The sequence below is a fragment of the Eulemur rufifrons genome, chromosome 27 (assembly GCF_041146395.1).
Source record: "Eulemur rufifrons isolate Redbay chromosome 27, OSU_ERuf_1, whole genome shotgun sequence".
In the NCBI taxonomy this organism is placed as follows: Eukaryota; Metazoa; Chordata; class Mammalia; order Primates; family Lemuridae; genus Eulemur; species Eulemur rufifrons.
Genome location: NC_091009.1, coordinates 28,880,592 through 28,983,786, shown reverse-complemented (window position 1 = coordinate 28,983,786; position 103,195 = coordinate 28,880,592). Strand labels below are relative to the sequence as shown.

The window sequence follows — 103,195 nt, the reverse complement described above, 5'->3', positions numbered from 1 at the left end:
CACTGGTGTAAGCTGGCAGAGAGCAAGCAGGCTGGGTAGAGCCTTCCCTTGAGCACTGGGCTCCACAAAGGCCAGGGGACCATCTGTCAGGGGACCTGAAGCGGGGATTCCTGGGCCATCTTTGGTCGCTTCTGGTTCTGAGATTCTGGAATTCTGGGGCTGTGATTCCTTAAAGGCAGAGCTGGGAACGTGAAAATTCTAGAGCCCGGCCAGTGCCTGTAGTGCTAAGGGCTCAGAAGCCTAATTGTTCCTTAGCTGGGTCCTGCCATTCCCTCTGTTGTGTAGCAATAGGGGAAAGAAGTTGCTTGAGTCCCTGCTCCCTAGAGGCCTTTGTCTTGGTTCATAATATTGGCAATTTACAAAATCAAGCTGCTTTTATTTTCTCTCAGCCAGTGAGTCCCTGACACAAACTGCAGAACTAAACAACCAATTTTCCAGGCCAGCTGTTCAGCTACGCTCTGAGTTTAAGTTTAAATGCGCTCTCCTTTAAAAGCCATCAGGATCTGTCTCCTCCCCCTGCTCCCTTTCCTTCCTGTTAACGCAGCTGAGAGCAGGTATGACAGGACAGCAGCACTTAGCACGCTGGTGCCCATAGAGCCTCCACTGCACTCGGCCCACCTTTCCCTCTGGGGCCATGATGGGATGTCCCACCCGTTTAGAATGAAACCCAAAACTCCAGGGCATGTGCTATCCCTGTGGTTTCTGGGAGAGGCTGAGCGGCACTGTGCCTTTATAAGCAGTGCCCTTGATCACTTCTGACGTTGAGCACAGGATTGTCAAATGTGGAGGAGGCGGGGCGGCTTCACCAGCCAAACTCCTGATGTGGGGGAGTTGAAAACCCGGGCTGCAAATGTCAATATCTGACATGCGAGGAGATCTCCGCTTCAATTTACCAGATACTAGTCAGTGGTTGGCTTCTGAAGTAAGTCTATGACCCCTCTTGTTGCTGACTTTGCTTACATCCCTACACCCTGGGTGCTGGAGTGGGCTCTCGGGAAGGTCCCAAGCCCTGTTGCCTGTGTTTCTTGGCCTGTATGCCAGCTTCGGCCAGGTTTTATTGAGCCTCAGAAACTTCTCCATTATGGACAGGGAGGACAGTGGAGGTAAAGGCTGTTGACAAGTTGTCTTACACCATTTGGGCTGCTATTAAAAAATACCTTAGACTGGGGAACTCATAAACAACAGAAATTTATTGCTCACAATTCTAGAGGCTGGGAAGTCCAAGATCAGGGTGCTGGCAGATTCAGTGTCTGGTGAGGGTCCGTTCCTCACGGACCTCATGGGTGGTGCTTTCTGTGAGTCCTCACGTGGTGGAAGGGGCAAACAGGCTCCCTCAGGCCTCTTATAAGGGCACGAATCCCATTCGTGAGGGCTCTGCCCTCATGACCTAATCACCTCCTAAAGGTCCCACCTCTTAATCCTATCACATTGGGGATTAAGTTCCAACGTATGAATTTGGGAGGGACACCATATTCAGACCATAGCACAAGCCATGTAGCAGAACACACAGAGTGCATTCAGAGGCCAGCACCAGAGAAGGTGATTTTTCCAGCTTCACTTCATCTCAGCCACCCTCTGGCATTCCCAGGAGTCAGACCATAGTCATAATTTTCTTTTCCACTTTCTATTCAGCCTCAGTATCTGGATGCCCAACCTGTCCAAGTCAGCTTCCCATCCTCCACTCGGACAAGGAGCACTCTGGTGGGCTAGGGGACCTCCTTTAACCAATTAAGAACACAAAATTTTGGAATTGTGAACAAGATTACTTATTTCCAGACTTTTGACTGTCACAGAGGAATAAAATTTAAAACAACACAACAATAAAAACTATATATATTTCACATGGGGATTTACATAGGGTTGCCAGCCTTTATTTCATCAAACAGGTACATTTTAAAAAGAACAATTATTACTACCATACATTATCACTCTCCTTCAATAGCCTGCCCTGCTTGTATTCAGCTGCGAGGGACGGCTGGGATCCCTTACCTTCACCCCTCCCCAGTGCTGGAAGTGCTGGCCTTACCACATTAAGGAGAATGGTTTCAGTGTTATACCAGGATCTTAAAATATATGCTCATTAAATTCTTTCCTCAGTTAGTTCTGTGAGGCGGACATGTTTATCTCCATTACTGATGAGGAACTAGCACAGGTTAAATGACTCACCCAAAGTTATCTAGCTAGGATGTTATGCCAGCATTTAAATCTAGCGTCTGAATTCAAAGCTCATACTCTATCTGTGATTTGAGGCATAATAGAGCCCTTCTAGTCAAGACTCTTTTTCCTTCCTGGAAGCACTGCTGAAATCCCCTGCCAAGGGTTACACCTGAGCGGAAACATTGCTCCCCGTTAAAATGGAAATGACCTGGAAGACAAAACACACTTGCCCTGAAAATAATGTCAGAAATGAATTGGCCTGAACGTGGAAACAGGTTTTGATTGCAAAGGTCAGGTAGAGCACAGCTCAGAGAGGGCCAGTGGAGGTGAGAAGGGAGCTCCATCCAGCAGGGACCTCTCTGCTCAGGGGGATGGAGGGGTGGGGCTAGGTTGCCAAGAGAGGGGAGACGCTTGCAGGAGCAGGGTAGTAAGTCAGTAGAAGAGCAGTGAGAATTTGTGCCCTCTCTCCTTCGTGGACCCTGACAATGGGCAAGATACAGGGCATAGGCAGAGGAGTTTGTAGTTCTCAGGAACTGAGGTAGGCCACACCCAGTAAATGGCCTCCTGAAGGTTAACTAGCCAAAGCCACATCCTCCTCCATAGTTGGGCCAGGTGGGGCTGGGCAGAATCAAGGACAATGAGCCAGGCCTGGGCAGCATCTCTGCCGAGCGGGGAAAACAGGACGCTGGGCACTTGGAAGCCAGGTAAGTGGGTGTCTTCATGATGGATGGGAGTTCCTGGACAACAGTGACCTTTCCTTACGCCTTGTCCAGCTGGACAGACACAGTGGCTCCAAGGCCCCTTGTCATCCATCGATTGCTTTGTGATTAATGCGCAAGTCACTTTTTCCCACCTCCTGTCCCTGCTCCATTCTCCCCCGGCTCCCTGGGCAGACACTTCTGCACTTAGGTAATTTACTCAGAAATGATTGTCCCTAGAATCTCTCAGTATGCCTTGTGTACAGATAGCGACCGGGTTCTGTATGTGATTTCCCTGCGGAATTCTAACCAAGGACAGACTGACTAGTCACAGCGCCATGGAGAGACTTAAATATCTGCACTGAGTAAAGCCAGGCTCAGCTGAGGGCAGACTCTGTCCTGAAGGAATTGCTCCTTCTTCCTGCACACTTTTGGGCCCAGCTGCAGAACAGTGAGTTTGCACATGGTGGTCATTCACTGGCACTGCCTGGGGAGTCCCGACAGTTCCACCTAGTAGGGGCAGCCTAACCTTGGTTTACCTGGGCACCAGAGGGAGAGGGAGAGGCCACAGTCAACACCAGGGCAGGTAGACCCTGTGCCTACCAAATACAGGGAACCAATGGTCCAGAATGGACATTCTCACTTCTTTTTAACAAATATTTTTTTCACTTTGGCCTGGGGCCCAAAGCAAAGATTGCATATAAACTAGGTTTGATGCTGATTTGGCTACATGGATTTTACAATTTATCAGAGCAGGAAAGACAGAATCATATGCTATTAACATTCATTCATTCAGCAAATATTTACTGAGGACCAGACAGGAGAGGATTGTTGATGTTAATTCACTGGGAAGAGCATTGCATTAATAATACTTTATGCTGTTCATTTTTTCACGCTGTAGCAGAATTTATTGCATTATCCCCTACCCCATACCCTAGTTGCTTTCCTACCTTCCACTACAGGGCAGGTGAAAATGTTTTTGCTCCATTTGAGGAAGGTTTATAAAGTAAGGTTTAGGGGGGAGGGAGAATGCTCTATTTGCAAATTAAGGCCAGGGTTAAAAGTTCTGGAGACACAGAGCAAAGTCATGATAGTTAGAGGAATGTGAATTCCTCCAGTAGACCAAATGGGAGCTTCAGAAAGAAATTAATCTTCTAGTGCAAAATATATTTGACTTAAGGCTTTTCAGGATGAAGCCAGCTGCTGTGAGGGTGGGAAGCCCACATGCACAGGGCGAGAAGTCCCTCCTGCAAGGAGCACTGAGCAGAGCCCAGCCCTGCCCCCTGCAGAGCCAGCAGGCATCCCTTTCCCTGGGACTACACAGAGGACCAGGTTGTCCAAAGATGTCCCATATGCGGACTCCCACCTTGCCCAGTTCTCCCCCCTTTCCCTTCACCCTCCTCCCATACTTAATCCGACCCCCAGTAAGTGCTGGTCCACTCCTCCCCACTGTCAGATGTGGCCCTGGGAGGACAATACACAAGGGACCCCCCAGGAAGCAGCACCGTGGCCCACCTGGGCTTGCCGCTGCTTTGGAAAGGAGCCCTTGCCCTCTGGTCCAGCGGGATATGGTCAGAGCAGTAATTACGGGCTGTGCTTACACAGTATGCTCTTCTAATCAGATATCTATGGACATTAACTGGTTAACAGCAACCCTGCGAGTTAGGTACCATTATTACCCAGTTTGACAGATGAGGTACAGAGAAGTTAAATGACTTGTAGGGGGTCACACAGCTAGCAAGGGGTAGCACAGGGATTCGAATCTAGACAATTTGCTTCCAAAGTCCACGCATTTAACAGTGATCTATTCTGCACTCCCATGTGAGCATTCTCTTATGTTAGACTCTTGAATGCAAGTGACAGAAACCCAACCCAAGGACATTGCAGGCAAGGGAGCTGCAGTTGCAAAGGTTTGAAGGCCCAAAACAGAAGGATCGTGGTCAGTGAGGGTTGTGAGTTCCTGGGAACGGGGATGGAGGGAAGTCACAGGAGGCTCTTTATTTGAGTCAGGTGCGTGGAGGCAGCAGGCTCCCTGCAATGTTGTGAGCTGAGGACACCAGTTGTCACTGAGGCTGGAAGTAAGGAGAGAACCGAAGGGGACCAAGCATAGCCTGGAGCCTAGTGCTGTCCTTGGCCTGTGTTCCTCATACCCTACTGCTCCCAACTTTCCTCTCTTTCCTCATCTATTTTTCTGTGGCTTTTCCAAATCTTTTTCCTGCTGCCAGCCCCCCTGGGGAGTGAGGACTCCATGGAGGCAGCATTGATCTGTGTCAGCTGCTCCCAGAGGGGCAGTCTACGGTGCAGATGAAGGAATATCACAGCTTGACACCTGTCCCTTATAAGTCCCTTTCTCTTAATTAAAGATTCCGTAAAAGGGGCCGGGCGCAGTGGCTCACGCCTGTAATCCTAGCACTCTGGGAGGCCGAGGCGGGTGGATCGCTCAAGGTCAGGAGTTCGAGACCAGCCTGAGCGAGACCCCGTCTCTACTAAAAATAGAAAGACATTATATGGTCAACTAAAAAATCTATATAGAAAAAATTAGCCGGGCATGGTGGCACATGCCTGTAGTCCCAGCTACTCGGGAGGCTGAGGCAGTAGGATCGCTTAAGCCGAGGAGTCTGAGGTTGCTGTGAGCTAAGCTGACGCCACGGCACTCACTCTAGCCTGGGCAACAAAGTGAGACTCTGTCTCAACAAAAAAAAAAAAAAAAAAAAAAAAAAAAAGATTCCGTAAAAGGGCAGTGCTCTGGCAGGCACTGGGGGCCGGCAGGGACCACGGGAGTGCATCCAACGCCTTCTTTAGGGTTTGCTCTTTGATTCATCGCTTTCCCCCTTTGCCACCCCCCACTTCCACCTCTGCCAGTTTTGACATGTGAGTTCTCCCTGAATCCACACTGGAGCTGGGCATCGGAGCGGGGAGGGCACAGCCACTGGTGACTTGGCCTAGCTCCTGTTGGGACGGAGAGGTTTCCTCCTCAGGCTCCTATGTGTGAACTTGAGCAAGCCCTCAGCCCTCCTGGGTTTCTGCAGCAGACACTGGGTGACTTGTGACTGCTCCTCCCAGCCTCCTGCGCAGGGAGAGGCTACGGGACAAATGGAACTGAGAGGTGACCGAGAAAGCAGAGGCCTCAGCCGTCTTCTCCCTGAGATGCCCAGGTCAGGGCACCCCCTCCCCTCCTCCCACCAGCAAAGGGTCCAGGTGCAAGGAGTTTCTAGCCATTTACTTTGGAACCTGTTAGGCTTCTGTGGTTGCAGGGTGGGGTGCAGCCAGGGGAGAGGGGACTGGGGATGACACAGTGGCGGAGCAGTGGGTGGGTGGCGGTGAAGGCTGTGGGCCCACAAACTTGCTAATATGTGCAAGGCTGCTGTGACTCAGCCTCTCCTTCCCTCCCCACAGCCAGCAGCGGTGTGACAACTGGGGTGGACAGACAGGTCCGTTCGGGAGCAGGAGGCAGTGGGGAGGGGACAGTGCAGGGAGGAGGACGACAGGCGGGATATTGTGGGGCCTGAGTCCTGTGAAAGGCAAGTCAGTGGGATGCAGAGCCTGGCTAGAGAGCCTAATGCCAGGGAGCCCCTGAGAGTCGGGGCAGGAGGAACCTTCGAGACTGCACAGGTGAGAAAGGGGCTTGGAGAGCGAAAAGGACACGCTCAAGGTCCCAGAGCTTGTGAATTGCAGAGCTGAGAGCCAGGTCTGCTGGGGGTTTTAGACACTCTTGACCATCTCCCAGAAGTCTCTCCTTTGGACCTAACCAATACCTGAATTAGGTAGGATGGTTTTAGGTGTGACTTTGGATCGTTGGGGGCCTTCAGCCTCTCGGCACCCGCCTGTTAAACGGTAACTATGCAGTAGAGGAAAGAGCAGACCTGGTCTGGGATATGCCACTAGCTTGCTGTGTGACCTTGGCCAAATCACTTCCCTTCTCTGGGCCTGGTTTCCTCATCTGGGGTAACTATACCTGCCTTCTTGTGCCTCATGGAGTCACAGGCTAAAATGGGACCATTCTCTCTTTTTAGGCATCTGTGATGTAATTACAGACTAATTGTTGACCCAGCTAGATGGGAGAGATTCTTAAATGTACGTATGACATTTAGGAGGTCTGCGTTTTACTAACTGGCATTATTTTTCTGGGAGCCCAGGCAGGTTCTGAAGACCAGAGGGGGACAGGGTCTAACGCACCCATAGGCCTAGGGGGCCCACTGCTGGCTGCAAAGCACTACAGTTTATGGGTCCTAGAGGTAAAGCTATTTTACATTTATTGATGGCTTTTTGTTAGTGTTCCAGGTTCTCCATATCTATTATTTAAGTGTCACCATCTCCCCAGTCACTATTGTCATCCTTATCTCATACATGAGGAATCTGGGGCTTAGACAAGTGAACGTGTCAAGTCGCAGCTGGTAAGTGGCAGAGCCAGGACTCAAAGTCCTGAGGCCTTGGGCAGAGGGAGGCGCACCAGGCTCCCCACGGTTCCCAGGGGGCAGGGATGGCAGCCTTTGGGAGGCTGAGGGGGCCGCTGGCCCCCAGGAGCGGCTGGGAACAGGGCAGGGTGTGATCTCTGGCTTGAGTTCTCAACACTGAAGGAAGAGAACGGAGTGCAGGGGCGGGGGCTGGGGGAGGGCTGGAGCCCACCACCGGGCTTGACCAGGCAGAGTCAAGCCCGCTCCTCCTCGGGAGCCTTCCTGAAGCCCCTGGGGAGCTGTCCCTGCCGGCCCTTCCACGCATGCAGCCCCAGCCTTCTTTAGAGCACATATGTATGTTAACATATTTATGCCATTGTCATCTGTAGGTAATAAAGTTATGCTAGGACTTCTCATTCCCCTGTAAAGTCCTTGAGGGCAGGGACTCTTGCGCATTGCCCAAGGCGCCTGGTAGAGGCCTTGCAAATATTAGTAGGTGATCAATGCATATTTGTGGAATGAACTATTAATAATGATCATTCAAAAAAAAGGGTAAAAAGTGATTTCATATACATTCTCTTATTTACTCATTCATTCAAATGCACATACATTTACATTTCACATTTTGCACCTACTGTGCCTGGACTTCACTAGGTTCTGGGTGTGCAAAGACAAATTAGACCCCCTGTCTGTGCCCAGGGAGCTCATGGTGGGTTTGGGGAGGGAGAGGAACAGACTGAAAAAGACAAAACAAAAACTGAAAACACAGATAATTGCAGTGTGTGCAGCCCGGGGTCAGCATGGGTGCCGGTGAGGCCCAGAGGAGACCCCAGCCCAGTCTAGGGGGCCGGGGAGGGCGTCCAGGAGACAGGAGGCAGGGCTGGGTTTGTGGGCCAGGCAGGAGCCACCCAGCCAGATGAAGCGGGTTGGAGGGTGAGGGGCTAGGCGCTGGGGGCAGGGGAGCACCGGGGAGCCGTGGGGGAGCCGTGTGGGAGACTGCAGTTCGTAGCTCTGTACGGCAGCTGCCTGGGGAGGGGAGGGGCGTTTTGAGAAATGAGACAGGAAGAGGGAGGAATGGAAATAACACATTTTATTCGAACATGGAGTGCTTTGTGTTTCTCAAAACACTTTCACATCTGTTATCTCAAATTAGCCTAAAAACAACAGGGGCAGCAGCAGCAATGACATTAAGCACTTACTCTGTGCCACGCTTTTTCTAAGGGAGTTTGCTGTGTGTCACCGTGTTGGACTGTCACCGCTGCCCTGTGAACTAGGCACTTTTCTCACCTCCTCTGTCTAGGAGCAGACACGAGGCACTGAGAGAGGGGAGCCGGGGAGGGGAGGGGTGCACTGCCATTCCCACTTCACAAATGAGGACGTGGAAGCACAGGGTTAAGTGACACGTGTCTGATTCTGTGACGTGCAGTAGACCTGGGCCTCGAACTCAGGCCTCTGGACTCCTAGCATGGTACTGCCTCCTGGAAGTTTCTGAACCAGAAAATGTCTGCACCAAAGCAAACAACCAGATTGTGAGTGGCAGTCAGCTCACGCTGCCCTGGTATTTCTGCACGATGAGCTTCTGTCTCTGTCACTGAAGGGGCCGGGGTGTCTCCACCAATAGCAGTGACCTGGGCTTTGAGTGGAGCATTGACTTGGTCAGCCGGCTGTTGGAAGTGCAGAAACTTGTCCCTCCCAGTTCCAAGCTACCCAGGTTGCTCAGGCATAGACAGCCAGTTTTTTTTTTTTTTTTTTTTTTTTTTTTTTTTTTGAGACAGAGTCTCACTCTGTTGCCCAGTCTAGAGTGAGTGCCGTGGCGTCAGCCTAGCTCACAGCAACCTCAAACTCCTGAGCTCAAGCGATCCTCCTGCCTCAGCCTCCCGAGTAGTTGGGACTACAGGCATGCACCACCATGCCCGGCTAATTTTTTCTATATATATTTTTAGCTGTCTATATAATTTCTTTCTATTTTTAGTAGAGGTGGGGTCTCGCTCTTGCTCAGGCTGGTCTCGAACTCCTGAGCTCGAACGATCCGCCCACCTCGGCCTCCCAGAGTGCTAGGATTACAGGCGTGAGCCACCGCGCCCGGCCGACAGCCAGTTTTATTACTTAATTTAGTTTTGCAAAGTTAACCCAGGGATCCCGAGTTCCCAGTTGTCTCCAGTTTTTCTTCTGGGGCTTCCCCTTCCCTCCACACCCAGCCTGTCCTGGGCTTTCTGGTCACCAAGGAAGCAGGGGCCTTTCTGTTGTTCCTTCTGGGAGGAGGCAACCTCAGCCCTTCACGACCCACGAGGTCCCTGATTTCCTTCTGTTCCCCAAGTGCCCTGAGCTTTGGTCTGCCGCAGAAAAACATCCCCCTCTGTACTTGCCCCACACTTTCTGGAACCTCCTCTAATCAACTTGCCTCTGGGCATGGGATGTTCTCCTTTATGGCCGCAGCTGTGTCAAAGTGCTCTCCTTTCTAATCCCCCACTTCTTAAATGGTTTGCATTTTGCTCTTTCTCCTCTCCCATGGGCAGCTCAGAGCACAGCTATGCCAGTGCCTGTCCCTCTGCCCCAGCCCTGGCCCCACCACCTTCCCTAACACTGCAAACCCAACCCCTGGCCCTCCTGCCAGATGCCCAGTCTGTGGTCTGCTTTGCCCCAGGCATGCCCTTTTCTGTCTGGCTCTCTCAACCTTAAAATCTTCCCTGGTGACCCCCGCTTTGCCCCCATTATGGTTCTGAAAGGACCCAGGCCGCTGAGGCAGGGAGCAGAGTAGACAGGTAATTTGTTCTGGGGGTGGATGAATCTGATGTGAATCCTGGTCGCTACTCACCAGCCATGTGACCTTAACCCCAAGACTTAACGAAATTTCTGGGGCGTGTTATGCAGAGATCATGGGATCAGCATTGTAAGGCATCTAGTGCTTACACAATAAGCTCTCAACAAATGGCAGCTATTTAACTATTAATAATAAAGCCTTATTTGCCCCTGTTTACAATGTCTGGTACACGGTAGGCCCTTAATGTATATATTTATTTTTTGATGAATGAATAACTTTAGGCTATCTATAATTCTGATATCAGGATTCCTCTGTAGTATGAAATTTTGCTAATTATAAAAGTAATACATGTTCATTGCAAAAAAATTGGAAATTTTTTTTTAGAGACAATGTTTCATTCTGTTGCCCAGGCTGGAATGCAATGTCCCGATCATAGCTCACTGTAACCTTGACCTCCCGGGCTCAAGCAATGCTCCCACCTCAGCCTCCTAAGTAGCTAGGACTACAGGTGCGTGCCACCATGCCCAGCTAAGTTTTAAAAAATTTTTATAGACATTGGGTCTTGCTATGTTGCCCAGGCTGGTTTCAATCTCCTGACCTCAAGCAATATTCCCACCTTGGCCTCCCAAAGTGCTTGGATTACAGATGTGAACCACTGTGCCTGGCTGGAAATATTTTTTTAAAAAATAGGAAAATAAAAACTAGCTATGATCCTAGTCCCTAGAGATACCCACAGTTAATATTTTGAAATATTTCCCTACAGCCTTTTTTTCTGTGCTTATACACATTTCAAAAACTTTATATTTAGGTTTTTCAGTTAACATGAGTATTTCCCTGTTATTAAATAATCTCATAAACATAATTTTGAGTGCTACATATATTATTCTGTGCTATGAATGTATCATAATTTATATAACCAATATGCAGTAGTTGGATATTTATGTTGTTGCAAGTTTTCACCATTATAAATAAAACTGCAGTGAACATCCTTCTGTATAAATCTTTGTATATATCTCTGAATTAAGATTTTCTACGAAGAATAAATTTTACAAAGTAAATTACTGATCTAAGAGTGAACATGTTAAGGCCCCTAATACATATATTTAAATGATTCTTTAGAGAGGTTACACTGACTGATAATCCTCCCACTATCAAGGTATGAGAATTCTCACCACCAGAATATTGTCATTGAAAGTGAAAGTATCTTTGCTAAATGGAGATTGAGACATAGAACCTATTTTTACATGACGATGCTCCTGTCTTAGACATGCATTGTGCATTGAGTTACACTAGGGTTCCTTGGCCTCGGCACTCTTGACGTTTGGGACTGGATCGTTCCTTGGTGTGAGGGGCTTAGGCTGACTTGTGCGTGGTACGATGTTTAGCAGCGTCCCTGGCTACTAGATGCCAGTAGACCCTCCTGCCCTCAGTTATGATAACCAAAAATATCTCCAGACGTTGCCAAATGTCCCCAGGGGAACGAAACCACCCCTGGTCAAGAACAACTGAGTTACACTGTGTTAACTATTGGTTACAAGTAACAGCAACCAACTCTAAGCAAAAATAGGGACTTTATTAGAAGAATCATAGGGCATCATGGAACCCAAGGGCATGCATGCAACTGGGCCTCTGCTTTTCAGGTCTGACTCATTCTTTTCTCTTGCTGAAAACTGGCTTTCTCTGTATTCTTGACTACATGAAGGAAAATGGCCACGACTAACATTTCTGGAACTCACATCGTTTTTGTTTATGAGAAAATTAGCGTATGCTGGAATCTCTTGGTTCCAAATCCAGATTCTCAGGGAAGGACTCTGATTGGCCCAGCTTAGGTGGGTTATGTGCAGCTGGTCCGATCAGTGTGGTGGGCAGAGGAGGAGAAGGTCACATGGCTCTTGGGAGTCTTGCTGTTACCATGTGGATGTGCAATTTCTAGAAAAGGGGCTGCTGGGCCGCTCATCCTCTAGGAGTCCCTTAGGCACCCACACATCTGAAGGAGGCTTGTTGAGTGCACACATGCGCAACTGTACAGATGTCCAAACTGGACACTTTGCCTATGAGCGCAGGGACTGTTTCAATTGATGTCACCCTCCCAGTTCAGCCTAGACGTCTAGGTTTGGTGGTGACAACTGCTGTGCCACCCAGGCTTTAGTTTAGGGGTCTTTTGGGGTGGAGGGGCCAATTCCTCTATGACCAACTGACACAGCCTCCTCAAGCAGGTCCAGTGCGGAGAGCCAGCTTTAAAGTGTGGTGTTTGCAAGTCCACAAAGGTGTTTATGGGGGAAGACACTGCCGGTCCTCTTTCACAGTGCCGGCCCGGGAGTGTGCAGCCACTGAGGCAGAGGAGCCCTGTGCCGTCCCCGCACCACTCCGAGTGCCGGAAATTCAGCCTCCAGCATTGGAGGGAGCAGGTCGGTGCATGGTCAGCATTGCCCCTGAGACCCAGGCCCTGGGGACAGAGACTGCTCCCCCCACGGGTGCCGTGAGTGGTTGGGAAATGAGCAGAAGGGCAGAGCGGTGCCCCAAACTCATATTCAAGGCAAGAGCCATCCTCTTCTGAAAGTCTTTCCAGCTCACAGATACCATTCGTGTCCTCACCATGCTGTGTGGCCGTGGAGGAGTCATTTCTCTCAGAGCCTCAGTTTCTCCATCAGAAGTGGGAATGCGGCAGACAAGGTGTCTGAGATGCAGTTTCCCAAGATCACAAAGCTGCTAGTGGAAGAGCTGGGGTTAAAACCCAGAGGATCTGGCGACAGAGTTAGCATTCCTCATAGTAATGGGCTGCTTCTCAAGCATGATACATCTTTGTTGAATGAGTGGCTGTATGAGAGAGCAAGGCGGAGACAGAGGCAAGTAGGAAATGGTATGAGAACACAGCTGGTTAAAGATCAGAGTGAATGAAATCCCCATTTGCCTCTGAAGGGCTCCTTAGTGCTTGCTGACTGACTGACTGACGGACACTGGAACAGGGACATGTATCCTGTCTCAGCCCCTCCTTCTTTCTGGGGGTAGGTGGTAGGAGGCAGACAACTGGTGGGACAATGCGAGTCCTTCATGAGGGGCGCGTTGGAAGGATGCCACAGGGCACATCAGTACCGAGCCACCCTGGGGTAGAGACGGCCCGGGCTGTAGATAATGGCCGCTGAGATGTCTAGGACATCAGTTAAAAAGATTCAGCCTGTCGTCTCCAGCAGCTCTGGCTCAGCTGCAGCCCTTTGTAGGAGAAGACACTGGAGCGTCCAGAGGGCCCCGAGGTCATTGCCCCATCCCTGCATCTGGTCCAGTCCCTGGCCACATCGGGGGTCTCTGTTGTTGCAGACACTTGGAGAATTCTCACAGCCACCCTCTGTCAGGAAATTTTGCTATCTAGTTGTAATATATAAAAGTAATTTTCCCAGACAGTGAAGATGTAATTGAGGAGCCTTGGGGAATGTTCTTCTCCCTGGGGAACAGCTGGATATCATAACCTCAATCGACACGGCTGGTTCTCCGGGCCAGTGTTCGCTCAGTGAGCCAAGGCATTTCAGCGGTCCCTGCTCTTCAAAGGAGGGGACAGGCACTTTTCACACAGGAAACCGGGACATAGTGGGACCCCAGAATGGGAACATGGGCTCTGACGGAGACAAGAAGCACAGAGAAGGCGCTGACTCGCAGAGAAGCTGACGTGAAGCCGGAAGACCCCAGGAAAGATGGCGTCCACCTTAGAGGCTGCCAGGCTCCTAGGAAGCCTCCCGTGATGGGAGCCCAGGGCCTTGAGGAAGAGGTTGGGGCTCCCTCAACAGTCTAGATTCCTGCTCCCTGGAGTCAGGAAGGTAAAGCCAGGCAAGTACAGGACAGCCAGCCAGGCAGGCGAGGATCTCGAGGCCAGACAGGAACGAGCCTTCCTGACCCAGGAGGCTGCGGCCCAGCAGGAGGTGAGCAGAGGCCGCACTGGCCGGGTAGGCCCAGGTGCTCACACCTTGAGAAGAGTTAAGGGGTCAGGCCCAGCAAGGTCAGAGGCTTCCCAGACCCAGAATGTTGGGGGCCTGGGCCCTGAGCTTGTGTGGTTAACACCCACCCCCCAGAGGGTTGAGGCAAGCAAAAGAAATGGGGGACTTGGGTGGCCTGGGCAGTGCTGACCAACCTAAGCTTTTCTACAGTGCAGTCACGACTGAACCTGAACTTGCTGATGTATCACTTCATTGAGTTTGGATATTTCTGAGGGATTGCCCTTATCTTCCTACAAAAGTCCCCTTTTAAAACCTTGTTTTAGTATGTTAAGGGAAAGAAGCCATTGGCACGTTAAGTCCGTTTATATGAAGTTCAGGAACTGGCAAAACGAATCTCTGGAGATAGAAATTAGAAGAGTGCTGGCCTCTGGTGGGAACTTTCCAGGGCCATGGGACTGTTCCATATCTTGCTTTAGATGTCAGTTACATGGATGTACACATTTTTGAAACTTATTGAACTGTACACTTAAAATCTGTGTGTTTTACTGAATATAAATTGTATCTCAGAGAAATAAAATGACTTTGTCTCACTGTCTTTGGGGGAAGAGATTTTCCCACTCTTCCTCACTGTACAGAGGTAGATGACGGAGGCCCCCACGTAGCAGCTGAGTGTGGAAGAAAGCATATTGGACTTGGAGTCAGTCTCTGGTTCTGATTCTATTCTGCCATTACTATTGTGACCTTGGACAAACTGATCTCCAAACTTCCTAATCTTTAAAATGGGCTGTGGGATTGTTGTGAGAACTAAATGAGTTCATACAGCAAAGTGCCTGGCATATAGCTAGCACTCAAGCATCTCCTCCTACAGGAAGCCTTCCCTGACTTCTCCAGACCTCATCAGGTGCTTTCTTCATTTCTACGCACCAGCCTCGGCACATGTGTGATTCAAAGCTGTGTGTCAACAACAGTGCAAATCTCTGACAGTCTCAGACCTTTGTGGGCGTTTACTGAATAATCAAACTGCAAATACGGAATCTGCAAATGCCAAGAGTCTACTACATTGTAATATTTTTATCTTTCTTCTCCCCACCCCCTCATAGGCTCTCAGATCTTAGTCCCTGCCGCCTCCTAGGCTTTCCGATCTCAAGGGCAAAGCTTGGTCTCCCCAGCTTTGTATCTCCCAGCTATAAGAAGTGCTCAATAACTGTTTGATTGGGGAGTAACTAATAAGTAAATTAGTGCATGCATGAATAATTGAATAAATGCATAGATGAATGAATGTGTGAATAAATGGATGAGTCAATGAGTGCATGAGTGGGAGAAGCAGCTGAATGATGAAGCGAGAAATGAGCAGAGAATGAAAGCAGTGACGGTGAAGGGATGAATGAGGCAATGCTGCTTCCCTGTCTTCCGAAGGGCTGTGTGATGGTGACAACCCAATGCTGCTTCCCTGTCTTCCGAAGGGCTGTGTGATGGTGACAACCCAATGCTGCTTCCCTGTGTTCCAAAGGGCTGTGTGATGGTGACAGCCCAAGCGGTCCCATTCCGGAGCCCCGGGAGCAGTCAGAGCTGGGGCAGCCTGATGGACAGCTCTAAGGGACAGCCCAGCCACTGGAGCCCTCCAAATTACTCATTCTGGAGACTTCTCCCTTCCTTCCAGCCACCGTGCGCCACCCCTCCACAGAGCTACAGGTGCTGAGGGCCTGTGAGGCAGGGCAGGCCTCCGGGGGCCAGGTAGCTAAGTCCACGGCTGTCCTCTCTTCTTCAGTACCCCCGCCACAGGCTGTGAGGACCCCCCGCCTCCCTCGACACCATGTCCCTGAGCAGATGTCTCTCCTGTCTTGTCAGCAACAGAGTGGCTGTCAGGAGTTTGCATTATTTATCTGCTCAGTAACATTTACTGGGATTTAGTGTTTAATAACTGTCACTCCAATATATCTTCTCTTAATCCCTTCAGATCTGCTGCTGTAGCAATTTTAAATATTTATCAACACTGCTCATGTGTTCACAGGTTGGGTTGCAATTTTCTTGTAATTAAAGATTTACAAGACGGTGCTCAAGACTTACGAAGGATTGGTAGAGACCAAAGGGAGAGGCGAGGAGAGATCTGGTGTTGGAATCTGTTGCTTGGAATCCAAAGCTGCAGTTTGATCTCCTGGGAGAGGTGGAAGCTCATTCACTGGTTCCCGCAGCCCTCTCCTTTTCCTCTCTTTCACGCAGCTCTGTGCTCAGAGTAAGTGGGCCTCATGGTAAGACACAGGCCACGGCGGCATACACCTGTAATCCCAGCTACTTGGGAGGCTGACATGGGAGGATCTCTTGAGCCCAGGAGTTCCAGGTCAGCCTGGGCAACACAGTAAGACTCCATCTTAAAATTTAAAACATAGGAAAAAAAGAAAAAGATCCAGGCTGTGGCATGGTTCTGCCTTCTTCCGGAGTCCATGCTATATGCCAGGCTTGGGCAAGGTGCTAGGGACAGTTGGGAGCAAGACAGAAAAGGTCCCTGCTGACATGGAGCTTATGACCTAGTGGCAGAGGCAGACAACAAACGTGTAATCAGTCATTTAAAAAAATCATTTTAGATTTTGAAAAGTGCTACCAAGGGAATGAACAGATAATGACGGAAGAGGACACTAGTATCAGAGTTCTTTATTGCAAGCAATAGAAACTGGCTCTGGAAAACTTAAGCAAAAAGAAATTTCTGGAAGGACAAGGGAGTTCATAGGATCAAAGGAAAGAAGAAAAGAGAAAAAGAACAAAAGAAGGCACCGGAACCAGGGTTATTTTGGGTGTCTTTATGGAAGGCACTAACAGTCTCTTCATGGGGTAGCCACGGGGACAGATGTCTCCTGACAATGTTCTGTGCTTGCCACGCTCTGCTCAGGAGTCACAGTTTAGGGACAGGGGGCCCTCACTCTTTGGCCAGGAGAGACCAGGATGGAGACCAGGGAACCCTGATTGACAGTTTCGCCAGGGCCATTTCCTTAGGAGAGGGGTGATTATCCCAAGCAAGATCTGCTGATGGTGCCAGAAGAGGGGTTATAGGCAATGCGCATGCGGAAACATCAGGTGCACGTTGTCCAAGACCCTTCTGAGGAGACCTGAGCTGAATCCAAAATAGCGAGAGGAGCCAGACACAGGGAGGCGGGAACACCACGTGCAAAAGCCCTGTGGTGGGAAAGAGCTCAGTGGGTTGTCAGGGGTTGGGCGGCTGCGTACTGACTGCCTTCCCCCATGGATTGGGCTGGAGAAAGAGGCCCGTCTCTAGTCCTCAGGGTCTCCCTGGGCCATGGTGGGGGGTCAGAATTTTGTTTATTCCAAATGGAATGGAATAGACTAGAAGGCCCAGCTCCAGAGGGCATCCTGCTGGCCACTGTGACAGGGAACCAGTGAAGGTGGAATTCTAGTCAAGTCAAGTCGTGTTTCTGGAGGCCTGAGGTGGACCAGGTGTTAGGTTCTGCAGACCAAGGATGGATGAGACCCGTGTGTATATGGTCCTCAGAGCCCTTGCAATCTTGTGGGGGAGATATAAACAGATCATCACGATGGGGCAGTGATAGAAGTTGAAGAGTTGATTTGAAACCTTTTCTAAAGCAGGTGTTTAGTGCTATGAATTTCCCCCTACGTACTACTTTAGTGGCACCCACAGATTTTGCTATGTTCTGTTTTTATTTTCATTCAATTCAGGATATTTCCTAATTTTCCTTTTCTTTGGCCCATGGATTGTTTAGAAGTGTGCTATTTAGTTCCCAAATATTTAGAGATTTGCTATTAATAGTTACCCTACTGTTACTGATTTCTAATTTATGTCCATTGTGGTCAGAGAACATACTTAGTATAACTTAAAGCCTTCGAATTTTATTAGCTTTTATTTTATGACTCTGAAGATAATCTCTCTTGATAAAAGTTTCATGTATACTTGAAAAGAATGCACACTCACGTTGTAGGTGTGTTGATTAGGTCGAGTTGGTTGATAATATTGTTCAAATCTGTGGTGTCCTTGCTAGTTTTCTGGCTACTTGTTCTATCAATTATTGACAGAAGGGTATTAAAATCTTGGGCTATAATTGAGGATTTGTCCATTTCTCCTTGCAATTCTATCAGTCTTTGCTTCATGTGTTTTGAAGCTCTGTCATGAGGTCCATCACGTTGAGGATAGTTATACCATAAAGAACTCTCGCCCCAAATGGTAATTGAGAAAGGTGAGAAACTGTGGTTTGGGGCCAGTTATGCCACTGCCCAGTACTGAGGCAAGAGCTTTCACGCGCTCTGTCCACCGTGGACCCCGGGGCGCTCCAGGCTGGAAGGGGCTGGTCCCAGCCGTGTGAGGGCGGAGGTTGTTTCCTTTCATCCTTTCAGACACTCTTTCCCGGCCTCACACAGGTTCCTCACAGGATGTGCCGAGCGTCGCTCAGCGTTAGCTCTCCCGAGGGTCCCTCCGTGCAGTGCCCTCCTTCCCAGCATTCCTTCCCGGGGATTCCGGTGGCCTGTCCCCCAGCATTGTCTCCTCCACTTAGGGCATCTGTCGGGCTCCGCTGGGACAGTGGCTGGCAGCTCCCTTAAGCCAGCAAGCCAGGGCCCTCATGGAATGACCTTATTTGCTTCCCGTCTCTCGGGGACCGCTGTCCCTCACTGTCTGCTGTACCACGTCTTATGAATGGTCGTTTCCTACACTGTGTCTGTTTTTCAGTTGTTCTAGGTGGTTGAGTGAATCCTGGCCCAGGTACGCCATCTTGGTGAAAGCCGGTCTCCTTGGATCTGGTGGACTGGCTTTGAGATCCTGGGTGGAACCTGTGTTAAATTTAAGGGGAGAGTCCCAGGGGAGAGGCTTTGGGAGCAATGACACGGTCTCTTTGTCAGGTCACTATTCTCCTTTTGAGAAGTAGTTTTGGCTTTTTGCTGGCCCTGATGGCCTAAACCTGTGACCCCTGGATGCCACATGAGCACGCAACGCAAGCTACCCGTCATGACCGACCAAGCTGTGCATTTGAGCATCCCCAGCCTCACCCCATAGTCGAGTACAAGTGACAACGAATGGGACTGGGCTGAGCAGACCCCGATAGCTTGTGTAAATCGTACGAGCGAGTCACTCGGGCTCTGAGTGTGCCCGCCTCCCGCCACACTGCTGCCTGTCCCCACCTGCACCCGGGCCGCAGGGAGCTGGCTGGGGAGGAACAACCTTTGCAGCGCTCTTGGTGACGTGCTGGCCCCCACTCGCAGTGAACGGCACTCAGGAGTGCCCCCGAAGTAGACAACAGAAGTCCTCAGGTGGTCAGTACTTTGAGCAGCACGACTTGTTGGCCGCTTTGCCTGGCGGGAGAGAGAGCCCGAGGTGGGGCTCTCACTAATCCGTGGGCTTTGCTAATGGTCGGGGCAGGTGGTCAAACACTTGGGAGGGGTGAGAGTCAAGGATCGGTGACAAGGAGGTTTAGGAACAAAGATATTAACATGTGGATGGGCCTCTTGGAATGGGCAGAGAATATGAGAATATTTGTGTTTCATTTACCAAGCTCAGTTGCTAATCAGGTAGACAAGATGGTCCACTTTGAGGATGCTTATTAGGCTTTTTCTCTGGCGAGCCAGGGTTTGCTCAGTGGGCTGAGGAGCAGAGTGGCCCCCGTGGCTCAGCTGAGGACTTGTCATATGCTTCACCACGTGGACTCACCAAGACTAACGTGGTTGCTGCCACTGGTGAATGCCCAACATTCCACAGCAGAGACCCAGCCTGAGCTCCTGATTTGGTGCCATCCCCGGGAGGGACCAGCCAGCTGCTTATGCCAGCTTGGCTATTTCAGGTCCCATCCATGGAAAGGTTATGATTTATCCTCCTGAAACACACACTCCTCGTGGAATGAAGATCTTGCCAACCAGTCCCTTTTGTAGTGATGGGGTCTACAGACGTTTTTTTGTTTGCTTGTTTGTCCTTTTGCCCAAAGACGCCTGGTGAACTAGGCTGTGGCAGGCAGGCCTTGCTGCCAAGGATGCACCATCAAAAAGGTCCAGAGACAGCCGGGAAGTGGCACGAGAGCAAGAGCCAGCCACAGGGAAGGATGAGTAGCCGAGTCTTGACACGTTTATGCTTTGCGCAGGGCTCAGTGTCTGTCATGCCGACGAGGGCATGGCGGCGTGGCAGTGTGTGCGTGCGTGTTGCATGCCAACAGCTCATCTTTCTGATCAGCTGGGGAGGCCTTGAAGGCAGGAATAATTACAGAGGTCTTGGGAGGAAGGGAGGAGAGTGAGGCAGTCTCTGACCCCTTGTATCTTCGGGGTCTAGCATAGGCTGCACAGAGAAGTCTCATTTGTCAAATGAGAAAAAAGAAAAAGGAAATGAATGAACGAGTGAATGGATGGTGTAACCATTGAGCCGGAAGCGATCTCAGAGATGACCTAGTCCCATCCCCAGCCCTTAGGGGAGTCTCTTCTTTGGCATCCCCAACTGGTAGCCCCCCAGCTCCTGCTTATTATTTGTAATAACAGTTCCAGCTAAGATTTATCAAGTGCCTGTTATTGTGAGGTGCTCTGCTTTATATGCACTAATCTCAGATAAGCCTCAGAACCCCAGGAGCTATCATTATGCGTCCGATGAAGAAACTGAGTTTTAAGTAACTTCCTCAAAGTCACACAATTAGTAAATGACAGTGGCAGAAATTGAAGCCAGGCGTACCTGCCTCTGCAGCTTAAGCTCTTACGCACTGTGCTGCACGGCCTGACTGTATATTGTGACAGAGCTCTCACCACCTCACAAGGTACCCTGTGCTATTTTTAGCCAGCTTAGGCTGTTAGAAAATTTTCTTACGTCAAGTTGAAACGAAACTCCCTGTAACTCACATGCAGTATCCAAGTGTCCTCGGTGAAACTTCTGAGAGCTATTCTCCTCCTACTGCCACACGACTGTCCTGCAGCTGTCTGAAGATGGCTGTCACAGGCCGCAAGGGTGGAAGGGTCCCATCCAGACCTCCCATGCTGGGGCCCTTGCTGGAAGAGCTATCAGTGTCCTTAGTATATGGCTCTTGGGCTGAGCAAGGTGGGGTCAGACCAGCGCAGAGAGTTTCACTGCCTCCTGTCTAGACACTGTGCTGCTGTTAGTGCCATTTCACCGTGCTGTTTCGGCAACAGAAATTTTCCACTGCTCTGGCCTGCTTGGCTGAGTGACCGTGGAACTTCGCTCAGAGCAGGAAATAGTATGAGACGCAAGAACAGCAAGCTCCCCTGCGTCTGGCCTGAGTCATGTGTGACTCTGGTCTGCAGGTCTAAGGACTGCGGCAGCGAGGGAGGTGGGAGAGGTGGCACACGGGCTGGGGGCTGCTTTGTGGGGTGATGCTTGGCAATCGTCCCTTCTTGAGTGGAGCTGCAGTGTGTGTGTGTGTGTGTGTGTGTGTGCGCGCGCGCGCAATAGAGCAGGGAAATGTTCTAGAATTAGGAGCAACAGCTGTTGAGCGCCCTTCTCAGCCTCGGCTCTCTGGGTCCCTCCGTTCTCACGTTGGGTGGGACTGAATTTCATCTCACTGGAAAACCCACCTTCCAGACTGAGCTGAGCTCTGTGCCTGAGACGGCCCCCCCACCCCCCACCGCTCCCCCAGCCCCCCGGTGCAGAGAGACAAACGAGAGGCTGCACCTACGCGGAAACCCAGGAGGTGCCAAGGCCTCGGTGCGGTGCGGGCAGGTCCTGCGCAGCCTCTGCGTGCTGGGCTTGCTGCTCTCCAGTAACGCACTCCTCGCGCGTACGATGACTCCACGCTGACTGCCTGGGACCTCCTCTGAGCAAGATTTAACATGGCTCCCGACGGACAGAGAGAATGAGGGCGAGAAAAGGTCCTGGATGCTCTGTCTGACCTTCTCAAGTCCTGAAATGGGGAAGGGGGCGGCAGCCAAAGTGATTGTAGGGGAAGAGTGTGGTCACTGGCCGGTCACTGGCCCACCAACGCCTGAAGCTGGCCACCAGGGCGGGGTGTCCTGCTGTCCCTCACCCGCCATCTCACGCTGCCCTTCTGCCCTGGCTGCTGTCAGGTCCCTTTTCTGAGGGACCCAGAGTGGCCATTGAGAGAGGGAGTCTGAGAAAGAAAGGAAAGAAAAGAAAAGAAGAAAGAAAGAAAGAAAAGGAAGGAAGGAAGGAAGGCAAGAAAGGAAGGAAAAGAGAGAAAGAAAGCAAAGAAAGACAAAGTCTGAGAGTCGGCATCCTCAGAGACCTTCCCAGGTGTGCCCTGCTGGGCCTGTCTGCCTGGACACAGGGGAAGACTGTCCTGTGTGCTCTCTCATCCCAGGTACTTGTGTTCCCCAAGTGTCACCGCTCTGCAGCCTGGTGTTTTGCCTCTAACTGGAGAAATGCTTGCTGCTTTGTCAACAGCAAAACAACTTTACGTGTGGGAGCAGAAAGAGGCCTAGATTCCAGTCCCAGCTGTGTGACCTTGGGTAAATCACCGAACTTCTCTGAGCCTCGTGTTTCTCATCTGCCAACTGGGGAGACAAATGCTGCTCTGCCCACGTCACAGGATTGTGGTGTGGCCACTGGCCTGGTCACCTGCCCATCAATACCTGAGGTTGGCCACCAGGGCAGGGAGGGACCCCCAGAGGCGTCTGGGACCAGAGCAGGCAGCTTGGGCTTCCATCCTGACATTGCCCCTGGCTAGCTGGGTAACAAAGGGCCACACTGCACCCCCTGCCACGAGAGAGGATGGTGCTAGAGGGCAGAAAGGGCTTGGGCTCTGGAATCAGGCAGACTCTGGTTTAAATCCTGAACCTGTATTGGGTACGTCACATAAACATTCTGGACCTCAATTTCTTTGTCTGCATAATTAGGTTAAAACTCTCCACTTCAGCACAGAGGATTTTTAGGGCAGTGAGACTACTCTGTATGGTACTTTAATGATCATGTCATTGTACATTTGTCCAAACCCATAGACTGTACAACACCAAGAGTTTATATATGAACCCAGATATAAGCTATGCACTTTGAGTAACAACAATGTGTCGATGTAGGTCATCGATTATGACACATGGACCTCCGATGGCGGATGGGGGCAGGGCTGTATGGGAACTTTCTGTGCCATCTGCTCAATTTTGCTGTGAGCCTGAAACTGCTCTAAAAAATGAAAGCCATTAAAAATAAACAATAACAAAACAACATAAAGCAAAATGATGGCATTATGAACTTAATGCTGAGCAATAATTCTCATTATTAAAAACTTAAATTTGTTTACTGCTTTAGATTAAATAAACAGCTCCTCACCTCCTGGGATTGTTGGGAGGGTTGAGGATAATGTGAACAAAACACCTGTCTTGTGATAAGAAACGGGACAAGTAACAGCAGCAGGTAATAAGTATCAGTAGGTCTAGCTGCACGGAGACCTGCCTGCCCCTCCCGCCCTCGGGGGTGGCCGGGGAGTGAAAAGGCAGTCGGTGCGGAAGTTCTCTCGGCTTCTGCGTGCTGCTTTACTTAGAACAATACGACAATGGTGCTTACATAAAATTCCCTAATCCTTAGTGTTCCCAGAATGTACAAGCTCTGGTGCCCTGGGGCGAGTGCTGGCACTTCGAGATGTATCCTTTCCTGCCCCCCCCTCCCCTGAATCATTGCTCCTCCCTTCTGCACGTTCCCAGTTCAGGGACTTGCTGTTCATCAGCCGCAGGAAAAGATTCAGGATGCTACAGGGGAGATTTTTGTCTTGCTAAGTCTCTACGCTCCACGGGGAATGGCCAATTAGAGCCCAGCCTGGACAGATACATCACTGTCACACCTGGCTCCTGGGGCCTCTGGGCCAGGCTGGCTCCCAGGGAGACGTCCATAGATCACAGCCATCTCCCGGCAAGAGGAGGAGGACGCGGATGGGTGGTGGGAGGTGGTGAGGTGGGGCGGGGAGAACGTCATCGTTGGTCAGGGCTGGGAAGTCAGGGCGGGGCTTGAGGAAACCGCAAACTCTTCATTACTCAGGGTCTGGGACACGAAAGCCAGATCAATTTAAATATACCGACAATCCAGAGCTTTGGAATGGCTTTCCAAGGAAGCCCAAAGGTTTGGTGTTTCAGGTTCCATTCATGTGGTTCCACTTTTTTTTTTTTTTTTTTGCCTACCTTTGTTTTCCATAATTTGGGGAAGACACTAAAAGCCAGAAGATGAGAAAGAAGTCCAAAGGTCTGGCCAGTTTTTAACTTGACATGGTTGCATGTTAGAGCACTTTGTGGTCATGTAGGGGAGGGGGGACGGTGGCAGTCTGATAGCCACCCGCTCCTCCCAGGTCTCAGCAGCGGTCCTTCATGTATTCACTCATGCATTCATTCACTCCTCAAAAAGCTTTTAATAAAATCTACACTGAGCCAGGAGGTGTTCGAGGTGCTAGGGAAAAAAACGGACACGACTCTGCTCTCCTTACGGAACCGAGCATTTTAGGAATTAAGCGAAGTCAACAGGGAACACACCCAGCATGAGTCCTGTGATCAGCCCGGTGGCAGAACTGAGAAAAGGTCCTGACCCAGAATCGGAGGAGGTCATGGAAGGCTTCCTGGTGGAAGTGACATCTAGGCTGAGACCCAAAGGATGAGTAGAACTAGCCAGATGAAGAGGAGGGGAAGGAGGGTGGTGTCGAGGGAGAACGTTCCAAGCTGAGAGAACATCGTGTATGAAGGGACAGCTCAACCCCAATTCAGACTCCTCTCATCCGAGCCACCTCAGGGGCAGGCACTGGTTCCCCAGGGACCCCTTTCCCTGGAGAGTCAGTTGGAGGGGACGGGGGGAGAAGCCGCTGGGCACTTAGCTGGTACCACCATGGCCGGGACCACAGCTGCCGGTCCCCCTATCTGCACCTCCACACACATACAGCACCTCCCCTCCCCTCTCTGCGTATACTCTCAACTCACTTTCCCCTTGGTATTACTCTTATCCCCTTTCTTCTCTGTAAAAATAGTGGGGAGGCTGAGAGGCAGGAAATATGATGTTGCCTTGGGTCTCACACCCACCTGGGGAGACTCTACCTTCCTATTCCTCCTACCCGCTCTGTCTCTGGGGTCCAGCTGGAGGCAGGGGCTGGGATGACAGGCGGGAAGCCTCTTCTGTGCATACAGGGGGCGTCAGTGTGGAGGGGAAGGCTGCTGGTTGCTACTGATTTCCCTTGTGCTCAAATGTGACTTTGCCCTTCCCCATCCCTCCTCTGGCTAAAACAGCCAGACCCGTGGCAGGGCCTGCTGGCAGGACACCCGGATGGGCTGGGCCGAGGGCACCAAGGGGTGTGCGTGGTTTCCCAGGTGTGCCCTCCTCCTGCACCTCAGGGGGCCCCTCTTGCCCTTGGCCTTCCTTTGCCACGTGGCCTGGTCCATTGCATGCCTATGTTCCTGAGAACTTGACCTTAAATATCACAATTTCATTCCTCAATGTATTCGGCATGTGAGACATAGCTTTTGGGGCCCCTGTTGACTAGGCTGTGGCAGGTTCCATGGAGGAGACAGGCGGGAAGACGGTGGTGGCGGTGGGCACATGTCCTCCTTCAAAAACAAGCCCAGGCCAGGCGCGGTGGCTCACGCCTGTAATCCTAGCACTCTGGGAGGCCGAGGCGGGTGGATCGCTTGAGGTCAGGAGTTCGAGACCAGCCTGAGCAAGAGTGAGACCCCGTCTCTACTAAAAATAGAAAGAAATTATATGGACAACTAAAAATATATATATACAAAAAATTAGCCGGGCATGGTGGCACATGCCTGTAGTCCCAGCCACTTGGGAGGCTGAGACAGGAGGATCGCTTGAGCCCAGAAGTTTGAGGTTGCTGTGAGCTAGGCTGACGCCACGGCACTCACTTTAGCCCGGGCAACAGAGTGAGACTCTGTCTCAAAAAAAAAAAAAACAAGCCCAGTTCCTCCTGCTTGGCAGAGCTCACCCACTGTAATCTCCACCGGGCCTCCTCTTCTGGGCTCTTAATCTGCGTCCCCCCTAATCTAACTCTCGATCATCACTGCCTTGTACTCTTGACGTAATCTGGAACTTCTTTCCTTGGGTAGGACTGGACTCCTTAACCACGTGGTAGATCTCTGGAGGCAAACACTTGTCACTTCTCGTTGGACTTTCGCAGCAGGATCTTACGGAGGGTCTTTGTTTTGCAGAAATATTGTCGTGCTTCATCCATTCCCCATAGACCTCTTAAGTTTTGATGCCCACATCATCTATGTTTGAGGTAACCATTGTGTCATGATCTGTGTTGATTTTCTCGTCTTCAGTTTAATTGGTCCCCCCCAGATGGCTTTGTGGTGACATAAACGCTTCTCTAACACTGATTTCATCAGCCTCATTAAATCCTGCGTTTGGCACTTTGGAATGGGCCTGTCTGGTATTTGTTTGTGTGGTGGTAGCCACCCACCATCGGCAGAGACCGACAAAGGCCTTTGACGCGATGGGTTGGGTCAGGCAGAGGCTGGGGTTAAACCGGAAGGACGTATGAGTGACAGGTGAAGGTCAAGTGTGGTCAGTTCATTAGAGACTATTTTTGTATCATGACTTTCGTTTCCCAGCACAATCTGTGAGAGCCAGAGAGTGAACATTCGCAGGAAGGACCTGCCCTTCTGACGCTTGGATGGTAACTGTGAGAGCACCTCGATTTTCACGTTGTCTTTTCTCCTTACCGTGAAAGGACCCTCTGCATAGCTGCGGTCTGGTCACGTGGGAGGGGAAGCCTGGGACAGAGTCGGGAGCTAATGAGTGGGAGTTACAGGGCCGTGGGTTTCTGTCGTCTAAGGATGAACTTTTTCTTATAACGAGTAGCGTTAAGCTGGATGGGCTGCCTTGGGCGGTAATGAGCTTTCTGTCACTGAAAGCATTAATGCTGGCACAAGATGACAGGGAGGCTGTAGGGACAGCTTCTGTGGGGGGTGGGGGTGGGGCTGGAGAAACCCTCCAAATCTGAGAGTCGGTGATTCTACGTCTCTTGTCCTATGTTACAAACTCCTGGGGACAGGGCTGGATTTTGCTCATCCCTGGAGGCCCCTGTCCCCTCGGGGATATGGCGATGACAGCCTGGCTGATGATGAATGAGTGAAGGCGGATCTGGCTCAGTGGATGAGCCACCGGGTGAAAGACCAGCTCTCTTCATCCACGTGGTCCTCGGGACCCACTCTGGAAGCCAGAGCCAAGGCTAAGCTTCCCCTCAGACCTTCCCTCGGGAGCCAGAGCAGGCGATGGGACCTGGGGAAGGAGGAGGAGGGGGGAGGCCCTGAGAAGAGGGGCTGCTGGGTAGCTCATAAAGGGCATTTTACATTTATTGAGCTCTTAGTGCAGGGACTCTCAACCTTGGCTGCACATTTAAGTCACCTGGGAGCTTTACAAAAAAGTGGTAACGTGCGTCTCTCCCCCAGGAGACTCTGATTTAATCGGTCTGCCGCGCTGAACATCGGGGAAGTTAAGGCTCCCCCGGAGATTCTAATGCACAGCCAAGGCTGAGAACCTCTGCCTCACTACGTGCCGGTGCTTTACATATTTTCTCATTTAATCCCCACAAGCTCACGGGTTAGACCACTGGCTCTCAGGGTGTGGTCCCTGAACCAGCAGTAACTGGAGAATTTGTGTTAGAAGCGCAGATGTTCAGGCCTCACTCCAAACTTAGGGAATGGGAAACTCTGAGGTTGAGGCCCAGCAGTGTGTTTTGACCAGCCCCCAGGCGGTTCTCATGCACGCCCAGGTTTGAGAACCACTGACTAAGGTACTAGTGGCCACCGCTCACAGATGAGGTGGAGGGGTTTACTTATCAGCCCAGGAATAGTACGTGCAGTCAACGCTGAGATGCACCATACTGCTTGTGGGGGGGTCTCAGGGGTCTCTTGCCGGCCCTTGGTTGACTCTTTCTCCTCTTTGCTTGGCAGGAAAATTTAGCTCCATCTGGAGCCCAGTCACTCTTGCTCTGGGGAAGCAAAGGGCAGAACACCCCAGGATTCGTTCTAAAACCGTTTTATTAGGTGCTTAAAATAGCTTCTGGCAGATGGCGTGTAGAATTGGGGACCGGAGCAGAGCTGCACAGCCCATTCAAAGTTGCGTGTGTGCCAGCACATGCACGCACACGTGTGCACACAGCTCTTTGCAGTAGGCTCGTATGATATTTGGGTGAATCTAATCTACCCAAGATTAGAGAAGGGAAGGGCTTCTGACTAGGTTTCCCATGGCACTTGGCTGAATCCTCTGCCCTCCCTGGGCACACGGGGGTCAGACAAGCGTTGTTGACTGGCTGAGGGAGCTCTACTGTGGCTCTCAGGGGTCGGGGACCCATGGAGATGATGTGGGGGAGTGCGGCAGAATTCCAGGAAGCTTGTAGGTTGTAGTGGGCTGAGAGTTTGAAGCTTGGATTGAAGGTTAAGAGCACACTTAGGAGCCCTTGCTTTGCAAATAAAAACACTGAGAACTCACTTCATTTTCCTTATTTTAAAGGAAATGTCTCTCTATGTAAAGCTGAATCCCATTTAGGTATAGAAATCATGGATGTTCATCAATCTAATCCTCCCTGACAGACCTTCAAATTGTCGGGGGTGGCTGTTTCCCTTGGCAACTCCCAAAGGTTAGTCTTGAATCCAGCAGCTGTGAGTGTGATTCTTAGAGCCACTAAGCAGTAGTTCTTGACCTTTCTGGGTTTTGGACCCATTTCAGAATCTTATTAAATCTAAAGGTGTCCTTTCTCCAGAAAATTTCACACACATGCACACAGAAAATTTTGACAGCGATTCACAGAGGTCCATGGACGCTCCATCTTTGAACCACTGGCTCTGGCGCAGGCCTTGGGGGAAATGGCCACTGTCTCCCAGTGATTCCCAGTACAGCCCTGCTCTGAGTCGGGACGCCTAGGTTTTGTTCCCTCCATCACTCCCTGTGAAATGAGTGGAGACAGTGGTATCGAGGCCATTAGGAGACAGGCGCCTAAACCAGATGACTCCGGGGCTGGTTTCAGCCACGAGAGTTGGGATGTTCCCAAGTGAGAGCCTTTGCGCTCAACAGCAAGGCTCATGCCCCTCAGCACAGCTCCCCGGCCTCACTCAGCGCCACCCCTGGGCATCCTGGGACCACTCTGCTCTTGCCGGCCACACCCAGCTCCTATAATCCTCATCACTGTAAGTGACACCGTCTCCTCTTTGTCCTCCGTTGTTAGCACCTGACCGTTTCTGTCCAGCGTTACACCCCTGAGAGGAGTGCACGCCATCTACTTCCTTGTTCCTTATGTGGAAGGTAGTGTGGTTAAGAGAATGGAGCACAGGAATTCAAAATGAGAAGACCTGGGTTCGAATTCCAACGCTACCCTTGTTGGTTGCGTGAACTTAGGTAAGTTATGTAAATTTTCCAAGCCTCAGGCTCCTTCCCTGTAAAATGGGGATATTACCTGTTCAGCCTGACTCACTGAGACAGTCCCAAGAGCAAATGAGAAGGTGGCCATCAGCAGTGAGCTTGGTAACGTGCCACGGCCCACCACATGTCACTCTCATGGTTGAGGTGCAGCCTGCGCCGTTCTTCCTTCCACACGGGCTGGCGGCCTGGCCCCTTTGATTTCTAAGGGTGGCAACTGGGAGATGAGGAACAGCTCTGCAGTGCTCCCTCGACCTACTGGTGTTCTCTTGTTGCAGAGGAAGCTGCCGTTTTCAAACAAAGACTCTTTTAGAGCTCGAAGACATCTAGTAGCAAGACACACCTGGTCTCTTTTTGTGAGCGGCGGTGCTGAAGGTGGGGCCGGGAAACCGGCCACTGGGAATTTCTACAACAGGCAGAGGGGCACTCTGGGTTCTTGGCTTGGGGCTGTGGAAAAAGGAACCCAGAGGAGCACAAGGATTTGGAGTCTGCAGTGGAGATGGGGGGCGGGTGACTGGTGCATGACTAACAGGGCCATGGAAGGCCAACTAGGCAGAACCAGCCTTGGGTGTGGGTACAAGGAGACGGCTCAGGAGGGTGCTGTGGTGTGAGAGTGGTCCAGACAAGGGGACCACAGGGCCACGTGGTCCAACTGATGCTATACAATCGGCACGGAAGCCAGGGGAAGCAGTGGCAGGGACTTCTGTCATCTAGGTACTTGCTTGGTGTGCAGCTCGGTTCAGCGTCGAGCCTCTGATGAACCCCCGACTTGCCCAACCGACATCGGAGCTCAGGAGCAAAGGAAGCCCAGTGGACTTAATTCTGACCCACAAGGGACTGCCTGGTGAGGGGAGTAATCAGAGCCTCCAGAGGAAGCCACTGTGGAATTTTAGAGTTGATGGGGTCCAGGCAATAAAAGGTTGAGGGTACGTAGCCAGACCTGCAAGAGAGTGTTTCAGAACTTCAGAGACAGGAATCACCAGCTGTGGTTCTCAAGAGAATGTAGTTCAAGAGGTTTCAAAATTGAAGTGCTGACAATAAAGTCGCAAATTATCCTGAATTTAAAAAAAAAAGAAAGAGGGCAGCCTCTCAAAATAAAAGTGGCCGCACAGGGAGCTCTGATGCACACAGATCTTAGAAGCTCCCGTGCTCTCGGAAAACTTCGGACACACTTTGAAATTATATAAATTTGAATACAGTAGAGTGGTTGAGCCCGTGGAATCAGACAGCACTTGAATTCTGATTCTGCCACCTACTAGCTGTGTGACCTTGGATAAATCATTTAACCTTTCTGAGCCCTAACATCTGAATGCGTAAAATGGGGATAACAGCCCTCACTTGATAAGGTAGCTGTGCATGAGACAAAACGGTGCCCGTGAAATCCCTGCACAGTGGCCAGCATGCAGTCAGTGCTCAATCCATGCTAGCCATTATCTCCAGTCTACAAAAAACAGGAGATGTTCTTAAACAAATGACAAGTGCAAAAGAATAGCGCAAATGGGTAAGAATCACACGGGGTAGGTTAAAGGACGGGTTGAGCTGACACTTGTGAAACCTCTGAGGAGCACGCAAGGGTGGTTCTGGTAAAATCACAAGGAAAGAACACGACATCACTCCTGGACAGGCAGTGTTAGTGGCTGACGGAAGAGCAGGACAGTGGCTTGCTCGTGTCACTGCCGTCTCCCCGGAGTGATGTGCGTTCGCAACAAGCACGATGAAGATGGGATTGAAGACCCATGAAGATCATTCCCCCCCACGCCGAATGAGCGTCAGTCTCGCTGCGGGATGCCTGTGGAGCTTACAGACGTGCTGGTGGAGCCTTGGTCTTCACAACCCACTTTGAAGAACCGGGGGGAAATGGAGGGGAGTCTCCAAGAGAGTTAATGTGGCTCCAAATTTCAAAAATAGGAGCCAGGATAGATTTAGAAAACACAGAAGTGCATTTAGCGTCCATCCCTAGCAAAGCTCCAGAGATTATTTAACTGAGGTTATGACTGCAATAGCCTCCGAACCGGCCGCTCCCTCCTGCCCTTGTGTACCCCCAAGCCCCTGCTCTGTCTCAGTCCAGCAACGAGGGATCCCCTTTAGTCAAATCATGCCATGTCTGCGCAGAACTCTCTGGTGGGCCCCCTTCTTACTGGAAGGAAAGGCCGAAGTCCTCACAGTGGCCTGCAAGGCCCAACCCGATCCTGGCTGCCTCTCTGGCCTCAGGTCTGGGTTACTCCTCCTCCTCCCTCTCGTGCTCCGGGCCCGCTAGCCTCCTTGCTCTTGGCCTTCACCCTTGCTGTGCTCTCTGCCTGATCACTCTTCCCCCAGATAACTGCTTGGCTCACTCCCCCAAGCTTTGCTCCCACGTCACCTTCTCAACAAGAACTTTCCTGAACATTCTATTTAAGTCCCCACTCCTTATCCTCTTCCCTGAATTTTTTTTCCTCCATAGTACATAGTACTCATTACCATTGAACAGATTATATATTTTTACTTATTTCTCCTGTTCATCAATTTTCTCCCCTTCCTAAAATGCAAGGTCCATAGGCTCAGGGATTTTTGTCTGTATCCCTCGCTCCTACATCAGAGGACCAGTGTCAGCTGGTGGGAAGGCTGGTGAGCCAGGGAACCGACCCCTGCCCACGTCTGCTCCACAACCCATCCCAGCCACGGTGAAGGCTTAGAAGGCAGGATGGAATTTGCCTGTGGCAGGCACTAGGGAGGGAAAATGAATACACTTAACAGGTGGACTAAGTTTTGAAATCATCTCAACAGATAGAAATGATAGGCCCTGGCCGGGCGCGGTGGCTCACGCCTGTAATCCTAGCACTCTGGGAGGCTAAGGAGGGAGGATAGTTTGAGCTCAGGAGTTCGAGACCAGCCTGAGCAAGAGCAAGACCCCATCTTTACTGAAAATTGAAAAATTATCTGGGTGCTGTGGCGAGCATCTATAGTCCCAGCTACTTGGGAGGCTGAGGCAGGAGGATCGCTTGAGCCCAGAAGCTATGATGACACCACTGTACTCTATTCGGAGCAACAGAGTGAGACTCTGTCTCACAAAAAAAAAAAAAAAAAAAAGAAAAGAAAAAAAGAAAGAAAGAAAAAGAAATGATAGGCCCTAAGTTACAGTTTAAAATTTAAACAGAAATAAGTATTATTTTCTACTTAGGATTAAAAGAAAAAAGCAATCTGAATGCAGAGAAGAGACCAGGCTTAACAGCTGTTTTGTGTGTTCTAAACCAGCATGTGTAGTTGCCCACACGCTTGGGCTGGTGTGAAAGCTGAGACTTCAGATGCCACCTTAGGCTGTGTTAATAGCTACATGGAGCTGTGACGAGGGGAGGCGACGGTCTCACTGTCCTTCCCCTGGCTGGAAACTCCCCTGAGCCACGTGTCGGCTCTGTGCCTGGGAGAGGCTGCGTATGCTCCATTGCTCGGCTTCCAGCTATTCCCGGACACAGCAACCTACAAAGTGCCTTTTCTCCCCCTCCCCAACTGGCTCTGTCCCTGCAGTGTCACCTGTCTTTGCAGGAGAAAAGACATCATGAGCCACCTTCCTTTCCCTACCCCATCTAACTTCTCCAGTGTAGCTAAAGGGTTCAGGACCTGGGAATTCAGTTGAAAGACAGATTAAATCCCCATCACTGACCTTTGCCCCCAGAAGAAGGGATTCACGTTCAAGGGCTCAAGCAGCTGTGAGCCTCACAGCAGCTGAGATGCAGCAGCGCATCAGGAACCAGGGAGCCTGGGAGCCAGAGCTGCGTCCTCAGGGCTGCGTGATTTCTCCCCTTCCCCAGGGGCTCGCAGCTTCCAGTGGTTCTCTCGGTTTCCTGTATGTAACCGAGGAGTCAGAGGGAAATGGAGGCAGCAAAGAGATCCGAGGCAGCAAATGGTCCCACAGAGCTGGGAACTCTCTTTCCAACTGTGGCACATTTACAAGTCTTTTGGCTGCTACTGACTGAGCACGGGGCTCTCTGGGAAGTTCTGGGGTGGCAGTGGAGGTGGCGATGGGAGAGCGTCACAGGGCTCTGGGTGCTTACGTAAGGGACAGCACCTTGCTTCTCCGTGTCATGGGGGCCAGCCGAGAACGGCAGCCACTGCAGACCTTCTGAGCGGAAAGGCCAGGTGACTCCAGTTTTCCACGATCAGCACAGGCCCTGTCCCGCCTCTCCCCACCGCAGAGCTTCCGGATCACGGGGGTCGGAGGACAGGCTAAACCACAGCGGGCCAAATGCGGGCCATTGGCAAGGCCGCCTAGAGCATGGCTGTGGCGACCCCAAAGCTCATCGGGCAAGAACCCTGTGGGATGTTGGGGTGTCTAGCTGGGCGCCGCAGGAAAAGAGGAGCACGTGTGTGGGTGTAGGAAGCATCTCTGCCTTCCCCTCCCCAAGCTCACGGCCCTGGGGAAAAGCACTTGTGCGAGCAGCTGCTGATCTCAGGGCAGTGGGTCACTGAAATGGGGGCTGAGCAACCCACCAGGAGAGTGGGGAGCAGCAGAGGGACCATCCCCCAGTCCCATCCCAACTCTCCTCTGGAGCCGTACCCTACATTGCCGTCTGTAAGAAAGCTGAGGCCTGGGGCAGGAGTGAGACGTCCTAGCCACAGGCCTCCGCCCAGTGGTTCTCAGTGTTGTCAGAGTCACCTGGAAACTTGTTAGAGACGCCAGTTCTCGGCCCGCCCAGCTCTAGCAGATCAGAAGCTCGGGGATGAGCCCAGCCATCTGTGCTTAACGAGCCCTCCGGGTGATTCCGCCTGAAGTGTGCGAGTCCTGCCCCAGGGGAAGGCGGCTTCTCCGCTAGCCCTTTGCTGAGGGTGTTCCGAGAGCCCTGCTCCCTGTGCGCTTCCTGAGAGAGCGGCGCTGCCCTCTGGCTTTGGGCGAGTGTTCTCTTTCTAGGTCTGGGGGGCCTGGGCTGTCACCGGTCTGGCTTCCACCTGTGTATATACATTGGCAGCCTTGATGGCGTCTTCGGCTCTGCCTCCAACAAGTCTGCCAAACGTGTTCTGTAACACGGGGGACCCTCGGGCTCGTGTGCTGCTTTCTGTCGGTCTCAGGAAACCCGTGCTTTTCTCCAGCCCATCTCAGGAACACAGCGCTGTCGCCTGGCAGCCTCTGGCTCCGGTGCCACCCCCTAGTTGGCCCACAGCCGCCCCCTGCCCTCAGCTCTGACGGCTCCCCAGCAGATGTTCCTCTCCACATCACACGCCGCAAGAGCAAGCCGGCTCATTGCAAATTATACTAAAATGGAACAGGAAGATAAACGCAGCAATTTCCTTATCCCACAGCCCTCCCCTCCCCAAAGCCTCTATCGCCCCTGCCCCATCGAGCCAAAGTTCTTGCTGTCTTGGTGATTTGCAATTCTCTGCATGACTCTGCCTCTTGGGTTTGTTTAATTAGAAATAGGCCGGGAAGTGCTTCCTATGCTCTGGCATGTTAATTGCTTATCAGAGAAGGAGAAGGGGCGACAAGGCTTGCTGATGGAAATTTCCGTTCTCCCTCCATCTCTGCCTGCGTCTCCATTGTTCTTGCCCACCACTGCCCTGGCCTCCTGCTCTGCCTCCCTCCCGCTTGCCCTGGCCACCGTCAGCCTCCCTCTCTCCCCGGCTCTCCTCTCTGGGGACCGAGAGCAGGGCCAGAGGCTAGAATCCAAGCCAAAAAGGAAAAACTGTCCCCTCTTTCGCCCAGGTCCCCGTTCCCCCTCTTACAGTACCCCAGCCACCCCACCCCCTCCAGGCTTTGAAGAGAAGCCAGAGCAGAGAGCTCGTCAGTGAGATGCAGGATTCGGAGGATTATTTTCCTTTCATTTCCTTTCCCCCGTAGTATTATTATTATTATTTATTTTTATTTTTTACAAAACAGGAGAAAAGAGTGAATTGGGTTGGGGGAGGTGACACATTTCTCCACAAAGGTACAAAATCGCCTATAGAAAGTCCACTTCAGAGTGCCGAGCCGGGCTGCCGAGATGAGGCGTTCCTGGGCATCCCTCTCCCCAAACGTCCGTCAGCTGTGGCTGGGGGTCACTCCCCCGTGGAGGGCGGTCCCCGAGATGGAAGGGAGAGGCCTCCTTCCGCCCTTGCCCAGGAGAGGAAAGAGCAGGCAACTGGGACTGTACAAAGAAAGAGAAGAAGCGAGGCTGCATCCTGCGCCAGGGCCTGGGGACACCGTGGGGGACAGGGGGGGACAGCCAAGCCAGGCCCAGGAGCCTCTGGGCAGGTCGATAATGGGAGGGTGGGAGGCTCTCACCAGAGTCCTTCCTGTTCCTTGTCGACATTCCTCAGAACGGCAGCAGAGCAGCCCAGAAGGTAAGGGCAACTTCATGGAGGCCACAGGAGCGCCCCTGGGGGCCACAAAGCCCCGTCTGTCTTGGTCCAGCTGCCAGGCCTCCAGCGCGTGGTCCATGTCACTTTCCTGGCAGGGTGTCTGGCCCAGATTGCTTCCCTTTGGGTAAAAAGTAGTCCTAGTTACTTCTCTACTGCTGAGAACTGGCTGAGCTTCAGGAGCTGTGAGACAGTGGTGGTGACGGTGCCTCCCCTTCCGAGGATCTGGACAGCTTCTTCCCTGGATTCCAGGGCAGGACAAGGGGCGCAGATACCACCCGGACAGAGGGGGCGCTCCAGCCCCAGAAAGCCCAGGCTGGAAGGAGAGGGCGCCCCCCCACCCCCTGCCTGGGCTGGCCCGTGCCAAGGTGGGCCACTAGCCCAGCTGCCAGCAGGAGGACAGCGAGAGCCAGGATGGCGATGAGCCCAGGCCGGTCCCCTAGGGCTCTGTGGCAAGGAGTGGCCTCTTTAGTCCTGGCCCATACACAAGCCAACTGGGTATGGGCATCAGCAAAGGCCACTTGCAGGCAGGCCCAGTACTCCGTGGCCTGAAGGAGGCGGGTGATGTTGTAGCTGTGCGTGCCGCGGGGCAGGCGGGCCAGGGCCGTGGCCCCGTGGCCCCGGAGGGAGGAGGCGCTGGACCAGGTGAGGTTGGTGGACACCGTGTTGGGTGGGGGCACCCAAGATAGCAGGATGTGATAGGGGTGGGTCTCCTGTACCCGGAGCTCCAGACCCCGTCCCTCGTCCCTGCCTGGCTGGAGGAGGGCACGGCCAACAACCACACTGACCGTCTTAGTGTCTGCCCCCACCAGGTTCTGGGCCACACAGGTGTACAGTCCTGCTTCTTCCGCTGTCACCCTCCGCAGCTCCAGGGTCCCCTCAGGGTACACCCGGTACCTCCTGCCCGCATGGGCAGGCGTCAGTCGAAGCCCGGCTGGACTGACCCAGTAGATCTCGGGTTCCGGTTCGGCCAGCGCCCGGCAGTGCAGCACCGTGCTCTCTCCGCTGGCCACCTGGAGGCTGGGGGGGAAGCTGCGGGGGGAGATGAGGGGCAGGCAGTGGTCCGTCATCTCCCGGAAGGGCACCTCGCGGACCGGGCGGCGCTGGAGGTCAGGCGGCTCTGCGCACAGGGTGGACTGTGGCTCGATGAAGCGGACACGGGTGCCCGTGGCATTGGCCCAGCGGATGACACAATCACAGCGGATGGGGTTGCCGTGGAGACCCACCTCCTGCAGGTTGGGCAGGGACTCCACCGTCTGCTGGTGCAAGGCACTGAGAGCGTTGTTGTTGAGCATGAGGGTCTCCATCTGGGGCAGGTGGTGGAAGGCGCGGGGGTGGATGAAGGACAGCCGCGGGTTGTTGGTGATGTCCAGCTTGGTCAGCTCGGGGAGGTTAACCAGGGCGAACTTGTCGATGGAGACCAGCTCCTCCATGTTGTTCAGCCCCAGCTCCTTGAGGTGCAGCATGTTGGCAAAGTCCCCCGGCCCTACCCGCTGGAGTGGGTTCTTGTTCAGGTCTAGGAACTTGAGCCCGGGCACCTGCTCCAGTGCCCGCCTGGGCACCCGGGCCAGCTGGTTGTCGTAGAAGGAGAGGCTCTCCAGGCTTTGCAGCCCCTCCAGGGCGTAGTCGGAGATCTCCCGCAGGTGCATGCCTGCGAGCACCAGGCTGCGCAGGTTGGCCAGGGGCCGGAAGTTCATGTCCAGGATGGCGTCCACCTTGTTGCCGCCAATCATGAGGATCTCCAGGCTGGGCAGCATCTCGAACCAGCGGCTGTCAATGGCCCTCAGCAGGTTGGAGTTGAGGTGCAGCCGCAGCAGGTTGCTGAGGCCCGCGAAGGCCCTGGGGGCGATGCGGTAGAGCTGGTTGTGGTTGAGATAGAGCTCCTGCAGGCCGGCCAGCCCCGCAAAGCTGTGGTCCTCCAGCCGGGTCAGCTGGTTCTCCTCCAGGTGCAGGCTCAGCAGCTGGGGCAGGGCATGGAAATCACAGTCGCGGGCATCCGAAAAGCTGTTCTGGGACAGGTCCAGCTCTGTGAGGTTGGCCAGGTAGCCGAGCTCACTCTGGTCCACACGGACGATGCTGTTGCTCTGCAGCAGCAGGGTCTGCGTGCCTGCGGGGAGCGCCGGGGGCACCGCCGTCAGGAACAGGTCGTTGCAGTCCACGGTGGTGGCCTCACGGTAGGATGAGCGGGGCGTGTACCAGGGCCGGATCTGGCAGGCACACTGAGGGGGGCAGGGCACGTGCCAGGGTACCACAGGCACAGCGGCGGTGGCACCAGCCACCCACACTAGCAAGAGAGGGGCCGCCAGGAGCCTCATGGTGGAGCGGCAGGGCAGGGGACCATCCACAGGAAGAGTCCGGAGTCCCGCTCTGCGTGCTTTGCAGGCCGAGCGTCAGCAGCCCTGCCAGGGCCTGGGGAGCCGCCCTCGCAGGACAGTCATTCTACACGGAGACGGTGCAGCATCACTTCCGGCCCTCTCCGGTGCAGCTCCTCATCCTCACCCAGCGGGGCGGGGCCTGCTCACGCATGGCCACGCCTGTCAGGGGCAGCCCTGGAAGTAGAGGAGGCAGAGGTAAGGAGGCGGCCGGAAGCAGGATCTACTCCCTCCTCCCGGGCATTTTGACTCAGGGAGCCAAGGGAGCTGCAGAAGGCATGGCCAGGGCCGGAGCCAGCGCTCTTGGGTTGTGTCCTGCAGTCCTTAGGGCTTTAGTGTCCTTTCCTATGACCTGCTTGTGGAGTGAGTGACCCGGAGTCTTCATGGAAGGAAAGTGTGTGTGCACATGTACACGTGCATGTGTGTGCCTGGGACAGAAGGAGAGGGGATGGGCTGGAATTATTGTCACCTTCAGAGTCCTGAGCCCAGAGGGATGTGGAATAGGTTCTCTAACCTTTCTCATCTCTTTCCTCCCTCCCTCGTTGACTCACTTGGGTAAATGGAAGATAAAATGATAGTTTTCAGAAATTCCCCTGGCGGTGTAGGCAGGAGGTGGGTAGGGGGTGCTGGAAACAAGTGCAGCTTCTAAAATCTGGGGTGGGCTCCCCAGGACTCCTAGAGGTTGACAGACAGTGGACCTGACCCCATATCCAGGCAGGCTGGGGGAGGTGGGGTGGTCCTGTGCCTAGGCTCTCCTGGGTGGGGGTACTGCTTTGGTTTTTGTCCACTTCCCCACCCTGGAGGCAGGGGCTCTCCCCTTCCCAACAGCATGGTGGAGCTGCCCAGGAGGAGGTAGTGGGGTTAAAAAGCCTGGGTCTGAGCTCCTCAGCCCTGCAGGTAAGACCTTCTATGACCTGGCCTGGCCCCTTCACCTGGCTTCTCTTGCTGCCACCCCACTTATCCGCTGTGCACAAACGTCTCGGGTTGAAGTTACCCTGACATGCCACCCCTTCCCATGGCTCCTCCTCAATGTCCCTCAGACACCTTCTACTTGTTCTTCAAGACTCAGGTTCAGTCACCTTCTGCAGAAGGCTTCTCCAAAACCTCTCCACCCCTGGCAGGCCAAGGGGCTGGCTTTGTGCTCTTACAGTGCTCATGCTTCCTTCTGTCATGGTCCTGACCACATCACGTGGAAAGTTCTCTCCAGCTAGAGACCTGTCTTGCTCACTGTTGTGCCCGTAGCACGGGATGGTGCCCAGTGGGTGTTTATTGCATAAATAAATCTCTGTGGCTCCAGGGCCCCTTCCAATCTAGAATCCAAGCCACTGCCATTTCCTCCGTCCTGGGTGTGGGTAACCAATCCAGCTTCTCTCTCGGGTCCCAGGGCCAGGCTGCACTGACCTGGAGGCAAGTCCAGCCTTGGCCTAGAACCAGAGATGGAAACAAAAGGTGACCAGACTCTGCATTCCCTCCTTGAGTCTGGTCGGACTTCGGAGTGGAGGGCTGATTCCAGGTAGATTTTTTTGCTGCTGGTGTCAGGGGAGCGTGCAAACACTTACTGAGCACCTACCATTGTCCAGGACTCTTCAAAGACTCTGGATGTCTTATTTCATTTAACGTTCATAACAGGTCTATGAGATAAGCATTAATACCCCCAATTTGCAGATGAAGAAACTGAGGTCCAGCAGAGCTTAAAGAACTTGGCTGAAGTCACATAGCTGCAAGATACAAGAATCAACCCAAGTCCAGAGGTTGTGCTGTCTATACCTCACAGCTCTGCCCCTACGTCTGGCCCGGGCCTGCCCCTTGGGCCCCTGGTAGGTCTGGGGTGCATGGGATGCAGCAGCAGCAGGCTGGGTGCCCATTCTTATGCCGGGGGGTGATGACTCCTTACCAGGCAGCTGCAGAAAGCTCAGGCTGTGTTTCCTACAACCCTCCAGAGGGGCTCTGCCCGCCTCATCCCACTTCCAGGACCCTGGGGCCGGGGAGGGGAGCAGTTGCAGGCAGGGTACCCTTCCCTGAGCAGGAGAGCCTGCCTGTTTACATTTGACTACTTCCCACTTTCCCCTGCAGCTATTTCTGAAGGTGGGAAAAACAACTGTGACTTAAAAGGCACAGAGGTTTTGCGTAGGGGTGTCAGTGTGTGCACTGACTACCTACAACTCAGGGTAAACAAACACACGTGCACACATGCATGGACGCCTGCACGTGTGTGCAAGGGGAGGCCCGGGGAACCCAGCCCCCTGAGCCAGTGAGCGGGGGTCAGACAGAGGGGAGGGAATTTTGTGGTGTTCTACGGGGTGGAGAGGAAGCGGGAACAATCTGAGTGCCAGGAGGTCCCTGTCATGGAACTGGATCTAAGGCCGGTGGTCCTGCCACACCTACATGCCAGAGATCCTGCCCGCCTAGACCTGGTGTGACAGAAGAGACCCACCAACAAATAGATCAGGACCCCACAACTTGCCCTGCCGCTCACCACCAGAGCACCCTGGGCAAAGTGACTTGACTTCTCTGAGCACCTGCTTCCTTCTGTATAAAATGAGACTGTCATTAGAATTAAACAAGTTGAGTGTGTTGCATACAGAAAGAGCTAGATAAATGTTAGCTCCCTTCCGGCTCTTGCCATCTTTCAGGGTTGGGAGGCCCTCCAGCTATAGGACTTCTTAGGGGACAGTAGAAGTGGGATCCTAGGGCTCAACAACCTCCCTTCAATTTACCCCGTGGGCCCAGCACTGCCCCAAGGTAGGGTGGGGAACTGTGGGCAGAAATAGATAACACGGTCACACCTGTAGCAGTGCCACTCTGGTTGGGTAGGCAGGGCCAAAAGTGCTAACCAATTAGGGGAGCCCAGGACAGTTCGCAAGTGGAGGAAGAGAGAGGTGAGGGCTGCAGGAGGCGGAGAGGGGTCTTCAGCTAGGCCCAGCAACTCGCAGACCTTTAGACCCTACCTGAGCCCCCTGCTTCCCTCTCCTCCACCAACACCTTTGTTCTAAGCACTGAGTCAGTGCTCAACTGCACTGAGGGGATCAGGGGGCCGTTTAAAACTTGATTGAAAACCTCCAGGGACCCCTTCCCCTCTACCCCAGGCAGTTCCCTCCTTGTTGCCTCCCCTGGCAGGGCTGGGTGGATGAGGCAGAGCCGGAGGCTCCTGGACTGGGAGCCCAGGGCGGGGCCTTAGGATCCAGAGAGAGGCAGTAGCTTGATGACTCATGTTTGCGTAGCACCTCTGACCCCAAGGCTTGGCAAGAGCCCAGACAAATCCTCCCCCTCACTGCTGAGCACACAGCCCCTTCCAGGATGGAGCTCAGAGCTGCCCACTCACCTGCCAGCACCATTTAAGGCTGCCTTGCACATGGCCCACTCGCGCAGGCTGATTAGCAATTTCTACCGGGGAGCTGCAGAGAAAGCTAATTGTCTTTCATCTACAAGCTCCAGGGGTGATCGGGAGTTCAGACTACCACATGTACATTTTCCCCAACTGGATTTCAAGCTCCTTGCATCAGGGACCTTGACTTGCATGCTTTGTGTGTCCCCAGAGCCCCAAGTGTAGGATTGAGCATGTAGAGGGTACCTGCAGGGGGATGTAAACAGTGGACGGTGTAGAGCACATGCACGTTACATTTAATCCCATCAGCCCTCTGTGTAGGCAAAGAAGGGATTGTTTAGTCTCATTTTGCCAGGGAGGAAACTGAGGGTCAGAAAAGTTAAGTGACTTGTCAGAGGTTGCACAGCTTCTCCGTGGTGGGGCCAGGATTCAAACCCAGCGAACCAATGCCGATCAATGCCTGCTTTACAGGAGCAGAGGGCAGGGCTGGCACAGAGTGGTGGCCCCGGTTGCAAATCCCTTCAGCGATGAACCTGAAGAACCAGAGATGAACCTCAGCTCCTCCCCACTGCCTGCCGTCTGCTGGGCCCCTCAGCCCCTGTTTCTTGACTCCTGCCTAGAGCGACTCATTTGGGGGACAGTGTGGGGAAGGACACTGTTCCTCTGTGAGTGTGGCTGGGCCTGGAACCACAGGGACAAACAGAGCCAGCTGCTGCACACAGACCTCAGCCTGTCTTCTGACTAGGGGCTGGGGACTGCCCCCTTTTTTGTGCAGTGACTCCTGGCCAGCCGTAGGCTTCGGGGATGGGAGACAGAAAGCCCTGGAGGATTGGTTGCCCACTCCAAGGGCGAGTTTTTCTCTTGGAAGGGCTGGCTCTGCAAGCCCCGTCTGACCTCCCTCTCCAGGCTGCTCCTCTGGATTCAGCAGAAAGTGTGGCGTTGATCCCCGACACCCCCTGGAAATCTAAGGCCTCTGGCAAAGCTCTCAAGGAAGGGGCTTGGAGATGCTGTCCTCAGGAGCTGGAGCTGTTCTCTCCCTTCTCTCCTTCTCCGGCCCTGCCCTCAGCACAGCCCCTGGAATAGGTGGGTGCAGAGTCTCCCCCTTCCCTTACCCTCCCCTCTCTCCCTGGTGCCTCCCACCCCGCCCCCAGGAGCCTAGGGTCTGGAGGGAGGATGGCAGGCGGTGATCGATTGCCTGGCCTTGGCCGCGTCAGTGCCAGGTCCCCCCGAGCTGCGGAGACAGATGGGCAGCACAATGGAGTGTGGCGTTGATAAACTCCGGCCTCCTCCCCGGCAGATCAGCGCTGGGTGGGAGGGACGCAGAGCAGGAGGAAGGCCAGCCTCCATCTGTACACCTGGCCTCCAGCTCCTCCCGGGAGGTGAGCGCGGCCCCTCGCCCCCTGCGTTCATTTAATCACACACAACCAGCACCTCGGGACTGGGGGAGGCCACAGCGTTTTTCTAGCCTTCCGGAGCCTGCATCCGTCAGTGGCTTACGGGGGCGGGGATCGCGGACGCTGGAGCACAAGGAACCTGGGCTTTGCCATCTCTGGCTCTGCCACTCACCGTGTGACCCTGGGCAACCTTCTGAACATCCGGGGCCCTCACCGAGGGAATGGGGACAAGGTCACGCGCTGCTGGGAGGAGTACTGTGCCCTCCACCCCCCAGCATGGGGCCTCTCGCTGCGTCTTAACACGCTCTTCTCATCTCTCACCTTTTGTGATACACTTTTACAAAACATTGTTGGGGTGTGACTTACGTTCAGGAGAGTAACACAGGGCACTGATCCCAACCCGGTGAATCTCTCCCTGGGTAGAGACCAGTACAACCACCACCCAGATCCAGCTGCAAATATGCCCAGCGCTCCAGAAGGTTCCCACGTGCCCTCCCCAGTCGTATCCAGCCTCAGTCCTGACTTCTCACCATCCGTCAGTTTCATCTTTGCAGCCCAGAATCCCCCTCTTTTTCCATCACAACTTGGGATGCGTCTTTGGAATTAGGTTGCTCTGGCAGGAGGGAACTTTCAATTCACTTAATTCGCCCTCCTGCTTCCAAGCGGGCTGTAGCTTCCCAGGCTCTCACGCCTACCCAGCGATCTCCAGGGAGAGAGACAGATTCCTCATTCTTGTTCCAGAGTTCCCATATCTAAAAGCTGCCCCACGCCTCAGCGCCCGGCGCTGGCCAGCACCCTCACGGCAGGGCCGGGAGTGCTGTGCTGCCGTGAGCTGGGAGGATGGCGGGTGACCTGCCGCCCGGTCACCCAGGTCTCCTCATCAGAGTTTGGGGTGCTAGGCAGGAAGACGAAGCAGGAAGGAGAGGACAGACCCGCGCTCCTAACCGCCCCTGGACCTCTCTACTTGCGGTCTCAGAGGCTCCTCATGTTCAAACCCTGCATCTCCTCCCACCAACCCTGCCTGTGCTTCAGAATTTCCACCTTCCTGATCTGCCCTCTCCCACCTCACACACACGCCCAAACCCTCACGCCACCTGCTCTTCCCAACTCCGCTCCTGACCCTTGCAGCAGCCGATCTGGGGCTCTCCCGCTCACCCCAGGCTGACCCCCTCATGCCCCGCTCCCGCTAAACCAGACTTGCTATTTCCCCGGCCCTCGAGCCTCTCACTGCACCCGCAATGTCCTTCCCCAGCCTCAACTGTCAATCTCCTCTTCGGCTACAAAAACCCATCCCAGATGCCACCTCCTCTGTGACGCCTTCCGTCAGAGAAGGGTGGTCACGCCCACAGCTGTCCCTGACACTCTCTGAACAGACCGTGGCAGCACCTCCCCAGCGTTACGCTGCGAGCCTGTCGTCCCAGGCTGTGAGCTCCGCCATGGAGGGGGTTGTGACGGATTTCTGTACCCGGAGCCTGGGACGGTGCACTCTCCTTGCAGGGGTGAGGGGTGCTCTGCGTGAACCGTGAATCACAGCCCATTAGTGAGTCACGAAAACCATTTAATGTGGGTCACAATCTGCATTTTAAAAAAGTGCAATAGAACAGAAATGTCAAAACGCATTGTATGTAGCTGATGAAGCATCGTTTGGGAAAGTTTTTTCCCTGTTTTACACACGTACAGGCGCGCGTGTACAAGGACACGACGCAGGCCACTTTTTGCCTTGGGCTGTAGCTTTAAAAGCTTGAAAAACACTATGCTGCTGAGAATCTCCTGGTAAGGCGAGTCCCTTCAATTCTAGCTGATGCTACTGGGCTGAGGGCAGCGAGCGAGGTCGCAGAGGGAGGATGTGGCATTCCTGAGGGCCTGCTGGCACCAGGACTTCTATGTGCCAGCCACGTCACGTGCTTCATCCGACCCTCCCCGAGACCCTGCGAGGGAGGTCCTTTTGAGGTGAGAAAACTAAGCCTAGCGAAGCGCCACAGCGAGCCGGGGCCCCAACCCACCTGCGTCTCATTCATCAGCCCTTGCTATTGCCACGATGCTGGGGCCGGAAGCTCACCTGACCTCCATGGGGGGCATGGTGGGGAGGGACTGGGGGAGGGGAGAGTGGGCAACCTGGGGGGCATCTCCTGGGTGCCGGGTGCCCACCCTTGCCCTCCCCTCCCTGGAATGAGAGGGGTCAGGGTTCCATAAAGACCCCTTGCTGGGTCTGGGGGGGAGGGCACTTCTCTGCAGGCAGAAATCTCTGCATTCCCAGGTGTCCTGGCCGGCCCAGGCGGAGGGCAGCAGAGCTCTGATGCCTGGAAGGGAGCCTGCCTCGTTATTTCTTCATTAGGAGGGGAGGGTGCCAGTACGTAGCACGCGCAGTCATTTCGGCCTGCGTTCACTGCACCAAGAAAGGCTGCAGGGGAGCCGAGCCAGCCTGCCGGGCACGGACAGCAGTGCCAGGCTGGGACCCACGGCCGCCCGCTGCCCGGGCTTCTGCCAACCCTCAGGGAAGCCTTCGCTGCACCCCTGCACCCCTCTTCCGGGCCCCTATGGTGCCCCAGCGTCCCTTGGTCACAGACTGGCTGGCTGTCTCCCCCGCCGGACTGTGTGCTCCTCAGGGGCAGGAGCCGTGCTCCAAGTTGCCAGTTCTTCCAACAGTCTGGCGCACAGTGGGAGCTCAGGGTATCTGGACAAGGAAGGACAGAGGAGGGGAGGGGAGGACAGAAAGGCGAGGAGGGAGGTGGGGGCAGTCTCAGAGCTCAGAAGCGCAGGTGCGTCACCCGTCTGGCAGGTGGGCAATGTCTGGGCTCAGACCCTCCTGCCTCCTTCCTGGCCAACGGGAAGGAGGCAAATATCACCCCCACTCCCCTTCCCTGGTTCTGGCCACTTCATGGCCACTTTAGCCCGTCCCAGGTCACTGGCCCCCGGGTGAAGGCACTTTTCTCTGATTTACGTTTTTGCCTCTGGATCTGCCGTGATCCTATGATGGTCTTGACCCTGCTGGAGCTCTCTCACCCACCCCCTGCCCCCCGGAAATGCTTCGGACTCCGCCAGCCTCTCTGCGCCCAGGCTGTGGTTACAGTGAAGGCTTTGGCGTCAGCGCTGCCCCGAGTCCTGCTGCTGCGTGGTCGTCAGCACCCCACACCGAGTCCTCGTCCGTGAGATGGGGCGAGCCCCGCCTGGTGGGGGAACCTGGGCAAGATGTCTGTAAAGTGCCCAGTGCTCAGTTTCTTTCCCTTTTTATCCACTTCGATTTGTTGGAGGTACATTTCTCTGGCTGGGCCACGCCCGGGCTTCTGGACCACCTTATCTGGGCACACGGTCTGTGAGGCGGAACCTCTCCCTCGCAGGCTGACACTCTCCCAATAGGAGCTGCCCTCTCCTTTGTCAACTAGAAGCACTTCCTGGGGTCTGCGGCAGGGCTGCTAGCTCTCCCCTTGAGGACAGCTCTAGGACTCAGTGCATTTATAGATCGCCCACGTCCGATACAGCTCTCGCCCGATACACTCAGCGCCAGCTCCCCCTGGCTTGGGTGAGCACCCGCTCCGTCTCCCCCTGTGTTCTCTGGAAGGCCGAGAGGGCTCCTTCCAGAGTGTTCCAAATGTCCCAGCTTGATGGCATCCCCCAGACATTCCACGTTGGCCACAGTCACAAGCCAGGTGGGCAGCAAGCCCAGCCGTGGACCCACGGGCTTCCCCAGCTGCCCTTCCTAGGGAAGGAGGGGTGGGTGCTGAGCAGACCCAACCAGTCTTTATAGGGCTCCCAACAGCAGCCACCCCCCAGGACACCCCGTTGGCCACAGTGGATCTCTGGGAGCTAGAGCCGAGGGCGGAGGGAAGCAGAGGGAAGACCTCAGAGAGGGGCAATGGTCCTCCCTGTCCCACGTCCTTGCACACACAGGGTCCTGGCCCAGAAGTCCCTTTCCTCACCTGCTTACCTAGGCAGTTCTTTCCATCTCTGAGGAATCAGTGCTTGCTGCACCTCCAAGAGGACTTTTCTGACCACGCTCGCTGCAGCTAGAGTTGACCGACCCCTGGCTCCTTCCTCCACCCTCAGCAACCCACACCCAGCGATGCTGTCTCCTTCCCCTCAGATCATGCCCTGCGCGGCTCCAGCGCCCCAGGCGCAGTCAGGGGAGCACTGACGGGGACTCCAGCACTGCTGGGAGGTGACAGGGTTCCCTCCCACAGCGTCACACTGCAGAGGGCAGGACCCTCAGGGCGGGGTGGGGGGAGGCTGGGCAGAGGGGCTGGGGCCCTGGCCCCAAGGAGAAAGGGGGCAGGGAGCATGGGGAGCAGACCAGCCAAACGCAGAGAAAGGCCAAGCCCCTTCCAGCGGAAAAGGAAAATGAAATCAGAATGAAAATTGATGAGGCGGAGAGAAAAGGAGACTCATTTCATCAGCAGGTTTGCCAGATGCAGCTCAGAGATAAATCACGCTGCGGAAGGAGCCGTGGTCTCAGCGCGGGCTGGCTGCCTTGTCCCTCTGTCAGCTGTCTCAGGCAGGCCGGAGATAAATGGCTGCAGCTGTGGCCCTGGTGGTGGGTTTTTCCGCCTAACTGCAGGAGAATGGCCTGTCCGTCCTCGCCACCTCCTCCAGCCCTGCCCTGGCCGTCCCCTCCCCGGCCCCGCAGCCTCTGCGCAACCTTCCAGCCCTCACCCAGCTTCTCCAAAGCCAGAAGAGGAAGCAGCGACGGTCAGGGTGTGGAGAGCTGTGGCCGTGGTCACAGCACAGGGCAGGGCTGGGCTCTCGTCCCAGCCTGGGGCCAGACTTTGGATTATGTCCTCTTCCTTCTCTAGGCCTTTGGGTTCCTCGTCTGTAAAATGAGGGAGGCTGGAGCAGCGGTTCTCAAACTGTCATTCCTGGACCAGCAGGGTCAGCGTCACCTGGACACTTGCTAGAAATACCGGTCCTTGGGCCATCCAAGACCTCCGGAATCAGAAACCCTGAGGGTGGGCCCTAGCCACCTGTGTCTGGACAAGCCCTCCAGGTGGTTCTGCTGCGCACTCCAGTTTGAGAATCACTGGGCTAGACCGTCTGTAGCATCCCTGCCAGCTGAGATCAGAATTCTGCCAACCAAGAACAGTGGCACCTAGAATGCTCAATTAAAAAAAATGTATATATATGTGATGAGCTATTTATACCCCCACAGATTAGACTCCTCTGTCCTGCTACAAGGAAACTCTTTTTTTTTTTTTTTTTTGTTGAGACAGAGTCTCACTATGTTGCCCAGGCTAGAGTGAGTGCCATGGCGTCAGCTTAGCTCACAGCAACCTCAGACTCCTCGGCTTAAGCGATCCTACTGCCTCAGCCTCCCAAGTAGCTGGGACTACAGGCATGCGCCACTTTGCCCGGCTAATTTTTTCTATATAGATTTTTAGTTGTCCATATAATGTCTTTCTATTTTTAGTAGAGACGGGGTCTCGCTCAGGCTGGTCTCGAACTCCTGACCTTGAGCAATCCACCCGCCTCGGCCTCCCAGAGTGCTAGGATTACAGGCGTGAGCCACCGCGCCCGGCCTACAAGGAAACTCTTATCCAATGAGCATTAATAGAGCCCTGACTGTATGCCAGGCACGGTACGTATGTGAGGGGCTGGGGCTACAAAGTTACGGGGAGTGGAGGGATTCACAGGTTAAAAAACAAAAGCAAACCAGTGCACTGGGCATGGTAACAGTTGTCACAGAGCAGGGGCAACAGGGCACAGTCCGGGAGAAAGAGCACGATTCTGTCGTGGGTAGAAGTTGGGCAAACATTCGGAGGACATTTACTAAACATTATTGAATTGTACACTAAAAATCGGTGAATTTGATGGTATGCAAATTGTACTTCAACAAAGCTGTTAAAGCAAAGTCACGGGGCGGGGGGCGGGGGGCGGGGGGCGGAGTGTTGCCAGAATCTGCCGGCCAGTAGATGCGCAGACGGTGGGAGACATTGTACACATACAGGGGACACCAGGAGCAAAGGTCCTGGGATTAAAACACATGAAATGAACTCCAGGCAGCAAGTGGCTCCCCTTGGGTCCCCAGAGCATGGGTGATGTGATGACGATGCTGGAGCCGCAGGCGGAGCCAGAGTGGTCTGGACACAACCTCTGCAGGCAAGGGCAGCCAACGGGGGCGAGGAAGGCAGTCACGACTACTGCCATCCGTAATAATAATCTATCAGGACCGGATGCAGCTTGTAGTTAAAATTCCTCTGCAGCCATGATCCTGTGTTGCTGTGGTCTGGATGTGTCCCCCAAATCCATGTGTTGGAAACTGGTTCCCCAATACAACAGTGCTGGGAGTTGGGGCCTTTGGGGAGATGTTTCAGTCATAAGGGGCTGGATGGACGCCATTATAAAAGGGCTTGACGGAGGGAGTTCGGTCCTTTTTTGCCCTTGCACCGTCTGCCACGTGAGGACACAGCATTCCTCATCTCTGGAGGACACAGCTTCAAGGCACCGTCCTGGAAGCAGAGAGCAGCGCTCACCAGATGCTGGCACCTTGATCTTGGACTTCCCAGCCTCCAGAACCGAGAGAAATGAATTCCTGTTCGCTGTAAATGACCCAGTCTGTGGTATTCTATTATAGCAGCAGGAATAGACTAAGACATGTGTGATTCTCACAGCAGCTCTGTGAAGTCAGGGGCACCATTACCCCCATTTTAGTGGGAAGGATATTAAGTGACTTGCCCAAGATCACACAGCAAACGAGTAACGGGGCCACTGCTAGGAGACACAGTATGCTCACGGTCCAGTCCTCATTTTCCCAGTGGGAGGGCGGTGAGAGTAACGGTGGCCACTGGCTGTGCCTGACCCCGTAGTGACTACACCGGCTGCTCACACCAGCACCGTGATGTGGGAAACACCAGCCTCACTTCGCAGATGGGGGAGGTTGGGTAACTGGCTCAAGAACATTCAGCTGGTAAACCCACGAATCCAGCTTGGTTTTGGCTGGCCCTAAAGCCCATGCCCTAAACACCCCGACCCCACACCACCTTCCTTCCTCCCCCCAACCCAGCGCCCAGCGCTCCCGCTCCTTCCTCAAGCCCAGAATGGAGTGGAGAGATTTCCAGTTGACTTCTTCTTATGCAAGCTCCACTGGGCCTGGGCCAACCCAAGAGAAAGAAACTGGCCTCTGGAGTAGGCTCAGTCGTCTTTCTTCAACAGAAATCCCTTCCCAATCTGGCAGAGGCTCCCTCTCCTGCACCCGTCCAGGCCCAGTGCACCCGCCGGGGGACCAGCGGCTCCCAGGGCCCTGAGCCTGGTGGAAGGAAATGTTTGCATCTATGATCAATAACAGCCCATCATTCAGTGACTGCGGCAAGTACAAAAGAGTGTAGGTTAAATCAATATTTAGCAGCTTTGAAATTAAACTAATTAAGAGCAAGCCTTAATGATTTTTACTGTCTGGAAATAAAAAAGATAAAATGCCCACCTATATTTTACGATTTTACTTTCGTAGCTTGTAATGCTTTGGGAAGAGCAGAAAATGAACAGTGCTCCCAGCGAAGAGGGGAGCACCTGGTCCTTGGTAACAGAGGGCGTGGGGGAGACAGCAGAGAGGGGGAGCACAGTACGCAAACAGCATGTGGTAAGAGGCCACGGGCCTGGGAGTCAGGGACCGTTACGGTTTGAATTGTGTCCCCCCAAAACACGTACTGAAGCCCTAACCCCTGGTACCTGTAAATGTGACCTTATTTGAAAATAGGGTCTTTACAGATGTAGTCAAGCGAAGATGAGGCCATTATGGAGGGCCCTAATCCAACACGACCGGTAACTTCATAAGAAAAGGAAACTGACACGTGAAGACGGAGACACATGGGGAGGATGCCGCGTGCCGCAGAGACGGGGACAGAAGAGCTGCAGCCCTGAGCCACGGAACACGCCGACGGACGGCCGACCACAGCAAGCTAGGGAGAGGCCAGGAAGAATCCTCCCCTGCAGCTTTCCGAGGGACGATGGCTCTGATGACACTTTGATTTTGAACTTCCAGCCTCCAGAACTGTGAGACAATAAATTCCTGTTGTTTTAAGCCACCCAATTTGGGTGGGACTTTGTCAATGGCAGCCCTAGGAAAGCAACATAAGGATCCTGGGTCCTGGTCCCCACTCTGGCACTTCCAAATTGTGCAAGCTCAAGCAAGATGCTTAACCTCCGTGAACCTCAGTTTTCTCCTCTGAAAAATGGGGATAAGACTACTGCCATCTATTTTCTGTACGGAGATGTACAGATCAAATGAAGACATGAGTGTGAAACATACACAATGAGCTGTAAGTGCTATCCGAATATGACCCAGACTCGTTGCTTGGAGCACAGAATGTGGGAGGGGACGCAGGAGCCATGGGTCAGATGGGCAGGAAGTTTCCTGCCTGCGCACGGGACCCTTCTAAAGGTCCAGTCGGATCACAGGTGCGAGTTCACTTTGCATCCCTGGAGATACTATGTATGTGAAAGGCGTTTCTATTGTTCTCAACAGGGGTCCTATTTGCTGACAACCCTACACTTCCCATCTGTAAAATGAAAGAGTTGAACAACACTTTAAAGGTACTTTTTAGCCCTATTCTCTGGGCTTAATTATATATTGATACAAATATATATATATATATATTTTCTTTATTTTTGTTTTGTTTTGTTTTTGTTTTTTTTTGAGACAGAGTCTCACTCTGTTGCCCGGGCTAGTGTGCCGTGGCGTCAGCCTAGCTCACAGCAACCTCAGACTCCTGGGCTTAAGCGATCCTCCTGCTTCAGCCTCCCGAGTAGCTGGGGACTACAGGTGTGCACGACCACGCCCAGCTAATTTTTCTATTTTTTGTAGAGATGGGGTCTTGCTCCTGCTCAGGCTGGTCTCAAATTCCTGGCCTCAAGTGATCCTCCTGCCTAGGCCTCCCAAAGTGCTAGGATTACAGGCTAGCTGCCACTGCTCCCAGCCACTCTGTGTTTTTCAACTTTGGCTGCACCATAGAATCGTATGGGACTCTCTTAAAATATATACTGATGCCTACATCCCGCTCCAGAGCCATTACATTAGTCTCTGAGGGGGAGGATCCAGGTGTGGTATATAAAAAATAACTTTCCAAGATTTCTTTGTAAATTTTATGTCAAAAGAAAAAACCTGTAAACAGAAAGCGAACCCCGTAGTTGTTGGTACTGCAGTGTTTAGGGAGAAGTGTCCTAATGTCTGCACTTTACTTTGAAATGCACCAAAATAGGATAGATTGACGGACAGATGCAGGGAGAGGTGACAAAGCAGGTCTAGTAAAAGGTTCATGGAAGAATCTAGGTGGTGGGTATACGCTTGCTCACTGTAAAATTCCTTCAATTTTGCTGCATGTTGGAAATTTTTCATAAATATTGGGGGAAAATTCCCCAACTGGTTTGATGGGAAGCCAGGACTGGGAACCACTGCCTCGGAAGGGAAAAATCCAAAGCAAATGAGTTTCTCTTTTCTCTGCCGTCCACATGTGAAAGAACATACTCCTTCCTCATCAAGCCAATCAGACCCCGGTCCGGGGCTTCCCAGCCCCTCTCAGGTCGGGCACACAGACAAGCGTGTGGTCCGCTGCACCCGGGTAGATGGAGGTGGCTGCTTGTGCAGGGAGGGAGTGGCTGGGGAGAGCCCCGCTGCCCCAGGCCCCACAGGGCTGCGCTGAGCGCCGGGGCCCCCCGGGACAGTGTCTGCAGCCCACCTCAGCCACACCCGCTGGCCAGCTCTGGCCTGAGTCTCCCAGTTCTAAAGCCGTGGCTCAGCCTCAGCATCCTTAGCAAGGATGAAATCTCTTCCTAGGAAAACCAGAGCTGTATGTGCGACTGCGTGTGTGTGTTGGGGGGTGGGGGGGGGTAGGGGCAGTCGGTTAGGGAGTGGCAGGGGGACGCTGGAGAAGGAGCCCGACCCCCAGGCCTCATCTGTATGCTCCTACACACCGCAGCGTGTCCTGTCGGGGAGTGCCATGGCAACACCGTGCTCTTTAAACACAGGAGTTTGTGCTGCCATTGCAAAGCGGCATTAGGCAATTTAATTAAGGAGCTGGCAGCAGACAAACTTTGTGAGTTAAAGGCATTTTATTAAATCCCATTGTATTATGCAGTTCTGTTCCCCCAGGAGCTGCGGAGCTCGGGGAGGACTGAGGAGAGCGTGCTGGGGTTTTCTTTGCTTTGCTTTCTCTGGTCTCCCTCCTGCTTCACGAAAACCTTCACTGAGTGCAGGCCCCCCCCCCACTGTGATTGCCCACCCCCACCCCGCAGCACCCCCAGCATCAGGCCTTGGCGGGAGGCCTGCAGGCATAGCCCGGGGAACATAACCACCGCGGTTGGGCTCATGCATTATTGTTCACAGAGAGCTGTCATGTGCGATTTCGGGGCTAGGCCTCCAACCGCAGCACGTTGCTGTGCGGGACGAAGCTCAGGGCTTTCCTGCGTTATTTCACTGAGGCCCCCACACCCTTGGAGTTGGAACCACCGGCACTCCCACTTTACAGATAGGGACGCTGAGGCTTAAAGAGGTTAAATAACTTGCCCCAGGTCTTGTAAGTAGCACACAGCAGAGACGCAAGCCTGGATTTGCCAAGAGGCCACGTGTAGATTTTGAGGACCCCATAATGCCAGATCTGTGCCAAGTGAAGCAGGGCTTCGGGGCTTCTGACAAAGTCCAGAGAGAAGGAGCATCTGCCTGTTTAGTGGGAACCCCCACCAGGCTCCTGCTCCCAGGCCGGGCGAGGGTCTTCTGGGCTCTGTGAGCCTGACGGGTGCCCCTCCCCGAGACGGCCGTGCCCTGGCAGGGCAGCCCCAGCTCTTGCCCGTGGGGGTCGTTCCCGTGTGAGCAAGTGGAGGGGAGTCTGGCGCAGGCCCCGGGTAGCTCTGGAGACGCCCGCCTGCCGCCAGGGTTCCAGCAGGCTCCAGGCCATAGGGGCCTTCTCAGCCTCCCGGGGCGTCTGGGGAGCCCAGAGCTGTGTGTCCCGGTGCCGGGGCTCACTGAGCAAGGGCCGAAATGCCCTGTACTCTACACAGTGTCACCGAGCCCCACCCCGTGCACAGCACCACAGAGGTAAGACCAGGTGCCTGTCCAGACCCCTACGGACGGACATCCTCTTGGGCTCAGTTTTCTCAGTTCTAAAATGAGGGTGACGACACAACGCCTTGTGTAGCTACAATGAATGCAACAAAACCAGCTGACTTCATTAAGGGATTACTCTCGGTCAGGTCCTTGCCATTCATTACTGAGTTTACTTTGGTCACAGCTGTGTTATATTATTATCCCCATTGTGCAGATGAGGACACTGAGGTTGAAAGAAGCTAAGCCTCTGGCCCACGGTCACACAACTAGCAAGGGGTAAGAATCAGTGCTCCTAACAAATCATATATATAATTTAAATATACACACACATATGTATATATATGTGCATAAGTATATATGCATTGTGTATATATTATATAATTATATATTAGCAATAGCTTTGGAATATAATTCATATACCATAAATTCACAATCACATTGTATTTGAAAAGTAAATTTAACAGCTGGATTTGCCATGGTCTTGGTCCATTTGGGCTGCTCTAACAAAACATCCTGAACTGAGCACCTTACAAACCACAGACATCTCTTTCTCACGGTTCTGGAGGCTGGGACGTCCACGATCAAGGAGCTGCGGACTCAGTGTCTGGTGAGGTCCCCCTTCCTGGTTCATGGGCAGAGGGCTGTCTTCTTGCTGTGTCCTCACATGGCAGAAGCGGGGAGGGAGCTCTCTGGGGTCCTTTTATAAGGTCACCGATCCCGTTCGCCTGGGCTCTACTCTTACGACCTGATCACCCCCAAAGGCCCCGCTTCCGAATACCACCACACTGGGCATTAGGTTTCAACACAGGAATTTTGGGGGACACAGACATTCATACCATAGCAGCTGCCAAACTTAAGGATGCGTTGTTATGATGGGATAGGAAGAAACACGTTTCCAGAACGTGAGACTTCTTCCCTTGGAAGGGCGTTTGGGGGCTGCAGCGGATGGAGCCATGGAACAGGCCACGCAGCTCTGCTCTCCCTCCCCCATCCCTGCACTTCATCCCCAGGAGACCCTGAGCTTCCCCGGGCTCGGGGGTCTCGACCACCTATCCCCACTCCCTTGCCCCACCTGGCAGAGACCAAGCCACAGCTGCGGGCACCAGGTGACACCTTGAGAAGAAGTCCCCATGCGGGTGGTTATGGGGGTGAGGCGGGCCAGGAGGACAGAGCTGGCTGCGGGGGGCGGAGCCAAAAGGCTAACTTGAGACCACCCAGTCCCACACCACGCCCAGGCAAGTCTCCCGGGAAAACAGCAGCATGTGAGGGTCTGGCATTAAGAGATCTAATCTGGGTCTAGATCCAGGGGTTTTACTACCACCTCTACCACTTGGCAATGTTAAAAACAAAAAACCCTGACCAATAGAGCCGGGACGACTATAAAGAGAGTGTTCTCACGCTTGGATGTCTGATAACAAAAATTGTCACAAAAGACTGCAAAACCACAACCTTGCACAAACGCCATCACAACTTCATACAAAAATATTTCTGCAAGGACATCTGTCCGGCGACTGCTTGTCCAACCTCAGACAAGTGTCACCCTTGTTATTGATCTTTGTAGCCAAGGATAATTATTTCAAAGACAGTTATGTAATCCTCCTTATTTTTCCCTCTAAAAACCTTTGTCTTCCTTTACTGTCCTGAGTACACACATAGTTCTATGGCATGCAGATGCCTGACACAATGCTCTAGTCCCAAATAGACGCCTTTTCCTTTTAAAAAGTCTCCATTTGTTATTTAGGTTGACACCAGCTGTGGAACAATCTCCCTGAGCCCCAGTTTCTCTCATCTGTAAAATGAGGGTGAGAGTATCTGCTTTGAACTTTAATAGGTACTATTTATTGAATGCTTACTCTGTGTCTGGCCTTTCACAAAGCTTTTTAAAAAATTTTTTAATCCACACAATAGCCCTACAAGAACAGTAGTATTATATTTATTTACTGAAGGGGAAATGGAGGCTCAGAGAAGTTAAGCAACTTACTCAAGGTTGCACAGCTAGTACATGTCGGAGCCACAGTTCAAGTCCAGCACTGTGCGATGCCAGAGCCCTCACTTTTCGCCACCACACCGAGTGCCTGGCTGTGAGGGAGCCTAGGGAAGGATGCGTGTGAAAATGTTTGTAAGCAGAATGTTCCAGAACTAAAGCAGGGGTCTTCCCTCCACCCTTTCACGTGGCTCTGCTATGACTCAGCCAGTTTTCTTGCAGTGAGACAGGAACAAGGGCCAAACCCCTCTGTAATGCTGCAGGGCCTGGAGCCACGTGGGCTGCACGTATATGTGAGCACGCGTGTGCGTCTGCCCACACAAGTGCACGTGTGTGTTGGGGAGGTGGCAGGCAGAGGCCGCAGCGGCTGACCAGGTGGACCAGCTTGGAGGGGGTGACTTCGGAGGCTGCATTTGCCGGAGCTCGCTCTCCCGGGCATGAGGCCCGGATGGTGCCAGCTCATTTTCACAGCCATTTTCCCAGGCAATTAACAGGGGGAACATTCTCCCCTATAATAATGATAAAAAAAATAATAATTAACATGGCTGTAACTTATATTTCTCTCGTGCCTCTCTCCCCAGACCTCAAAATTCTGGGTAAACGGCAAATCTGCTGGCTTTACAGCTGCGCCTCTGGGACTGGGGAGCCTTCGGCGTTGCCAGATTTTCTGTCTCCTCCAGCGGGGAGGCAGGTGCAGGCGCCCACGGGACTGACCCGTGCCAGGAGCTGCCCTGTGAGTACCACTGGCAGAGCTGAGAAATGACCCCGGGCTGCCTGCCTCCCCCGCTCCGCGATCCCATCGGCCCTCGCATTCTGGGTTTACCTGTGCCCAGGCGAAGAGGGGCACAGGGAGGGAGGGAGGTGCCAGCTCTCTTTTCCCGACTTCTAAACAGCCCCCGCGCACCCTCTGTGCTGGCTCTGTCTCAGGGAGGACTGCCCCTGCCGCCAGCGGGGACCAGGTCCGGCAGGGCTAGTCTCTACAGGGGACAGCTGATGGCTTTCTCTGGTCCCAGCCAGGAGTCATTACCCACCAAATGTCTAGTTTAAACAAGTGATTAGGCAGCTCTATTAAGAGCACACGTGCTTCCTGCCAGCGCAGAACAGGAACTTCTAGAGTAGCTGAAGGGGAGGCGCGGGAGGAGCTCAAGGCCTCGTAGCAATGGGTTCTTCTCCTACAAAGCACTTGCCAGTAAACCCTGCGTAAGGCGGAGCACCCGAGGGTTCCATGAGCCAGCATCCCGAGGGGCTCAGAGCCCGGCGGAGTTTCAGACACGGAGCCAACTCCCGATGGTCTGGGCAGCCCACTGCCACGGTGCTGGGCATGAGGGACCCTGAGTGATTTAAATAGACAGATAATTCAAAGCTCTCACTGTGGCCAGCGGCTCCGACCTCCCCCACACAGGGTGTCACCAACACACTCTTTTAAAACAATCGCTGATCCGAGTACCATTTCCTTTGGTTTATGCAGGAGCTTCAGAACAGGGAAGGGTTTAGCAGGGGAGATACCGCCAGAAACTAGGTTTATTATAAACGCATCCCCAGGCGTCTCCAGGGAGAAAGCTGCCTTAATCTGAAGGCCTCCGCTGGACTGCAGAGTCCAGGAACTACCCGAAGTCACGTGCAGACATGTTGGTGTGTGTGCACACGTGTGTTTTTCTGGCAAGAAGGTTCGTAGCTTTTATCAGCTTCTCAGCAGGATCTGGATCCCCCACATGTTAAACATTGCTCTAGTCTTTGCTTGGTTCTGAAGATGATGGGTTGGCCTCTTTTCATAAGGATGACTCCATCTTTTGGAGCTCCGGGGTGAATTCTGAGGCCTGGACTCCTCCTGCTTGAAGAGGGGGTGAGGATGAGTTTGGGGGTGCAGAAGCAGCATCATGACAGGGCGTCTGTGCCAGGCAGAGCCGGGGCTGCCTCCAATCCAGAGGCGGTGATAGAGTGCCTTCCTCAGTGCCTCATTTTTCCCATTATGACAGCTCGCTATCTACCGTTCCCTGTCACCCTGGTGACAGGCTTCTAATGATGAAGGCAGCATCAATGTCATATAAATTCCTGCAGAACACCAGGGGCTAGAGGGAGATCAGGTTCAGGAAGATGGGAACCAAATGCTCCGCACCGCATGGTGGAAAGAACAAAGCCTTTGGAACATAAAAAACCTGAGTTCGAATCCTGACTTGGACTCTTCCTAGCTGTGTGACCTTGAACAAATTAGTGAACCTCTCTGAGTGTCAGCTTCTACATTATGAAATGAGAACAATAGCTCGCAGGGTTATCTGGAGGGTCAACTGGATAATGCTGGCGAGAATGTGGCGTAGTGCCTGGCATACAGCAGGCACTCAGTAAATGTTTCCCTTTCCTAGTAGGCAGGGGTGGGACGTCCACACTCTACCCACCTGCTGCACCACTGCAGGATCAGAGAAAAGGGGGCCCCAGGGGAAGGGCTGCCTGGTAAGATGGGAATGGCCGTCAGAGCCACTTCCCCTACATGGTCCCTTCAGTCCTCATGGGACCCTTCCCCGGTCCCTTCTCCTCCATGAGCTGTGCCCACAGTGCTCCTGCTGACAGCTCAGGTTCCATCTGCATCGTGAGGCCTCCCCCCCTTCTCTCTCCTTGTGACAAGAGAGGCCACTCGCTCTCCTTCCCCAAAGGGCTTGGCTGCCTCTAGCGTCCCCCCAGTCCTGTTCCTGCTCACCTCTCCAGCCCCCTCCCCCCCTTTCCCCTGCAAGGTGCAGGAGCTGGCTGCTCTCTTGAGCTTTCAGGGCTTTGAACTTGTTGTTCTGGAATGTCCTTTCATTCTCTGCTTGGGGAGCTCTTAATTATCTTCCACATGCCAGCTCAATTGTCATCTCCTTTGTGACACCTTCCCTCCCTGCTCTTGCTCCCGCAGCACCTGCCCTAGCTTGGCAGGAGCCATGGCGTGCCCCACTGCCTAGATGGAGCTTCCCAAGGGCAGGGGCTGCGCCTCCTTCATCCCGGGCTCCCCCTCGCCTGGCAACAGGGTCTGTACACGGTCAGTGCTCAACAAATGTGGCTTGGGCTTAAAGACGAAATGATGTGGTTCCCCACGGCTGGCAGAGGTGTCCCCTTTACAGAGGATTCCTGTAAGCCTGGCCGTCCCTCCTTATGGGTGGCTGGCTTGGGTCCTGCTGGAACGGGCCTAGCCACGGGTGTAGACCAGGCACGTGTGTAGCGGGGCGATGGCTACAGGGCTGGTGTGCCCACCGCATCTGGATTCTGCACTTGTCTACTCCAAGCCTCAGGGCCAGAGCAGAGGGCTTCTGCCAATCATTCCGGGGACCTTTGTCACCTTGCACCTGCGCAGAGAGGGGAGAAGACGAACACAGGGCAGGGAGGAGGAAGGGGAGTCACAGTCGTGAGCACTGACAGTGTTAGGTCTAACTCTTGCGAGAGTGGTGTCCTGAAATCATTTTACAGATGGGGAAACTAGAAGACTTGCTTGCCCAGAGCCGCATGAGGAGTTGCACGGAGCTTAAGTGGGAGCCAGGCTGGCCCTGGAGCGAGAGTTCTTTGTAAGACGCTGCCTTCTGCAGAAATCGCAACACGGCACCCGGGGTAGACAGGGGGAAAGGCTCTCCCTGAGAAACTGTGTGTGTGTGTGTGTGTGTGTGTGTGTTTGTATGGGTATGTATGTGTGTGCATGTGTATGTGTATATATGTATGTGTATTGTGTATTTGTGTGTTTGCATGTCTATATGTGTATGTATGTGTATGTGTATGCGTGTGTATCTGTGTATGTGTGTGTGTGTGTGTGTGTGCGCGTGTACGTGTGCTATTTCTCCTTAAAGACGAGCTGGAGAATGGGTTGAATCAGTAGCCACGGTGGCGCTGGACAGCCCTTCCTGCCACACGTGTGGACGTGGGTCGCAGGATTGCACGCTGGGGTTCAGGTTAACAGGGCGCTTTTTCACCTGTGCGATCACAGGCGTAACTGTCGTGGCCACCCTCCGAGGCAGGTCCCGCCGTCCCCACGTACTGATGAGGACACTTCGCGATGGCCCTGCCAGCACCGTGATCTTTTTCTCTCAGTAGCAACCGGGGACCTTTAGAGACCTGCCGTCCCACCGCTCGGTCACTTGCCTGGCCAGAGCCTCGGCCCCAGAAGAGGGGGAGGAGGACCCGAGGAAGGAGTGGGTGAGGAAGACCGACGCGGTGAGCAGAGGGGCTGCCGACGCGGGTGAGGTGAGGGACGGGGCCGGCACCAGGCTGCGTGGACTGAACCCGCTCATCTCAGGGCCTTGACTGCTTGCATGTTGGATCAGAAACACGTGACCCAAAACCATGAGATTTGTTTCTATGCTTTTTGGGGTGGGTTTTGTGTCTATGCGTGTTGTTTTTTCTTTTAGTTTTTAGTGAATGTTCCTTTCACAAAAACTACTCCTAGTGGAGTTGAAATTGAGGGGAAATCGGGACGGTGGGCACCTGGGTGAGTACACGGACGCAGACTGGGGGGCTGGGGAGGGCGAGCAGCCGTGTCCGGGGAGAGAGGCTGGGAAGGAGTCTGGGGCTCCGCCGTGCGGGGGACCCCAGGGCCAGGACTCAGGCGGGGTTCGTGGTTCACAGCCAGGTCCTGCCTCAACCCAGCGGCTTTGGTGTGCTTCCCGCAGGGCTGGCGGGGCCGCCACGAGGACGAAGACGGCTGACTCTGGCTGGAGTAGGAGGGGAGGGTCCCAGGAACTTGACCTGCAGTGATGTGACTGGAAGATTCTAACTCCAGGAAAGGAAGCAAGGAGGCAAAAAAAAAAAAAAAAAAAAAAAGGCTATAAAGTTAAGGGCAAAAGGCCTTGAAGAGACTGGTCTGGCAGGGTTAATAGTTTCTTTCCTTCAGAGAGATTTCACGCCACGTTGGATAAATAAAATACTACACAATTGCAAAAGATGCCTTCCACAGTATATTAGATACCACCGCGCTGTTACCCTCCTCTGCCAGCCACCGTCAGAGTGACTGATGACTTATCAAACGCCACTCTGACATTTCCAAATGAGATGTTTTGATAGAGGTGCCATTCAACGGGGCCAAAAAAACCAGATAGAACCTGAATGTAAATGAGGAACATTTGTCACCTTTATCTCACCTATTTAAAGGTTTCTTGTCTGACAACAAGGCAGGGAGAGAGGCAGAGGAGGGGAAGGTGGGCAGGTGAGAGGGAGGAAAGAGGAGCGCCAACCTCTAGAGTGCCCACAGGAGAAGGGCTGGTCCCCGAGAGCAGCAGGAAGTCACAGGGAAGCAGAGCTCGGCTGGATGGTGCTGAGATTTATGCTGAGTCACCCCATGAATCAGCAGGGAGGAGCAGTAGGAGCACAAAGACCTGGGCCTTCCAATATGGTGTTCCCCGCCGCCCCCCGCCGTGTGGCCGCTGGGCATTTGAAAAGTGGCCAGTCTAAGCAGAGATGTGCTGTACATGTAAATGCGCATCAACTTTTGAAGACTTAATATGAAAAAACATAAAATAATCTCATTAATTGGTTACTAATTATGTTTTGAAAGATTTTTGATGTTGGGTCAATTAATGTTATTAATTTCACCTGTTTCTTTTTGTTTTTTTAAATGTGGCTTGTATTATATTTCTTTTTTGTTTTAAAGACAGTATGCCACTGGCATTGTCTTCTGTTTCTACTGAACAGTGCTAGCATGGACTGTGGATTAGAAAGACGTAGGTTCAAGTCCCACCTCCACCACTTAGGGACTCTTGGCAGGTGAGCCCAGCTAAAGCCACCAAAGGTAAGCTGAGCTGAGCTACAGGGAGACAGCGCAGGGCTGATGGGGCTGGGGGTTGGCGGGTGTGTGGGCACAGGGGGTGGGGAAAATGCAGAGAGAATGGTGGACAGGAAGGCCTCGCCTCCCTGCGGGTGTCAGAGAGGGGCCGCGGCCTCTCACAGGGCTGCCCTCAGTGCTGGCGGATGTCAGTGCTGCATCCCCTCGTGTCAGAGTTGGAGGAAGCCTGAAAGATGATCTAATCCAGGGGTCCCAGCAAAACAGGCCCAGAGCAGGGAAATCCCTTCTTCTCCTGCAAGTTCCATGAGCCTTCCATGCCCACGGCACCTCCTGATAGCACGGCCACTGAACTGACGAATGGTACCCAAGATGTGACCTCTGTGTACCAACAAGGTCCTCTTGTGCAGCACTGAGGGTTTTATTCGAGAGGGTCTTGCATGGACCTGTGACCACCCGGTTGGTCTTCTCTCACCATGGCTCCCCGCCTCATTTCCGGTCAGGCTGGTTCATTCGCTGCAGCTGTGTGCTGAGACCCTCCACTGGCACTCGGAGAGCAGCCACCCGGAGCAGGGATGGGTTCTGCCAGTCTCCGAGAGTCCGGTGGAAGGACCAGAGCCAAGGCCCTGGCTTCAGGAAGGAGGAAACCAGGGGGAGGGATTCGTGGAAGGCCACACAGCACATCAATGTCAAAGCCAGGACAAGGACTCTGGATTTCTGATTCCAAACTTAACCCCTCATTTACGTCGCTGGGTCAGCTTCGGGTCACTCTGCAGCACGGCGCAGAAGCCGGGAGCTGCGGCTGAGGCCCTTCCTGCCGCTGCTCAGCACCTCGGGGTCGGCTCTCGCTGAAGAGCGACCTGGTTAGGGTTGGGGGCTCGGGGCTGAACAGCTCCACGTTTGGAAACCACGAGCCTGGGAGGTCCTTGAGGGACGGACCTAGTTATCTCTGCACCCAGCACCTGGCGTGGTTCTCGGCACACAGCTTCAGTGGATGAATGAATGGCTCAAACCAACCAACTGGAAATGAGGCTAAGTGAGCGTGGGGCAGGCAGAGCTCGGACCGGACTCCCTGGGGTGCATTCTTCCTTCCTCCCTGCATCTGCGAATATGCCAAGCACTGTGCTGGGCAAAACGCGAGCAAGAGAAGAAAGGAGTATCGGGGGAGAGGACAGGCAGGTAAGCAAGCGACAATAAGAAAGCATGAAGGGCCGTGAGTTCCTGCTAGGCCTAGACCCCTGCGTGACCTTGACCAGGTCCCTCTCCTCTCTAGGCCTTCATTTGTTCCCAGGCGCTGGGGTTAGACTGAACAGTCCAGGGCTGCACCCTCTCCCAGCTGCAAGGAATCAGGCCTTCCCCGAGACACAGTGGGCAGGTGGGCAGAGCCGGAGACAGGCAGACACTCCTGGAAACTAGGTCCCCAGAGACTGCACGGCCAGAGGTAACTGGCTGTGACAAGGAGTGCGCCCGTAGTCAATTCCATTCAATAAAATTTTGATTGCCTATGAGCCTTGTAAACACGCGGCTCCCCTGTGGGCCGGAGGTGCTCCCTTCTTCCCTCCCTCCTTCCTGCCGGCACCTGCCCCGGGCCCTGTGCCAGCCCGAAAACTTCCCTCAGCCTCTGCTGCAAGGTGGGCAGCGGAGGGTTAAATGCCTGCTGGCAGGTGAGGGCCCAGGGCCCGGGGCAGTGGAAGAGGAGGGAGTGAGAATCACTTAGCCCTCATTAGTCCAAATTAAAATCAGGAGTGAGATGACAATTACAATTTGCAGTGGGCTAATTGTTTTCCCTCAGAAGCTGATCGTTTTGCAGATTGGGGAAATTAATTGTTTGAAGTCCCAGGTGGATTGGCTTTGAACCCAGTGTGGGCGAGGCAGGCCCTGCCTCCACCTCTCCACCGCCCCTCAGGGCGGCCACTCCGCAAGGGCTCCGTCCTCTCAGAGCCTCAGGCCGGGAGAGACTGAGGGTCTGGGGTCCTGCTAGTCTCACCCTGGGTGGGATCGGGGGGAACACTGGCAGAGAGGCAGGGCTGGAAGGAGCCCGCAGCTCACAGCTTGGGGCTGTCACATCCGGGAGGGGCGTTTTGCCCTACCTGCCGCAGCCCCCCCGCCCTCCGCTCCCCTTGGATTTGCCAGAAGCTGCCATTTCTACTGAGCATCCAGCAGTTACTGCAACATTCATTCACTCATTCAACAAACATCAGCAGCCTACTGTGTGCAAGCGCTGCTTAAGGAGGGCTGGGGACACCGCAGTGAGCAATTCAGACAGTTCCTCCCCTCGAGGGTCCTACGTGGAGGGTGGGGAGGACAGTGAGCCTGCAAGTAGCCATGAGAGTGACAGGGCTACGAAGGAACCGTGGCGGGCGGAATGGCCCTCCAGAGACGTCCACACCCTGATCCCTGCGGCCCGTGAATGTTACCTTCCATGGCAGAAGGTGCTCGGCAGGTGTAATTAAAGCTATGGATGTTGAGAGTAAAGTGTCTTAAGGCTGGGCACGGTAGTTCACGCCTGTAATCCCGGCACTTTGGGAGGCCAAGGTGGGAGGACTGCCTGGAGCCAGGAGTTCAAGATCAGCCTGGGCAACATAGTGAGACAAAAAAATTAAAAAATTAGCTGGGCGTGGTGGCGCATGCCTGTAGTCACAGGTACTCGGGAGGCTGAGCTGGGAGGCTCGCTTGAGAGCAGGAGTTCGAGGCTAGAGTGGGCGACGATCACGCCACTGCACTCCAGTCTGGGTGACAGAGTGAGACCCTGCCTCTTTAAAAAAAAAAAGTTAAGTGTCTTGGATGATCTGGGTGGGTCAAATCTAGTCACATGAGTTCTTAAAAGCAGAGAACTTTCTCCAGCTGGAAGCAGAAGAGAGATTCCAAGCAGGTGAGGATTCGATGTCCTGCTGCCAGTTCTGAGATGTAGGAAGCTACGCGCAAGAACCAGAGAGAGGACCAGAACTGGAGAGAAGCCTCCAGGAGCTGAGGCCGCCCTCCGCTGCCAGCATGGATGCAGGGGCCTCAGTCCTACGCCCACACGCACAGGTCCCCCCCCCCGCCGCCTGCACGAGCTCAGGAGTGGGTCCTCCGAGAGCCTCCAGGTAGAGTCCCGCCTGGCGGACACCTTGATTTTGGCCTTTTGAAACCCGGAGCCAAGACAACCTAGATGGACTTCTGAGCAAAAGAACTGGGAGGTAACAAGTGTGTGTGGCTTTAAGTCGCTAAGTGTGTGGTGACTTGTTGCGGCAGCAATAGAAACAAATTCAGGAACTCAGCGGGGTGATGGGACAGAGAGGGACTGGGCACTGTTTTAACCCGGGGCCTCTTTCAGGAAGGGACATGTGAACTGAGATGTGAGTGAGGAGGAAGCAGAGGAGGGTGACGAACTCGTCCCCATGTCCCGGTGTCAGCACTGAAGTCCTGCATCCCAAAGGCCCCCAGCCCGGGGGCAAACCAGACGGTTGGTCACCACCAGGCAGAGGGAACCGCCTGGCAAAGGCGCGGAGGCAGGGGCTTTCAGGTGAGCCACAGACGGCGTCCCCAGGGAAGTTCTGCCAGATCCTGGAGCAGGTGAAGGGGGCTGCCAGGGAGTCCCTCAGAAAACTCTAGAGAGACGCTAGCTAAGGACAGGGACAACTCCCAGGGCTCCTTCCATCCTCCCGCTGTGGGGAGTAAGATTCACCACTGCCTGCCTGGCCTGTCCCCGGGCTACTTCCCTCTCCCGTCTCCTGCCTCTTCCCCAGCCGGTGCCCAGGTGTCTGCAGGTGCCAGGGTGCCACCTGCCTGCTGCTGCTGTCCCCAGCGGGACGTTGGCGCACTGCCAAGCGGCACAGCAGGGGGAATTTTTCAAGACGTCTTTAATTAGTGAGACAATAGGAGGCTGGAAGCAGAAAAGACAAAGGTTGTGGACAGCTTCACGCCCTGTCAAAACAGACTGTGTGAGCCTGAACAATGCCAAAGAGAGAAAGCAAAAAGCAGAGGCGGGCAATGAGACCGTCCCCCTTCCCTGTGTCTCCACCCCGTGGCTGCTACGCCCCTCCCAGCTCAGCTTGTCACCTGCAGCACTGTCTGGAGTCAGGTGAGAGCAGGTGTTGAGTACACAAGCGCGGAGGCAGAGCTGTGCAGTGGGGAGAGCAATTAAAATTTTGGCTCCTTGTCTCGTTACCCGTGTGACGTTTGGCAAGTGAATCGCTCCGGGTCTCAGTCTTCCGTGCAATTAGAGTAATGACACCTCCTTTGCAGGGTGGTGGTTGTAAAGATGAGAGATGTCGAAAGTGCCCCACACGGAGTCGGGGTCGGTACTGGATAAATGTAGCTATTTCTACCCTGAGCGCCGCCCTGCCCTCCTGGATCCCAGTCCCCCTGATGCAGCACCTCTCAAGCTCTGAGCGTGCCCAAGAATCACCATGGCACCCCCTCAGCCCTGCCTCTGCAGGTATAGGGCGGGGCCCAGAAACCTGCAGATGGAACGGGCTCCCACGCAGGTGATTCTAATTAGGCAGCTGGAGCTACTCTTGCTGTCCCTGGCCGGTGTCTGCCTCCTGCACGAAAAACAGAGCTGGCCCAGGGCGGTCCTGCACCTGTGTCCATTTCAGAAGCCATCTCCCCACACAGAGCTAGCTGGGAGGTGGTGTCGTCCCCCGAGCCTTTTGCCCTCACTTGGGGGTCTGTCCCTTGGGCAGTTTCCCTAAGCAAGAGGAGTTGGTCCTCGGCAGGTCAGAGCTTCTGAGGAAGGGACAGCAGCGTCCACCTTATTTTGCTGCCTTGCTTTTCAGTGGAAGACTCGGAGCCCCAGAGCAGGACAGTGGATTGTGTATGATGACATCATGACTGGTCCCTCTCAGCTCTGAAGTTCTAAATTTCAGGGATTATTTGCTTCAGGACTTGGCTCTGCTGGCCGCAGGTTGGGGAGTCCCGAAGGAGGCCCACGGGCATTGCCTTCCTTGACCTCTAAACAGCTCCATCACACCTCTCTGGTTTCCAGGCCAGGTCGGCTCCGCCCTTGCCAAGAACTACAGGCTGACCCTTACCGAACGCTCGGTATGGACTAGGAACTGTCCTGAGCTCTTTACTTATATTAACTCATGTAACCTACAGCAGCCCTGGGGTGCTTTTATCCTCATTTAGAAATGGGAATATAAGATACAGAGATTAGTAATCTGCTCAGGACCCACAGCCAAAGCTGGGATTTGGACCTCGGCAGTCTGGTGCCAAAGCCTGTGTGCGTGACCACCAAACAACATGATCCCTCGAGCCGTACTCATGAGCACATGACATACCGCCAAACCCAAGTCAGTGGGGACAGTAGGAAGAGGACTGGATTAAGAATCAGAAGACCTAATTGCCTGAGAAGGGGCACGAGGAGCCTTCTGGGTGCTGGAATGTTCTATCTCTGGATCCACATGGTGGTTACATGGCCGTGTACACATGTAAAATTCATCAAGCTGTTCACTTAAGATTTATGGATTTATATGCTTTACTGTAGACAAGTTAAATCTAAATGAGAAACAAATCAGAATATTTTGGTGGAGATATTCACACTATGAAAACTGGCAAACACTACGTATCAGGGCTTCCCCCGACCTCACTCCACCGGCACATCACAGCCGTTAACCCGGAGCGTTCCTCTCGAGTGGGCCCCAGGGGTTCACACGAGCGGCAGGGCCCAGCAGCTGTGGAGCTGAGGTCTGAGCATAGAGATCCTGAAACTTTCATGTGTGCAAAATATATTCTGCGTTCTCAAGTCCCTGTGGACATGCCCAGCTCCCCCAGCCCTTGGCCGCAGGTGCCGCCAGGTGGGAGTGTGACTCGGGGTTTTGTGGCCGAGCACAGCAAGAGCTCTCTGATGGTGGAGCCGACCAGCCCCAGCAAGTGGCTGTAAAACCTTTATCGCTTCCCTATTCCAGGTCTCCTTCAGTTTACGGTCTGCATTTGGGGGGGGGGTCAGGGTTCCTCTTTTTTCTTTTTCTTTTTTCTTGCTCTCTCTGTCTTTCTGTGCGTTCACTCAAGCCTTGGTCCCATGCCTGCTCTCCGCCACGCACGGGGGATGGATACAAGGTGGACAAGACCCAGCCTGTCCCGAGGAAGCTCTCCACCTCGCAGGACAGACGGATGCTCACAGATGGGACTGAAGCCCCAGGGGCTGCTGATGAGAAAGAGGTGTCACAAGGCGGGGGGATGGCGCGCAGGGCAGCACAGTGGCCCTCACAGCTCCAGGCTCCTTCAGCCTCTACCCTTCCTGTTTCCTCCATAGCTCCCTCCTGCCTCTGGTTCTCTGTATCCACATGCGACAAATATATCGTAACTGGTAGGTACAGTATGACATTACTATTGAAAAATTAGAAAATATGGAAAAACATATGGAGAAAATCTAAACGATCCCCTTTCCACCTCCCAGTGCTAACTATGGTTAACATTTTGGTGTGTATCTTTTCAGGCTTTTTCCTTTGGCAGTAAATATTCTTACTATTTGTGTCTCTCCCTGGGCTTTAAAAATTCTTATTTTTCTGCGTTGTTTAGGTAAAGTATATCCTTCGAGTTGTTTTTTAAAAAAAGGTAAATTTCTTGAAAATTTGCATGTTTGAAAATCTTTATTTGATCTCCTTATTTGATTGATAGTTCGACTTGGAAATGTAAGATTGAAAATAACTTTCCCTCCTGTGTGTGAAGGCACCGTTCTGAGACGCACGTGCTCCTAGGTTGCTGCTGAGAAGTCCTCCTGCTAACCCTAAAGCCTGTCCTCAGGGTGTTCTTTCTGGACACTTGTAGAACCCTCACTTGGTCCCTAACATTCTGAAATTTCAAAATGTCATGTCTTGGCCGGGCGCGGTGGCTCACACCTGTAATCCTAGCACTCTGGGAGGCCGAGGCAGGCAGATCATTTGAGCTCAGGAGTTCGAGACCAGCCTGAGCAAGAGCGAGACCCCATCTCTACTAACAAAAAATAGAAATAAATTATCCGGACAACTAAAAAGATATAGAAAAAAATTAGCCAGGCATGGTGGTGCATGCCTGTAGTCCCAGCTACTCAGGAGGCTGAGGCAGGAGGATGGCTTAAGCCCAGGAGTTTGAGGTTGCTGTGAGCTAAGCTGACACCACGGCACTCACTCTAGCCTGGGCAACAGAGTGAGACTTTGTCTCAAAAAAAAAAAAAAAAAAAAAAAAAATGGTGTCTTTGTGAGGGTCTTTTTTCATTCATTGTGCTGGGCTCCTAGTAGACCCTTGCAATCTGGAAAGTAATCTTCTTCATTTAAGGAAGCAGAACATATTTTAAATTGCTAAGGGCTCATTCTTGTTCTCTACATCTTCCTTTAAAAACACACATCATTCATAATCATCAACTGATAAATGGATTTTAAGAATATAGTATATCCATGCAATGCAATAAATTTCAGCCACAAAGCGAATGAAGTGACACATGCTACAACATGGATGAACCCTGAAAACATGCTAAGCAGAAGAAGCCAGACACGAAGGCCACATATCGTGTGATTCCATTTCTATGAAATATTCAGAATAAGCAAAGCCACAGAGACAAAAGTAGATTAGTGGTTGCCAGGGGCTGGCAGGGAGGGAAGAATGAGAGTGACTATTTATGGGTATGAGGTTTCTTTTGGGGATAATGTGAAAGTTCTAGAATTAGATAGTGGTGATGGTTGCACAACCTTGTGAATATAGTAAAAACCACCAAATTGTACACTTTAAAAGGGTGAATTAGGCCGGGCGAGGTGGCTCATGCCTGTAATCCTAGCACTCTGGGAGGCCGAGGTGGGCGGATCGTTTGAGCTCAGGAGTTCGAGACCAGCCTGAGCAAGAGCGAGACCCCATCTCTACTAAAAATAGAAAGAAACTATAGGGACAGCTAAAATATATATATAGAAAAAATTAGCCGGGCATGGTGGTGCATGCCTGTAGTCCCAGCTACTCGGGAGGCTGAGACAGGAGGATCCCTTGAGGTCAGGAGTTTGAGGTTGCTGTGAGCTAGGCTGACGCCACGGCACTCACTCTAGCCTGGGCAACAGAGAGAGACTCTGTCTCAAAAAAAAAAAGGGTGAATTATATCTCAATTTTTTAAAAAAGCACCATGTTCTTGTTTTGTGGGTATAACATCCTCTCTTATCTCTCTGAGGACATCAATTGTACGTGTGGTGGCGGTGGCGGTTTTTATGTTTTCTTCTGCTCCTGCATAGTGTTTGCTTTCTTCAGGTTTTTGTTTACTTTGGTTTATGCTTTTTTATATTAGACATTTTGTTTAAAAATCGAGTAATCCTCAGCCGAGGGCTCATATTTATGAGTGAGGCGTTTAAAAGCCGATTGGAAGTCGTGTGCACGGACAGAGCTTGTTAACTGGGGGGCACGGGGGTCTCCCACACGTCACCATTCCTCTAGCTGCCAAGCTAGAGCCAAGTGGAGGAAATGAGCAAGGGGCTTCCCCATCTGGCTTGGCAACTTTGAGCAAATGCCCATTTTTCAACATATATTTCCTCGTCTCCACCCACACGTATACCCATGGCCCCAAGTCAGCACTTTTTGGGTTCAGTCTCTCTGGAAAGTGAAGTTCTCTCCAGGATGCTACTGGGGTAGAGCAGGGACAGGCGTGGGGTGAAATGGGGTGAGGAGTGATCTAGGGTATCACTCTCCTGTTTGGGGCCCTACTCTGTACCCTATCTTCAGATGCCACCGATTTCTGAGCCTTCCTGCGGTTCCACAGCGGGAACCTGCCCATTTCTCACTGGCTCCCTCTGTGGGGGGAGGGTCTCCAGGTTTTTCTTTCCTTATGGAGCCAAGTCAGCTTCCAAAATTGCACTGACATCACCTATTCACTGCGGTGACCTCTCCTTTGCCCCGTGGGTGTGCACCCCTTTTGCTCCTTCACTCTGTTGTGGTGTGGTTTGGGGGGGTGGCACAGAGCAACATAAGGTGTTTAGTCCACCATTTGAACCGGAAGTCCCCCCTTGCCGTTGTCATTGGCCAGTGGCAGACACGTCATCCTCAGATTTACCATAAGGTGGTTTCTGCCATCATGACCGACCCCGAGCTGACGTGCACTAGTCTGCAAGTGCCATGGAACCGAGCAGGGAGCCCTCCCGGCAAGCTGAGTGTGGGATGCCTTTGCCTCACTGGCCATCCTCACCACATTGCTCAGTCACACTTTCCTGCGCTTTATGGGGGAAATTGTGTGGTAGTCTCTAATCCATGCATTCGTGAAGGCTATGATGTATCCCTGGAGAATGTCAAGGGCCTACTGTACCTCTGTCACTATGGAAACTAGTTCGCTGGTGGCAACCAGGCTTAGCAGTATCCACGATGGTGCAGTGCACATGGATTCTGGCTCTGGGAATGGGCAGGGAGCAGGCCACACCCACCCCAGTGACCAGCCACATCCTTCAGGATGTCTCCAGGGTCTCCTCCCAGCCTGAGCACCTTGCAGGAGCCTGGCCTGGAGTCCTTCAGCTCAGAGGAGGAGGAAAGGGTGAGCCCGTCTGGCCCACTAAGATCTGGAATCATTCAAGTGCTCCTGGAACTGCTGCCAAACCCAACCTCCCAGGAAGTCTGCCTCATGGTCTCAAGGTGGTCAACAGTTCATAATCAACTTTGAGGGGGAAGGTGTGAGTGTGATGGATGGTTCAAAAGTCAACTGTGTTTGTCTTTGAAATGCACAGTAGGTTTCCCCGCCCCTTGCATATTTAGTATGCAAATGAGTTAATATGTGTCAAGTGCCTAGAACAGCCTGGCTTGTGGTAAGTGCCTTATAAGTGTTTGCTATTGTTATTATTACTTTAGCTTAGGTCCCTATGAAAACAAATTTGCATCCCCAGCCTCTTTGCAACTCACTTAACTCAACAAAGAAAAGGAATGAGACAGAGACCCAGGGACTGAGAACTCTTGGGTCTCTGACCCCTCTTTACGTAAGCCACCGCCCACACGTGTCTTGTTTCGCCCCACGCCCTGGATTGGTGAACTCACTCCCTGCCAGCCCCGCTCCCGGATACTTGACCAGGAACCACAGAGTTGATGCCCGTAAAGGCATTTGTGAGCTCTCTTCCCAGGGACTCCTCAAGGCTGCCCCTCCCTGGTCCAGGGGGCGATGGCTCTTCCCTCCCTGCTCTGTCCTCAGTGCTCCAGTGCCCTGGGCTTGCCCGCAGGGCTCCTGCTGCTCCTCTCCAGGTGAGTAGCTGAGCACCCACCTCCCTTCCACAGGTGCGCCTCCCTCTCTCCTGGTCTTCTCCGTTGGGCGTCAGCATCTTCCCACTTTCTCTCTTTTCCTCCCGTGGGCTGGGAGTTCCTTAAGGACAAGTCTTGCAGTCTGAACACCTAGCATGGGGCCTGGCACACAGATGTTCAAAATATTTTTTTTTCCTCTTGGGAATGGCAGAGTCCTCTGTCTGTATGGCCTTGCTTCCCGGTACCTCCCTTGTGTCCTCTGCCTCCCCTCCTCCCCTCCTCCCCTTTCTTCCCCACTCTTCTCTCTCTCTCTTCCTCTCAAAGCCTCCGGGGCTGCTCTGCCTGGCTGTGCTGAAGGAGACGGTGGTTCCTGTCACAGGGAAAGCCCTTCTGACCCCAGCTGCAGGGAGAGGGCTCGCTAAGTTGCGCGGCTCAGCGGGTCAGGACTGATACCTATTGATGGGGAGCAGGCTTGTTCCGTGCAATTTCCATCTCATTTGTCTTTTCATTTGTAGCTTAAATTGGCCAATTTCATCCGGAATGTGCCTGGACTCCCTGGCAATCCATACAACAAATGAGCGTCCTCAGAAGCCGTCTGTGGCAGGGCTGGCGGGGGAGGGGGCCCAGGTCCCCCGAGGCAGCGTTCGCAAGGGCTCCAGTGCTTGGTCCCCATGGCCGGAGGAGGGGAGGACGGAGGGAACAGCAGTGAGAAGGATTTGGGGGAGGCCCCGGAAAAATCTGATTTCTTTCTCTCTGGCTCTCTTTCTGTCTGTCTATCGGGAGAGGGTGAAGGACATGGAATGGAAGAGGAGTCGTTTGCACTTTTAAGAGTGGGCAGCAGAGACACAATGTTGAGTGCAAGAAGTCAAATGGTCCTTTCCCGTGAGATTCAAAACCAGGCCAACCAGCCTACGTTGCCAGAAGTCCGAGTGTGCTGGAACCTTCTGGGGGGCCGGAAATGTTCTATATGTCCTGCATCTTGACTTGGGGGTGGTAACACGGGCGGGTATTGTACACCCCAGGTTGCATGAACGATTTGTTTGCCTCACTGTACGATGAGTTCTGCCCCAGTAAAAATGGGGCGGGGGGAGTCACACCAACAGGCTTCAAACTTTACCGTGTATAGAAATCTTATGGATACGTATCGAAAATGCAGATTTCTGGGTACCCTGGCATCTATGCGGTTGGTCTGGAGGGGTGTCTGGGAATCTACATCTTAACACCTCACACCCCCCAGGGGGATTTTGAGACAGGTGGTCCGCAGAGCAGACAGGCCCCCACAGGGCTTGGACATCTGCCCCACTGACTGGCCTAAGCGCCATCCTGCTGAGAGCCATGAGGGGCGGCTGGTGGCCAAGGGCCCCCAGGTGCCCTTGGCAGGGAGGGTTAGAGGCTGGCCTGCTGCAGCGTAGAGAAAGCACTGGCAGAACGGCAGGAGCTGGAGCGGGGAGTGGGGCCTCTCTCTGGGCTAAGCAGGATCAGGGCAGGGAGTGGGTCCTTCCATCAGCGGTGAGAATTTGTCCCCTGGGCAGCCTGACTCAGGATGGCTGGGCAGACATCACCGGGTGGGCCTGCCCCTCTGGAGGTACAGCAGCTGGGGCAAGCTGGTCCCCAGCAGCTGGGGGAAGCTGGTCCCCAGCAGAGGTGGAGTTTCACAGAATGGCCCAGTGACCCTGCAGGGTCTGGACTCTGGATTTGATCAGCCATGCGTTCTTCAGCAAGCATCTTCTGTCCTGGGAAGAAGGAACCCAAGACGGAAGACACACGGCTAAAGACAGGACCTTGGGGAGGGTGTAGACAAGGTGGCATTTCCATAGATGACTGCCAGGACAGGTTGGGCATCTGAAAGTGCAGGCAGAGTATGTCAGGAACCAACCTGGACTTGAAGGCCTGGGAGGACTAAGATGTAGGGAGGGGGAGGGAGCCACAGGTCGGGGCTTCTACCATATGCCAGACCCTTTACAAACACCGTCCCTCTGATCTGCCGATAATTCCCTGGCATGGTTTACTTACGTCCACTTTGCAGATGATGAAACCAAGACTAAGAGAAGCTTACCAGCTTGCCCATGGCCACAGGCTCACACACAACTGGAGTTTGAACTCGGGTCCCTGTGACTCAGCCCCGAGATCTCTCCGAGCTCCCTGCTGCCTCTCCCTCTCAGCCTCCAACAGAGTGAGGACATTTAGGAATGTGCAAAATTCTTTCTCACGTTATCATCCTTGGTTTTCACAAACACGTTGTGTGAGCAGGTGTAACTCCTGTTCTGTGGATGAAAAGTTGCTCTTGGGTAAAGAATAACCTGCCCAAGGTCAAATAGGTGAGTAGCTGGGAACTGGGACTTAAATACATGTTAGATGACCCTCAATTTGCCACAGTCTGGACACTGAGGCACAAACTCCAGCCCTAAGTGCAGGAGAAGCTGGGGATGTCCCTCCCCAGGGTGCAGCCTGGTGTCGTGGGGACTGGAAACTGGTTTAACTAAACCCCCTTCTGCTCCCAGAATGGCTCAGGGCACTGAGCTGGGAAGAGTGGCCTCAGTGGGAAACGCAGGCCAGGAAGCTTGGTGAGCAGCTCACGGTTATACCGGTTATACCGCACAGAGGCCAGGGCGGACCCCCGAACTCAGTTTCCTCAAACAGTTCATTTCCAGAGGCCTTTTAGGCTCTGGCTTGATTTCCTGTCCCCTGCCTCAGGGGTCCCCCCTCCCCCCTGCATTTGGACGTAAATGGCCTCCAAAGGCACAAAGGAAGCATCCACCGACACTGGGGGGCTGGGAGGGCAGCGGTGGCCCTGGGAGCCTTCACAGTTCCTCTGGCAAAGAGCATCGGAGTGTCAGCAAGGGCACAGGTAGGGACGGGGACGTGTCAGAGTGGATCACGGCCCTGACGCTACCCATAAGGAACTTTCCCAGGAGTTCTGCCTGGTTCACCTGGCCACGGGGGCGTCAACTCACAACAAGTGAGGAAAACATGAGTAGGAAGCTGTGTTCTGGGGTGACCTGCAGGTATCTGAGCCCACTTAACGTGCCGAGTCTCCAGACAGTGGCGGCCGTCTGGGCCCTGCCATCTGCATGCGCGTGCACATGGGGACCTTTCGCTTGGTGGCTTCTCCCCAGCTGACATTCTGAGCCCATCCTGGTTTCTCCTCGCTGCCCACTCTCTTCCGGGAACCGTAACCTGCGTTCTCCAAGTCAGACCCAAGTAGACCAGCAAGTCGGTGGCCCTCGAGTCATCTCGGCCCGCTGCAAGCACGAGTGGAGATCTGTGTGGGTTACCCGGGAGCTGCTGGTCGCGTCCGTCCGTGTTTCCTGGGCTTCCCCGTCCTCCGCTCCCTGCCTTCCACCACCTCTCTGATGGAGAGGCGGGACACAGTCCCCACGGGCCAGCATTCATCTTCCCCGCCTGACCCTCTCGGAGGCTATTAAGCTGCTGCTGCAAGATCGAGGAGGGGAGAAAAATGACAACAGTGCCCAGGGAGCAATGGAGGGCAGGGGGGACTCTTTTAGAACCGGATCCAGTGATAAGTCAGGCCGAGGAGAAGTGGCCTCGAGCGTGGGAAAGTGGAGGGTTCCCCCAGACAGCAAGGCCAGGGGAACGGGCCAGGCTTGTTGGGGTGGGGGGGCAGCCGAGGCCCCAGGAAACGAGGCAAAGGTCACTGAGGTCACTGCTGCCCCTGTTTCAATTAAAAAATTAGAAATCGTCTCTGCCCAGCCCGTTCCTCTCCTCCCACAGCCCTGCAGAAGACAATACGAACGCCGACTGCCCAGCCCTATTATCCTTCATGATTGCGGCTCCATCGGATCCTCTGTGCTGAAATCCTTTTATCCCTCTTGCTGCCGCCCCGGCACAGCCCTTTTCTGGATCTGCTCCTCAGCGTGCTCCCTCCTGCGCCCTGTCCTCTGAGCGGATTACCTCGCCGGACCTCCTGAGGCCGATGGACAGGGGCGGTGTGGCCCCTCTGCCCAGCACGGTGTCTCCACGCTCGGCCCGGCCTGCCCCTTCCCTCGACTTAAGGGAAGAGATTTCTTCCTTTTATAAACCAGCCTCTCCCTTCCCACCTCCTCAGGAAGCACGGTCCCTAACTTACCTCTCTCCACCTTTAAAAACAACGATAAAAATGCCCCTTTGGTCTGTGACTCCTTCCAGCCACAAGACCCTTCCTGCCTGAGCCCCTGCGAGCTGATTTTCAATCTCGCAGCTCTTCTCAACAGCATTTTCTCAGCCTTCAGCCTCCGGGAGCTCTTGATGGGATCACCCCACCACGGAACTGTCTCCCCGACTTCCGTGCCTGCCTTGTGCCCACCCTGCCCCTGTCCTTTACCGTCTCTCTTTGCCACCTCCTTTCGTCTCTCGTGGGACTCTCAGCACCAGCCCAGTGACCGTCTCTCGCTCTCAGTGAGAACACCTAGAACACGCGTCCTCAATCAGACACATCAGGCTCTCTGCCCCGACACTGGCCCCGCTTCCTCACAGGGCCACTCTGCCCCACAGTCCATTCTCAGGGGTCTCACGATGTTGCCCAGGCTGGTCTCAAGTGATCCTCCCACCTCGGCCTCCCGAGTGCTGAGATTACAGGCGTGAGCCACCGTGCCCGGCCACAGTCTCTTTTCTAACACATGTGAGAACTTCACACTGGACCCGTATCTGCGTTCCCACAGCGTGTCCTCCCTGAGTCCATGCGGTGCCACCGAGAAGCGCGTGCCTAGGCCTATTCTTCACCCAGCAGCAGTTCCCCTCTCCAGTTATTGCAGTTAATGTGGCCTCTCTCTTCCAGGAACTACTACTGCTGGCTTTAGGGCCTGTGCCATTTAGTTTGGCATTTAATTATTCTTAATTGCTCTGACACCATTTGCAGTTCCTTGAGGGCAGGGCCCACAGTCTTACCCTTTTATCTGTCCCTCCTGCCTGTGGCCCTTGGTAAGGCCTTGATTGGCCAAAGCCACGGGTTCCCTTAGAGGCCACAAGACACGTTTCCAAACACCCCCTGTGAAAGTTCCACCTGGAGGGTGTCCCTGGAGCTGGGGTCAGCTCTCTTGACACCTCACCTCTCCGGAGAGGGACAACAGGAGGCGCAAGCGGCCCATCTCCTGGGCGCCATGCCCAGGACCCACCTGCGGTTCCTTTCCAATCACTTAATCGCATTTGGCTCTTCACACCTGAGGTTGAGGACTTCCAACACCTCCACAAATCCTCCTTAATTAAACCTCCCGAGGCCCCCACCGAGTGGAAGGGAAGAACGTGCCTCCTCCACCAGCAAAAACACCTCAGCAGACTTTCCAGCTTAGGGTAGGAACCGTCGGGACCAGACCCATGTTTCTGCAGACTTCGCCAGCACGGCCGGCCGACCTGGCGCTAGCGAGGAGGGCGGTGGTGCCGGGAGAAGCCGGAGTTGGAAGGTTTGCTTTGCCTTTTGATAAAATGAGCAACCTGCAAATTAGATGCAAAGCACCATGAAAAGATGGCATATATTAATTTAGAACCAAAAGCTCTGGGCATTTTAAGCAATAAAATGCCAGCCCCGTACGTGATCATATTTACTGCCCTAATTTTCTTTTCCTGATATTCTAAGTAAAACAGAAAGTGTAAGCTATTGAGAGGGACACATTCCTCTCTCGTGAATGTCTAGGCACAGGAATCAGTTGGTCACGACTGCTAGCTGTGTAAATATAAACGCTACATCCTCACTGGCAAACATTTGTTGTGTACCTACTGTGTGCAAAGCACCATGCTGGGTGCCAAGGAAAGAGCATCAGATGCCCTCACTCAGTTGAGTGTGGTACAATAAACATCCACTAGGTGCTTATCGCTGAGCATCGTGTGACCCTGGGCAAGTTAGTTTCACACTTGGAAAACGAGGTAATGCAAAAGTCCTTCAGGAGGTGACTGGTTACACAAGCCGTGGCACGTGCCGATCACAGACTACTGCACAGTGACTAAAGGAACAAACTGTTGATACAGGCATCAACTTGGATGAACCTCAAGGAAATTATGCCGAATGGAAAAAAACCAACTGCAAAAGATTACAAACTCTATGATCCCATTTATATAACATTTGTGCAATAACATAATTATAGAGATGAAGAACAGAGGAGTGGTTGCCAGGGGTTAGGGAGGGGTGTGTGTGGCTGGAAAGGGGTGGCACAGGGTGATGGTACAGGCATCCCAATATGGTGGCAGTTACACCAAACTACACACGTGCACACAGATGAGCACATGTATGACTGGTGAAATTTGGGTAACTATGGATTACACCAATGTCAGCTTCCCAGTTTTGCCATTGCACTGTGGTTATACAGGATGTTAACACGGGGGGAAACTGGATACAGGTACTCTAGACTTCTCTGCATATTTCTTTGCATCCCCAGTGAATCTATACTTTTTAAAAACAAAATTAAAAACAACAGTAACAAAAATAAGATGTAGTACCTACATCACACAGTTATTTTGAGGACTCAGAGTTCATATAAAGCACTTAAATAGCACCTAGTACGTAGCAAGCCTCCTCTATATGTTATTATTTTATTGCTACTACTACTACTTGCCAGGCACGGGGAGGACCAATAGGAGTAACTCACAGTCTCTGCTTTTGAGGAGCTTCCAATCCAGCGAACAGGAAGACCCGGCACAGAGAGACTTTTAATAGAACATGCTGAGTGTGCTCTGTACGCAGAGGACTTCTCTGGGCTGTAGGGAAGGTTTCCTGGAAAAGACGCCACTGCAGCCGGGCACTGAAGCATGGCGAAGCCAGCCAGGGGAGGAGACTATGCCGGGCACCCAGACACAGGGGACAGTGAGCAAAGCTCAGGGGCGGGAAGCAGCACGAGATGGCTGAGGAACCGGGGGGCAGCTGGTTTTACTTGGGCACTTGGGAGGCAGTAAGGGGTAGGGGAAGAGGCTGGCAAAGTAGCAGACCCAAGCCAGGGAGGGCATATTTGTCTCAAGAGCTCGGATGTTATCCTCTGAGAGGCTGGGGTGAGGAGCCACTGTCTTCCACCAGCATCGAGCACCCTTGTCCTTGCTCCGTGGATTCTGTGGACACTCCTGCTCCTGGGATCCCAGCGCACTCTGTCCCCGGCACTGAGTGAATCCTCATAGTCCCGTGAGGCCCCGAGAAGAGCGAGAGGCCCGGTGCTGGCCCCGCAAAGCTAACTTGGTCTGGCCGTACCGGCACAGGAGGCGGGTCTGCTCCAAACCCAACTGGGCATCACGTTCCAGACCCACCTTCTTCACACCCCGTGGGGGCCACTCCTCCTTCCACTGCTGCGGACAACCCTGACCTTGCAGCAGCCTCCTCCCCACGAGCACGGACGTGCAGCCGTAGGAAGGCGGCCCCGAGCACCAGGCTCAAGTCTAACTCTGTCGGTCAGCCCCGGGGCCGCGGGCAAGCCCCCAAACCTCTCCGAGCTGCCGTTTCCCCTGCTGTGAAACAGGGGATCATAACGCACCCCCAGCTTCCTCATAGGCGTGGCTCAAAGGACACACACACAAAAAAATCATATACCACAGTGTATGTGAAAGAGTTTTGTAGGTTGTGCAGAGCTGTTCAAATGTGAGAGACTGTTGCTGTTGTTCCTGAAAGAGCTATTGGTGAGGAGGAGCCTACACCGACCGGAAACTCCGAGTGACTCTGCCTTGAACGTGAGCAAGGTCGTCAGTGGGGGAAGCGCAGGGAGGGCAGAGGAGCAGGAGCAGGAGCCCGGCTTCCTCCTACCGCAGACCCGGCGGGGCACGGCCGTCCGCCCCACCAAGCCACACTCGGGAAAGGTCTTTCCCCACAGGTTTCTCTGGGAGATCCCTTTTGTGTGTAAAGCCCTCTCACTGATGACGAATTCACTCTCCCCAGACTTTCTGAGTGCTGAATATGTGGCAGGCACCAGTGATGCAGTGGCGAAGCAACAGACAGGCTCTCCGCCCCGTGGGGTCCCAGCCCGGTGGCAGAGACAGACATGTATCTAATAAGCACCCAGGGATGTAACTAGATACCATGAAGTGTCCTGAAGGAAGCGTGCAGGACACCGTTGGAGTGTTTAACTGGGGCCTGATTACATTCCGGAGGTCCAGGGAAGCTTTTCTAAGGAAGGGCTACTGGAGCTGAGATCTGAAGGGAACTAGGATTTAGGGAGGGCAAGTATGGGATGGGAAGAGTGACGAAGGGCCAGAGAACAGCATGTGTGAGGGCCACGAGGCCAAAAGGAGCCCAGCAGTCAGGGAACTGAAAGAGGACAACATGCAGCATGCAGAGCACGAGGAGGGGGGTGGACGCTGCAGTGACGGGCAGGGATGCTGCAGGGACAGGCAGGGACGCTGCAGGGGCTGCCCCGCTGGGCATCCCAAGGAGCGCAGGAAGCACTGACGAGTTTTCAGAGTAGGGAGAATGTGACTAGGCCAGATTTGTGTCCTTACAAGGCCATTCTAGCAGCAATTCAGAGGCCCGACAGGTGCAGGAGTGGATATAGCCACACCCATGAGACGGTGATTCCCTGGTCCAGGAGGTGGGTGAGACGGGGGGAGTGGGGTGGAGGGACTAGGTGCTGTTTCGGGGGTCGACAGGGCCTGGTGGGCTGGGTGTAAGGGGGCAGAGGGAAGGGGAGAGATGACAATGACGCCCAGTTTACGGCTGGCGGGACTGGTTTGAGGTGGCACCATTCACAAAACAGGCTACACAGGAGCAGGGTCGGGCAGAGGATGGGGAGGTGGTTGGGATTTAGGAGGGGAATCACGACTCTGGCTTTCGATATGCCAAGTCTGAGGTTTCTTGCGACATTCAACTTAGTCATAGGTAGGTGAATAAAACGAGCTGGAGCTCAGAAGAAAAGCAGCAGACGAGAGGTTTGGGTGTCATCTGTGGACGACAACGGAAGCCGCGCATGTGGCTGAGATGGCTCAGGGACAGAGAATTCAGGCAGAAGATCTTGAAACGCCAACATTTAAAGATTGAGAAGGGAAGGAGGATGAGTCAGCAAAGAAGACTTAGGAGTAACCAGAGAAGCCAAGAATACGAGGTTGGAGAAGCCAAGGAAAAGAAAGTGTCAGAAAGGAGCAGAAAATGCTTCTGAGAACTAAAAAATGTTCCCGGGCTGTAGAGATCTGGAGAGCTGTTTCAGCAGAGGACGGGGAGGACGCCAGGCGGGAGAGGGGCCGGGGAAGGAGTGGGTGGTGCAGAAACGCAGGGAGCTGATGTGGCCGACTCTGTTAAGACATTCGGCTGCTAAGGACAAGAGATGGGGCGGTGGCAGCAAGTGCGGTTTTTGTTGCTCTTGTTTTGTTTGTTGAAGATGGAAGAAACTGGAGCACGGTGGGAAGGCTGCTCCTGAGAAGGCTGAGGGTAGAAGGATCTAGAACACAGGTGCTGAAAGAATCGGCCTGCAATGTAGCCCGGTAGCCTCTGTTAGAACAAGAGGGAAGGAGAGGGCTGTGCAGAGGCAGGTAGTCTGCGGGTTTGGCGGGGACAGGCTGGGGAGCTCTGCCTGCTGACTTCTATTTCTCCGTGAAGTGGGAGGTGAGGTCCCCCTGAGCGTGAGGGTGGAGGCGGAGGTTTGGGGAGGAAGGTGTGAAATAGTCATTGTGGAGAGTCAGGAGACACGGACCAGAGGGATGTGGTAGGAACACTAGACGCTTCGGGGGAGAGCAAGTTGGGTTGGTGATGGTGAGTGTGTACAAGTACCAATCTGCTTCATTTGGTGTGTTTTCCCCCAGCAGGTTCAGCTTCCTGAATGTAGGTGGAAAGAAGTAGATAGAGCAATTAATCCAGAACTGGGACTTTGCCAAACTGGGACAATAAAAAGCCAGAGAGTCAAGAGAATTTAAGATATCAGCAGGAGGTTTCTTAAAATGATGGACCCGGGAATCTGTCTGGACTGAGAGAAGGGAAGGCAGAGGAGGGTAACCGGTGGCAAGAGAGTAGAGTTGGACCAAAGGTCCAGTGAGGTTAAAGCATGGTGGTGTGGGGGTTCTTAGACCACAAGCTGGGAGGCCAGGAGGGGGTGACCAGAGAGCAGGATGCTCTACTAGGTGATTTTCAGGTGATGGTAAGATCCAGAGTGTGACCTTGGGGGTGAGTGGCGGAGGTAGGGGAGCCAGGGAAGGGGCTGATGGGTCTGGGGGTGGAACGAGTTGTCCATGTAGTCACTGATCTCACCCAGGACGATGGGCACACTCGGAACGGAAGGATGTCTACGGGCAGATGCCAAAGGCTTCCCAGAATGAAGAGGACGGCTGGCAATGGGAAGGCGGGGGCAGGGAGATGCAGCCCTTTACGAGGTTTGGAGAATCACAGCCTAGAGGAATGGCATTCCTTTGCACCGGAAGTAGGCGCTCCAGGGTGAAAGATCAGGAAAGACAGTGGAAAGAGTCCTTCTGAGAAGAGGTAACGGATATAGCACGAGGGCAGAAGTTAGGATCTTTCTATCTAGTCCCAATGGCACAAACACACTGTGATCTCAGGCAAGTCCTTTCGCCTCCCTGGAGCTTAACTTTCTCATCGATAAAAATCGGTTGGAGGAACTGGCTAAGGCAGAGCTTCCCAGCTGGAGTCAGGGAGCCACAGACGGGTTACTGGTGACCCCCAAGCCCTTGGTCAGTCAGAGTCCCCAAGTCATTATCATCACGTACACGTGCTGTAATGTGAATGAGCAGGGTAGGAAAGCAACCGGCAGACGCTCTCCAGGGCCCAGCCATTGCTGACGTTCTGCTTGCCCATCTCTGGCTCCCCGTCTTAGAGGAGGCTGCGGGGAGGCCGACAGGAGAGCAGACGGACTCGGCTGCAGGCAGAAGTCCATCTGCTGGCAGAGATGGAAGCCAAATTCCCTCTCCCCCGCCCCGACTCTCCTCCCCGCCCCCCAGCACCGGCTGAGGTAGCCGTGATCTGCTCAGATGCCCAGGTGAGAACAGGTGCACCTTGCTCCTCTTCCAGCTGGCAGTGGGGTGGTCACTGGTGGCCCCCTCAAGCCTCCGCAGCAGCTATGAAAGTGGAGAAGCGACCACCCACTGGCTCCTTCGTCCACTTCATCCAGCTCTGAAAACAGACTCGCCGTTTCTGACGAGCCAGGCAGTGTAGCTCGCTGTACACGACCCAGACACAGCCTGCACAAGGCAGCTCTTTCTCGTGGGGCCAGCCACGTCTCAGATGCCCACCTAGGATCCACTTACACGGCTGACCTAGGGCCACCCTCTCTCTGCTCCGAGCTCTCCTGGGGCCTCCCTCTCCTTCTGTCAGATGCTGTAAGCTCAGAGAGTGCACAGGCAACCTAAGTTCCTGAAACACCAGGACAGACCCCACACCTTGCACACAGTAGATGCTCAGTGAACACTTATGGAACAACTGAAGATGATTCTCAAATAATTCAAAAAGAAAACCTACCAAGTCCACTAGAATTCTTTAAATTATCAATCACATTACTCTTGTTTATTCACGTTACTCTTGTTTGATTTTTTTTTTTTTTTTTTTGAGACAAAGTCTCACTCAGTGGCCTGGGCTAGAGTACGGTGGCATCATCATAGCTCACTGCAACCTCAAACTCCTGGGCTCAAGTGATTCTCCTGCCTCAGCCTCCAAAGTAGCTGGGACTATAGGCACGTACCACCACACCCAGCTAATTTTTCTTGTAGAGACGGGTCTAACTCTTGCTCAAGCTGGTCTCAAACTCCTGGCCTCAGCCTCCCAGAGTGCTAGGATTACAGGCATGAGCCACCACACCCAGTTGTAAAAGATAATTTTTTAAGTTCTTGAATATTTATTGGTGCCTACTAGATGCCAAGCATTTTACAAGAATGAGCTGGGTATGTTAAACCCATTTTATAGGTAAGCAAACTAAGGCTCAAAGGGAGATTAAGAGACATGTCAAGGTCATGGAGCTGATATGCAGCAGGCACAGGATTCTAACTCAGATAGATCCAACTTTAAAGAGGGTGCTATTTTCAACACAACAGATTGCCTCTCACAACCGCATAATCAGCACAGTATCGAGATCCACCAAGGCAAAGACAGAGGCAGGGAAGCTGTGTACAGCAAGATGGCAGCAACACGGGGTGAGGCAGCCACTGCTTTGCCCTGGGGAAGCAGTTTGGAGGTTGGTAAGCTTCGCTGAAGAGAAGCAGGGAACAGTCAGGCCCTGCCCCTCTCTGCCCCTTTGGTTGCTAGGCTGGTTCTCCCCGTCCCCACTCCCCGTGCAATCTGGCATTTCATTCCGCACTGCCCTGCTTGACTCTCTGAGTGTGAGAAGCCCAGAAGCCACAAGGGGACCTGTCCTTGGACAGGCTATCCGCATCCCCGCCCCCACAAGGCCGAGCAACTCCTGGGCCCAGGAGGTACCCCTTGTTCTCGGAACCCAGGGAGCAGGCAGGGGAGTGGTGGAAAGCATGAGCTGTCTGACCTGCCATGGCTGAATGCGGCTCAGCACCCCTACGAGCCCGCGTCTGCCTGACAGGTGAGCAGCTGTGCACCACATCTGTCTGTCCATCTGTCTCCCTCTCAGGGGTGTGGAGAGAGCCGATGCTCCTGAGAGCGGCGAGGCCCTTAGACCTGAAGCAGCCCCCTTCCTTTGGCTATTACTCAGCAGCCAGGACTAGGACTGGGCGGGGCAGGAGCAGCGTGCCTCTGTCCCCAAAACCTGAGCCCCCTCCCCACTGCCAGGTCCCCTCCCTACCTCCCCTTTCCTCCTCACTGGCTCCCCTAGCTCTGCTTGCCAAGCTCTGCAAATTACTACACATGCCAATAAGTCATTAGAAACCGGAACAGCAAATGTGGGTTGCCATGGAGACCAACACCAGGGGAGCTGGCAGCCCTGGGGGCCAGCCGGTGGCTCAGGTGTGCTTCGAGGAGAGCTGGGAAGGTCAAAACGCCTGGCAGAGGGGAGATAACGCACTTTTGGGGTGCTGATTTCAGGCACAACGCTGAGCTCTGCCGCCTCCTTCCTCCCTTCCCCAAGGCCCCGGGTCCTGCCCACCTGCAGCTTGTTAGGGGAGGTAAATGCTGCGTGGGCCGGGGAGGCCAGGTGCAGCTGCGTCTCAGCCCAGAGGGGGTGGCGCCGGGCCCAGCCCTGAGCAGCCTGGGCTGGCTGTCCATGTTTGTGGGAAACTGAGGCCCAGGGAGGAGCCGAGGGCAAGCCCGGAATTCAAGCAGTGCTGTCTCATCTTCCTGAGCTGGAGCTCACTTGCTCAGCCCTTGGCGCGGTGCTCGGCCTTTGCACGCATACGTTTACTGTGTGCACGAGCGGATGGGAGGACTCCTGTGAGCACCTGGGACAGCAGGGAGCGGCCCTGGATTGGAGTTCCAGCTCATCCACTAACTCAGTGCGACCTCAGACAAAGCCACTTCTCTGGGCCTCGATGTCACCGTCCGGAAAACAAGCAGGCTGTATTTCAGACAGTGAGTTTCGAACTAGGTTCCCCAGAGCCCCCGAGCTAGGAAGGGACCCCTCCAGGGCCACTGGAGGTCAGGAGGCAGCCGAGGGGGCTCTGGTCTACCCGCTGGCTTTTGCCTGGGGTTTCGTTTCCTGACACTGCTGTGACAAATTACCACAAACACAGTGGCTTAAAACAACGCCATTTTATTATCTTATGGTCTGGAGGTCAGAAGTCCAAAACAGGTCTCGCTGAGTTAAAATCAGGTGTGAGCAGGGCTGGGCTCCTCTCCCAAGGCTGCAGGGGGTGTTTTCTTGCCTGGAAAGCTTCGGAGCCTGCTCGCATTCCTTGGCTCACGGCCCCTTCCTTCTTTAACACCAGCAGTGGCAGGTCCAGTCTTTCTCACGTGGCGTCACTCTGACCTTCACTTCTGCCTCCCTCTTCCACAGTGAAAGAACCCCTGGGACCACACTGGGCCTGGGCCCACCTACATAGTCCAGGATTCTCTCTTTAAGACCAGATGATTAGCAATCTTAATCCCCCCCTGTCACGCAGCATAACATAGCCACTGGTTCTAGGGGTTAGTACATGGACATCTTACGGGGGCATTATTCTGCCTACCATACAGACATGGTTTTGTTTTTAAAAATGGATCAGTTTCTCTAAATGTTTGAAAGCCACATGACCCGAGGGCTCCCATCAGTTCTGAAGCGCCATGACCTAGGCATTGCTTTTCTCCCTAGGGGGTCCTTGCCAGCAAACCCAGAGGAACTCTGGGGTCTGCCCATCAAGCATGAATGTTGGCAGGCTTAGGCTGTTCCGGTGGGCAGTGCAGAGATGGGTCTCTGCGATCACCATAAAAGGGGTGTTTAGGGAGGAAAGAATGAGGACTGTTCTGGGGGAACTGTCCTGTCTCAGCTTCCTCTCCTCCATTTCCTATATATCCCTAAACTCAGATGACCCTGTAGTCATTTGTTCTTGGTTTTTATTTTCAGGTAAGGTCAAATGGAGCTGTGTGTGTGTGTGTGTGTGTGTGTGTGTATGTGTGCGTGTCTCCCCACCCACGCACACTTTACCTGTCACAAAAGGCATGCGAATCTAACAGTCATAAAGTTTAAATATCCTTTCTTCTTATAACTTGACCTTCAACTCTTTCTAGATCCATCCAGAGGAGTCCCAGATTGTTTATTGCAAACTCCAGAAACAGTACCTGAGTTCAGAAAGCACAGATCTCAGCATCTTCCTGCTAGCACCTTTCCAGGCCCACAGACCAACTCCAGCATTTGCAGGTAAGACAGGCCCTCCCCTGCCCGGGGGAGGCGGTGGCCTACCATTTGCGTTTTGTGCTGCATAACCTTCGTTCTCATCTCTGCGAGACACCCTCTGCCAACTGCCTGGGACCCAGGGGGGCTGAATGACAAAGCTCTCCAGGGAAAGGTGCCCTGGGTATTAATCACGGCCCTGCAGCTTGTTAGGGGTGATAAATGCTGCACGGGCTGGGGGGCGGGCAGGTTTGATTTTATGCAAATTACTCACCTCTCTCAGCCTTATTTTTTTTTTCCTTGGGATAAACTGGCAGCTCATTCCCATTCCTACTGCTATCACATGTCCCGGGGGATCCCGGGAAAGAAACGGGATGCAGTAGGGGAAGCTATTCTCCAGAGAAGTGGCCCTGGGGAAATTGAGGAGAAGAGGAAGGAGCATTTATTGAGCTTCTACTTTGTAGCAGGCACTTGACACAGATTAGCTCATTTAACGTGGAGTTGCAGAACCAGGGCTCCGGAGTCAGAAAGACTTGGGGCTGAATCCCGGCTCTGCCGCTTGCTGGCTGTGTGGCCTCCAGCACGTTAATGTTTCTGGGCTTTGGTTTCCTCAACGGCAAAATGGAGGAAAATAATACCTACTTCACAGCGTTACGTGGATTAAGTGACATAAATGCAGTAAAGCTTTTGGCGCCTCATACGCACTCAATACAGTGAGCTCCTATTATCAGCAATCCTACGAAGCGGCTGTTAGTAACTCAGGTTTATAGATGAGGAAACTGAGGCTCAGAGGGGTTATGTACAGCACCCGGGGGCAGGTGGCTGGGGAACAAGGACTCTAACCCAGCTCCAACTGGCTCCATTTCCTCAGGATTGTGAGCCAGGAGGATAAAAGCCTCAGGCTCAGCCTCTGCGTCTTGGAGGTGGCTGTGCCAGGGTCCCTGAGTGGAGCCAGTGTGCCCTCCTTTCTCGGGGTCCCAAGGGCCCAGAGGCGGGGGAACAGGCTGTGAGCAGTGCACCCTCTGCCCATGGGCCTCCCGGCTGCTGCTCTGTGCCCGGGGGCTGGGGGCAGGGAGGAGAGCGTCACCGCCTGTGTCGGGTGGGTGAGGGCAGCACCCACGGATCCCAGTCCATCCGCTCTAGGACCTCTGTCCACACGGCCGGAGCTGAGCTCACAGCCTCAAACTCCAGGGAGACGACACACCCTTTATGTAGGGGGGAAGAAGTTTGTTCATTTGGGCGTGATTTTATTTCCAGTTCACTATCTATGAAACTAATTGGAATGTTCCAGGAGTAACTTCCCAAAGAGAAGCCGGGGCAATGGGAGGAGGGAGAAGAGAGGCTGGCTGCGGCCTGGGTAGGCACATGGAGCCCGAGGGCATTCCAGAGACCTGGGCCCCAGACACCAGCGGGCGGGGTGGTGGAAGGCAACCGAGTAAGAGAACTCAGATCTAGGGAAACGAAACGCTTAGAGAGCTGGAAACGACCCTCTCAAAGCAAGAGGACTTTCAAGATCAGAGATCAGCTGGCCCTGGGCAGGAGAGGACAAGAACCCGGGGTAAGGGACTTCCCTCTGTAAAGGGCTGCTCTCCCTGTCCCCTGGGAGAACAAAGGGCGCATCAGAAACCCAGACGGGGGAGCAGGTACTGCTCCAGAGACAGAAGCCCCTATGCTTGGGAGCGGCCAGGCTGGCAGCCTTACTCCCACCTGGGTGCCCTCCCCTCCAGCCTGGCCGCCCTCTCCCCCCCCTCCAGCACCAGCTCCAAGTCCTTGCAAGAGCCCTCCCCTCTGCAGAGTTGAGCCCATTCTGTTTTCCAGGCCCAAATCCGCTGCACCCCCCTGAGGAAGCGTTCCCTATATACTCCCACACAGAGCTCACAGTTCTGATAACATTTATAGTCTAAATCACACAGTTTAGCACTCGTTTTAAATACTGTCTGGTATTATTCCCTCATTATTTCTTGTGAGTATAAGTTCTGCCTCCCCAACAACTGATCTGTAGGTTTCCTTCCCAGCAAAGACCGTGTCTTAGGCTTTTTTATATTCTCCCACACCCCACACTGCCTAGGACAATGCTCAGAAAATACCCGGTTGGGGCACATACCGATTCACTGAAACAGCTTCAATCAGCCAGCACTTCCTGACTAGCCGCGGGGCCAATGGGACGGCCGACACCCCGGGGTTTCCACCCACGCTCCAGCCCTGCACGGGCCCATCTCTCGGCTCACTCAGAGAAAACGCCCAGCTCCTCACCCGGCTCTAGGGCTCTCCCAGGCCAGGCCGCCTCCTCCTTCTCCTGCCGCCCTCCAGCCGGAACAGCCTCCTGGGCACCTCAGACCCACTGGGCAGCTGCTCCCTCTGCTCTCTGCTCTCGTGCCCTGACTGCTGTCTGTCCTTCCTCTCTCCTCAGATGCCACCCTGCACAAGATCACACACTTCCCTCCTGCCAACACACTTCTGTTTCCCGTCCTTGCTTCATTTTTCTCTTTGGCACTCGCCACTCTCTATAATGCCATTTACTTTATATTACCGTGTCTTCAGACAGTAAACCGGGAGCTCCTGCAGGGCAGAGGTCTGTCTGCTGGGCACTGGTGTCTCCAGCCCCGTGCCTGGCAACGTGCTTCAGAAATACTCGCTGAATGAAGAGGCCCAGCCCCACCCTGGGTCTGAGACGGCTGAGGCACGCGTGGGCTCAGAGTTGAGCAGTGGACAGGACGTCTCTGTAGGTCCCCGAGACGTGCGACTCCACCATTCAACCCCTGGGCCCCGAGTCTGGGGCGGCACCTTCTGAAGCTCAGAGGCCTGGAGCTGTCTGAGCTAACTTCCTCCCCCTGGGAGCTGTTTAAAAGACAGGGGAAAGCATCACATTCTCCCTTCCCCCTTCCTCCTGCACAGCTTTTAAACGCCCAGCTTGCCCACCAGCTGCCCCTCTGGTCATTCCACCTCTGGGCATCACCACCTCTGCCCTGCCAGGCCAAAGACAGACGTCTTTCATCAGCCACCACTGAAGGCTCATTTTGAGAACATTTTAAAGAGGAACATAATCTTTCCTGCCTTTCTTCTCTCTTCCTCCTTTCTCTTTCCCCCTGAAAGGATCAGATAAGACAGACCTGCTTTTCCTGGGGTACCCAAGCTGGTTGCCTAATAATCACCATCCCTTTCTTCCACGTGTTCTTTTTTTTCCCTGAAGGATCTGCCTTTCGAGATGTTTGTAAACAGGAACACTTGTCCCTGTTCTTCCCAAGATACACCAGCCTGCCTTGCTAGAAACAGCTCACCCACAGCATGAATTTCAAGCCTCCCCTCTGCCCTCACTGGGGTCTGTGCACCATTCTCACGTCCCCCAGAGAGTCACCCTTGCCTTGTTCCCACATATGACTCCTAAGGTCCAGCTTCTCTGAGGCCGCTGGGTCCGTGCAGCCCAGAGACACTTAGCTGAGACAGAAGGAAACAATGTTGGATCTGAAATATCATGGGTTCAGGGAGACCCTCTCGGAAGATCCCAAGAAGGGGACAGGCAGCCACTGGCTTGGACAGGGCTGGCTTAGGGAACTTCTTACTGCAGGGAGGGAGGAGAATGGGCCCAGGGAACACTATATTCCAAGGGGTGGTGAAGCAGCAGGGGAAGTCCTAAAGTCAGACAGAAGGGTTAAATCCCTCCCTTAGTTTTTGGTTTATTTCCTAGCTATGCGCCCTTGAGCAAGTCTGACTCTGTTTCCTCACTTTTAAATTAGGGATAATGAGAGGACCTACCTACCTAATAGGGGTGGTTTTGCTGGTTTAATGGGATGATGCAGGAAAAGCACTTGGCACGGTGCCTGGCCCATAGTAAATGCTCAATAAGTGGTAGGTGTCACAATTAGCGTCATTACAACGTGAGAGGTGCAGGCTGGGAAACGGTTATTGCCCCAGGAACCCTCTGCCTGCAGCTTCATCTTGGAACTCACTTCAAGTCCATCAAATGCTTAGCAGCAGGGAAGGTGTGGGTGGGAGAAACATACGGAGAAAAACTGAATTCCAAACCAAATCTGGTGGAACTCACCTCCGAAAAGGCAGCTCCCTCAGACCACCGTGTCTCTCGAATTCCCAGGAAGTGCCAGAAGGCAGAGGGCAAGGCTGCGGCAGCTCCGGGTTTGGAGCAGAGTCTGCTTGATGATGGCTTAGGACCTGTAGGAGGCCAAGGTCATGAGACCAACCCCAGCAGGGATTCACCAGGTCCCCTGCCCAGAGGCTGACAGTTTTAGACTAAAGACTGGGGATGTTCTGGGCAGCCGGCCAGCCCCACTGGAAGCCCAGCTCCCGGCAGTGGGAGCAAAAAGGCTGAGGGGACGTGTCAGGGGTGACAGTGACATCCATAAAGGACAACACATATACACGTGATGCCTTTTCATACACGAAGCCTGTGCCCCAAATACCCTCAGCACCGGTATCCCCAGGCCCACCACCTCCGCCTGGTTGATTCTTTGTCAAGTCTTGGCCCAAATATTATGTCCTTTGGCAACGTTTTCCTAATCTGCATACAGAGATAGTCACCTCTTTATCTGCTTGTCCCTGTATTCTAACACTTGCTTCATTGCTGCCTACAGCACTGACTCCCCCATCTAAAAACAGTAATAATGATGATAATGCCCACATAGCACTTACTATGTGCCAGACACTGTTCTGTTCCGAGCTCCCTACGTGGACTAACTTATTTAATCCTCATAACAACTCTATGAAGTAGGTACTATTATCCTAATTTATTGATGAGGAAACGGAGACACAGAGAGGTGAAATGACTTGCCCAACGTCACTCTGCTAGAAGTGGCAGAGCCTGGATTTGAATTCCAGCTGTGTGGCTCCAGCATCTACACTCTTCCTGTGAACTCCTTAAAGGCAGGGATATCTGATCTGTCTTTTTTTTCCTAAGCACCAAGCACAGGGCTGTGCACATAGTAGGTGCTTAGAAAAGATGGGCTAACTGAATAAGCAAATGCCGGATTGCAGCTAACTTGGTGAAGTTTCAGCCTCTCAGATGTAAACTAGCAAGACCCAGGGCCCCAGACATCCTTCTGATTTGCCCTCTTTCAGCAGTCCAACCACACACTGCTGTCTGTCCTATCTGGCTGTGACTCCTTTGTATGTCCCTTGTCTTCTGTGTTTTATTTCTCAGTTCATCTTCGACCTTTGTCTTCCTTCCCTTCTGTTCCTTGGTTACTCTCCCCATTCTTGCCCCATTCCAGCCTCCAACCATTGTCCTTGTCCAGTCCTCACAGGCTTGAAAGCTTCCTGCCCCCATCTTTTGCCTCAGAGCTTTTATAGTGTCCAGACTCATCCGAGGAGGCTAAGAACATGAGTGACATTGATTCATTATGCTGGCGTAGACCAAGCTTCTACACCCTGACCCTGAATGAAAACAGCAATTTCCCACCAACTCTACCTGGATGCAGGTGGGAGGGGCTGCCTGCCTACAGCTTCTCACACACCTGTGTGGGATCAGGAAGAGTAACTGCCCTCCCTGCCTCCCCTTCCAGCGTCCCACCTCCTCCAGGAAGCCTGCCCTGATCACTTAAGAAAGCTTATTCATGCAACCATTCAGTAAATCCTTATATATTCTAATATTCTAACTGGGAGGCGAGGCCCACTGCTGAAAACTTAGGTTAAAATGTAAGTTGCAGTATAACTGTAGAAGCTACCAGATGTCACAGTCATCACAGGGGCCAAATGTACTGCAGATAATCAGTGATTTTAAAACGGAGACTTATGTGACCTGGGCAAGTGGTTTATCCTCGCCAGACCTCAATTTCCTCAGTTGGAAAACAGGGGAAGGTAGTGCAGATTTTAGAAGGCTGTCAGGATTGAACAGAACAACCTTTGTAAAGCCCCTAACATGGTGGGTGCATAGTAGATTTCCAATAATAACTTTGTTTCTTTCTCCCTTCTCTGAAGCACCAGCCTTCTCAGCCCTGGCCTCCCAGATGAATGGTGCCATATGAACTGGTCCACCCTTTGGGGTCAGAAATGTCTTAAGGACAGTATGACTTAAGCAGTGCCTGGTATATCATAAGGAGATGACAGGCCTGGCATGTGAGACGTCACTCAGTGTGACAATGACGATACCTCACTAGCATGCTCAAACTCCTCACCTCCCCCCCACCACACCCCAAGCTGTGGGTCTTTGAAAGAGCCTGGTGGGCACAGCACTAGTCAGCTAGCAAGGCCAGATCTAACTGTGGTCTGACTGAGACACAGAGGTTTGTTTATTGCTGTATCCTCATCTCCTGAACTAGCGCCAGGCACATAGTGGGCACTCAGTAAATAGTTGCTGAATGAATGAATTTTTTAAAAAGCAATGGTTTTTCTTTCTCCTTTCAAATAAGAGAAACAAGGGGGTGGGGAGTAGGGAGCAAGTGAGTAAATGGTGGGGTGCAGGGGACACGGGGCCAGGCAAACGCAGCTGCCAGGCCCGCCAGCCTGGCTCCTCCGCAAAGGGGATGCAGCAAAGCCAACAGTGCGTGTGCTCCCGTGTGCTCCCGTGTGCTCCCGTGTGCTCCCGCTGTCAGGAAGAGCGGAGCCGCCTGCACGCCCGGCTTCGAGCTGCAGTTTACAGGAGGAGCCGGGCAAAGGTGGAGACGGAGACCTGGAAGGAAGGGAGGGACATGTCTGGGGAAGAAGGAGGAGGGCGAAAGAAGAGGGAGAGCTGTGTGAGGGGAAAAGGAGGTGAAGAGATGTTGGAGGAGGAAAGAGAGTGAGGAGTGAAGGAGAAAGAGAGAGGGGGGAAGGAGGAGGAGGCAAAAAAAGAGCACGGGGAAGAACTGTGGAGAATTAGAACCTGCTGTTCTAGTCCGGGTGACATTCGTCTTAGCTGATCTCTGCGTGCTCAGCGCCACTCCGCGTCTCCCTGGGGGTAGGTGGGCTGTATTAGGGTATGGATTTGGGGGTCTCCTAGGTGCCATACCCTGGACACATCTCAATCCCTGAGGCACTGAGGCCTTTAGTCCATCCTTCCCAAATAATGAGGTCCCATCCCAGGTTGGGAGGGACCCCTAGGCAGGAAGGAGGAGGTTCAGTCTGAGCCCACGCAGGGGAAGGAAAAAGGCCTAGGAGGTGGGACCCCTCGCTGTGCCCTTCTTTCCGTCCTGTGCCCACAACAGCACCTGGCCAGGAAAGTGGGTCAGGCCACCCACATGTGACTTCTGGTAGCAACAGAGCCCACAGGCAAGGGGGCCTCGGTGCCCTGTGCAGGGCCCTGGCCAGCCCATGCCCAGCGCTCTTTGTTGGAGGGATGTTTAAGAGCAGTGGGCAGTGGGAGGAGGTCCTGGCCTTCTTATTCGGGGAGAGAACCCTGGGCCAGAGCCCATCCCAGGCTGGTGGAGAGGGAGGCGCGGAGCCTGCCATCAGCCCGGGTGCATGGAGAAACCTAGATCTCCCCCAATGACGGTGGCCACGCTGGCAGGGAGCCACCTCTGCTGCCCTGACCCAGGGAGGCTGTTCTCTCCACTGCCCACCTCCTGGGGTCTTCAAGCAGAGGGCATGCCAGTGCATCTCTGGCAACGGAGCGCTGTGCCCAGCCCACCCCCTCCAACCCTGCCATTCGCCCAATTAGAAGCTGCGTTGGCTCCAACAGATGGGAGCTGCGGCAGCCTGAGGAACAGAGCACAAAGCCCAGCTGACATTTTCCTTCCTGTTCGTTTGGTGGGGGAAGAAGGACAGGGACAGAGGGGGAGCACAGCGACACCCCTAGGGCCTATGCCCAGGGGCCAGGCCTCCTGCACCTCCTTAGCTCCTCGCTCAGCCCCAGACGGAGCTCAGCTCCCCGGGCCCCGCGGCTCCTCGCTGGCCGGGCAGCCAGAAGCTGCGAGCCGCCCTGCCCTTCGCCAGCAGGGCAGACGGCCCACCTGTGGCTGGCCAACCCATCCGGTCTCCTGGGTGCTGCGGTGGGCTCAGAGCCACCCTTCCGTTTCCGCTTCCCACTCCCAGAGCTCCCAGGCTGAGCCCAAGGCTGGCCCATCCCCCATCCCAAATGTCCCATCCCAGGCTGCGGTCAGACCCCCGCCAGTCGGCCAGGAGAGAGCCTGGCTCCTGGTTCCAGATACTTCGGACAGACCCAAAGCCACCTTGTCCCACCGCACAGACACCCAAGCTCCAAGGAAGGGAAAAGTCCCCGAGGCTCTGGAGCGCTTCCAACCTGCCAGTCCGCCCCCGTCACGCCCTCCCTAACCTCTCTGCCACCTCTCGGCTCCTCGACATCTCCAGGGCCCCGCTCTACCCAGCAACAGTTTGGGAAGGTTCGGGCCTCTCGGGTGAAGGCCCAGACGCCCCCTCCCCTGCCGCTCGGATCCAGCCTGTGCCGTCGGCCACCTTCTTTGCATTCTCCAGCTCTCCTTCCCTCTCCCCTCTCCCAAGTCGCCAGCTCCCCTGCAGGCATCTGGGCGGAAGGCAGAGGCCCGCCCCTCCCCCTCCCTCCGCCCCCACCGGGGTCCGGCGGAGCTGCGGGGCCGCCGGGGCAGGAGCTGGGTGCCCAGGCGGATGCTCCGGCCGCTCGCGCCGCGGACCCCGCAGCCACGCCAGCGGCCTCAGTGGCGCTGCCCGGGCCAGCTCCGGAGCCGCACACTCACCCCGCGGGCGCCGTCCGCCGTCCGCGCCTCTGCGCACCGCACCGCTCGCCTTCCGCCCGGGGCCGGGCTGGGGGACGCTCGTCCGCGCCCTCCCGCCGCGCGCGCTGCCCGCACAGGCCGGGGGAGGCTCGGTGGGCGCCTTCCCCAACGTGGAGTTATCCTGGGAGTGGTTCGAGGGCCGAGCCGGCGAGGGCAGGGCGATGGCAGAATCGCAATCTGTCCCCACCCCCTCCCCGCGCCCTCCGCGCGCGGTGGCCGGAGACTGGCGGGCGAGAGCCGGGCGCTCCCTCTGCGCGCCGCGCCGCGCGTTTGCAAGCGCACCGAGCAGGCCCTCGCGGCGCCCGGCGCCCCCTCCGCGCGCCCCTCCTCCCGGCTCCTCGCTCGCCCTCCTCACACGCGTCTCCGCCGCTCTCCCAACCTCCCCAGCCCACTCCGGTCGCCTCCTCCCAGTCTGCAAGCCACGCCAACCCCCTCCAGTCCCGCTGCCATTTTAACTCCTGAGTGGCCAGAGGCCCCCTCTGCCTAACACACGCAAGCCCCAGAGGAAGGAGTTGGGTGGGGCCAGATGCTAAAGCTTGCGCTGTCCTTGTGCCTGTAGACACAAGACTTGGCTGAGAGAAGAGACACAGCACCTGGGTCCGGGGGACAGAGGGGATGGCTCTTCTGATAATTGCCTCTGACCCTCTTGCAAAGGCCAGGGGGACAGACCGGAAATTCAGCAGCTTTTAGAGGACAGGTGCAGCTCGTAGGCACAGCATGCACCTAAGATGTCATTTTTGCTTTGCATAATGCTACCCTCCCGACATTAACAGTGGACTACGGAATGTGGCGGGGTGGGTTAGAATTTGTCCATGGGCGCAGGAACATCTTACCCTAAAGAATGGAGTGGAATACCCACTGAGTGAGTCTTCAGGCCTTTCCAGCATTGCATCCTGAGCTGGGCAGCTCTAGCATTCTGGAAGATTCCCTCCTGACTCTCAATAAAGGAGGTCAGTCTCAGTAAGACTGGGTGGGAACTGGCAGGCCCATCACGGGTTTGGCTTTGGGGTCCCCCACCCTGCAGGCTGGGCATCATGAAGAGTGGAGAAGGAAAGTAAGAGAGTGCTGAAGGTGGGTGCTAGGCTGCTGCCTGGTGGCTTAAAAAAGCTGGGTCACTGCCACTAGTGGGGGCTTAGGAGAGTGGGTCTCCTTCTGGGGCAAAAGCCTAAGGCCAAGCCTTTGTGGGTCCTTTAGCCTGGACCAACTCAGAAGGGACAGCTGACGCTTAGCTCCAGGACGGTCCCCACCCCACTGATGGGTCTTGCCCAGAGCCTTGCCAGTGGAAGGGATGAGGTGGAGGCCCAGGTGTTGGGTTTGGCTTCCCTGGGCTGTTTTCCTTCATCCAGTGCTTGAACTCAGTGCCTCCTTCGAGCTGAGCTCCAGACAGAACCTGGACAAAGCTTACTGGCTCTGTCTTTTCCAAGGATATAGCCAGTGGTTCCTGCCATGCCTGAAGGCTTTTGGGAAGTTGACTTGAAGGTCTGTGTGTTCTGAATGCACAGAGGAGGTTCTCCCCTTCATATATTCAATAAGCATGTATTAAGTTCCCACTCGACCACCCCCAAGTCCCTACCCTCCACCCCTGCTGTGGAGCATAATGGCCTCAAGGAGCTTAAAGGGACAAGCTGGAACTATATGAAACAAATGTTAACATTTCAAGGCAATGGAAGTGCCATAGAAATAAAAAAAGAAAACGTCATCATAGGTTAGAGTTATTCATGGAAGGTTTTATAGAGGAGTGGAGTTTCCAGCTGAGCACAGCTGGAGGGATAGGATTTGAACTGGAAGAGAAAATGGGGACCAGCAAAGGCAGGGAAGTGGAGACAAGCAGAGCAGAATGGCCTGTCTGGAGGGTAGGGGGCAAGGGAGGAAATTTATAGAACTGCTATTGGATGCCAGGCGTTTTCGCTTATCTCTCGTCTTGTCCTCTGAGTTGACTAATATCCCCATTTAACAGACAGGGAAATGGAGGCTTGGGAAGTTTGAGGAAGGAGCCCAAGATCTACAGGCAGAATGTGAACCCTCATCTTTACACCATGCCACATTGGGTATGCAGAGTGGGACCAGCTGATGAAGGGCCTGAGTTGCCAGGCTCAGCAGTGCAGCTGTGGCCCAGTACTCAGGTGACTTAGGATGAAAGAGGCAGGAAGATGGGAGGTTAGTGGAGGTGGCCGTTGCAGGAACCCGGGCGAGGGGAGCAGTGAGAGTGCAGAGTCAATGCGTGGGCCTTTGTAAGGAAGACTGGGCAGAACGTTGAGACTGACTGGTTGGGTGAAAGGGGTCAAAACTTGACTCCAAGCGTTTGAGCCTGAGTGTTTGGGTCCCCTGTCAAGTCAATGGAGCCACCTTTCCAGCCCGAGGGCCGATGTCAATGTGTACGGACTGATTGTGAAAAGGAGGAAATGTTACCAGCCCTTTACCAGCTTCACGGCCTGAGCTGGCACTCAGCCTGCGCCCCAGCCTCCCGATACCTACGCATGCTGCCTGTGTGCTTGTCTCCCAACCAGAGGGCAAACTTCTAGAGGCTAAGACGGTCTTACATAGCATCGAGGCAAGACTAGTGCCTTACAGTAGGTGCTCAGTAACCAATTATTGAAAGAATAAGTGGGGTAGAAGCAAGTAACATTTGCCTAGTGGCTGATCCCTGAACGGCAGACCCTGTAAGACATGCTGGGTGAGGCATAAAGGAATTGCATCAGCTGGGAGAGAATGGGGGAGGCCTTCTCTTGAGCTGACTCCGAATTTCTTACCACCGAGTGGGATTGAGGAAAGAACATAGCTTTTAGAGCCGGCGATCTGGGTTTGAAACTCTGCTTGTCAACTTACTCTGTCCACTTATTCAGTGCTTCTGGAAGCGTACTGAATTTCCCTGAGCTCTGATTATTTCCTGGGTAAAAATATTAATTCAAGTAATAGTAGTTAATACTTATTGAGCACCTACTACATGCCAGGCAGGGTGCTAAGCACATTTGTGCATCATGTCATCAAAAATTCCTCCATGTAGGACTCTGGAGAAAAATAAGGTCCAATGTTTGCCTAACTAGTACCTAACAGAGCTGAGATCTGAACTCAGGGTCATCCAGTGGCAGAGTCCAAAGGCCGAGCCAACTGCCCCTAGCACTTTTTTAGGATGAGGATAGCAATAAGGGTATAGATTCATATTCACAGGATTGCTGTGCAATGTCACGGGGGCTGCACATGTCTGGCATGTAATGCATCTCAGTAAATGGTAGCCATCCCTCTCCACCCGGCTCCCAGGGCTGCCGTTCTGAGTCAGATACTTTCCTGGAAAAGGCTGGGACTCAATTCACAGTCTTTTGGAAGCTCTTATGTAGTTACCCAGAGGATTTAATGATCCTGTTATTGACCTTTCACCCTCTAAGTTTAATCTCTGGGCTTGGCCATGCACAATTTTCCGCCAGGAAGCCTGGAACCCTGTGACATCAGAGCATCTGGGGAGAGGGATGCTGGGGTTACATGCCTCTAGAAAAGATGCTTGGCTCAGCTCCCAGTGGCTGTTTCAGGTAGGGGTCGGGACGCGGAACTGGTGGGGGTGGGTGGGAGGGGAGGAGGGCTCCTCCTGGAGTCTGGCAGATGAGCCAAGTCAGAGAAGGGAGGCAGGAGATTGTGGTACGACACTCCGCTGCCGGATACAGTCCCTGCTCAGCCCCCACCTCAGGAGACGCAGAGTGGGACCTTGGGAGCCACTGAGGACTGTTGTCCCACCAGTGACCCCACCAGGCAGAGAGTATGACCCTGGAGCACTTGGGTGCTCAGAATCATCTGGAGCATGTGTGCAAATTCAGATTCTCAGGTCCTGCCCCAGAGCTGGACTCTGTAGTTCTTGGAGTCTGCATTTTGGATGAAGGTTCTAGGTGATTCTGGCTTGGGTGACTGGATGGACCTTGCTTTGCGGCACACTGGCCTGGGTGTGCCCATTGCTCTTTGACCTGTGCCTGTGCTCACCACATGCACAGCCTTGTACTCTGGGCTGTTGGGGAACAACAAGTGAAAGCAGAACACAGAGTCTCTGCCAGAGGCAGATTCAAGGTGAAGCTAACAGAGCTTAGCTTTAGTGCTCCTCAATTTACAGGACAGTTGGAAAAGAGTGGGCTACGAGAGCTGGGAGTTGTAGAATGTTCTAGATGGGGAGGGGAAGCCAGTTTATAAACAGGAAACATTTTTATGTAAGCATTTCTGGTAAACTGAATGAAGAAATGTCAGAAGAAAGGGACCTGAATTTCCAAGGCTCGTGCAAATGGAGGGGGTCCCCAAGTTTGTCTTGGGTTATATTCCTGGAAAAGGCACTGTAGGTGACAATGATGCAGGTTGAATCTGTCTTTGCCCAGAAACAATGTGATAACGGAAATTACATTTCTCACCAAAGTCCCAGTGCCCAACTTTTCATAGGCATAAGCATAAACACCATATTTAATCCACTGCAAATGATACACCTATACTCTGTATTTCTTAAACGGAATCTGGGTATCTAAAACAGTTAAACTAGGCAATATGATAACCAAATTCCATTCTGCTTAATTTAACATATTCAAAACATTCCTGAGGGAAATGCTGTTTTGGGGAGAGGCAGCCATGGAAAGGACTGGGGAGACGCCCCTTCCTCCACCCAGAACCTGCATCTGCAAAGAGGGAGACCCTCAGAGGGAGATGCTCAGAGATCTGAAGCTAGGACAGGGGTTTTGTGCACCACGGCACATTTGAAAGCAGACCAGCCAGAACTGGGGGACATTTGGCAGGGCTTGGAGAGCTGAAGCTGGAGCACTTCTTGGAGTGCGGATCCAGAAAGGCTTTCTGAGGGAGGAAATTGCTGAGAAGATACTTGATGGCGGGAAAGAACGGTTAGGCTTCCTGAGAGGTCAGTCCCAGGGACCCTCAAAGACCTTTTGACTTGACTTTTGACCTACCTCACTGTAACTCACAAGCTGTCAAGCAGACTTTGTCCCTAAGTGCTTGTCACCCACCTCCCATCTGATTCTATGGTTTTCAAACTGCAGGTGAAGTCCCATTCGTGGGTTACAGCAAGCATTTTTTTTTAAATAAAATTTAAAAACTGAAATTAAAATGAAATAGGAACATATTTCACTAATACTTTTGTTCCATTTTCATGCAAACATACGTGTGTGTACTGAGTCATGGTGTTCAGTGTGTATCTTTACAGAGGTCACTATCAAACCTTGGATATTTATTTCCAAAGCCTACAAATAAAATACACATGGGTTATCCCACATTTAGAATAAAATATTTACCCAAATCCACCCTTGTTACTCTGCATTACGTCTGTTGATTGTCTTCTTTTCCAACCAGATTCTATTCATATCTGGACATCTCACTTCAGAAATGATTCCCACGGCAAAGAACGTGGCACTCTGTGTACCCTGATCCTGTCCTTCTCTCTTTGCACTGTCTCTGACCCCTGTAGTTCCCTTCGTATTTTTCTCTCACAGAAAGATGTCTTTATGGTCTTCCTTCCAATATTTGAATTAATTCCAACATAGATCTTAGAGCTCACAGGGGTCTCCAGAGATCTTTCCTACGGTCTGTGCCGGAGCTACCACCTCGGTCTGTTTTCGCTTTCTAAACTAGTGTTTCTGAAACCGTGTGTGCAGAAGAGCCACTTGAGGAACTGATTAAAATGCAGATTCCTGGGTCGGTGTCGAGTGCCGCTCACAAACTGCATTTTTGAGCATCTCCTCAGATGATCCTGAGGCAGGTGGTCCAAAGACCACGTTTCGAGGAATGCTACAAACTGGAGAAAATTCATCTCCTTCCAGAAAGCTTTCCCTCCTTCGCTCCTGATTCTGATCACTCCATTTCCCTTCTGCAAAAACAGTCTTGGTTTATGCTATTAATACTTTATGTTTATGTGTAATCATTTGCACTTTGCCTGAAAAGTCACTTTCCCTGGGTCTCCTGCCTCCCAGTGATAAACTCCCGCGGGAACTGTATCATTCATTGCTATTACCCCAGAGCGTCCCATGCAGGACAGACTTCCCGTAAACTCTCTCTGCATAGGGCAGAATCCTCCCATGTCTCCCCCCACCCCCTCCCAGCCCCTGTCCCCTGGACGCCAGTCCCCACCCAGGAGGGCTCAGGGCAGGGGGTAAACGTGTGAGGTCCCTGGATCAATCAAACACCATTGTTGACTGTGCACCTGTGGCTTGTCTGACTTTGTCCTCTCCTCTCACCTCTGTAGGCTTAGGAAGAAGTGAATCAGTAAAAACTGAGTCCATGTGACCCCTTAGGGACTGTAGCTTTGTCAGGGGCTGTGACATTCTTCCTGTCCAGAAACACACTGAACAGTAAAGGCTGAGGGCTGAGCAGCAGGGCTAGGACTCAACCACGCAAACGAGATGCCTAGGGCACACATGTAGGCATTAATTTATGCATTCACTTTGAGGTGCTGACTCTGTACTTGCAGGACCCGAGAGTGAGCGCCTCCCTGACCTCACCCTAGTCCCAGCCCTGCTGGGCAGCCTAAGGCAAGCATCCTGGGGCCTAGATCCTGACACATAGGCCACAGAATGGACAGAGGGTGAGAGGGCTGAGCACAGTCCTGTTCCCAGATGAAGCATTTCTTCAGGCAGAGGTCAGCTCGGTCCATTCCCCTGTCCGTAGGAGCTGGCCTGCATGATGAGCAACTTGGGTAAAACTGAGCCCCGATTCTGTGCTGGGAGGGTCTGGAGGTCTCATTCCCTCTTGATGAAGCTCCCAGGGGCCACTTCCCCAGCTAGGAAGAGGCCAGAACCAGACTCAGCCCTGTGTCCTCTGACTCTAAGTCCACTGGTTTTGGTTTGGGTTTTTTCCCTTTCTTTTCCCTCTCATGAGTCTCCTGCCTCTCCTGGAAAAGAGATCCCACAATCCCTGAGAGCCACTTGTCAAAGGGATTAAAATCTTGACTGTCAGAAAGCTCATCCTTATATTTTATCCTTATTGCTTCTCCTGCCACGAATCACGTTCCTTCCTGCGTCAACCTCAGGGGAGATGAGGAACAGCCCATCTCTGGTCATGAGCCTCTGTATGTGGCCACCTGGGGACCTTTTGGTTTGTGAAGTCTTTTCTGTCTCCTTTTTTTCCCAGTATATTAACCCATCTCCTTTGCTGGAGATTTTTCTTTTCTAAAAGAAGAAAAAAGAAAAGAGGAAGAAAAAAGTGGGAGTAAAAAGAGGAGAAACTCCCATCTTCCTGAGCTGAGGGAGACCGTCTGAGGGCAGGAGATGGGGGGACCCCCAAATGCTGGGCCACTCCTTGCAGGTCAGGACCCTGGACAGAGCATCTGGGAGCTGGGGCCATTCCTGTGCCTTCTGCATGAGTGGCTATTGGGCCAAATCCCTTCATGGGCCCCAGCCCCCTGCCTTTGCCTGGGCAGACCCCACCCTGGAAGGGAAGATGGCGAAATGGCTTCTGGAGAGAGACCCCTTCCCACCTGCCCACCCGGCTCACCGGGACGTCTTCGCCACAGAGCAGTGGGATTTTCAGACTCCAGGTGGGAGAACAGAAAGCTGAGGGCCAGGGTCAGGAACCGAGCCCCTCTCCTTCCCTGCCGCCCTGCCATTTCAGAGATGATGTGGTGTCTCCACACACTGAGTCGGGTGGCTAGAGTGAATGACTAATGCATGTCATTTTCAAGCTGCTCTCTCTGCACAGGAAAGTACATTCAGATCCAGGTTTTAATTGTGTGTGATTTTAGCTGAGATGGCGTTAATTTATTTCCTTTGCTACTTCAGCGCTTCTTCCTCTTTCATCACGGTGAAATTATCTGGAATGTATCTTTTTTTTTTTTTTCTTAAGGACAAAGAGAAGAAGCTGATCTTGCTCCTTTTCCACTGATTGAAGTTTAGAACATTTTGGGGGCTGCCAGATGCTGTTTTGTGGGTGCTTCAGGATGGAGACCCTATGGTGCCCACTACCCAACCTCCCTGCTCCCTACCACCACGTGTGCCATGTGCCGAAGGGGCTGCTTTGTGCTGCAGGACCCCTGCCAGCCAGGCAGACCCCTGGACAAATCCACCCACGCAGGGCAGTTTTCAGCCATGTCTGGATCCAGGCGGTTTCCAAAACGACGTGGGCTTTTCTTCCTTGCACAACGTTCAGAGAAAAGGGGAACAATCTGACATTCACAAAGGATTTATTTCATGGAGGAAGGGGACAGTGTTAATCAAAGAAAGACGGGGCAAGAGGCATCTAAGGCCCCCTGCCCGGGGTTCTGAAGGTTGTGCTTTCTGACTTTGTTTGGGGAGAGGGTCTATCATCTGAGAAAGTGGGTAGGGTCAGGGTGAATATGGTAACCCCCTCACACGATGTTTCTTTTTCTTTTCACTCAAACTCTCTTTGTGATAAACATAAAATACCACGCATCCTTTCAGAGATTCTGCTGCATTTTGTTCCAGAACTTTGTTCTCCATAGAAAGTTAGTGCTTTTCTCTGTA

At 53.5% G+C, this 103,195-nt stretch overlaps 1 protein-coding gene across 2 annotated transcripts; it reads right to left on the bottom strand.

Moving 5' to 3' along the window:
- Positions 1-35,003: 35,003 nt before the first annotated feature.
- LRRN2 (leucine rich repeat neuronal 2) lies at positions 35,004-95,129 on the bottom strand. Of its 2 annotated transcripts, XM_069459328.1 has the most exons (4): positions 94,710-95,129; positions 92,252-92,372; positions 89,072-89,078; positions 35,004-38,080 (listed from the first exon to the last, which is right to left on the bottom strand). In XM_069459328.1, the coding sequence occupies exon 4, from the start codon at positions 37,844-37,846 to the stop codon at positions 35,708-35,710; it is 2,139 nt and encodes a 712-aa protein (XP_069315429.1). In that variant the 5' UTR covers positions 37,847-38,080; positions 89,072-89,078; positions 92,252-92,372; positions 94,710-95,129; the 3' UTR covers positions 35,004-35,707. The 2 variants fall into 2 exon arrangements, with proteins under 2 accessions (XP_069315429.1, XP_069315428.1); XM_069459327.1 differs by lacking the exons at positions 89,072-89,078; positions 92,252-92,372 and having other exon boundaries at positions 35,644-38,080; positions 94,710-95,100.
- Between the last annotated feature and the right edge of the window lie 8,066 nt (positions 95,130-103,195).

Bases quoted from the DNA above. Each gene is read 5' to 3' on its own strand.
- LRRN2 (XM_069459328.1), bottom strand. From the start codon at position 37,846: ATGAGGCTCCTGGCGGCCCCTCTCTTGCTAGTGTGGGTGGCTGGTGCC.